Source organism: Erinaceus europaeus, chromosome 18, assembly GCF_950295315.1.
Source record: "Erinaceus europaeus chromosome 18, mEriEur2.1, whole genome shotgun sequence".
NCBI lineage: Eukaryota > Metazoa > Chordata > Mammalia > Eulipotyphla > Erinaceidae > Erinaceus > Erinaceus europaeus.
Window position 1 is genome coordinate 15383539 of NC_080179.1, and position 136893 is coordinate 15520431.

At 49.0% G+C, this 136893-nt stretch overlaps 11 protein-coding genes and 2 long non-coding RNA genes across 19 annotated transcripts; 2 read left to right on the plus strand and 11 right to left on the minus strand.

The window, feature by feature from the left end:
- Positions 1 to 14024: 14024 nt before the first annotated feature.
- HOXD1 (homeobox D1) lies at positions 14025 to 16266 on the minus strand. Its single transcript, XM_060177672.1, has 2 exons — positions 15528 to 16266; positions 14025 to 15134 (listed from the first exon to the last, which is right to left on the minus strand). Exons 1-2 carry the CDS (start codon positions 16159 to 16161, stop codon positions 14800 to 14802), a joined length of 969 nt encoding a protein of 322 aa, XP_060033655.1. The 5' UTR covers positions 16162 to 16266; the 3' UTR covers positions 14025 to 14799.
- Positions 16267 to 16344: 78 nt separating this feature from the next.
- Positions 16345 to 37444, plus strand: LOC107522604 (uncharacterized). Its single transcript, XR_009545923.1, has 4 exons — positions 16345 to 16499; positions 32319 to 32480; positions 33404 to 33580; positions 36343 to 37444. It is a non-coding gene; the product is annotated as an uncharacterized LOC107522604 (long non-coding RNA).
- A 105-nt stretch (positions 37445 to 37549) lies between these two features.
- Positions 37550 to 58678, minus strand: HOXD3 (homeobox D3). 4 transcript variants are annotated; one of them, XM_060177676.1, is made up of 3 exons: positions 58571 to 58678; positions 42013 to 42636; positions 37550 to 39344 (listed from the first exon to the last, which is right to left on the minus strand). In XM_060177676.1, the coding sequence occupies exons 2-3, from the start codon at positions 42551 to 42553 to the stop codon at positions 38587 to 38589; spliced, it is 1299 nt and encodes a 432-aa protein (XP_060033659.1). In that variant the 5' UTR covers positions 42554 to 42636; positions 58571 to 58678; the 3' UTR covers positions 37550 to 38586. The 4 variants fall into 4 exon arrangements, with proteins under 4 accessions (XP_060033659.1, XP_060033658.1, XP_060033660.1 ...); XM_060177675.1 differs by lacking the exon at positions 58571 to 58678 and adding an exon at positions 54086 to 54374; XM_060177677.1 differs by lacking the exon at positions 58571 to 58678 and adding an exon at positions 50280 to 52254.
- Positions 55460 to 61186, minus strand: HOXD4 (homeobox D4). The gene is made up of 2 exons (XM_007524689.3): positions 59519 to 61186; positions 55460 to 59023 (listed from the first exon to the last, which is right to left on the minus strand). Exons 1-2 carry the CDS (start codon positions 59961 to 59963, stop codon positions 58671 to 58673), a joined length of 798 nt encoding a protein of 265 aa, XP_007524751.1. The 5' UTR covers positions 59964 to 61186; the 3' UTR covers positions 55460 to 58670.
- Positions 61187 to 62530: 1344 nt separating this feature from the next.
- On the minus strand, positions 62531 to 78649 carry LOC132534361 (uncharacterized). The gene is made up of 4 exons (XM_060178285.1): positions 78578 to 78649; positions 77312 to 77982; positions 63910 to 63935; positions 62531 to 62913 (listed from the first exon to the last, which is right to left on the minus strand). Exons 1-4 carry the CDS (start codon positions 78647 to 78649, stop codon positions 62822 to 62824), a joined length of 861 nt encoding a protein of 286 aa, XP_060034268.1. The 3' UTR covers positions 62531 to 62821.
- A 3788-nt stretch (positions 78650 to 82437) lies between these two features.
- HOXD8 (homeobox D8) lies at positions 82438 to 85031 on the minus strand. 2 transcript variants are annotated; one of them, XM_007524688.3, is made up of 2 exons: positions 83718 to 85031; positions 82438 to 83226 (listed from the first exon to the last, which is right to left on the minus strand). In XM_007524688.3, the coding sequence occupies exons 1-2, from the start codon at positions 84337 to 84339 to the stop codon at positions 82934 to 82936; spliced, it is 915 nt and encodes a 304-aa protein (XP_007524750.3). In that variant the 5' UTR covers positions 84340 to 85031; the 3' UTR covers positions 82438 to 82933. The 2 variants fall into 2 exon arrangements, with proteins under 2 accessions (XP_007524750.3, XP_060033656.1); XM_060177673.1 differs by having other exon boundaries at positions 82438 to 83229; positions 83718 to 85016.
- Positions 85032 to 85935: 904 nt separating this feature from the next.
- LOC132534245 (uncharacterized) lies at positions 85936 to 86462 on the minus strand. Its single transcript, XR_009545925.1, has 2 exons — positions 86385 to 86462; positions 85936 to 86287 (listed from the first exon to the last, which is right to left on the minus strand). It is a non-coding gene; the product is annotated as an uncharacterized LOC132534245 (long non-coding RNA).
- A 3252-nt stretch (positions 86463 to 89714) lies between these two features.
- HOXD9 (homeobox D9) lies at positions 89715 to 92518 on the minus strand. Its single transcript, XM_007539198.3, has 2 exons — positions 91098 to 92518; positions 89715 to 90722 (listed from the first exon to the last, which is right to left on the minus strand). The coding sequence occupies exons 1-2, from the start codon at positions 92044 to 92046 to the stop codon at positions 90481 to 90483; spliced, it is 1191 nt and encodes a 396-aa protein (XP_007539260.2). The 5' UTR covers positions 92047 to 92518; the 3' UTR covers positions 89715 to 90480.
- A 2281-nt stretch (positions 92519 to 94799) lies between these two features.
- HOXD10 (homeobox D10) lies at positions 94800 to 98784 on the minus strand. The gene is made up of 2 exons (XM_007524687.2): positions 97135 to 98784; positions 94800 to 95764 (listed from the first exon to the last, which is right to left on the minus strand). Exons 1-2 carry the CDS (start codon positions 98087 to 98089, stop codon positions 95487 to 95489), a joined length of 1233 nt encoding a protein of 410 aa, XP_007524749.2. The 5' UTR covers positions 98090 to 98784; the 3' UTR covers positions 94800 to 95486.
- On the minus strand, positions 95629 to 109379 carry HOXD11 (homeobox D11). 2 transcript variants are annotated; one of them, XR_009545924.1, is made up of 3 exons: positions 106683 to 109379; positions 105461 to 105914; positions 95629 to 95764 (listed from the first exon to the last, which is right to left on the minus strand). XR_009545924.1 is itself a non-coding variant. In XM_060177678.1 (2 exons), exons 1-2 carry the CDS (start codon positions 107467 to 107469, stop codon positions 105679 to 105681), a joined length of 1023 nt encoding a protein of 340 aa, XP_060033661.1. In that variant the 5' UTR covers positions 107470 to 109379; the 3' UTR covers positions 105176 to 105678. The 2 variants fall into 2 exon arrangements, 1 of the variants encoding a protein (XP_060033661.1); XM_060177678.1 differs by lacking the exon at positions 95629 to 95764 and having other exon boundaries at positions 105176 to 105914.
- A 2839-nt stretch (positions 109380 to 112218) lies between these two features.
- On the minus strand, positions 112219 to 115104 carry HOXD12 (homeobox D12). The gene is made up of 2 exons (XM_007524686.2): positions 114333 to 115104; positions 112219 to 114181 (listed from the first exon to the last, which is right to left on the minus strand). Exons 1-2 carry the CDS (start codon positions 114901 to 114903, stop codon positions 113943 to 113945), a joined length of 810 nt encoding a protein of 269 aa, XP_007524748.1. The 5' UTR covers positions 114904 to 115104; the 3' UTR covers positions 112219 to 113942.
- A 4222-nt stretch (positions 115105 to 119326) lies between these two features.
- HOXD13 (homeobox D13) lies at positions 119327 to 121644 on the minus strand. Its single transcript, XM_007524701.2, has 2 exons — positions 120857 to 121644; positions 119327 to 120141 (listed from the first exon to the last, which is right to left on the minus strand). Exons 1-2 carry the CDS (start codon positions 121635 to 121637, stop codon positions 119891 to 119893), a joined length of 1032 nt encoding a protein of 343 aa, XP_007524763.2. The 5' UTR covers positions 121638 to 121644; the 3' UTR covers positions 119327 to 119890.
- Positions 121645 to 130291: 8647 nt separating this feature from the next.
- On the plus strand, positions 130292 to 135615 carry EVX2 (even-skipped homeobox 2). Of its 2 annotated transcripts, XM_060178259.1 has the most exons (4): positions 130292 to 130478; positions 131905 to 132340; positions 133264 to 133529; positions 134896 to 135615. In XM_060178259.1, the coding sequence occupies exons 2-4, from the start codon at positions 131914 to 131916 to the stop codon at positions 135613 to 135615; spliced, it is 1413 nt and encodes a 470-aa protein (XP_060034242.1). In that variant the 5' UTR covers positions 130292 to 130478; positions 131905 to 131913. The 2 variants fall into 2 exon arrangements, with proteins under 2 accessions (XP_060034242.1, XP_007524762.2); XM_007524700.2 differs by lacking the exon at positions 130292 to 130478 and having other exon boundaries at positions 130923 to 132340.
- The last annotated feature ends 1278 nt before the right edge of the window (positions 135616 to 136893 follow it).

Consider the following 136893-nt stretch of genomic DNA (forward strand, 5'->3'; position numbering starts at 1 on the left):
AATAAATAAATAAATAAATAAGAAAAAGAAAGAACTAGTACTGTTAGAACTCTGTAGAGGCATGCAGAATATACAGAGAGAGGGCAAAATGATATCAGAAACACCCAATTAAAGAAACTCAAGGTAATGGGACTCGGGTGGTAGCGCAGTGGGCTAAGCACACATGGCACAAAGTGCAAGGACCAGAGTAAGGATCCAGGTTGGAGCACCAGGCTCCCCACCTGCAAGGGAGTCGCTTATTCATGAGAGGTGAAGCAGGTCTGCAGGTGTCTATTTCTCTCTCCTCCTGTCTGTCTCCCCTCCTTTCTCAATTTCTCTCTGTCCTATCCAACAATAACAATAATAACTACGACAATAAAACAAGGGCAACAAAAGGGAATAAATAAAATAAAATAAAATAGCATAAAAAAAGAAACTCAAGGTATTGTATAAGACAGGAAAGAAAAGGAAAAACAATGAGAAAAAAAAAAAAGACAGGAAAGATACAGAAGTAGTAGAGAGGGCCAGGGTAGATAACATAATAGTTATGCAAAAGAACTCTCATGCCTGAGGTTCCAAAGTTCTAGGTTCAGTCGTCCACACCACCATAACCCAGAGCTGAGCAGTGATCTGGTTAAAAAAAAAAAACAGTATTAGAAAAATGACATCATTTGAAAAAAGACATAGACTACGTGTGTATATAAATGTATCATATATAATTTATATATAAATGTATTATGTATTAATACATCTATGAGAACCTTTTTAAGACAGTACTTGTCTCACTATTCTTTACTTGGAAATATGTCCATTTCCTCCTCCCTTTTCATAATTTAAAGTTGTCTCATATTTCTGTGGCTTGTGTTTCTGGGTCTAGTGTTTTACTGTGTATCACCTTGTTTCCTGTTTCTGTTTTCTGTAGCACTCATTTTAGTAGCTCTTGCAAAGCAAATCTGGTAATAGCAAAACAATTTCATTTTTGCATATTTAGTGCTATTTATATTGTTTCTTCATAGTTGAGTAATAATTTGACAGGGTCTAGTATGCACGGTTGGCAGTTATTGCCTTCTAACAAACCTTAAATATGTCATCCAATCTCTTCTGGCCTCCCTGGTTCTCTACCTAAAAATAATGTTTAAATAAATTTTTATAAAGAAATAAAGAAAAATGATGAAAAAAAAAAAAGGAAGGCTAGAAAACAGACAGAGGAATGAATACTTAGTGGTATCAGTCATAGGAGGCGTTGGTTTCATTCCCCCATGTCTCTCTCTCACCCGCTTGTTAAATCATTTCAAAATGTATCTTAGTGGATAAAATAGCAAATTTTAATTTGTGCATATTTCACTATGTTAGAAAGAGTTTTTAAAAACATTTCTCCTAGAGCTCTAATGTTGATCCCTGGTCTTCTCTCTCCTCTTGCATGTCACTAAATTCTTACCATTTTCCCTTCAAAATATCTGTTTGATGTTTTTCTGTCTTCTTCCTTACCACAGTCATCACCATCTCTCATCAAGGCTACTGAAATCAGTTCTTAAGTGGCCTCAGCAGCTTCTGTCTGTTCCCATCTACTCCATCTTACAGCATTGCTGCTATGTCGCCTTTGTGGTTAACACTCTCTGTGTCATCCTCCTTTGTCCATGAAGAGGGTAGAGCCTATAAAGCAATGCTGACTCTTCTTCAGAGAGCAGCTCAGTTTCCGTATGAGTGAACACATTTTAACGTGCATTATATCACTTATTTTGATTGTGAAATACAGTCAAATGCTGAGGAGTGCACTAAAACTGTTGTGTATACTTTTATTGGAATTGTAGGTAGCCATTTACGTAAGCAGGTTAAGTTAGAATATGAACTACTGGGAGCCGGGCAGTGGTGCAGCCGGTTAAGCGCACATGGCTGAAAGCGCCCTGAGGGCATCAGGATCCCAGTTCCAGCTCCCTGGCTTCCCACCTGCAGGGGATTCACTTCACAGGTGGTGAAGCAGGTCTGCAGGTGTCTGTCTTTCTCTCCCCCTCTCTGTCTTCCCCTCCTCTCTCCATTGCTCTCTGACTTATCCAATGACAACGACAGCAATAACAACAACAATAATAACAACGACAATAAACAAGGGCAACAAAAGGAAAAAATAAAATAGAATAAAAAGAATATGAACTGCTAGGGCTTAAATCTGACTTTTATCCCCTGCCAATTGGAAGGTGTGAATGGATGAGACAGTGGTCAAAAGAATCTCAGGAAATCACCTAGAGAAAAACATCTCTTATTTGATCATTTCACCCCATGCGTGAAAGGCAGAGGCTTCTCACAGAACCAGAGTGAGGCACATAGATAATTTTTAAATCTCTTTAATAACTATGGCATCAAAATCCAGACGACTAGCCATAGTGCAAATGGTAGAGCACTCAGAGTTAGCAGGATATGTTCATTACCACTCCTGCCCTGGAGGAGATAGACACGGACGCAGATCACTGGAACAAGCTGCAATCTTTCTATAATCAAGATGTGTGCAAAGTGATTTGGAGCCCAGGAGGATTGAGAAACAGAAGGAATTTAATTTAATCAGATTATGAAACAAAGCAAATGGTAATGGACTCTGTCATTTCTTAGTCTAAAATCCCTTCTTTGATCTGAGAAGGGAATTGGAGGTGGAAAAGGCCTCCTCTACTTCTCCATTGCCAGAATCTATAGAGAAACTCACAGAAGCTACTCAGAGCAGTTGTGGAATTCCCTTCTCCAGAGATCCTGGGACACTGAGGCCTTGTCTAGTCAGTGATCTGCCAAGTTTGTTAGAGAGACTGGATGTAGTCCAGATGGCCACTTCATTTTGTGCTGTGTAGACACAGTCCTAAGCATGCAACGTGTCCATAAAGCACTTATGTTATTTTTGGACTTGTCAGATCTCCCTTCCTAAATTCCATGAGGGCAGTGCTTCATACAGGGTTATGATAGGCAAACATTGGGCCCACTCAACCCAGGAAAAAAAATACTAAGTTCTGTTATGTCTAGGAGAGCCACAGAACTAACCTCATCTGAGGCTCCACAGCCAGCCGGAAATGACACCCAGACTATAAGTCAGGCACAGATCCCCACACCCCCCACACACCCCCCCACATCACCACCAATATGAGAACCAACAGCTATGTATTCCACAGAAAAAGGAAAAGGTTATTAGAGGAAGAAGGAAAGGACATTAGAAACCAAGACAGTAGACATGGGCGGTGGCACATCCTGTTAAGTCACATGTAACCATATAAAGATAAAGAATAGGAAAGCTATCAGGGGAGGGGACGGGATACGGAGTTCTGGTGGTGGGAATTGTGTGGAGTTGTACCCCTCTTATCCTATGTTTTTGTCAATGTTTCCTTTTTATAAATAAAAATAAGAAGAAGACATTTTTTAAAAAAAAGAACCTGGGTTCAAGCACCTGCTCCCCACCTGCATGGGGGGGAACACTTCTTTAGTGGTGAAGCATGTGTCTCTCTCTTTCTCTCCCTCCCTATCTCCCCCACCCCTTTCAACTTCTCTGTCCTATCCAATTAAAAAAATTAAAAATAAAATGGCCACCTGAAGCAATGGATTCTTAGTGCTGGTACTGAGCCCCACTGATAACTCTGGTGGCAGAGGAAAAAAAGATAACCAGAACAGAAAGTGGTAATCCTGTAGTAGATGTTCCGGAGAACTATAATATTCTCAGGCAATTGAAGATGCATTGAGGGGGGAAATGTGTACATATATTGAGTTTCCCCATGCATACCTAGAAACATCAAGTCACTAATAAAATAAACCAGCTTCATAATAAAACCAGTAAAATACCTACAATTCTCTCATTGTGGTTCTCCATCCCTTAGAAGCTTAATAAGGTGTGTGTGTATCTCACAGGCCACTATGAAATGTTACATCCCTTTTTTTAAAGCAGAAATGAAAATTGGAAATAAAATAAAAGAGTATTTTGGTATTGTTCTCCAAACACATACACACACACACACAACTTATTAAGAAAACATATTCTTGAGACCGGGTGGTGGTGCACCTGGTTAAGTGCTGTCATGTGGAAGGGCCCAGGTTCAAGTCCCTGTCCCTAACTGTAGGGGAAAAGCTTCACCAATGTGAAGTAGTGCTGTAGGTATCTCTCTGTCTCCCTCTCTATCTCCCCCTTTCCTCTCAGTTTTTCTCTGTCCTATCAAATAAAAAAATATAAAGTTAAATATAAATATACATTCCTATGTGCCTTGTTTGTACCTTTATAAACTTGCTTTTTAAAAGTTATGCTTGTGGGAGTCAGGCGGTAGTGCAGCGGGTTAAGCACAGGTGGTGCAAAGCACAAAGACTGGCGTAAGGATCCCGGTTCGAGCCCCGGGCTCCCCACTTGCAGGCGGGTCGCTTCACAAGCGGTGAAGCAGGTCTGCAGGTGTCTGTCTTTCTCTCCCCCTCCTTTCTCCATTTCTCTCTGTCCTACCTCACAATGACGACGACATCAATAACAACAACAACAATAATAACTACAACAATAAAACAAGGGCAACAAAAGGGAATAAATAAATACTTAAAAAAACTAAAAAAAAAAGTCAGAAGAAAAAGTTATGCTTGTATTTTTATAAATTTGCATTGAATTGTAAAAGCAGCATTTCTTTAGTTCTGTTTTACAAGTATGTAAATATGACAATGAGAATTACAGTTTTTCTGTATTCTTTGATTTTCATTTTATTATATTTAAGCAAAATATATTCTTTTCTTATTCTCTGCTAATGATGAATTCTGCATTTGTCAGTATACTCTGAGCTTGTTTCCAACTAGTAGAATGAAAATTGAACATATGTGACACCCAAGTGCTGAATTCCCTGTTGAAGAAATGAATGATAGACCTTATCTATCATTTATTTGACTCATGTGTACACCCATGTATATCACAGACATTTTTATTTAATTATTCAGGAATAGACACATGAGATGCATTATCTAATTCCTCTGGGGTCTTCCACTGGCAAAAATAAATGCAAAGACTGTGGCTACCAAATGCATTTTTCCTTTTTCATATATTTTAAAGTAATGGCTTTATTATCTCCACACTTAATTATTCATTACTTAAAATTTAAGCTATATAGGAAAGTACTAAAGAAAAAAATTCAACAACATCCTATTACATAGAAGTAATCTTCATATCCGTCTTTGAACATCTTTCTTGACATGTTCTATATAGATACACAGATAGGAGGAACACATGGGGAGTTATTTTGTTATCAAGAAATGATTTTTTAAAATATTTTATTTATTTACTTATTTCCTTTTTGTTGCCCTTGTTGTTTTTATTGTTGTAGTTATTATTGTTGTTGTTATTTGATGTCGTCGTTGTTGGATAGGACAGAGAGCAATGGAGAGAGAAGGGGAAGACAGAGAGGGGGAGAGACTCCCCTGCAGGTGGGGGGCTGGGGGCTTGAACTGGGATCCTTCCGAATCCTTGCACTTCGCACCACACACACTTAACCCACTGTGTTACCACCCAACTCCCAAGAAATGATTTTTTAAGTGGGTACATACCATGTATATTATTTTAAATACATATTTTAGCAAAAAGAAAAAGCAGAATAAACTAATAGATAATCAGCTCACCTCACACAGAAAATAGTCTAAAAAGAGCCTTCTGAGATTCAGAAGGGAGCCTTAGACTTTATATTTTTTAAAGATTTATCTTATTTAACAAGAGAGAACCAGAGCACCACTTTGGTACACACAATGCTAAAGATCAATTGCTGAGAGCTTAAGCTTGAGAGTTCAATATTTAATTTACTGCACCATCTCCCAGCCTACAAGTCTGGGTTTTGAATTCCATTAATGTGTCCGCAACACTACGTAAGCCTATTGAGAAAACATCAGGTGAAGTCTACTTGTCCTGAGTTCAAAATAATTATGTTTTTCTCACTGAAGTAGGAAAATCTGAAAGTTTTGTTTGCAAATAGCTTGTTTAGCTTGCCTTTGTCTCTGTGGAGAATGTTGAGTTGGAAGTAGTATAAAGTAATGTCATACTCATCTTTCATCATTCTGAGTGAAATTCAATCAGTTGATTGGTATAATTGAATATTCAAGTTACAGTAGTTTGTGTTTGTGGGGTATTACTCAGGAAACCCATAGCTTTGTCTTATAAAATGTGTAAATTTTCAAAATCAAGACCCAAGTCAAAAATTTCAAGCCTTCAATAAAAAATGAATTTGGACAGTTCTTTGGATAGCATTATCATATTACAAAAATTCTAAAGCATCTTCAGAGATACAAACACAGCTGCTTTTGAAAATTTCAAAGAAACCATATGGTCCTAGAAAAAAAAAAAAGGTCATTCTGATTTATTTTATGTGTTTTTTTTTTCTTTTTTGCAGTGAAAATATTTGCTTCTTGACAGGTTAACTCAAGGAAGTTTGACAATTTGGGAGGATAAATAGTACAAACAAATAGTTCTCTGAAAGAGAAACATTCTAGTTTTAATATGTCCCTGAAAGCTCTTTAGTTAATTTACATTAAATTTTCATTTCTATAATTCTTTCATAAAGTGGTCATTTCTTTTCTTACCCGATAGTGAAGTCAACACACTTTATAAAGTTTAGTCATAGTTTAGGTTCCCAATCTAAGAAGAAATATAGACATATTAAACTATCACTCACACAAGCAACTGAACACTACTACTTTTTGACAGTTTGTCATATCCAGTTATGAAAAATGCAGTACTTTTTTTTTTTTGCCCTCAGGGTTATTGCCGGGGCTCCGTGCCTGCACCACAAATCCACGGCTCCTGGAGACCATTTTTTTCCCCTTTTGTTGCCCTTGTTTTTCCATCATTGTTGTGGTTATTATTATTATTGTTGTTGTTGCTGTCGTTGGATAGGACAGTGAGAAATCGAGAGAGGAGGGGAAGACAGAGAGGAGGAGAGAAAGATAGACACCTGCTGCTTCACTGCCTGTGAAGCGACTCCCCTGCAGGTAGGGAGCCGGGGGCTCGAACCAGGATCCTTACACCGATCCTTGCATTTCGCACCACCTGCGCTTAACCCGCTGCTCCACTGCCTGACTCCCCTACTTTCAATTTCTACGAGACCATCCTTCAGTCATTAATTAGATCTCAAGTGTTCTTTGTTGCAGCACACTTCATTTTTTAGTGTAAGGGTAAGCTTTCATAAGCCCACAATGAAAGTTGTTACATTTGTATGCACAATTGAGAAAGTTCACAGTTCCCTATTGCCAGAGTAGACAGAAGAAGAATTTCTTCTGTCTGTAGCAACAGAATCAAAAATGTGGTTGATCCCATTTCAACGTTGATGTCAACAGTACGCCAGACGTTCTCTATTTTTAAGGATAATAAATTCAACCCTGAGGAGGAGCCACATTATAGAAAACTTATGTAAATCATCACTGCATTATAATTTATGACAACTGACCCTCACAATGCCATGCCTATGAATTCACAGGTCCTTCTGAATATGGAAAAATTGAGCAGAAATGTGATGAATTTGTTTTCTGTATTGCCTAGAATGATCCTATAAACTGGAAGTAGTATTTAAAGATCGCATACTTCTTTCTCTTTCTTTCTCTCTCCAGGACCCACCCTCCCTTCCTTCCTCCCTCCCTTCCTTCCTTCGTTCTTTCCTTCCTTCTTTCCTTTTTTTTCTTCCTTTCTTTATTTCTTTCTCCTTTCTTTCTATAAAGAGAAATAGAGAGGGAGGGAGAAGGGGGAAAGAGAGACACTGACAGCTCTGCTCCACCATTAATGAAGGGTCCTCACAGGTGAGGACTAAGGGCATGGAACCAAGGTCCTTATTTCTGGTAACATCGATGTTACTGTCTGGCCCCTGAATGCTTTCTTTGTCCTTTACTTTTCCTACTCTTCTGTGATCTTGAACATTTTTTCTTTTGCCTCCAGGGTTCTTGCTGGGGCTCGGTGCCTGCACTATGAATCCACTGCTCCTGGAAGCCATTTTTCCCATTTTGTTGCCCTTGTTATTACCCTTGTTGTCATTATTGCTGTTGTCATTGCTGTTGTTGTTGGATAGGACAGAGAGAAATCGAGAGAAGAAGGGAAGACAGAGAGGGGGAGAGAAAGATAGACACCTGCAGACCTGCATCACCTCCCGTGAAGCGACCCCCCTGGTAAGCCACCAGGAGCTCTAACCTAGATCCTTACACAGGTCCTTGCGCTTAGCACCACGTGCGCTTTAACTCGCTGCGCTACCGTTGGGTCCCCATCCATGAATCATTGTGCTTACCACGTAGTCATTAACTGCCATTTTACCTTATTCTGTTTTCATGTGCTACCAGTATGTGATAATTTTCTCAACAATCCATTGATTTTACTTATTGTCTTTAACTGATTTCTCTATAGTTCTTGTTCCTATTTCAATATCGCTTTGATTTTAGTTGTTAGTGGTCTGTGCTTGGCAATTGGAAGCTCAGTTGATATGTTATATATGTGAATGCATCTCTCTTTCAGTCTGTGTCTTTCAACTCCAACTTCCCATTCCACCTCTCATGACCCATGCTCTCTTAAAAATCAGTGAATGTAACAACAACAACAATAACAACAATAATAACAAGGGCAACAAATAGGAAAAAATAGCCTCCAGAAGCAGTGGATTCATAGTGCAGGCACTGAGCCCCAGCCCCAGCAATAACTCTGGAGGCCAAAAAAAATTTTTAAAAAGCAAGAAATACATATGCATTGCCTAGATATCTATCTCTAACCTAATCTCTCTCTCTCTCTCACACACACACATACACACTAGTGTGCATGCACGTGTGTGTACATCTTAATTTTTATTGATAGAGACAGAGATAAATTCAGAGAGAGGGAAGGAGTGGGGAGAGAGACAGAGAGAGAGTTGCAACCCTGATTTACTGCTCATGAATCTTGTAAAGGACCAGGGCCTTGAGCCCAGGACCTTTAGCACTGTAATGTGTACATTTAACCAGATGCACCACTGCCTGGCCCTCCACATGTGTACAGTTTAGCGACAGGTGGATAAAAACTCAAAGTCTTCAGACATTGCTTCAACAACTATCTCTTCTTGGTGCTAACAGAAAGCTACTAGTTTGGTAAATAAGCTACAGTAGTGAGTAGTAAAGGACTACAAAAGAATGTTGAGGTCATAGGCAAGTGTCAGGATTATCTAGACCAGCCCACTTTGTTTAACAGGAGAAACTGAAACCAGGGAAAATTTTTTTCCATTTTCATCAGACAACACAACTGGTAGTAAAACCAAGTCTTGTCCTTTAATAACAATGTTCTTTATCACCTCAGCCTTCGTGGTTTTCTCCTTCCAGAAAATGCTTAAAATCTCTGCATGGATCTGTTGTCATAAACTCTGTACGTCTTTTCTTTTTGTATCATTGAAATAGGAACACAAAAGAAAAAGATTCCCAGGATAAGACAGAGCTCCATTCCAAGGCAGTGAAGTAATTTAGCTCAAGTAGGAAGAATGCTCAGAGAGCACCAGCACCGAGCCCCAGTCTGACTATATATAGTTACCTACTATTGATGCATTTGAAAAAGAGCAAATAGTAATTCTGCTTGCAAGATACTAGAGAAAGTCAGCCATTACCATCATCTTTGTGACTGACACTGATTAGGGAGTGAAAATAGAGCTCTGGTTTCAAGAATTCTCTTTTCTTTCTTTCTTTCTTTCTTTCTGTCTGTCTGTCTTTCTTTCTTTCTTCCTTTCTTTCCCAGAGCACTGCTCAGCTCTGGGGTATTGAACCTGAAACTTCAAAGCCTCTTTGTATAACAGTTATGTTATCTTCCGCCACCCCCCTTAATTACTTTTTAAAAAGATTTTTTTTAATATTTATTTCCTTTTTGTTGCCCTTGTTTTTTTAATTATTGTAGTTATTATTGTTGGTGTCATCATTGTTGGATAGGACAGAGAGAAATGGAGAGGAGGGGAAGACAGAGAGGGGGAGAGAAAGATAGACACCTGCAGACCTGCTTCACCACCTGTGATGTGACCTTAATTACTTTTTAAATAAATGTTCTTAACACATTAAAACATGAGAAATGCTTATATCAAGGTCACAGATCTTCTGTTCATACCAATAATTGTACATTTTCCCTCTTGGTTCATTATCACATTCACTTAAAGAGTATATATTATTTTTTATGTTTACATTACAAATATAATTTCAGAGGCAGTTGCAAATGAGATGGCAAATACAAGTATTTTGTACATCTCTTCATGCCCAGAAATATATTATACAAGTCAAAACCATGAAAATCTTAAATTTTATTTAGATGGGGATTTATCATTATTTGTGAGATAGGTCTAGTATGGTTTCACTTTAAAACCACAAATAAAGTTTTAACAATGGGCATTTTTATTGTTGAGAGGTCTGTGGTCAGACTAAACATCTCTGAACATGATTAGTTCCTGAGGTTTTGAAATTCAATATTCGGCAAATATAGAGCATTCATTTGGCCGTAAGAAATAATTAAGGACTTCAGATCTAATTCAATTCTCCTGAGACTGCTCCTGTTCTGATATGACAGTCAGACATACCTCTTCTGGTCTTCGGATACCATATATGAGACTGAGGGAAAATAAATCATATGCAATTAATCTTTTGAGTATCTAGGTGACATTGCTTTAGGCTTTTACATCAGCAGGCTTTTCATTTGCTAGTATTCAGATAAAGGACATTTGGTGTGATAGCAAATCCTCCATTTCTTCTTCCTCACTCCCAACAACCTCAAATTGTCATTTTATGAAGACAAAGAAACATTAAATAGATAATTATACGACAGTCAGAAGTGTCCAGTGTGTATTCATCCTTTTAAGGAACGGATAGTGGGCAAGCTAGCATATTGAGCTTGATATCTTGTGAGATAGAAATAGGATTCTGGGGGAGTCGGGCAGTAGCACAGCAGGTTAAGCACAGGTGACGCAAAGTGCAAGGACAGGCGGAAGGATCCCGGTTCGAGCCCCAGGCTTCCCACCTGCAGGGGCGTCACTTCACAGGTGGTGAAGCAGATCTGCAGGTGTCTATCTTTCTCTCCTCCTGTCTTCCCCTCCTCTCTCCATTTCTCTCTGTCCTATCCAACAATGACGACAGCAATAATATCAATAACTACAACAATAAAACAACAAGGGAATAAATAAATAAATAATAATTTTTTTTAAAAAAATAGGATTCTGTTAGCAGTGGCACAGTTTGTGTAGTGACTATATAAAACCTAAGGTCCAAAAATAACATGAGACACTGAACAATGAGAGAGGGAATATTCTAGAAACAATCCACAAGGTATACGCACTCCACTCACCAGGTGCACTTGCTAATGTCTAAATTCCACTTTTCCTGTATAAATATAGTATCACTTTAATCCTAGGAACAACAATTGCTTTCTTAGAACTGAATTCTTTTTCTTCTAAAGATAGTCCTAAAATGAAATATCCCTAAGTCACTGAAGTGTTTCTGCAACATTTTCAGTGCTGGAAGAGACCTCCAGAGGTCACCAAATTTGCCCAGATCTCCAGCCAGAGCTCTCCCTAATATTGAGTATAGCTGTATATATAGCAATCTGCATTAAGAAAGCTTTTAAAGATCCCTGGGGTTGTTCAAAAAATAGCTAATATTGGCCTGATTCATAGAACAGTATTATATGTATGTCAAAATAGCCACCTTAATCATGGAAGACATCCATCAGGGCTGTTAAGTGCTAGTAGAAGCTTCAAACGGAAAAGGTTTATGGAAGGTAGATAAAGGAAATGACCAACAGTGTTGACTTTTTGTAGGCATACATTTGAATGCTTATCAAAAAGGAAATATTGTCTTATCAAAGAGCACTGCAGGAAAAGCCAGGAGGTGGTTGTAAACAAGCAGACCACAACTCCTTTAACAAGTCCTTTCAAATAACTACATACCACAGAGGTTGGGGGCCCTTGTTTCAAACAAGATCTGATTAGCATCACTCATGAAGGACAGATGGTGAAACGTAAGACTAATATTGACAGACCTGCTGTGTAAGGGATATGTCCCCTCTAGCCAGCTGAGCTTGTTTCCACAGTCCCTCTAAACCCTGGGTGTAAGGAACAGGAATTTAAGTTTGATTTCAATCTTCTGTAATAATTTATTACATCCCTATTTATATAAAAAAAAAACGTTCTCTATAATTGTCAGCTATCTGAACATTTCAGATTTAAAACACTACACTGGAATCATCTAAAAATCTATAAAAAGGAGACCTGAGGTTCTTATCTGAATTACTTACACATTTAAATTCTTTCAGTTGTATCCCTCTTATCCTATGGTTTTTGTCAGTGTTCCCTTTTTTATAAATAAAAATTAAAATAAACAAAGTCTTTCAGTTGAACTATACAGAGGACTTAAAGATACAGCTAGAAAGTGAGGAAAATAACTTCATCTCAAATAGCCCCTTGATTTTGAAGCTTTCAATCTTTCAATATAGTGTTTTTCTCCCAAATAATTTCTCTGGGAGGTTCCATGAAATCCTGTCCTCACTGACAACTGTAGATGAATTCAGGGCTAGGAAGAATAAGGTTAGAGATCTGTACTCCATATCCTGTGGCATACCTTTAAAAAAAAACTATTAAAAAGAAAACTACTCCGCAAAAATATCCACTTGGAAAGATTTCAGTTCTGAAGACAGAAAGACTCCTTCTAGAGAGTCGGGTGATAGCACAGTGAGTTAAGCACAGGTGGCACAAAGCACAAGGACTGGTTTAAGGATCCCAGTTTGAGTCCCCAGCTCCCCACCTGCAGGGGAGTCACTTCACAAGCAGTGAAGCAGGTCTGTAGATGTCTATCTTTCTCTCCCCGTCTCTGTCTTTTCCCCTCCTCTCTCCATTTCTCTCTGTCCTATCCAACAATGACGACATCAATAGCAACAACATTAACTACAACAATAAAAGGGAATAAATAAATAAATATTTTTAAAAAGACTCAGGAGTCAGGCGGTAGCGCAGCGGGTTAAGCGCAGGTGGCTCAAAGCGCAAGGACTGGCGTAAGGATCCTGGTTCGAGCCCCCGGCTCCCCACCTGCAGGGGAGTCGCTTCACAGGCGGTGAAGCAGGTCTGCAGGTGTCTATCTTTCTCTCCTCCTCTCTGTTTTCCCCTCCTCTCTCCATTTCTCTCTGTCCTATCCAACAACAATGACATCAATAATAACTACAACAATAAAACAACAAGGGCAACAAAAGGGAAAATAAATATTTTAAAACATTTTTTAAAAAAGAAAGACTCCTCTATGCTCTTATAAAGTCAAATATTGAGTCTAAGTTATAGGAAGTGGAAAGCTCTGACTACTGAGCTCTTTCTGCCTCATTTTTAATTCTTTGGAAATGAGAATTCAATCACTGGGATTTTTTTTTTTCTTGATGTGTGACTGCCTTTCTCAGAAAACCCTAACCAAATTTCTCCCTTTTGTGAGGTCAGAAGACAAAAGAATGGGGCCAGGTGGTAACACACTTTGTAAAGCACTTGTGTTATCATGCACAAGGACCCAGCTTCAAGTCCCTGGTCCCCCCCACCCTTGCAGGGGAGGGAAGCTTCAGAAGTAGTGAAGCAGGGGTACAGGTGTCTCATTCTCTCTCCTCTATATCCCCTTCCATTTCAGTTTCTGTCTCTACCCATAAATGAATAAATAAAATATATTTTTTGAAAGAGTCTTTAAAAAAAAAAAGATAAGAACAAGATCTCTCTGCAGTGACTCCCAGGTTTTACAACATTTCCACTGTGAGCATCTACTCTTGAAGTTAACATGCAGGCTCCATATTCACCGTAAGACCAAGACCAAGGCACTTAGGTAAGCAGATACTTCTTTAGTTAATTGATCTTTTTCTTTCTTCCTTTTTTTTTTTTTTTACTTCTTTAAAGGGCTCAGGTAGTGGTCCAAAACTTCTTGTTTTTGTATAAAACTTAGCAGTGTAAGTTATCAATCTAAATGAGCCCCCACAGCAGAGCCAAAAAAATTTTTTAAAAAATTCAATTCCAAATAACACAAAGTGAACGAGCTTCCAGGAAAGATAATCAAAATGAAAGGAATGTAAGGAAAAACAGAGAATGGAAGATTCTGTAATTTTTATTACAAAAAAAGTTCAAACCCTTTACATGCCATGACATTAAATGTCAACTGTAAATCCTTTGCAAGCAAACCTTTTTAAAAAATATACATAATGTATATATTTACATTCAAGTTCGAGTAACTGGTGTCAAGGCGTAGTTCAAGTTTTAATCTTGACACACCTTGTGGATTTGTACTGCTACTAACTAAACAGAGATTGTGTCATCACTCAGGCACATGGAGAGGTAGAAACTGCTTTTTAGAAGAGGGACAAAAAACTGAAGTGCAAATGTGAAAGTCATCATTGAAGCAGCTTAGCTACACCAAAGAGGTTTTGGTCATCATAAGACGTTGAATACATGTAACTTTGTCTTTTAAGTTAAAGCCAGACAGAACAACTTTGGGTAGATGTTCTTCTAAGCACACCATAGAGGTGGCAGAGCTCAGCAACTATGGCTCTACCAGTCTACAATCAAGAAGTGCATATGACTAAGTTAGGCAACACAGCAGCAGGGCTGATCTCGCAGCTGGGCACTTTGTCCCTGATAATACACAAACGAATGGCTTAAGAAACCTCACATTAATATCTGTACACCCATGGCCTGGAACTCAGAAGGTAACTGTGATAACTTCTTTTCCCAACTTTTCACTATTTCCCTATTAATTTTTGTCTGTGCCTATTTCCATCCCAAACTGAGCTAGTAAGTCTAGAAGGGATAGGGGTGGCCTATGTATGACTTATGTATGCCAAGATTTCTCGGTCTCAAGACTAAATCCTCAAGAAGGCTCCTGGGCCTGAGATGGACTTCCAGGGATCTTGCCAGACTTTGTGGGGCTCTTTCCAGACAGAGAGAGTTGAAAGGAAACCGCAGGAGTGACAGAGGGTAGAAGTCCTTCTCGTTCTCTTTTCTTCTGCTTCATCCTGCGGTTCTGGAACCAGATTTTGACTTGGGTGTCATTCAACTGCAAGGAGTTGGCTATCTCGATGCGGCGGGCTCGGGTTAAGTACTTATTGAAATGAAACTCCTTCTCCAGTTCCGTCAGTTGCTTGGTGCTAAAATTGGTGCGGATGGCGCTGGAGGGGCTTGCTGCTCCAAACTCTGTGAGTTTGCCTGCAAAGAAAAAGACAGGGCGTCAGTGGGTGATGGGGGGTGCGGGGGACGGGGATGGGGATGGGGTGCTGGCGAGCAGCGGGGCTACAGTCTCTGCAACCCCAGAGATGCAGGCTGTGAGTGTGTAGGTGGGGGGAGGGTTTTTCCCTGCCCTTTTCCCAGTGCCCAACTTTTTTTCTTCTTCCCTCTCTTCCTTCCTTCCTTCTTTACTTTTTCTTTCGTTCGGGAGGTACGCTCCTTGGGATTCACCTGCTTTGATGGTGTTTTGCAAACACCCACACCGCAGGTGTCAACGGGGCACCTGCGACGGGCTCCCCGCGCTGCCCTGCAGGCCGCCCGGCCCAGCAGCGCAGATCCGCCCAGGTGCCTGCGCCCCGGGGGCCGGCGACTTACTTCTCTTCGGGGCGCTGCGCTTCACTTTCATCCACTCGAACGTGCTGAAGGCGCCACGGAGGCCCGAGGTCGGGGAGGTGGCCCCGGGGGGGAAGGCACCGGGGGCCGGGGACGCGGTCTGGAAGGCGCCGGATTGGTGGCCGTCCGCCGGCTCCTTGAGACACGCCGGGAAGGGGCCGGGCTCTGCGAAGGCCGCACAGTCCACCTGGCCGCGGAGGAGGAGGGAGCCGCCGCCCGAGAACACGGCCGAGGCGGCGTAGTGGACGTGCGCCCCGCCGTCGTCCGCCGGCCGGCCGAGCGCGCACGGGAGGTCGAAGGCGGGGCCGGGGCCCAGGAAGCCGAAGTCGGTCGCCCCGGCCGCGGCAGGTGCGGCGCCCGGCTCGTAGGCTCCCTCCAGGGGGCAGGGCGCGTACGGGGGCGCGGCGGCGGGCGGCGGGGCGGGGGCGGCCGGGGACGAGGGCGCGGGCCGGGCGGCGGCTGGGGGAGGCCGGCAGCTGACGAAGGCGCCGTCGCCGCTGCCCAGGGGGAAGGCGGGCTGCAGGGTCACCGGCCGGGCGTCGGCGCCGCAGAACTTGGGCGCGAAACTGAGCACGTCGCCGCCGCCGCAGGACACGTACTCCAGGTAGGAGCTCATGACGCCGGCCCGCCCGCGGGAGGGCGCGGGGCGCTGGGCCGGGCTGGACCGCCGCTCGGCTTAGCCTCTCCAGCCGGGCTGCCCTCGCCCGAGGGACATAGTGGCCTAATATAGCGGCGGGGGTGGCCACGTGGTTGAGGCCGGCCAATCGGCGCCTTCCCCGCACGGCCCGGGTCCCGACGGGCGCGCGCCTCCCCGCGCCTGCCCCGCCGCCAACTTTGCCAAAGCTGCGGGAGGTCGCTGCCCAGCGCCCCCAGACCCCCGGGGGAGCCCAGGAGACCCGGGCGCGGCCAGGGGAGGGCGGAGCGGGTCTCGCGACGCCCGCTGCTCCCCTACAGGTAATGGGGGTGGGGGGCGGCGGCAGAAGTGACCGCTCGGGTGGGGCAGAAAGGATGGAGGGACCAAGAGCTTGTACTTGTAATTGATGGGAGGCCAGCTTCGGGGGTGTGGATTGTGGGTACGGCGGTGTGGAAGGAGCTGAAAGAGAGCGGGGACTGCCCCGAGCCGCCCTCCCTCCAGGGAAGGTAAAGTTTGCTCTTTTTCTGAGTCCCTGCGTTTTGGAGCTTCTTGGCGCAGACACTATCCCTCTCCTAAACCTGGAGCAGATGTTTCATTTCTCCCCAGACCCGCTCCTTCTCTCCTACTCCTGGGAATCATGTGCTGCAGGTCTGTGTACCTTCCTTCATGCGTTCACCTCTAGGCTCGATTTTCAGGTTCTTTTCAGTATACCCTGTGGTTTCTTTTTACCTTTCCATTTGTGGCAGCAAGCTTCGGGCGAGTGTTTCGGTGCCAGGTTTTGATTTGGAAAGCAGATAAAGTTTCTGTCTTGTGGAGAAGTTTAATAGATTTCCCCTTTCTGACTATGCTGTCAAAATAAAGGATCTACTCGTGTGATGGAGCAAGCGCTGTTTTGTTTGTTTGTTTGTTTGTTTGTTTTCTCCCTTTCCTCCAATCTGTTGAGCTGGCATGAGCACCCGCACTGCATTCGCCTTAGGAGCTTGGCTGCAGGGCTCAAAGGCATCCAAGGACTGGTCAGATCTCAGTGGTTTGGACGGGCTTGTACCTCGAAGCAATTAAAGCCTATATTCCATCAGATAAGTGCTGCGTAGTCTCTTGCGAGTGAAATCTTGAGGGCTCACCATGTTAATGGGCTCATTTCTTTCCCTTGATAATATGGTTTTGTTTACTGAGTGTAGAGAGATGGAAAATAAAAGTGCAGTTGGCACAGGGAATGAAGAGTAGAAGGGTTAGAAAGACAGGCTTTCCACTGACAGACTTTCCAACTTCCTTGAACATTTCTTTTTAATGTTTTCCTTCATCAAGGCTGTAGGAAGATAACAAATTAAATGAGTAAACGCTATTCTCACACAGCAATAATGAAAGAGCGTGGTTTCTTACATCTCTGTGTGAATGAAGAGCCTACTCTTGGCATCTTCAAGTGTCCTTGAGAACTTGATCTATTACAGCCTATGAGTTATGGTGACCGGGGTTTTATTATTGTTTTACTGACCCACTTGTCATGAAAGAGCGATTGAGCTCTTGCCTAAAATTCCACTCTGAGGAAGTCTGGAAAGTAGGAGCCACCACAGTCCAGGGAGCTGGTTCCTTACAGAGATGTGAACTTGTGAATAAACAAAGCCATACCAAAAGTGAAGTTCTCTGGTGAGTCTGAAGCTGAGACAAGAGGGGGGAGGGTTCAGCCTGGGTGGGGAAGAAGAGTGTAGACACTCAGGAATGAACACAGTTTACATTCAGGGCCCTGGGGTCCCTGTACTATAGGCATTCGTGGATTTGATTGGGAAATAGAATCCTGTACTGAAAATAGCCCTTCAAAATTTGTGTTCTGTTGCAAGTCAGAGGACAGTTCCAAGATAAATTTTAAATGAGAGAAAAAGTAAGACACACCCCCCCCCCAATGCCTGCCCCCAGCTCCCTAGCCAGAAACAATAGAGAGCTCTTCTAAGCTAGTTGAGGATCTGAGCATAAATGTGTTTCCTCACTCTCCTTGCTCTGGTCTAGTAGAGAAGAAGTATTAGCTAGTCAGATGCTGCAGAGCTCACAGTGGCCCCTTATTCACCCCATGGATAGTTTTTTTTTTTTTTAAAGAGACAGAAAAAGAGAAGGGGAAATGAAAGAGAAAGAAACCACTAGTTTCCTTCAGTGTGTGAGGGCCAACCTAGAGCCTGGGCCTTATACATGCCAGATTAGCACACTATCCAAGTGAGCTATTTAGTCTTTTTTTTTTAACTTTTAAAAAAATATTTATTTATTCCCTTTTTTGTTGCCCTTGTTGTTTTATTGTTGTAGTTATTATTGATGTCATTGTTGTTGGATAGGACAGAGAGAAATGGAGAGAGGAAGGGAAGACAGAGAGGAGGAGAGAGAGACAGACACCTGCAGACCTACTTCACCACCTGTGAAGCAACTTTCCTCAGGTGGGGCTCCAGGGGCTCTAACTGGGATCATTAAGCTGGTCCTTAACGCTATGCGCCACCTGCCCTTAACCCATTGCACTAACTCACTCCCACTATTTAGTCTTTAAAACCAGTCCTATCTGAAAAGGCCCAGAGGGCCTTGGGGGCTGTCAGGGGAGGGAGAGGTGCAGTGTCAGTAAATCTTTTTGAAAAAGACAACCTCCTGGCTACAACCCAGGCTGTAGGTCACAATAGCCTAGCCTTACCTGCCTATAAATCTGCCCTTTTCTCTAAGGCTCCTGGAAAAAAAATCTGACAGCCCAGGTTTCTTGGCAACATTCATGAGAGCAAGAGCCAGGTTTTTAGAGTTAACTATGTGGGCAAAGACTGGATTCTGCACGCACCAGTTAAGCACTAACTTTGATGCAGCCATAGGCAAAAGCTAGGAGAAGAAGAAGAAGATGCAGCCATAAGTGGCCTCCGTTATTTCCCTGAAACATGTTTTTTTGGGGGTTTAGTTTTTTGCAGAGTAAAGATAGAATCCTAAAAGAGAATGATATATATATATACATATCTATGTATATATAATATATGTATATAATATATAATATATAATATATATACATGTATATATATTAATATTGTGTTTTCAAATCCATGGGTGGGAGGAAGCCGACAGGCTGTACAGTATTTGTCCAGACCTAATAGCAGTCTTCTGATAATCGTATACAGAGGGTTACATTCTCTTTGTTCTCTCTCTACTCCCTTTAATCTCCCAGTCTTTGGTTCTGTCTACACCATGGGGTTAAGGCGTGTCATCTCTACTCCTTGAGTTTGCAGGTTGGAAGGTAGGACTCTGGGCATCTCAGGCTCAGATTCAACCAAAGTTTATCAAGGACCAACTGCAGAAGAGTATCTTGTTGGGCTGCAGAGACAGCATAGTGGTTCTGCTACAGATTCTGTTGCCTGAGGCTCTGAGGTCCCTGGTTCAATCCCCAGCTCCACCATAAGCCGGAGATGATCAGTGCTCTGGTCTGTTTATCTATCTTTCTTTCTTTCTTTCTTTCTTTCTTTCTTTCTCTCTATATCTCTCTGATAAAACAAATAAAAATGGGAGGTGGGCGGTAGTGCAAAGCGCAAGGACCGGCCTAAGGATCCAGGTTCTAGCCCCCGGCTCCCCACCTGCAGGGGGCGGCACTTCACAAGCAGTGAAGCAGGTGTGCAGGTGTCTTATCTTTCTCTCCTCTCTGTCTTCCCTTCCTTTCTCCATTTCTCTCTGTCCTATCCAGCAACAACATCACTAATAGGTACAACAATAAAAAAAAGGGCAACAAAAAGGAATAAATAAATATTTAAAAAAATAAAAAATAAAAATATCTAAAAAGAGCATCTTGTTAGAGGGGGACAAAAAGATGCTAGGGGAAATAAGCTGTTCTTAAACCGAAAGGCAAAAGAATTCATTTCTGACAAGTATTTAGCAGTCTCATAAAAGTAAATTTATTCTGGAAGATTCTGAGGCTATAATTTTCTAGGGAAATGCTGAAAACCAGTATTGGGAGAAATGAATAAAGAGATGTGGAATATAATAATTTTAGTAACCTATCAATCTGTCTCTGAAATATTCACAAGGTATGGGAGATACTATTATTTGTTCAAACCACAAATTGCAAGAGCCACTTGCCCTGCTGGGTCTTGGTGCTGTTTAATGCTCAGCAGGACATGACAGCAGAGGTGCATGATGCCAGGCTGTGTTTGATGTAGGAATGCTTTGAAATCTCTCCCACCCTGCTCACCACAACAGCTACTCCCAAACACCTCCATCATCCTCTGTATGTACCTTTCACCTTTGAACAAGCTTCTTTTCTGCAGACAGAAGTGATACAGAGTGGCAGTCTGGTCTCCTGTGTGTTTATAATTGATTCTAAGACATCTCTTGCAACTGTTCTCCAGAAATGCCAAAATCACTTCATGTAGGGAGGGAATCACCACAGAGGCATAGTTTTCTTAGCTTGGCCCCAGAGATTTTAATCAGATAGTGCTGACTCAGAGGTCTTTATTTGTAATAAGACTCTGGAGTGATCCTAGAGCAAGGGTTCCACACAGATTTTCCATTTTAGGAGCAGGAAGACAGTGTGAGGAGAAAGAGATGATTTTGTGGGGAGCGCCTGGAACCAGGTCAGTGAGAAGTCATGACTGGCTGGTGCATGACTGTACCTGAAAAGGATCCGGGATCTTAATGGATTGTAGGGGCACAGAGGTCAAAGTCAGTGTTAAACTTAAATCCGGTTGGCCTGAAGCTTCAGACCATGTTGCTTCTTGAAGCTGCTTAAGAGCATGTAAATTTTTGGTTTCAGTTTTTTTTTTTTCAAATAATTACTTATTTCCTTTTTGTTGCCCTTGTTTTTATTGTTGTTGTAGTTATTATTGTTGTTGATGTCATCATTGTTAGATAGGACAGAGAGAAATAGAGACAGGAAGGGAAGACAGAGAGGGGGAGAGAAAGACACCTGCAGACCTGCTTCACCGCTTGTGAAGTGACTCCCCTGCAGGTGGGGAGCCGGGGGATCCTTACATCGAACCGGGATCCTTACATCAGTCCTTGTGCTTTGCTCTCCCACTCTTATTTTTATATGAAAAAAGTCAGCCTGAAGAGGCAACATCCCCACTAAAAATCATAATGCAAGGAGCATTATGATTCCTAAAATCACTTCATGGGGGGGAGGGGATCACCATAGAGGCATAGTTTCCTTGGCTTGACCCCAGAGATTTTAATCAGCTATATCTGACTCAGAGGTCTTTATTTGTAACAAGATTCTGGAGTGATCTTAAAGCAAGGTTCTCTAGACCCACACTTTTAGAGCTTCCACTTTAGAAGCTAGAGGACAATGTGGGGAGAAAGAGATGGCTCTGTGGGGAGCCTCTAGAAGTAGGTCAGTGAGAAGTCATGACTGGCTGATGTATGAGTGTACCTGAAAAGGATCCAGAGTCTTAATAGATCCTAAGGGCACAGAGGTCAAAGTTGGTGGTCTGCTTAAGTCTAGTTGACCTGAAGCATCAGGAAATAGCCTTCAGAAGTAGTCAGTAGGAGTCTTCCAAATTGAGCACTCTGCAGAAACCCAGCTCACTTTTTTAAAAAATATTTATTTTATTTATTTATTCCCTTTTGTTGGCCTTGTTGTTTTATTGTTGTAGTTATTATTGTTGTCGTTGTTGGATAGGACAGAGAGAAATGGAGAGAGGAGGGGAAGACAGAGAGGAGAGAAAGATAGACACCTGCAGACCTGCTTCACCACCTGTGAAGTGACTCCCCTGCAGGTGGGGAGCCGGGGTTCGAACCGGAATCCTTATGCCAGTCCTTGTGCTTTGCGCCACCTGCGCTTAACCCGCTGCGCTACAGCCCGACTCCCTCACTTTTTTTTTATATATATATAAAAAGGAAACAGCCAAAACCATAGGATAAGAGGGGTACAACTCCACACAATTCCCACCACCAGAACTCCATATCCCATCCCCTCCCCTGATAGCTTTCCTATTCCTTATCCCTCTGGGAGTATGGACCCAGGTTCATTATGGGGTGCAGAAGGTGGGAGGTCTGACTTCTGTAATTGCTTCCCTGCTGAACATGGGCATTGGCAGGTTGATCCATACTCCCCACCTGTCTCTCTCTTTCCCTAGTGGGGTGGGGCTCTGTGGAATCTGAGCTCCAGGACACATTGGTGGAGTTGTCTGTCCAGGGAAGTCAGGTTGGCATCATGCTAGCATCTGAAACCTAGTGGCTGAAAAGAATTAGCATATAAAGCCAAACAAAATGTTGACTAGTCATGAACCTAAAGGCTGGAATAGTGCAGATGAAAAGTTGGGGGGGGTCTCTATTTTGTAGATAGCTAGTAGGCCTATTTTAGTTCTATTCCAAAGGGCCGGTGACTATACTACTTTCTTTTTTTCCCCCTGAGCCTGAAATCTGATATGCAGGTGGATCTGGGGAGATGGTGTCATGACTGGGAAAAGGACCAGAAAGCTGGATCAGGGAAGAGAGTAGCTCCCAAATACGGGAAAGGTATATAAATACTGTTGACTGTCCCAGCTCACTTTTTAAAATTTTATTATATTTATTTTCCCTTTTGTTGCCCTTGTTTTTTATTGTTGTAGTAGTTATTATTGTTGTTGCTATTGATGTCATCATTGTTAGATAGGACAGAGAGAAATGGAGGGATATGGGGAAGAGAAAGATAGACACCTGCAGACCTGCTTCACTGCCTGTGAAGCAACTCCCCTGCAGGTGAGGAGCTGAGGGGCTCAAACTGGGATCCTTAAGCTGTCCACCTGCACTTAAGCCACTTGGCTACCGCCCAACTCCCCCCAGCTCACTTCTTACCATCTCCCTGCCTTGGCTTTGATGATGCCTGTGAGGTAGCAGGGGAAGGAAATTGGTGTTTTCCAGTGTCTACGGGGAAAAGAAAAAACAAAACAAAAAAGTAAAAAAAAAAAAAAACCTTCAGTGACTCTGAGACAGTGAATAGAGAGAAGGAGCAAAAATTGGGGTGTTGGGGCCAGGTGGACGCACCTGGTTGATTGCACTTGTTACAATGTGCAAGGACCCAGGTTCAAGCTCCCAGTCCCCACCTGCAGAGAGAAAGCTTTGCAAGTGGTGAAGCAGTGCTGCAGGTGTCTCTCTGTCTCTTTCCCTCTCTATCTCCCCCTCCCCTCAATTTCTGGCTGTCTCTATCCAATCAATAAATAAAGATAATAATTTTTTTAATTGGGGTGCCAAGAAGGAAGACTCAGCTCTCATTTCTTTCTGCCTATCCCCAATTTTAAAAAAATATATAAACATTTGAGCCCTAAGCATCCAGAGAAGCTAATATGTCTCTTTACCTAAAATATTAACTATTCTTCTAGCTAAAGGCTGACTTTTCACAGCTTAAAATGTCAATACTAGAAAGTCCCATGGGGGGAAAAATGACTTCAGACATTTCTCTTGAGACTAAAAGGCAAAGCTAGCAGCCTGGGAAGTGGCACAGTGGATAAAATGTTAGACTTTCAAGCAAAAGGTTCTGAGTTCAGTCCCTGGCATTCGATGTGATGCTCGGATTCTTTCCTCCTCCACCTCCTCCTCCTTCTCTCTCTCTTATTAATAAGTGTATTTGTAAAAGATAAAGCCATTCTGGGGAGTTGGGCAGTAGTGCAGTCGGTTAAGCACAGTAGTGCAAAGTGCGAGGACTGGCGTAAAGATCCCGGTTCGAGCCTCCGGCTCCCTACCTGCAAGGGTGTCGCTTCACAGGCGGTGAAGCAGGTCTGCAGGTGTCTTTCTCTCCTCCTCTCTGTCTACCCCTCCTCTCTCCATTTCTCTCCTTCCTATCCAACAACAATGATGTCAATAACTACAATAAAACAACAAGGGCAACAAAAGGGAATAAATAAATAAATGTTTAAAAAAATTAAAATAAAAAATAAATATTAAAAGAAAAATGATAGGGAGTCTAGTGGTAGTGCAGTGGGTTAAACGCAGGTGGCACAAATCGCAAGGATCGGCATAAGGCTCCCGGTTCAAGCCCCTGGCTCCCCACCTGCAGGGGGGGGGGTCGCTTCACAAGCGGTGAAGCAGGTCTGCAGGTGTCTTCCTCTCCTCTGTCTTCCTCTCCTCTCTCCATTTCTCTCTGTCCTATCCAACAACAATGACATCAACAACAATAACTACAGCAATAAAAAAAGAGAAGAAAAAAGACAAAGCCATTCTGCAAAAAATGAGAAAAACAATCTAACTCCTCCAGCTCACTTCTTTTCTGCAGTCAACAGAAGCAAGACTGAAGCAGACCTTTCTCTGCAGTTGGCCAGCCTCATTGGCAAGGAACCAGAGCAGTGCTGGAGAAGATGACCTCATTTCTGGAGATCATACAGCCACTGTGGTTGGAAGGGAGGGAGACCAGCTTCCCTCTCTTTGAGATCTGTTTGTTAAACTTAAAAAAAAAAAAAAAAAAAAAACCACTGGGGGTGGCAGAGGAAGGGAGGAGGAGGAAAGAGATGGAAAGAGAACCAGACCATCCGTCTGGATCATGCAGTGCTGGGAATTGAACTCAGCACCTCATTTTTCTCTACTCAGGTTATGGCTGGGGCTCAGTGCCTGTGTGATTCCACTATCCCCAGCAGCCATTTTTATGAGTAGATAATGAGAGACAGAGAGAGATAGAGGAGAAAGAGACAGAGAGGAAGAGAGATGCCAACAGCACTACTTCTCTGCCCGTGAAGCTTCCTCCACTGCAGGTGGGGACCAGGGGCCTGAACCTGTGTCTTTGCACAGAATAACAATTGCTTCTCACTGGATGAGCCACCACCCAACCCCAGGACCTCATTTTACATCCAGTTCCTCTAATCAATGTGCTACCACCTGGGTCACTTGTTTATGAAACTGCTCCAGGGGCCGGGCGATGGTGCACTGGGTTGGGCGCACATGTTACAGTGCACAAGGACCCGGGTTTGAGCCCCCAGTCCCCACCTGCAGGGGGGAAGCTTCACGAGTGATGAAGCAGGGCTGCAGGTCTCTCTCTCTCTCTCTCTTTCTCTCTCTCTCTCTCACCCCCCTTTTCTCTCAATTTCTGGCTTTCTCTAGCCAACAAAATAAAGATAACAGAAAGAAAGAAAGAAAGAAAGAAAGAAAGAAAGAAAGAAAGAAAGAAAGAAAGAAAGAAAGAAACTGTGCTCCAGGTAGCAAAGTCACCTCTTGAGGTCCTCCTGCAAGAGAAGGCAGAGGTATACCTAGGTCTCCCGAGCAAAGGGAAGCAATCTTTCTTTTTCCTGCTTGTTCAGCACCACGGGCCTGGAGGGCCAAATCAAAAGGTGTCCCCAGACTAGCATTGCTGGACATATGCAGACACACAGAAATATACCCAGGTCAGTTGCACTATATTAATAATTCACTTTCTTTCTTTAATTTTAATACAGATAATAAGGTTCCCTGGTCCAAGATTCAAAAAGTACAAAAGAGTATTCAGTACAAGTTTTCTTCCCACCCTTGTCTCCAGACAACTAGTTCCCCTTTGCTTAGGCAAGCAGTTTTATTAGATTATCGTATCTTTCCAGAGACACTTGATTGCTATGCTGTGTGTGTGTGTGTGCATATGTGTGTATAGCAAAATTTTTATACAGATTATAATTTATATGAGAGACTGTCTTGGGGCCATGAGAAAACTGCCTGCTTGGCCACGTGTACAGCACAACCAGTGTTCAAGCTCCCTGTCCCCCACAGCACTGAGGAAAGCTTCAGTGTTGTGGTGTTTCTTTCTCTTCTCTTTCTCTCTGTCTCTCTCTCTCTATCTGGAAAAAAAAATCAGTCCTGAGCCATAAAACTCCAACAGCAACACACATAGATCAACTCTCCTGCATCATGCTTGTTTTTCTTGTATTGTGAAGAGCACTACCTACCCATAAAAGCAGGCAGAACTGACTTGCTCACTCCTGCAACATTCTGCTGTCGCACTGCACATATCTACCACAGTTTATCTAGTCACTCCCTTACGAATATGCATTGAGTTCAGTTTCAGTCTGTTGCTGCCACAAAGATGTTCAAGTCTCCATCTGTTAGAACTCCTAGGTGTGATATTATTTAGTAGGGAAAAAAAACAAACTGTCTGCACTGGCAAGTTTGATGCCTATTGCCAAACTGTTCTCCATAGCAGTGAGTCAGTTCACAAATCTATCAGCAGCGTAAGAGAATCCCTCTCTCCTCACACCCTTGCCAAGTGGGTGGAATATTGAAAAGATTTTTATTTTTGCCAATCTGATAAGTGCGAAAGAGTATCTTTTGCTTACCCTGAGAACATCTCCGGGATGTCATTCTTCCTTATCTTATTTGATCCCCCATAGTTCTTCTTTACAAATGGCAATAATGACACAGGAAAGATAAGCGACTTACTCTAGTTAGACTGTAAATGGCCACAGTCAGTCATGCAACACTTTTGCCAAGACTGTCACCCGGATGCTGAAGGAGGTTCAGAGAGAGAGAGAATAGCTTTTTTTGTGCATTCCCTAAAGGACACATGATATTGAAGAAAGAAAAAAAGAAAAAAGGCAGATAGGCCTTTTGATTTCTGCTAAAAGGCTTCTTCTTTAGTGGTCTGATACCAAGACCACATTTCTGAATGTATTCCCTGGAGAGTTCCCTCCGGAAGCAAAGGGGCCCTGATGAGCAATCTGATCTGACCCAGCCCCTAGCATTAGCTTAGATTCAATATCTGGAAAGCAATAAGGTGTTGTTTTTAATTTCTCTGAGACTTACTTCTCGCTGGCCACCCAGGATCTAAGTATTGATCTGTGTGGTGTGGATAAGTGGATGTTTTCCCTAGGTTTTAGCTTTCTTTTTAATAGTAGTTTTTGTTTCTGAGATTAACCTTGGGTTACAAGTCTATTAATGTTTGAGAAATGAAAATTCTCACCTCCTCAAAATGTGTTAGCCTCACCCCCACTAGAACACCAATATCCCTTCACCAAAATCCATTGCACCCCTCCCCACTGTCAGCCCCTCTCCCCCATTTCCTTTGTTAACCTAAGTTGTACATAGTTTAACCCCTATGGTCATTCTATATCCTCATTTTATGTAAGTTCCTTTAGTATTCATTAAAGGTCTGGTTAGTGGTAATTAATTGTTTTAGCTGTTGCTTGTCTGAAAAGCTCTTGGCCCCACTTTCAAACCTGAACTTAGCAGGATAAAGTGTTCTTAAGTGGAGGTCTTTTCCATTTCAAACACTGAGTATACCTTACCAGTCCTTTCTAGCTTTTGGGATTCTTGTTGAGAAATCTCTTAGAAGATTTTCCTTATAAGTGACTCTTTGATTTGTTTTTTCTGGTAGTCTTCAGAATTCTCTTTGTATTGACCATTTTAATTATTATGTCCTTTGAGGTGAACTTATGTTTGGATTAATTTTTCTTCGAGCTCTTTGAGCTTCTCAAATTTGGGGGTCTGTCTGCTTCTTTAATTTGGATAAGTTCTCAGGTAATATTTTCTTTTTTTTCTTTATTTATTTATTGGATAGAGACAACCAGAAATCAAGATGGAAGGAGGTGGTAGAGAAGGAAGAGAAACACCTGCCACACTGCTTCACAAATCACGAAGTTTTCCCCCCGCAGATGGGGACTGGGGGCTCGAACCCCTGTCCTTGCACATTGTAACATGTGTGCTCAACCAGGTGTGCCACCACCCGGCCCCCTCGGGTAATATTTCTTCAAATATGAATCCTATCCCTTTCTCATTTTCACTTCTTATACTCCTGTGTTGTGAATATTGTTCCTCCTGGTATGGCCCCATAACTCTTAGAATGTCTCCGTTTGTTTTAGTGCTTTTTACTGTTTGTTAGCTTTCTTTTAAGAGGTTACTTTCTCTACTTTATCTTCTGCTTCCATTTAGCTCATTGCCAGGTGGGTGGCAATGCTTGAGAATCCCAGTAGGGCAGGTGCTGCAGTGGAATGAGCCTGGAGCTGCACAAGGAGTGGACCTCTACCATTTATATGAGCATCTCTCTGTCCTAAGTTCCTGAATCCTGGACTTTTTCTTTTGATACTAGTTTCTCTGAGCTCCAAAGTCACTTCTATGCTGTTATTTCCATGTATGTTGTAGATTTTTGTTGTAGTGGCACCAAACAGACCTATTAGTCTGCCGCCATCTTGGCCAGAGTCTAGGTTGACCTCTCTATAGGACAGTCATTTGGACCTTGTAAACATAATGCCTACCACCCACATACTCTGCTACAACAATAAGTATAGGACAGATATCACATGATGAAACTGAAGGCAAGGACAAGTAAATGAATTGCTCAGTGAAAAAAAAAAAAATGTAAACCTAACACTGAACTCTTTATTTTTGTTAAATTCTCTTTATTTATTGAATAGAGAAAGTCAGGAATTGAGAGGGAAGATACAGAGGAAGAGAGACAAAGAAATACCTGCAGCACTGCTTCACCATTTGCAAAGCTTTCCCCCTGCATATGGGGAACAGGGACTTGAACCCCGGTCCTTGTGCATTGTAACATGTGGGCTCAACTAGGTGCCACACCACTGGGCCTCCCTACACTGAGATCTTTAGATGCCTCTGAAAAGTTTTCTTTTCCTCTATTCATTTTAGTGAATTATCTGACTATTCATCAGGCCCTCAAAATAAAAAATTAGGGATTAACATCCATGACTCCTTTAGTAAGTCCAGTTGGTCACCAGATCCTGTGGATTCTACCTCTTAAATGGCTCTGCTTTTCATCTTTGTTATGCGCGCTTATCTCTGTATTGAATAGAGGAATTCCTGTCAGCAACCTCCTTTCTTTCTTTGTTTTCATTTCCTTTCTCTTTTCTGCAGATATAGTTCCATATAAGCTAGCTTCCTAACTAGAAAATGTTATGTCCCAACATTGAATGCTCAGTGGCTCCCTAGCAGATTAAGTTTAGATTTATCTTACAAAATATCTTGTTCTAGCCGGAGCCCCCACCCACTTCAAACAATTCTCCTTGTTCCAAGTTCAAATTTTGTTCTTTCTTCCCTACCTGATTTTGAATGTCCTTATTTCCAAGACTGGAAAATAAAATTACTCTTAATAAAAATACTTGGGGGCCCAAATTTAACCATCTGAGAATCTTTTTTTTTCACAATTTACTAGTATCTATTCCTTTATTCCAAGTGCATTTTAGTCAGCCTCTTTTACAGTATCTGTCATACTGTCCTAGAATTCTTTTACTGCCACTAAATTCAAGGCCACAAGCCATTGTTGACTTGTTTTTGTATCTTGTAATCCAGTGCTGTGCACACTGGAACTATTTAGTAAGTCTTAGTGAGACACAAAGAAGTAGAGACAGACTCAGAACTAAGGACTCCAGGGTCATTATTTTTTTTAAATATTTTTTTAATATTTACTTATTTATTTTCCCTTTTGTTGCTCTTGTTGTTTTTTTATTGTAATTATTATTGTTGTTGATGTCGTTGTTACACAGGACAGAGAGAAATGGAGAGAGGAGGGGAAGACAGAGAGGAGGAGAGAAAGATAGACACCTACATACCTGCTTCACTGCCTGTGAAGCGACTCCTCTGCAGGTGGGGAGCCGGGGGCTCGAACAGAGATCCTTACTCCAGCTCTTGTGCTTTGTGCCACGTGCGCTTAATTCGCTGCGCTACCACCCGACTCCCTCAGTATTTTTATTAAGGAGGTCATGACTCTGTGTAAGGTTTAATGCTTCAGCATTTATTCAGCTGAAGCAAAACAGTAGAGCATTTCTTCAAAGGGGGGGGGGGCTTAGGAAACACATTTAGCCACTTAGGAACTTCTCAAGGGATATCACTGGGCAGGGTTGGTGGGGGGGGGGGGCACGGGTGAGGCAAAGGAGAGATGACCAGGAACTTTCCTAAAATTTGCAGAGGCTAAGTGAAAATGTACCTCTCAAGAGAGACATAGAGATGCTTCAGCACTCAGTCATCCCACCCCCTTCTGAGGCCAGCAGCTGTAGTGCAAATGGCTGGCTCCATCCCACCTTACAATCTATGCCTTTTTAAAAAATATTTATTTTCCCTTTTGTTGCCCTTGTTGTTTTTCATTGTTGTTATTGATGCTGTCATTGTTGGCTAGGACAGAGAGAAATGGAGAAAGGAGGGGAAGACAGAGAGGGGGAGAGAAAGATAGACACCTGCAAACCTGCTTGGGCCTGACTCCCAAAATCTGTGCTTTTGAAGGTATCTCTAAAGTGAACTCAAAAGAGCTGAAGTACAAATGCTCAAGATACCTTCCCCTTAGACCAGAGAAGAAAGAAGAGGCATGAGTGTGTGCTTGGTATTTTAAGGGCATTTTTATTATTTTTAAAATCAAATTGTGTTCCAAGTACAACAGCATCCTTATCCTGCTTCCAGCCCACACAAACCCTCCTGCAGGTAAATAAGGGAACTAAAATGGTTTAGACTCTCCCCTAAATCCTAGGGCCTCAGAGCAATTTATTTTTAATCCTTACATAAATTTGTGTTTGCAAGAACCTTCTCAACCCTTTGCAGTTTTTTCCTCTGACCCTGGAGATGAGGCTACCACTTAGGCAAGTGGAGGAGGAGGCTGCAGGATCATTGTAGGTGAGCATGTTGGGAGGCCTGGGCCTGTGACTGTTCTGGGGCGAGAGTGGCAGACAGTAGTGCTAGCAGGTGTGAGGAGGTGCTGGCACTGGCTGGGTAGGGGGCCCTCTGTTAGCGCCCACCTGCCCACCTTCGAGCCTCGGTCTCCTCAGCTTGTGGTTTCTGGTCGAATCCCAGCTGGCCCAGACTTGCTCTGAAGTAGGAGGAACCGCTGTCGAGTGAAAAGTGAACACGGGGTGATTGATGAACTCTTAATAGGATGAAGCCTACCCCCCACCACCATCCACACCACCCCCCAACACACACAGAAAATCCCTCGTCCCAGCCCCCTTCCCAGGCCTCAAAGCGGTTGCCAGCCGGTTGGATGATTAACTCACAGTTTGTCCCAGGCGGATGTGGAGCACCCACTCAGCTGCAGGCTGGTACTGTGCACCCTGTAGCCAGTAGGAGCAGGATCCTGCGCACGTCATGTCACGTGGCTGCCCAGGCCCAACCAGTCTTTTGTGCTGTGGAAGGTGACAGCTATTGTTCCTAGTGGGGAGTGCAGGGGGGCTAAGATGCAGGTTCCACACCAGCCCTCTCCCCAGAGTGTTCCCAGGTTGGAGGCCAGCTGGGAGCTTCCTTCCTTTGTATGTTCTCTGCCTGTAGCTGGTATGACATAGTCACCACCCCAAGGGGCAGCAGACTGGGGTGAGGGAGGTCAGTACCAGCTCTGCCACTGCCACCAGTTCAGCTTAGCTGACCCAGTTTACCTCTCAGCCTTGTAGAGGAGGTGGGGAGGGATATAATATCCGTGGGGCTGCAGTTTGAACAACAGAACCACCAAAAGGCCTTCTCTGGGGGCTGGGTGGTGGCTCATCTGGTTGACCATACATGTTACATTCCCCAAGGACCCAGGTTTGATCCCCTGGTCCCCACCTGGCAGGGGGAAAGCTTCACAAGTGGTGAAGCAGTGCTGCAGTTGTCTCTCTATCTCTCTCCCTCTCTACCACCCCTTTCCCTCTCAATTTCTACCTGTCTCTATCCAATAAATAAATAAAGATAATTTTTTTTAAAGGCCTTCTCCACTTAAATCAGGGGTACTCTGATTTTTAAAAAAATTTTATACTTATTTTCCCTTTTGTTGCCCTTGTTTTTCATTGTTGTTGTAGTTATTATTGTTGTTATTGTACAGGACAGAGAGAAATGTAGAGAAGAGGGGAAGAGAAAGATAGACACCTGCAGACCTGCTTCACCACCTGTGAAGGGACTACCTTACCGGTGGGGAGCCGGGGGCTCGAACCGGAATCCTTATGCCGATCCTTGCACTTTGCGCCACGTGCACTTAACCCGCTGTGCTACCACCCGACTCCCAGTCAGGGGTACTCTGTCCTACCTGCACAATAAGCCAGGCCTATAGGTCCTCCTGCCCTGGTGTTAGAACTGCCACCCCAGTTTAAAAAATAAATTTTTGTTTGTTTGTTTCATCTATACCAAGTCTCTCCACCAACTCTTGACTTGAGTTGAGTTCACCTCCTCGGGCTCTTACCAATATTAAAATACTACTCTCATGACACTCCAGATATTACTCTTCCATTTAAAGAATACAGAGTAACTGTAGGAACCAGTCAGGATGTTTTGCCTCAAACTCTGGGACTTACCCATTATCTCCTGCCTTACAGATCTCCTGAGGATCCATCAGCTACTTCTGCTCCAGTAACTGAGTGGACAACAATTTGGCCTTTCTTTCAAATAGAGAAACCTTTTTACTCACTGTACTTCAGGCTGGATCTGAGCTGAAAATGGGCCTTTGGATTGTCTTTGTATTTTTCCACTTTGCCAAGGTGGGTATGAGACCTAGTGGACATATTTTTGGGGCATGGGAAATAAGACATTTGGCATTAACTTTGGGCCTCAAAGATAAGAATTTGTAGCTGGAATAGAAGACAGGGAAACTGTGGGAACTAAGATTTTCAGATTTTCAGCCTCTGTGATGATCCTCTGCAACACCAGCACTGCCAATGAAGGAAGTACAGAAAAGTCACCTACTCAATTTCCCCCCTCCACTCTGGCTTTCTTTCTGCAAGAGTTATAATTCAGAACTTCTCGGAGGTAGTAACTAGGTGTCAGCTTGATGTGCCCAGAGAATTTAAGAATGGGTCTGTTCAGCCAGGCACTAGCTATATACCCTCTCTGTCCAACTGCAGGATTCTGAAGTGATAAAGCTGTAAGCCTCTTACAGGTGACCAGATTGGTTGTGTTTTTTTTAATTTTTTTTTTTTTGCCTCCAGGGTTATTGCTGGGGTTCAGTGCCTGCTCCATGAATCCACTGCTCTTGGAGGCCATTTTCCCCCTTTTGTTGCCCTTGTTGTAGCCTTGTTGTGGTCATTATTGTTGTTGTTGATGTCCTTCATTGTTGGATAGGACAGAGAGAAATGTAGAGAGGAGGGGAAGACAGAGAGGGGGAGAGAAAGATAGACACCTGCAGACCTGTTTCACTGCTTATGAAGCGACTCCCCTGCTGATGGGGAGCCAGGGGCTCCATCTGGATCCTTGAGCTTTGTGCCACCTGTGCTTAACCTCCTGCTCTACCTCTCAATTCCCTGTAGTTTGTTTTTTACCAGAGCACTGCCTGGCTTTGCCTAATGTTGATATGAGGGATTGAACCTGGGACTTTAGAGCTTCAGTCATGAAAGTCTCCCTTCCACTTCATTTTCATTTTAGTATTCACAAAATTCTGATCACCCTGTTTTCTTTACAGTTTCAGAATGAACAATCAAAACAATACCAAGATATCCCAGATGAAGGGGACCTTCCTAGACCTGTCAATGGAATTGATCAATTCTTAACTTTAGAAGGAAATTTCAGCTAATTCTTAAGACAAAATCAAGGCCTGTGACTGTCCCCCTGAATACTGAAGACATAAGCAGTCTGGCTCCCAGAGGTCAGAGAAACACTTTTTATTCGAACCTTAGGTTACTTCTTTGTTATTCAAACATACACCCACACAGGCATCCTCTTCACCCTCCCTAATGAAAAACCTTAACAGATGGAGAGCCTAAGCTCTCTAGTCTGCTGGTGAGAAGTTTCACTTCACTCAAGGGTCAGTCAGCTGGTGCAGACTGGGGAAAAGAGAAGGGAAGTTGCTAGCTAGTTTTTTTTTCAAAGTCTTGTTATTTATTTTTATTTTTTATTATATTAGTTTATTGGATAGAGACAGCCAGAAATTGAGAGGGAAAGATGTGACAGAGAGGGAGAGAGACAGAGAGACACCTGCAGTACTGCTTCACCACTTGTGAAGCTTACCCCTTGCAGGTAGGGACTGGGGGCTTGAACCTGGGTCCTTGCGCACTGTAATATGTGTGCTCAACCAAGTACGCTAACACCCAGCCCGCTAGCTAGTTTATAATAACTTTTTTTTGCTTCCAGGGTTACTGCTGGGGCTCAGTGCCTGCACCATGAATCCACTGCTCCTGGAGGCCATTTTTTCCCCTTTTGTTTGTTGTTGCCCTTGTTTCTGTAGCCTTGTTGTGGTTATTATTGTTGTTGATGTTGTTGGTTGTTGGATAGGACAGAGAGAAATGGAGAGAGGAGGGGAACACAGAGAGGAGTAGAGAAAGATAGACACCTGCAGACCTGCTTCACTGCTTGTGAAGCAACTCCCCTGCAGATGGGGAGCTGGGGGCTCGAACCAGGATCCTTACACTGGTCCTTGCTCTTTGCGCCATGTGTGCTTAACCCACTTCATTACCGCCCCACCCCCTATAATCACTGTATTTTAATAATCTTTACAGATAGAAATTTGAAAAACCCTGTCCAGCAAGGTTAGCAACGTCTAGGACTTGGGAAACCAATTGGCTGATGGGTCTCTTAGGGACTAGGCTTAGGTGCCGCACCAAAGGATAAGGTACTCTTCTCTATTTTCCACCTCACACTCATTTGAAAGCCTGTACAAAGAAATGGTACAAATGGATGGTTAACTTAATGATTCCATCAGGACCAGATTTTTCTCTGTCAGATCCTTGGATGTGGCTGAGGTCTGAAAGCCGGGAAATGTACTTAGTCACCCTTCCCTACACCCTTACAGGAGCCAGAGTTGCTTGCTCTCCAGGTCTTTCCTCTGCAACTTCCCTGCCCCCTGATCAGCTCAGCTGGGTGTACTCACTTTATCCCAGACTGGGGTCAGAGTTTCTCCTGTAGCTTCAGCAAGTTATCCTTCTTGCCTAGCTCTTTCCCCACCTCCACCTCCCAATTTTGCAACAGTCCAATTCTGGCTACCTCTTCTCTACCCTGTTTTATTTACTTCATATGTGGTTGCCTGGGGATAGAGAACCGGGGCTCCCAATTAACTACCAACCACCACCACAAACCACCATCCCTAGCACCCATCCGTGGACCTGGATTCCTCTTAAGATGATTCCACACAATCGATCTCCCTGAACCCCCCCCCTTCCCTAGCTTCCCCCAAATGGTCTGTTCAGGACAAAGGCAGAGCTAGGAGACAGGAACCACTTTCATCCCCTGGGCACAGGAGCACCTCCCACAGCCCCCAGGAAACACACACACACACACACACACACACACACACACACACACACACACACACACACACATCTCTCTCTCTCTCACCCACACACACACACACTCTTCTGCAAGTAGCCGCCATCCCAGCTCTGCCTTTGTCCTGTGGCGTTCCCAGCAGCTGAGCTGAGCTGGTGGAAGAGCTATGCGCACAATGGCGCAACACCGGGCAGCGAGGGGCCAGCCGCTCCTTGGTCAGGGTGCGCCCCACTCCCGTCCCCTGCGCTGCACCAGGGCACCAGTCCTGGGATCGGGTGACGGTGTCCTCCTGGGCGAGAGGCCTGGGCCTGGGCGCCATCGCAGGCTGCGCGCCCCTCCCCCTGGCCTGGCTCCTCGGCTCCCGGCCCGGAGGGGGAGGGGCGCCTGGCGCACAGAGCCGCTATTGTGACCTTCCCGGGCGGCGCGGGAACCCGGGAGAGTGTGCCTGTGGCTTGGGGGAGGCAGCGGAGTGCGGTGGGGTGGTGGCCCCCTGGGAGATAAAGGTCTGCAGCGTCTGCGGTTGGGACCTCCAGAGGATATTCGGTTGGGTTTAGACCCTGGTGATACTAACATTAACTGCAGGCTCAGAAGGAATAAAATGTCTGGTGAAGGCCAAGGCGGCTTGTTTATAATTCATGAAGTTGTAAATGTTTGTGCCGCGGGCTCCTGTTCTCTCGGCATGGGGACGTGCCCTCCCCACACTCGCTGGAGACAGGAACCCAGCCCCCCTCCCCAGGGTCCCCATCCCCATCCCATGACACTCACGCCAATGGTAGGATTGGAGCCCAGCCATTCTCAGAAGCCTGGGGGGACCTTCCTCCAGAGGTGAGAAAAAGCCGGTTTGGTCCCAAGCGAATTCCCCATTACACACACACCAGGCGAGAGAGTGGTGTCTGGGGTGGTTGCAATTGCCCAGAGAGATGGCCCCCAACCCCACACTTCTGTGCAGCCTGAGAAAGAGAGGAAGCTGCTGTCATCTCTGCTAGACTCAGTTTAAAGTCTAATCTATGAAACCCTAAGCCGCAGATGACACTTGGGGCCTGGCAGACACCCGCAGACTCAGCAGATACTCTTGTGGTAACATACTGCGCTGGAAAATGCCTGGAGCCATGATACATTATGTATTTTTATTATTATTTATGGTAGGAAGAAGAGATGGAGAGGAACCCGGCTGAATCTAAACAGCCTGACAATTCGTCTATTCAATATTTACCCAGTTCAGAAAGGTGGCTGTAATCCCTGCAAGGCAGCAAACTCTTCTTTATTTCCATAATAGCTTAAAAAATAATCTCCTACAAGACAATTAGAAATTCTGCCTATGGGTGCAAATTTCATAGAAAACACTTTTAAGCCTTAAAAGTGGGTAAAATATGCCTTCCGTTGAAATCATTTATTCTGTTGATACTCTGCTACAACATGGATATTTTTCAGCCTGCTTGGATAAAGTGAGATTTAGCAAAAGGATATTTATTCCCTTCCCACCCTCAGTCTAACATGCCATTTTAAAAACAGCACAAAGGAACAAGGAAACTAGATATTATTCTGAGTCATCATTATGTAGCGAAACACAAACATCCAAATAGAACTAATTGTTGTTTCACCAGAAGATTAGAAGTTAAATTATTTTCACACAATAGAAATTTCACCTCATGTCACCGAGGATGTAGTAGGAGTTGCATTATTTGTCAAACCAAATCGAGATGCGTGGGCCGACTCTGCTGAAATACAAAAGAACTGAAGCTTCTGTGGAGGCGTTTTTTCCAAGTGCCTCCTCCCCAGAAGCGGGTGAGTTGTCCACCCTTGGCTGAAGTCACACTAATATTTACAAAATGGTTGTAAATCCTCAAAGACATTTTTGCCCATTTTGTACAAAGGAGCAGGAGTAAACATGGCGTTCATATTTGTTCTGTTCCATTAATGAAACTTTTATTACTTTACATTGTGGGGGGGGGGAGAATGTTTGTTTTCTTTAGAAATGAGCCGCAGACCACTGGGATGGCAAAAGACAGGGCAGCACTTGCTAGAGAAAATGCCTCGAGATGTGTCTCCAAATGACCATTCCTGGCTCTGAGCTATAGCTTCTCCACACCTAGATCCTTCTTGTCTCTCATGTGATTGTCAGTTTTCTTTCAAAGTTAATATTTTATGATTTAATGCAGAAAAATGAACTTTGGCCTCCCCAGTAGAAATACAGTTCAAAAATAAAACGTTCATTTGTGTCTAGAAAGGGGGGTGGGAAAAGGCAAAATAAAGAAAGCAGGTGCAGCTGAAAGCCCTACTCCCTGAAAGCCCATCCCAACCAAGAACAGTTCTAGGTTTGCCTCCCCAGACTTCCTCCCTTTTCCCACCCCCACCCCCATGTCAAAGCTGGAATGGCCTCTCAGGTATCCCCAGAGCCAATTTCATGCTGGGTACCCAATAAATGAAGGGAAAAAGTCGGTTTCAGAAATTATCCTATTTGGGGATCTTCCTGGGGATCGTGCTAGAAAGGCAGAGGTGACCTATTTTCATGTGTGACTGATCAACACAGATACACTTCCGACTGAGAATTTTTTTTATTCTAAATATTTGTCCAAATAGTACCAGACAATTTGAAATCAATAAACTGTGTCGAGTGGTGAGGGCTGCGGCTGTTGAGAAATGAATAACCAGGTTGCCTGACTCTACCCAGAAAGAACAATCTGCGGTCTTAATCCTTTACATCAACTACAAACACCAGCCACGGTTACAACTGTTCAAAACTACTCTCTCAACTAGTTCAGACCAAGGGGGACTAAAGAGGTGAAATGTGGCCCCCCGCGGCCTGGGAGCGCGTTTCTAAGCTTGGCTGGAGAATTCTACAAATATACACATAAATACATTAAGACGAGGATAAATAATCAGGGAAACGAAATAACTCGCTTCAAATAATAAATACAGATCTACAGATCATTGAGTCCGATGCAATCCTTACGGGGATAGGAAGGAGGATATAAATTAAGGTCTCCGCCACTAAGCTAGACGCGGGCCGGCCGGCCGGCCGGGCACTCTGCGTGTTCTGGGCCCTCCATGGGGCACACCGCCGGTGGAGCTCAGACTTACCTTCGGGACCCCATTAACAGAGTCCCCCCATCCGCCGTCTATGGCACTGTCAGGTTTACAGGGGAGGATCGTGGCGGCTGATCTATAGCGAACCACCCGAAGGAAGGTGCGCCTTGGAGGGGAGGAGGCCCGGCCGGCCGCCTGCGCCTTGGCCGCTGTTCGCCCTGAGACCCGGGAAATAGCGACCCAGGCCGGAGCAGGGAGGGAGGGAGGGAGGTCGGTAAGCTGCCCCGCGGGCCCCGCCCGCCACCCCAGCCTTAGCCCAAAGCCCAAGAGGTAAGTGCACCGAGTCAGGGCCGGCGGCGGCTGCTACAGATGCGTCAGTTTGGGGGCCTCGGGCAGGCGTCCCTGAGAGGAGTGGTGGGCAGAGAGATCTGTGTAGGTGGGGTGCGGGTCGCAGGGTCCGTGGTGGTGGTTGCCGGGGATCTGGGCGGCGCAGCTGTAGTCCACGCTGGCCGAGGAAGGGTGCGAGAGGTGGCTCAGGTTGAAGACCGGCCCGGACGCGGGGGCCATGGAGTCGACGAAGTTGCCACCCACGTACACCGGGCTGCCCTGCAGGTTGGCGCTGGAGAAGCCGCCGCCGTTGCTGGCCATGGGGTGAGGCTCGAACTCGGGCGCGGCGTAGCGCTTCTGCTGCGGCAGGCAGCTGCTGAGCGGCGCCGTGTACGCGGCCAGCCCGTACATGTTGGGCTGAGACTTGGCGAAGGCGGGCGGCGAGGGCGCGTCGTAGGCCAGGCCGGGCACCGGCTGCAGCTGGCCGGGGTAGGCCACGTGGCCCGCGGCGCCTCCGAGCGGCGGGCTGCGCTCCGGAGACTGGCCGGCCGGCGAGTGCAGGATGCCTTTGGCCTTCTGGTCCTTCTTGTACTTCATGCGCCGGTTCTGGAACCAGATCTTGATCTGGCGCTCGGTGAGGTTCAGCAGGTTGGCCATCTCCACGCGGCGCGGCCGGCACAGGTAGCGGTTGAAGTGGAACTCCTTCTCCAGCTCCACCAGCTGCGCGCTCGTGTACGCCGTGCGCACCCGCTTGGACGCCGGGCCTGGCGGGCTCTTGTCCTCGCAGCTCTCTCCTAGGCGCAGAGAAAGAGAGAGAAGAAGAAAAGAAAGAAAAGCGACACTGAGAGGGCGACCCTGAGGCCGCAGAGAAGGCTTCCAGGCTTCCTCCTCTCCCTCCACCTCACCCTGCACCTTAATCCAGGCTGGAGTAGGGGGTGGGGAGATTGAGGGGTGAATCCAAGGAGGAGATCACGGGCCTCCCTGGGCCTACCTATCTACCAGTCGCACCTGAAACCCCCATATGCCTTCTGAGGTACGATTCACCCTGTCTCTTCTCCACCCCCCCCCACACCACCCACAGTCTAGTCCATCATCCCATCCCAAAGGCAGTGGAGTTGTTTAATGAGAGAACAGAAGCAGCTGAAGGCGGCCTCCCTCTTGTCAAAGAAAGGCCAGGCTTCTTGAACACTAGCCCCCCTCACCGCCGCCCCCCCCCCCCAGCCTCTGCTCCTGTGGTGGAGGCAGCCCCAGCATGCTTTGCTCAGGGGCTGCACCCTGGGTAAAGCACCTCAGCAAGTATGAGTGTGGAGAGCTCAGCGCCTCACTCCAGCCCTGGCACCCAAGAGTTCTGCACCCAGATGCAAGGAGGTTAATAAATGATAAAAATGTAAACCCCCCCCCCCAGCACCAGTAGAGCCCAGGCCTGGCTGGAAGCATTGTGAGTGTTGCTGTGCTAAAAGTAGCAGCCTCAGCACTGCCTTGCACCACCCCTGCCACCTCTCAGCTGCTTGTCCACTCCCTCCCTGGAAAGACAAATGGATTTCTCCTGGGAGAGAGGGGGGGTGCTAGGCCTGCAGCTAAGGAAGGAGGGGCAGGAGAAGGAGCTTAGAGGCTAGAAGACACTTTCTACCCAGCAGCAGCTGCCCTGGAGAGCAGCAAGCAGGCCAGAGACCTGATAACAAGCTAGCTACATCCCTAGCCTTAAACTAGCCCTGGTCCTGGAAGCAAGTTCATCTACCTGAAGATAAACTATATTACAGAACAAGGCCAGAAGTGCTCTGGAACAGAGCAGGTTGATCAGAGAGAAGCAGCAGGTCTCAGCTTCTGGTCCTGCACACCTCCTTCCACATAAACTGAGTGGACCTGCAGAAGATCTCAACTCTAGTGTCTCCATTTGCAGGAAGAGAAATCTAAAACTGCTTCTATTTCAGAACACACCCTCTCACCCCAGGCCACCACCACCCCAACCACTGTGAATTTATTGGAGGGGAGAGAACTGTGGGGCTAAGTCAGAGTCCTGTGGTTACGGCTTGCAGACTATAGTTGCAGTCAAGTGCATTATATTGTAATTTGTAAGTATAGGTAAGTAACTTATCATCTGTTTCCTTCTCTGTGAAGTGAAGATGCCTACCTCAAAGTTTTCTTTGGGAAATTTCATTAGATAGTGCTTATGAAGCACTTAGTGTGGTTCTAAACAGCACTTCACAGGTTTTACTTCCTATGTACTTAAGAGAGTGGGACTGGTCCGGGAGGTGGATAAAATGGGTAAAGCATTGTACTCTCAAGCATGAGGTCCCAAGTTCAATCCCCAGTGGCACATGTAGCAGAGTGATGTCTGGTTCTTTTTCCTTTCTCTCTCCTCCTATCATTCTTATGAATAAATAAATAAAATCTTGAGAGAGAGAGATTTCAGGGGCCAGATAGTGGTACACCTGGTTGAATACATATATTACCATGCACAAGAACCAGGACCCAAGCTCCTCCTACTCCCCACCTTTGAGGGAAAAGCTTCACAAGCAGAGAGGCAGTGCTGCAGATCTCTCTCCTCCCCCTCTCTATTTCTGTTTCTATCCAATAAATAAATGAAAATACTTAGAATAAGAGGGCAGGGGAAGATCGCATAATGGTTATGCAAACAGACTCATGCCCAGACTCCCAGGTTCAATCTCCCACACCACCATAAACAGCACTCTGATTAAAATACATATTTAGGAGGAGAGGGAGTCAGTAGTGCAGCGAGTTGAGCGCAGGTGGAGCAAAGTGCAAGGACTGGTGTAAGGATCCCAGGTTTGAGCCCAGGCTCCCCACCTGCAGGGGAGTCACTTCACAAGTGGTGAAGCAGGTCTGCAGGTGTCTATCTTTCTCTACTCCTCTCTGTGTTCCCCTCCTCTCTCCATTTCTCTCTGTCCTATCCAACAACAACATCAATAACAAGAATAATAACTACAACAATAAAACAACAAGGGCAACAAAAGGGAATAAATAAATAAAATTTAAAAAGATATATATTTAGGAGGAGAGAGGAGGGACTCCTATGTGTTAACCACATAGGCTCAAGGATCTTAATACCAGCTGCAAGTTTTGAAGAACTGTTGTGTGGAAAATGGAGCTGAGTTATAAGCAGCAGCCTAGGAAAGCAGATATTGAGGAAGAGTTGTCTAATAAGGCATATTAAATTTGTCTAATAATGGTACCAGTAGTCTGGAGAGAAAGTGAATGTCGTATCAAACTAAAAGCATGACTCAAATTAGGGACATGGAAAAGAAAAAAAAAGGACAATTTTGCATAAATACGGTTTTAACCATAAGGACAATTTTGCATAAATACGGTTTTAACCATAAGGCCTCCGAGGCTGCACTTCTAGCCCCAAAGGTCTTGGTTCTTAGGTTAACTAGGTGCTTGGGGTCACTCTAGTGAAAGTGGGGTCACTCTAGTGGAAGTAACCCAGAGGTGTCAAACTACCTGCGCTGGTACAGATGTTCTTCTGCTTGGAGTTCTGTCGTGACTCTTTCATCCAGGGGAAAATTTGCTTGCTGATGGTGGTTGAGGAGCCAGAAGCATTGGGCCCACCCTTGGCCTTCTTGGCTGGCACTCCACCTCCAGGATTGGAAGGTGAGGACGGGGGTAAAGTGGGTGGTGGAGGAGGAGGCTGTGGTGGCTGCTGCTCTGAGTTCAGACCGGGGGGCTGACTGCCACCACCCCCAGTCTGGCTGTTCCCATTACCAGGCCTCATGCAGCTGCCATTGAGTTCTGCTCCCTTATGGGTTGGGGTTCGAAGAGGTGTAGAATTCTGGATGGAGCAGGCAGAACCAGGGTAATCTGTGTCCAGGGCATTGGCAGCAGCAGGGGGTGGGTAAGGTTGATGAGGGTTGCTGTAGCCATAAGTGTCAGTGGCTTTGCCATAGCCATAGCCTCCAAAAAGTCCTGGGTTTTCATAGTAAGCAGCCTTCTGCATCGTGCAATCACGGAGCTCCAGGGTCTGCTGACCCTGCTCAAATAACATTGACCACCACTGTCTCCTTCACCACCCCCTCCAATGTCTGCAGGATCCTGAATGAGATGGGACAGTTCCAGGTTCCACGTGACCTGGAGAGAAGAAAAAAGGAGAAGCCCCAGAGGAATTGTCATTGGCAAGACCAGTCACCTAAAAGGACTGCTAGCCTGATCTTTGTTTCACACTCTCTTCACACTGGGAGAATCTAGGATTTCATGAAGTTCAGTTTATATGAACCCTTGGAAAAGTCAGAAGGATTAGCTTGTAAACATAAGAAAAGTCTCTCTTTGAATTGAGTTCCTCTTAGCTCTGTTACATCTAAGGGGAGGGACTCTTCCCCAACCCTCCCCTCATATAATCTTTCTTTAAGATTGTCAACTTAGCCTTTAAAATTCATGGGGAATTATTTATAGCATCATATCTTATAAAAGCTGATTCTTCAACTAGACTCTGAGCTCCTTTAAGGCAGGAACTATGTCCATATATATATATATATATATATATATATATATATATATATTTTTTTTTTTTTTTTTTTTTTTTTTTTTTTTTTTTACCAGAGCACTCTCAGCTCTGGCTTATGGTGGCATGAGGGATTGAACTTGGGACCTTGGAGCCTCAGGCATGAGAGCCTCTTTGCATTACCATTATGTAATCTATCCCTGCCCCTATGCATATATTTCTGGCATACAGCCCAGCACCCCACAAAGTGCAATACAATAAATGCTTGTTGGATGAATTAATGAATGGATATATGGGTGGGTGGATGGATGGATGGATGAGTAGATGATTTAATCAATAAACTAACCAGTCAATCATGGGGTCATCCCAGGCTCTTGACGAGCACACCCAGAACATCAGAACTCATAAAATATTACCTTCCCCACCTGGTTCCAAAATTACAGCATCCTTCATGGAGACCCAGATAAATCCACTTCCTGGTGACAGGTTGAAAATCAGTCCATTTAGTTCTGTGGGTCACACTGAACTACCTACTAGGAGATATAAACCAAATAGTTGACTTAAAACCCCCACGATTAATTCTGAAGTAAGAAAATGTTTCTTTTCTTTCAATTTCTCCCCATCTCTCTCTCTATTTATATCTCTATCTCTATCTCTCTCTACCAGAACACTGCTCAACTCTGGTTTATGGTGGTGTGGGGGACTGAACCTGGGATTTTGGAACCTCAGGCATGAGAATCTCTGCATAACCATTATGCTGTCTACCCCACCCTCAATTTATTTCTGTGCCTTTCACTTTGTCTCCCACTGATTTTTAAAGAGATATCACAGGATATCAGTGAAGGAAATTTGAAATGAATGAAATATGAGTGACTAGGGAACACTTTATACTGCAACACTATTGTTTCTATCCTGCATCTATTGTATAAATAGTTTTATTGATCTGTACTCTGGATCATTCATACTACCCTACCTCCCACTCTATGCACAACCAATTAGATAACTTCTCCTGGCATGAACCTGGAATTAGGAAGGAGGAAGAGGAGGAGAAGGAGGAGGAGAGGAAGAGGAAGAGGAAGAAGGAGGAGGAGGAGAAGGAGAAGAAAGAAGAAGGAGAAGGAGGAGAAGGAGAAGAAGAAGAGCGGCTTCCCTAAGAATAATTCTCTTTTGTATCCCCTGGTGCTTGATGGGGATTTCTCTTCTCACTCACCACCATCCTCCCCCTTCTTCTGAAAGTCTCCTAAGGAGTTAAAGTATAACTAATACCATTCAACCACTCTTGTCTGCTTGATAAAGAAAATACATAGGTCAGCTTCTTGGTCTGAATTTATCTTGTCTTTCAGGCAACTCCCCCCCCCCCAACTCCCTGGCTTCCATCATGGTCATGATGGGCTACATAGCCTAGAAAAGTTATCTGACTAATAGGTTTGACTACTGCTACCATAATCACTTTTCCATTCACAAATTTGCCTTCCACTCTCACCAAATAGTCTTACCCAGTTGGGGGGGGGGGGGGTCTCCATATTAGCTTTTGTTTTGGGTAGATTGTTGTTCATTTTGTTTTTTAAATATAGCAGATGGATATGAGTAAGTCATTGGTTTTGTTGGGATAGTGGAATACTGTGCCATTAAATTTTAGGAATTATTTCCATTGTTACTCTGAACTGCATGTAGTTAGGAAACTTATTCATGCTAGACTTAATCTTTCTTTCAATTGATACTTTAGGTATCATTCTCTGTTAAAATCATTGCATATCAAATGAAAACTTACTACCTCATCCTATAGTTATTATCTTTGTATGTCTGACCTTAGAACTTTATCAGCTACTCTGGGTTTGGTTAAACTTCTAGACTTTACTCCTCTAGATCCTCCTTCTAGTCTTAAACTCATAGCTTTCTGGGTGTCAGAAGGGCTACATAAGATACTCAGACCACCAAAACTCATGGCTACTCCTGTCATTCCTTTCACTACTGTGGAAGCAAAACATACCCCTCTTGCCTCCCAAGTTGACCAAGTTTATGTTGATAGGTGGATCAGTCACAATAAAATAGCTTCTTCACAGACCAGGTCTGTGAAACAGATGGTGCTGCGCACATTTGTCCCTGTGACATATTCCGAGCAAAAGCTCTGTGAACAAACCTCCAAAGTGCAGATATGAGCAGCTTTGTGGCCACCAGACTTTTCTCCTACCTCTGTTTTCATTGTCTTAAGGAATTTCAAGACTCACTCAGTGATGATCCCACCACCCCAGCGTCCATTTCCCTAGAAGCAAGGGAAGGTTTTGCTGCACCCCAAAATATAATGCCCCAAACCACCTATCCTAAAGTAGAATCTGAAAATAGTATTGCTAAGTTGGGGTATTTTTTTGGGTGGGGGGAGGTTGAGGGCTTATTTCTTTCCAGAAATCCCTGCTCCTTGTGAACTCTGCTTGAACCTAAAATGCAGGAATGGGTCGTAAATCACTTGGACAATGGCCAACTGTTCAGTGGGTCATCTTTTCCACCACCCCCCCTTCTTTTATTTTAAGGCTTTCTTTTCTCGCCCTTTGGTACCTTTGGTCATTTGGGACCTGGATCCAAATGCCTTGGGGGTAAAAACTAACTTGGGAGGGGGAGAGCAGCCTTCCAACTCCTCATCCGCCCTAGCCTCTGCTTCTCTCTTCCTCCACCCCCCAGTCTTCCACCCCTCCAGTATGGGGGACCCTCCGAGCTCAGCCTCCCCCAACCGCCTCTAACTCCATTCTCTCTTCCTCTTGAATTAGTGAGTTGTCAACTGCGGTCCAGTTAGTCCAACCCCCCCTTTTTTTCTCAGCCCTAGGAAGATGCCCAGCTCAGCTCAGAGATCCAGTCACTGGCCCAGAATACACGCCAAATGGTCCCCAGGCAGAAGGAAGGCGGCCTCTGGCAGACTGGCACCCGCTTCCCAGGCCCAACTCTGATGCTTGCTCAGTGCACTTAATTCTGCCCGGGCGGGATCAATAGCCAATATGATACCAAATAAATAAAAGGCGCTCACAGCGACCAGAGGACGGGGTTATTAAGCAGCTGGAGCTCTCACGGTGCATATCAATGCACCTGTCATTGTGGTTTGTAACAAAATTTATGACTGCGGCGGCAGTAAACGCTTCAGTAAGGAATGAAAAGAAAAACACTTCCCAAGGCCCGGCACTTTTCACAAGTGGAAAGAGAGCTCCGCGTAGGAGGAAGCGCAGCAAAAGAATTCCCTACTCCGCACTTTCCCTGGCCCTCGCCCCGCGCCCCGCGAGCAGGGGGATTATATAAAGTGGCCTGAGCGGGCCCTTTCTGCAGCTCTGCTGGGCCGCACCACAGGGACTGGACCGCACAGCTTCGCCGCCCAGGACTGAAGATCTGCCGCCCACGGAGGCCTGGGGACGCCGGGGAGCTTGCCAGATGCACAGAGGCCTGCCAGGAGCTCGCCGGCTCGTTCGCCGCCTGCTGTGGTCCAGGGAAGGCGGAGGGGCTTGGAGAGGGAGGGGGCCACAATGGCCAGGCTGTGACTAGCCCGGCTATCATGGGCGGGTAGAGTTAGACTGAGCAAGTGGAAAGAGAAAGCGATGGGGGTGCTGGTTGATTCTGCTACTCTGAGATTTACTAAGCTTTTCCCTGGAAGCCTTGGAAGCCCACAGATCTCTTTCTGGTGGACATGACTTTTGGCCCTAGGGTCCTCGTTAACTTACTGGAGCTGAGAGGAGACACTTCTTTCCTTCTTAGCTTTTCTCCTTCTGGAAAAGAAAGAAAGAAAGAAAGAGAGAAAGGAAGGAAGGAAGGAAGGAAGGAAGGAAGGAAGGAAAAAAGAAAGAAAGAAAGAAAGAACACTCCTTCTAGGGTTGATCTGAGTGGAGATATAGTTACTGTAGAACTGAGGCAGCTTTTCTGCCCAAGTTCTCGGGATTTTTCAGCCTGAGCCTCTTCTGCCTTATGGGGAGCCCTGAATGTATGTACCTTCTAAATAGCCCAGATAATGCAGACTACACCCTGCATTTAAGGCACTGGGCTCACACCATTACAGCCCCATAAATTTAAAGGCTGATGATGGCTTATCGTGTAACCCACAGCAGTTCACACTGAGGTGATCCACTTCAAAGCTGCCCTTTGTTTTACGTCTTGATGTATGAAGCCTGCGATGGCTACCTGGAGTTGCAGAACAGATGGAAATGCAGTGGAAATTAGTATTATTGTGTTATTTTAAAAGCATTCCACTCACCACAACTGTGTGTGCATGTGTGTATATATATATTTTTTTCTCTCTCAAATTTTGTCTCTAACTTTTTTTTGTTTTTGTAGGCCCTCCAGGTTCTTTTTGTTGAGGCAGATCTGGAACAAATCAAAAAACTCAGTGGCAGCCTATTCTTTCTTACAAACACTTACATGTTGAGAGAGGCTTTGCCCTCTTGAATAGTGTCATAGTCAATATGACTACTGCATATGGTCCTTGAAGCCATTCTGGGTGCCTTCTCCCTAACTGAAAGAATGCTTGGTAAGCTCCTGGGGGTGAGGGAGTAACTTTCAACACCAAGATCCTTGACTGGCTGAAGGGAGAGTGGCTAAGAAAGAGTCTGACCCTGGAATAGGAAATAGAACAAGTGAGTCAGAAATGCGTGGAGACTAGTTGTTCTCCTGCTCCAATCAAACTCTAAAAATGTGCTAGGTACCCCAGTGCCTGAAGCCACTGCCACACATACTTAGGAACAGAAGAGAGGCAGTGTGTGGACTTGGGATGACACTTAGAGACATAAAGGAAAGTGTGAATATAGATGGGCAATGGTTACCTCATGGAGTCCCAGAGAAAAAGGAGCTCAGTGCATTTTTCCAGCTTGTACATTACATTCTATTCTGGGTGATTTCCTTGAGTTTACTTTATTCCAGTAAATACCCACCTTGTTGCTGACCTGGACAGTCCATATCTGTGTCAGAGTAAGGTTGCAAACTACTTAAGAAATAGGCAAAGCTTTTCCACCCCAACCCCCAAACAGACCAAGTACCCACTACCTCCTGTTCTCAGTAGCTGCCTTGTCAGGTGAAAGGAGAGACACAATTGCCCACCCCCACCCCTTGCATCTACCCTTCGCAATTTGTCGACTCAGTAGTTTGCAAACACTAAACTGCACTGGGAAAGCCCCACACAAAGCATTCCGGACCCTTCTAAAGACTAGAGCACACAGCCATAAGCCTTTGAAGTGACCTTTGGCTTACGCGGCAATAACTCACCCCTTAATGAACACCCAACGGAAGCACCTCAGAGAGATCCTGGCCCGGTAGGGCTCCTATCATCGCTCCCTGGCTTCAGCTTCCCAGCCGGCCCAAACCCTGGGGCTGCTCTGGTGGGCCTGCCCCAGGGCTGCTCGCTGGAGCCACATAGTTCCAGGGAACAGCACCCGCGAGAATCCCCAAGCCGTTTTATAAGATATATCCACGTGGGTGGACGTCAACTTTTACTGCTTGAATTTTTTTTTCCTTGCTAATTAAAAAAAAAAAATTCTTTGAAGCAGAAGCTTTCCTTGAGAAGAAGGGCTAAGCTGAATGGGCATCCAGGGCCAGGATCTCCCAGAAACTTGTAGCTAGACTTTCCTTCCCCAGCCTCTTAGGAACTGGGTAAATTTGCACCTGGCTGTTCTGGGGTGCTCCTTGATCTCTGCATTCTGGGTGCAGAAGGCTTGGGAAGGGGAAGAACCCAGAAGCTCAACGTGGCTGGGGTTGGCTGCCCAAAGCCCTGAAAGCCTTCTGTGCACTCCTTCTCCAGCCCACCCACCTTCCAGCAGTGGGCCTAGCTTCTTCCTCTTGCTTGCCAGAATCACCTCGGGCCACCAGCTGAAGCCCCATCCAGTCCATAGCCAGAAACTGGACAGAGAAGGAACCCCATCTAGAAGCTCTCAGTGAAGGGCTGGTCCCCAACAGATCCTATACCCCACTCCCCAACAGGTCCCAGGGAAAAAGTCCATAGGTTAGGGAGCCTTGGTAGGGATTATTGAAATTTTCAGGGAAGTTATAAGTGAGTGCTCCATGGGGCCAAATGAAAAGCTGCTCGCAGTAATTGGATTCAGCTGACTAAGTTGGCAGGCGTGCAGCTCCAAGGCAGCCAGCGAAGAAGAAAAATGTCCAGTGACTTTAAGTTCTGATGGAGCCAAGCGAAGGCGATTGACAAAACAACTTTAATACTCTCCTTTGATGGCAAAGTCCCCTGGAAGCCTTGCTCTCTCGGACCCAATTCCAACCTAGACTAAGGGAGGGCTCCCCGCTTTCTGGATCTCTTCCCCAAAAGGCCCAGTCCAGCCCAGCCCTATGGTGTCCCCAAGAGCTTGGAGCCGCTGGCTCCATGTAGCCTACTACTTTCGGGCTTCAGTCCTCCCAAGACCAGAGACATCAGAGATGAGCTGTCCTGTTCTCCAGCTGAGAGCCATGGGATGCAGCAAACAAAAGGATGGATGGGATGAGAGAGCTAAAATTTAATTTAGCTTTCTATCCAGATTATTTGGGGAAAAGGATCCAGAAGCCCTAAATCTTCTCCTTGCCACTGCCACAGTCAAATCTCCAAATTGGGGGAAAAATACAAAAGTGTCTCCCAAACTCTTCTGGGTAGCTTGAAGGTTCTCTTGAATTTGGGGCAAAGAGCTCAAGTAACAGTTTAGGAGAAAAAAAAATTAAGCCAACAGCAAGAGATAAAGGCATGTGTTAGTGGAGAGAGCTCCCTAAACAATGCAGGGAGCCGGCTGGTCACAGAGTTTATTTTAAATGCATATAAATCAACCTGCCTGCACCCAGCCCAGCAGTCCAAGCCACAGAATTAATATGATGCTCCATCTTACTTTGGCAGTGACAGTGTAAAAAAAGTTTCTTTTTATTTATTTTATTTCCCAGCCAGTTCTCAGGACTACACATTTTATCTTACCCCCCCCCCCAATACACACACACTCCCTCCAGTCCCCTATCCCCTCATCGGATCCTTTCCTCAAACTGCCAACTCCCCTCCTCCCCAGATCACCGGTGCCCCTCCAAGTCTGGCAAGGTAGTGTGTCCTCCTAACCTTTTGGGCAGGCAGGGAGCATCCCCACAAAGCTCGCCTCCGTTACGATTAATCACCATCACAGTCCTCGATGTATATGTGGAAGTGTATCTAGGTCTACGAGGGCTGCCTCACCAATTGGCAATAATCAAGATCACAGATTACACAAAATAAATCATATTTAGCATCCCGCTCAGGGCAGCAAGCAGCCTCATACCCAAAGATTTTCATTTTTGTCATGCAATTGCTTACCTGGATTCTAATTTATCATAAACCTGGTGTCCTCAGCCTCAGTGTGGGCGCCAGTGGGGGGCAGAGCTAGACTTCCCCCTTTGTCTGCAGACAACACTGTCCCAACCCTGGTCTTGCGCGCTGGCAGACGCGACCATATACCCGAGCACACAATTCCCGGTAGAACGGAACCAGGCTGAGGTTCAACTACCAATAAACGCAGGAGGAACTAGTCCGTAGTCCCAGAGCTGGCTTCGCCTGCGCTGCGCGCCCGTCGGTCCACCCGCCCGCCTGTCCTGCCGGCTCCCAGGCCCAGAGCTGCGGCCACCCGCGCCCCCACCCACTCCTGGGTTCCTGCCCAGCCCTCCCAGGCCCCCCCAGAGCTGGGGGTTTGTTTTGCTTTCGGAAGGTGGCCCTTTCTGGATTTGGAGAGCCCCGGAAAGCCCCTCATAGTCGGGAAATACAGAGGCTGCCTTCAAATGCGAACATATTTGTTCACGTGACCCCGAGGGAAGATTGTACTGATTGAGGCTGAAACTTTCACGCCATCCAGCCCCGGAGCGCAGCCAGGCCTGGGGGCTGGGAGGAGGGGCGGGAAAGCCGGGGGTCCCGGGCCCCTTCTGCTGGGCAGGCTGGGGTGGGTGCAGGGCGAGAGGAAACCCCGGATCTCGCAGCCTGAGCCTTTGGCAGCCTGGGCCTGGCCGCTCGAGGTGGGGAAAGGGTCTCTCAGTCCTCCCCTCACGACCTCTGACCTCGGCCAGGCCAGCCTGGTACCAGCCTGGCCTGAGATTTGGAGGTTTTAGAGGCCACCTCTCTTAAAGGCATCTCCGGAAGCGACTGAGGAGCAGCTGAAGACCAGGGTTCCCCCAGCTTTCTGGCTGGACCCAGGAGCCCCGCAAAGATTTCTTGCACCCCATCTAAAGCCGCAAGACGCCCCCTAGGTGGCCTGGCTAGCCAGCCTCCCCTTGCTGTCGCCGGCACTATGGCGTTATGTTGTGGCACTACTCAGGCCCGGCGCTACGGTGGGAGTTCCCCTCCTCCCAGCCCAAGAAACCCTATCGTCGTCACCGCCACCACCACCGCTGCTGGGTCCTGGGCTCATCCAGCAAACGAACTCAGTGACCGCAGCCACCCCGCGAGCCGAGCCCAAGCCCAAGCCGGGAAAGGCACCGGAGCAGCGGCTGGGCCGGGGAGAACTCCCTCCTCGGCGTCCAGCGCGCGCAGTCCAGATGCCCAGTGGCCTGGGGTGGCCTCGGGGTGGCCTCGGGGTGGTCTGGGGTGGTCTGGGCGCTGAAAGCTGCGCGTCCGGACCCGAGAGTCTCCAGTCAGTGCTCGCCGGGAGGGTTTCGCAGGCCCTGCGACCTCGGGCCCTGGCTCCCCGCTTCCTGCGCGCTTCCAAGAAGGCGATGGCAGGGCTAGGGTGTGGGGCGATGCAGCATTGGCCCGGACCAAGCTGTGTGTGTGTGTGTGTGTGTGTGTGTGTGTGTGTGTGTGTGTGTGTGTCAGGGGACTCAAGGAAACTTGCATTTCACAACTCTTAGATCAAGATAGGTTCCAGTAACACTCAGCGTTTGGGCAAAATCTACTGAAATGATTCTGCATGGGGAAAAGGTTGGATAAGCTAAGTTCAGGCCCAGAGCCAACAGTGGCTCTCCAGCTCTTGGCGTTTAGGGAGCTCCTGCAGGTCCTTACGCAGCCCTACCAGGCTTGCAACCTGGAATCCCGCACCACCAGAGGACAGGGTGTCCCCCACACCCCTCAGTTCTCGCTGCTTGAAGCGTCAGCCAGCACGAAGCAGCTGCTGTTCCTGGTTTGCACCGGGTCGGGCAGGCAGCAGACCTTGTGCCTGGACCCGCCAAGCCATAGAAAAGGGAGCACAAGTCCGCGCTTCTCCACTCCAGAAACCGGGAGGTAGTCACAGGACAGGACAGGTAACACAGGGGCAAGCCCCCAGGCCTGTCAACAAACCCCTCCTTCCCTTCACCTGCCCAGCCTGGGATGGAGAACCACGGGGGGGGGGGGGCTCTTGGAACTGGACTGTGGGAACCCCCCCATCCATCCCGCCCCAGGGCCCCGCCCCCTAGCCTCCTGCCAGGGACCAAGAAACCTGCCTGCAGCAAGTGTTAATCTCTACAAGGGGGTGGGGGGCAGCTTTGCGGGAATTTGTCTCTAGGAAAGGATCTAAGCCTTCTTCAATCGGAGCATATGTTCATAGAGCAATAAACCGGAAAGATTTACAGTCCTCGACCGGCCCCCAACAGCCTCGCACCCTTTCAGGAATTACTTACGATGATTTATCACACCAACCCGGGTAATTGTCACACTGATAAAATAGCCCAGGCCGGTGCCCGCCAAGCCCAGGCCTTCGGAGGCTGTTGGCTGCCTGGTTGCCAGCAGGGCTGGAAAAGCTTTTTGTGGGTCACTCTCTGGGCCTACCAAAGGGATGCTGGGGTTGTTTGGGGTGGGTGGGGTTGGGGTTGAGTAGGAAGGTAGCCAATTCTCATTGAGAAAAAACGCAGGCAGCTCAGAGAAAGCGCCAGAATCAGCGGCGGAGTCACTTGCAAGGCACATAAACATTTGTCATCTTTGAATAATTGAATTAATGTGTTATTGTTTGAATGTATAATTCATAACGGGGAAACTTTGTCTCTGTCTTGACGGGGGAAATACACACACGAAAGAGGAGGAGGAGGAGAAGAAGGAGAAGGAGAAGGAGAATTGATCAAGAAAATCCCCAAAGCAACCACCATACACTGGCAGCCCCAGCTCCAAGAAATACTCCTCAGACCTGAGAAGGAAATAAAACCTCCTCAGCATCCAGGCCAGAGGTGGGAGCTGCTGCCTCAGCCTGGATCACTGGCGAGCTAGAGGTGGGGTGAGGTGGCTGAAGGCAAAGTGGTTTGTGAGACAACTAATCCTCTTATGAGTGTAGGAGTGGGAAAGAAAGACTGAGGTGGAAGAGCACAGGAGAGAAAATCTCTGCAAGCACCCAGCCCTCTCACACAGCCAGACTCCATCCCCTAAGGCTGTCCCTTCCTCCCTTCCTTTGGGGAACAGACACTTCTTTCCCTGTTCTTCATTTGACATCTTATTCCAAAGCTGAATATCTACCTATCTACTTATAGATAGATTGATTGATTGATTTTGAAAAAAGAAAGAGAGAAAGAGGGAAAGAAAGAAAGAAAGAAAGAAAGAGAAAAAGGAGAGGCTACTCACTGGGTGACAGAAGAAGCACTATAGCTCGGTTGGGGTGGGGAGGGTGGGGAGTAGGAGAAGCCACTCGAAAATCATTATCTGTTGGTTAAAACCTGCCTGGGGTAAAATTTCAACTCGATTTTATAGCCTTCTATTATGACGCAAAGAAAAATTTACGACCCTCGCTTGAAAAGAGGGCCGGGGCCTTTTCTCACCGGTTTAAGAATAGACAGCAGATGCTGTGACAGCGACCATTGTTCCCTGGTAGACACAGGCGACCGGGCCATCTCGGCCCCGCGTGCACCAGGCGAGTCCCCCAGCCGGGAGAGTGGCTTTTTTTTTTTTTTTAACTCCTGTTGTCTCCGAGCATTCCGCTCGTTCTCTCCCCTCTTACACCCTGACATTCTCTCTTTCTCTCTCTCTCTCTCTCTTACATACACTCGGCCGCTCTCCGTAATTTTTCGTAAGTGCAAAGCTTCTCTGAATCAAAGGTCACCATCCAAGCCACTAACAACTCCAGCCGGCGCGCGGTTCCAAATCAGGAAGCCCGGGGAACTATTTGTCAGCAAACCTGACAGCTAAGTTCATTAAGGATTGAAATCCGGAGAAATAAAAGTCGCCAAAATATTTACCTGCCGGCCGCGCTCCCGCGCCCGCCGCCGCCGCCGCCGCCCGGGGGGGCTGGGGTGCCGGGTCGGGGGGCGTCGCGGGCCCCCCTCGGCGGGCGATATTCTTGGGATCCCTGCACTTTCCAAGTCGGAGAGAGCCCTTTGCGTGGCAGATTAATGACGGCTCCGTGTTTCTTAAGGGACGTGCTGAATTAATTATTTCGCCAATCACGTGGTCGGGACCTGTAGAAATCTATTCTTATCATCTTCCTCGCACTTTGAAAATTCTCCGGGTTATGAAAGGCCCTCCCCCCGGCCGCCGGCGAGCCCCGGCCGCCCAGCCCGGCGCGGGGGGCAGGGAGGGCTCCCCAACATGGCGGGAAGCGCCGGCTGCCTGGCGAGGGCCGCGGGGACTGGGCTGTGCGGGGCGGGCAGGCGGCGGGCTCGGCTCGCCGCGCTATTGATGTGTCGGTGGGCGCGGGTGGAGCCTCTCGCCGCCGGGCGGGCCGAGCACGCTCCTGACAGCCGGCTGCACACCCAAACTTCTGCCTGCGCGCTTATCCAGACACATGTCCGCGCGTCCGAGGCGAGCCCTTCCATATATTAAGGACACATGTCCGATTTTATGCATTCTGCCCATTTCCTGTCTCCGGCATGTCCCCCCCTCCTGTCCTCCGGTCCCCCCCCCCCGCCCCCAATCTATTTAGGGACTCTGTTCTTAGCCCCCCTCCTTCTTCGAGACAAGGACCAGACGTGAAAAGGCCCTGGCGATAAAAATAGCGCACGCCACTTGCAATATGTGTGTGTGTGTGTGTGTGTGTGTGTGTGTGTAGTGGGGAGTGTTTGTCTGCAAAGCAAAGGGGTGCTAGGGGGTGGGGGCGCAGGTGCCAAACGCCCCAGTGGGGTTGGTCACCCCTAGAAAAGTGGGAGCCTGAGATTGGAGACCTGAAGGGGTCAGGTTGGGGTAGCCAATAATTAGTCCCCACTTTGGCCCAGAGCCCAGTGCCAAATAATCTCTCCCAGAGTTGGAGGAGGGGGCGGTGTCCCACCTACCGCACCACAAAGAGACTGGCAGACTAGTGTGACTGAGTTAACCCTGGGCACACACAGATCCACCCTGGTGGAAGGTACTTGGTTATCTTCAAAAGATAATAGTCACTGCCCTGCAAGCTAAAACTAACCCCAGGCTTTCCCTTCAAAAAACACACCGACCACAGCAGGGCTGTACATGTATGGGTGGTGGCGGTCATAAGAGTATTGCTAAGTCTAACAGTTTAACCTTTCCACACCAGGTACACTGCAGAAAATAATGCAAACATTTGTTCATATGAAATCATGGAATCGTAGCTAATAGAAGACTCAGTGAAGATTGCTTCTGAGGAGGCACCAAGCAGGAGGGAGATTTCACTACACCTTTTATTACATCAAGTATGTCAAATATAGATCAATGAATTACATCAAAACTACAGGCAACAATTAGTATAAATAATACTTTAATCAATGGCAGCAGAACATTGGTCAATTCTATTAAAAAAAAGCATCCAGACACAAGAGGGCTGACTGACAATGTCATCTCCCAGCAAAAGGTCGCAATGGACAATGTGAGATGGGAGTCTTGAGGTGCCAGGTCCTCAAGCAAACATTTCACACACACCCCCACCTCACCCCAGTCAAGACCCCCACACAGCTTTTTAAAAAAGAAAGACACCCAAACAAACACTTCTGGCTTATATGTGGGTTGAACAAACTTGAAACAAATCAAGGCAAATGGAAACTGGGCCATTCTACATGGAGCTTCCCCCAGAGCTCCTTCCCAGATGGAAACTCACTTCCTCCCCTGCCCTAGGTGGCTTAGGTGTGTGTGTGTGGCGGGGGGGGGGGGGGGGGGGGGGGGGGTGGGGGTGGTGGGGGGTGTATTACTACTACCCTGGCCCACTCCAGTGGGTCCAAATGGACTCTAGGGTCTGAGTGGGACCTCAGCAACACAGGCTGCCCTCTGAACAAACAGGGCTTCATTAACATTTCAAAAGATAACCCCTGGAAGCTGAGAAGGAGAGCTGAGACCTATAAACAAAGAATGGGTTTCTCTGATAAAGTTACTTTCTAAAGTTGTGAGGTTAAGTTTGGGAGGATCTGTGGGTTTACTTCATGAAAACATGCCTCTTCTCTTTCTTCTGGGGGGGGGGCAGTGAAAAAAGGTATTTAAGCAGTTTGGGCATTTGGTTTGAAGCTAGGGTAAGTAAACTAAATTCCTGGGAAGGAGGAAAATGTATATAATAATCTCTGTAATATCTCTGTGCACTGAATGTTGTGAAAATATATCTATTTTTTTTGCCTCCCATCCAAAGATAAAGTTCTATGTATTTCCAGATTGAAGTTCTAGAGAAGAGTCTTAGCAGCTTGCTGAGGAAGAGAGTGTCTCTTTTCAATGCTGTGTCCAAAGACTTCTCTCCATGTTAGAGAAGGGAAAAAAAAAAGGGGGGGGTAGTCAGAGTCCAAAAGGTTAAGGGTTTAGAGGTCAGTCCTCCTGGCTGAAATACAGCTAATCGAATAGAAAATTTGTCCTCTGGATGAACCTGATTCTGTAATTTAGCCGAACTTCAGTAAAATACCTTTTCAGCTTCTCAACGTGAGGGCATCAGAAAAAAGACGTCTTGACTATGTATGAACTCTGTGCTTTTTGTCATAGAAACAATGATGTGAATAATGCAGGAATATCCATCTTTAATATCCCGACATGGAGATATTCAAGTATTGCCATGTGCAAGTCTGAGAGCCAGGCTCACCCCAAGGAGGAACAAAGAGCTGTCCCCAGGGTCTAATACAAAAGACCACGGCTTGGAAGACACTTTAGAGAAGTGGAATTTCAGCCTAAGGAGTCCAGTGAATACCTGCCCTCAGCTCTCAGGAGACGCTGAACCAAAGAACATGCCTGCAAAGTCTGCCTCCTTCATTTAAATATAGTATGTTAAAATGACCTAGCAAACCTTTTCAAGTGTTCTGAATCATTAAAAAAAAAATAACCCAAATATCTCCCTTCAAACACACTCCTTTTGCCTGAGACCCCCCCCACACACACACACACCCCATGGTCACTTTTCAGTAGCTACAACTTGGGGTTTCTTTCTGGAGCCTGAGGCATTGATTGAGGCTTAAACTTCTGAAGTCTTGTCATTTAAGCATATGAACTCTGGTCATTACCTTTGACTTTTTCCCCCTGATCCTTAAGGGTCAACATTTGAGAAAAATGAGCTTTGAGCCCATCCCAGAGTGGTTGTTTTTAAACCTCTATTCTCAAGGCAAGGGAGAAGGCCTCAAAGTTTTGATACATTTATGCTTTCTGCTTCTAATTGATAGGCTCATTTCAGCTTCTTAGACTTGTTTTAAAAATAAAAAAAAACTTCAAGAAAAATCTCTAATATCAACTTTTATGGACTTACAGATTTTATTAGTGTTCTTTTTCTTTCTTTCTTTTTTTTTTTTTAAGCAAGACGTCCCCAGTTTCATAGGACACACTCCCTCTCCTATATAAGCCATCCACCCACTCCTGTAAAATAATGCTATGTAGGATAGTTGGAGCATTTGGGTTCCAGTTGGGACAGAAAATTCAGTCATTATCTAATGACCCAGAACATAGAGGTTTTGTTTTCTTTTCCAGAAGGAAAATGTTGGACCATTTGTTTCTTTCTCTCCACCAGCCCCCCCACCTTTCCTTTAATCACCCAGAACTGGTTGTGAGCACTGTGCTGGATAAGCACATATGGAAATATATTTTCAAGAATCCAACTTTGAGTGGGCCCTTTGCTTCCCTCTGGAAGGGTTAAGGGCCCCCTACACACATTTCCAGGGAGTGGGGAAGGGGTGGAGTTCAAAATGTACATTACAGCCAGAAGTAAGTTCATACAATTCTAATTCTGCTCCCCCAAAACTCTACACCTTTCACCATCTTAGGATTTTTTGCCATTCAGATGTCAGTTATTTCTGCATCCCCATTCCCTAACAAAATAAATATTTAAGCAAATATAATCTAAACATAAAAAACCCGTTTCCATTTCTTATGTTCATTTCTTTGGACATAGGGCCACTGGGAGCAACATATTTTTTTCACACCAAAAGAAATTATATAGACAACACAGAAAGTTCAGAAATCCTGGCCCAGCTCTCTTGCTTCCTCTGAAAGCACCGAACACTGGGGTGGCCAACCTTCTGCCTCAACTCCTCCACATAGTTAAACCACAAAGATCCCTGGAGGGGTGGGGTGGGGTGGGGGAGAGTGTTCTGATTCCCAGGGATAAAGCATCTAACCTTAATTTGTAAATTCAGAATTCAACAGTGGAGATTTTCATGAGTTTAATGACTCACCAAGGTTTATATTCTCAGTAGCTCCTGCCACAGCATAATATACTTAGAGAAGCCCTCCCCTCTCCCGCCCCTAGCCCAGCTCCTAGGGGGGAGGATGCTAACCTAGTCCGAGGTCGGCCTGAGTGTCCCAAGTCCACCCCACAGTACCTTAGAGCCCAGCGAGGTGACAGCAGGCACCGGCCTGCCCTCACAGCTTCTGCTCAGCCAGGAGGGAGCGCAGGGAGGGGTGGGCCCAGGATCCCCACTTCTATAAGGTCGTCAGGTCTGTGTGGTGGTCCTTGGCCAGAGGCTGCAAATGCTGGCCTAGGGCGGCTGAGGAGGAGCAGGAGGAGGAGGAGGTGGAGGAGGAAGTTGAGGAATTGGAGGAGGACCTGCCCTTGGTGTTGGGCAGCTTATGGTCTTTTTTCCACTTCATCCTCCGGTTCTGGAACCAGATCTTGATCTGGCGCTCGGACAGACACAGGGTGTGAGCAATCTCAATCCGACGGCGCCGAGTCAGATACCTGTTAAAATGAAATTCCTTTTCCAGTTCCAGGACTTGCTGCCGGGTGTAGGCTGTCCGGGACCGCTTGGGCTCCCCGCCGGTGTAGTTGGGGTTCACTGCGGAGACAAAACCCAGAGTGCAGTCAGGTCTGCGCCAGCCGCTGGGTAGGCCCCTGGCCACCCGCACTCACTTCCTGGCGCCCACCCCTCGCTCCCGCCCTCTCTCGGGGCGCTCCCGCTCACTCCCACCCACTCCTGGCACCCACCCACTCCTGCAGGCCCGCCAGCGGGGATCCCCAAAGGTGTCTCTCCAGCCCACCTTGGGCTCCGCGTTTCCCGAGCATTTTGGAAACCCCCTCTCCTCCGCCTTCCCTCCGCTCCGAAAATGAAGTCCTCCCCCCACCCCACCCCCATCCCCACCCCCTTTTTCACCCTCAGCCGGGCAGCCTGCCACATGGTCCCGGCCTGCTCCCTGGGCTATAAAAATTTATGTAGAGAGTAATTGTGGGGCCCACAGAAGCCCCCACTGGTTCCCAGCCCTCTCCCAGCCCTTCTGAGAGGCGCAGGCCCTGATTGGGGTGGGGGCGGGAGGTCACCAAGACCTCGCCTTACCCGAATTCACGTGCACCTTCTTCATCCAGGGGTACACCACTGCCGGCTGCTTGAGCGCTGTGCCGGGGGCCGGCGGCTTCGGGCCGCCTGGCTGGCTGCAGGCCCGGGCTCCGGGCAGGGGTGCAGGCGGGGGCGCCGGGGGTGCCGGGCACGGCTCTCCCGGGCCGTAGTGGCCACCTGGGCCGCTGGGCTCCTGCGCGTGACCCCTCGTGGGCAGCACCGAGCCGGGCCCAGGGCCGCCTCCGAAGGAGTGCTCCCCGAAGTCCGGCCTTGTGTAGAGCCCTGGGGGCTGAAAGTCGGCCCCCTGCCCGCCGCCGCCGCCGCCGCCGCCGCCGTAGAAGTCGGTGCCTTGCTCGCCTAGGTAGCCGCCCTGCAAATACTCCTCGCACGGAGGGAACTTGGGGTCCACATACTTGGAGTTCACCATATACGAACTCATGGCCATTAATTTCAGAAGGTAGAAAATACTAATTTTTCTCGTGTTGTCTTTTTTTCTCCTTCCATAGGGCCCTCCTACTTGCTGTCAACTGAATAAAGTTGGGAGGCCATGTGACCAGGCCAGCCAATCGCGAGGGGGCGAGTTTATCACAGGGCTGGTGAGCATCTCATAATTTTTACAAATTTAACTAAATAACAAACGTGTGAGCCAGGGAATCGCCAGGGCCCATATGAGACCCCCACCAGATGTTTCCCCCGAAGTTCTCGTCCTCAGCACCCTCACTCCCTGCCCGTGATTACAGCTTTTGTCTGCCACTGACTTTGCTAACCTCTGACACCATGTCCCCCTCAACCCCACCTGAAAGTAGCCCCCGAAGCTGTTAAGGAAGCAGAGAGGATGAATCCTCACGTCCACGGGAACATCTTCCAAAGGCTTCTGGGACAGGTAGTCTCTGAGCTGGACTGCAAACCGGGGCAAGCAGGTCTCCCGCCGGCTCAGCCCGCGGGAACAGTCTCTGCCATACAAAGGCAGAGTCCCGGCTTTGTCTTCATCAGGGTCACCCAAAAGTGACCAGAATCTGGCTGACTTGAAACAAATTAGGCAATGAATAACCACCAAGCTTTCTACGGGTGCCCAAGTCTCTGTTTCTTGCCAAAGTCGGGCCTTGCTGGGATGGTAAGAACTCCCCACTGCCCAACCCAGGCAGCTGAGGGGTGGTCCAGGAAAGTGGTAAGGGCACCCCCCCATCCACCCAGACAGACCCCACAGAACCCTGCTACCCCTCTTCCTGTATGAATTACAAACACTGGTTACCACCCTAATCAGGCACCTTTGTACCTCATGCTCTTCCAGGGCAGATCTGGGGCTGGGGGCTGGATGTCCTCTCACCTCAGCTCCGGGTCCCCCCCAAACCCAGTCCCTTTGTCCTGCATTCATGCAACCATTTAGGCTTTTTGTTTTGTTTGCAGTATCCACAGAAACTTCTGTGTAGAAGTGAGGGGATTCTGAAGGGAATGGCTACTCCTTATCACCAGGCTCTGTGGATCCTCCTGGAGTCCAAGGTAATAAAGCAGAAAGAGGTGCTGACCGCTGGCTCCCACTGCACATTCTGGCTATTTCGGAGAAACGTGAAGTTTTTGCATCGACCATATATTCCCCTAGAATCGAATCTGTGACTATGAGGAGACCACACAAATTCGGTTCTACAGGGTATATATAGACAACGTTACAGCCTGGGGTGGGGTGTACACCCAGAGCATGTTTATAAGCCCCTGCCGTGCTGGGTCTCTTCCTCCGATGAGGTGCCCGGCCTGAAACAGCCAGCAGCCACCCACGCTTTCAGATGGTGCAGGTGGGCTGAAGGACTTGATGGCGATTTCCCCATCCTGTACCAGAGCCGATGTTAAGAAGCAGCAGAGCAGCCAGGCCAGTATTCTTAAGAAAAGAAAAGAAGAGGGGGAGAAATTCATCCATTCCAGAAAATGGTAGGTTTATGACTCCACCTCTGAATCTGAACACCCCCCCCCCATCAAGTGGTATTTTTTCAAAAAGGAGTAAATGCCTTCAAAGACAGAAAAAGACAAAAAGAAGAAGCAGCAAGTAGGGAATATTCTCCATTCATCTTTTTCCCCACTGCAGGGCCAAGTCAGGTTGGCTGACAAAGCTAGTTCTTCAGAAAGTCGCACATTTACCTTCCTGGGTCCTGAGCCTGCGGGCCTCTCTCGTCTCTGTCCCTGGCCCCGACACGGCTGCAGACCTCAGGGAGACAGGCTGCTCCAAGACACCTAACCATTCTGGGCTGGGCTGGGCTGGGCTGGGCTGGGCTGGCAAGCTAGTGGTGAAGGGGCAGGGCAAGGGGTCATTCGGAATCATTTACAAACATATCACAAAGTTTCATCATTTTCACTTTGCAGACAGCAGCACACTAGAGTACAAAAGTTCACAGGTTGCATACGCCCCAGTTCCTAGATCTGTCTTTCTGGGGCTTACCACTCAGTTGAAAGCATCCAGGACACAGCTGTGCTCAAGGACCTACTGGATTTCAGGAGTAGAGGGATGCTCAGGTTGAAATGGGGAGTTTGGATCCCTGGCCATGAGCTAGGGGTGTTTATACTGTTTTTGGTTTTGATTTCCCCCTTAAACAAAAACAAACAAAAAAATTAGTTTTAAGTTCCAGCCTGACCTGATTGGGTAGAACAGTAAAGAGTTCCAGCCTTATACCCGCCCCCCAACCTGGCAAAGTTGGCTGCCAGCTTTGCTCTACCTCTCTCTCTCTCTCTCTCCATCCTTTCATTTCAGTGTTTTTGGCAATTTTGTAGGGATTATCTGGGCATCAGTTCTAACAGATTCTGAGGCTGTCTCATGCCTAGTGGGCTCGTTCCAGGATGTTTCCTCTCCCTAAAGTCAAGTATCTGCCTTCCTGGAGACATTGGGCCTAGGTGTTATCCAGAAAAATTGGGGGAGCCTGGTGGATGGGGACCAGGGTGATGGCACACATTTTCATATTTGTTAGACGCTGTGACCTGCATTTCACCTTATTGCTCCACTTGTTCAGACAGGTCAAAGCCAATGAGTTATTGATGAACAAAAGCGTTAAATATTCACCTCCCGCTCAACTGCCCATACAAATGCTTTTGATCTCTCAGGCTTTTTGTGCTGTGTTCAACTACAGGGTACTGAATGAGGGTTTTCAAGCTGAAATGCTCTCAGCACAGACAGGCATCCAGAGCCAGGGTAGTGGCAGGAGGGGACAAGATCAAGAGGTCCTGGGGACATCAGATCTTCCAGTCTGGAATCCACAGGCTGTTTTACTTGAGTCAGTCATGTTTCATAGGGGAAACTACCCACAGGCAGAATATCTACTGTCAGGGTAGGTGCAGCCCCCAGAGAGTTAGCGAGACTCTCCTGCCTGGCCCAGAGCCAAACTCCAGTTTCCTCATTCTTGGAGAGAGGGCACCTTTCCAGAGAAAAAAGAATGAAGGTGTATAGTTCCTCCAGCCATCAAATATTGAACCTTTATTGTGCAGTGAGGTAGGGGCTATTGTTTTGCTCTGAGTCCCTTCACTACTACCATCTAAATGAGATACTCTTCCAGGAGACTTCTAGAACTCTCAGAAGTGTACCTGCCTTCCATGGGCATAAGCAGCTGAGAATCAAACTTCCAAGTCCCCAAGAACCTCTCCCCCCCCACACACAATGCATCCCACCCAGCCCCCTTAGGTTTATCCCAGGCAATGAAAAATTCTCATAACAGGGACTGAGTAAGAGAGGTGAATGAGAAGAGTCCTATCCCTCTTCCTTCACCAGCAGGTCTCTAACCCACATAGCCCAAAGCTTCAGGGCTGGAGACCAGGAGGTGTAAGGAAGGACTTCCACAAGAAAGCTCAGAAGCCCTTTCCAGAAGCAGTGGGCCAAATAAACATACACAATGTCATAGAGACCTAAATTCCATTGAGAGAGAGAGAGAGAGAGAGAGAGAGAGAGAGAGAGGAGAGAGGAGAGAGATAAAGAAAGAAAGAAAGAAAGAAAGAAATTGGGCTAGGTTTGACCGAGTGAAGCTGGGCTGGCCTGCAGTAGGTCACATTGCCTTGGTGTTTAGCAAGTTGGTTCTTGCAAAGGCGATGATGCTCTCAGGAAGCGAACAGGGTAGACTGCTAATTAGCTGCAAGCTGTGCACCTGTGCAAGCTGGGGGAGGCCTGGTCAGGCCAGAAATGTGGAAAGGTGCAGAGAGGTCTGAGGAGGAGGCAAGAGAGCCAGAGCCCTGGCTTAATTTCCGTAGTTAGGTTGCTGTACACTAGGCCCCAGAAAAAAAACCTGTCCAGGATCTCAGTTTAGAGCCTCCACCTTTAAAGGGAGCTCCCCACGCACTGCCCGGGGAGGCCTAGCCATTCTTCTGCCCGCACCACCTCCCCAAGCTTTTGAGCGATTCGGAAGAAACGGGAATGTACTTACAAAAGCCGGCTCTCAGCATCCTGGACCTGTTGCAATAAAAAACAAAAAAACAAAAAAAAAAAAATGGGGGTCTCTTAAACTCCCCAGGGAAAGTAAAGAGAGAGAATACACAGAAAAATGGCAAGGCCCAGACACCCCAGCAATATCCAGGCCTCCCTGCTTCGGGTGCCCGCCCCCAGGAACTGCGCCAAATTCTCCGCAGAGCTGGAGGCGCAGGAAACCGGTCTCCCCGGGAGTAAGGTCCCTGTCACCTCCCCCATACCATGCACCCTAGGGCAGAGCCTTACTGGTTCTGCCGGCTGCCTGTAACAGGGTCCCCCCACCCCTTACACACACATTGGAAAGACAGAACGCGGGGAGAAAATAGGCCTCTGTGTGTTTTCCTTCTCCAGTCTCAGCCGGGTGGGTGCAGGTTCACTGGTGAGCAGGCGGCCGCGCATCTGTGCCCCCGCCCCAGTGGCGCAGGGACTCCGCTCCTTCTTTCAGTTTCAGACTGGCTTCAAATCCTCCACTCTGACCTCCCCACCCTGCCCCAACCAGCACCCTCAGAACCAGCCTCAACTTCCCAAAGAAAGGCCAGACTGAGCTCTACCTTCCCACTTCTGCTCCAATGCAAAACAAAGAGCAATTTCCAAGGGAAATGAGGACGCAAATGATAACCAAGGAAGAGGCAAATCGATGAGTTTTAAGGCAAAGGGCAATAAAAGCTTGAGATTGCTATCCCACCCCATGGATAGGGCCTCATTTCCCCCCTCCAGCTTTGCTACTGGAGAACCCACAAGACAATCTTTTAAAAACAGTGGCCCTCACAGGAACTGGGGTATAGCTGGAAGTTTCCCATCTCCCCTAATTTTATTCTAGGATGACAGCCTTCGCTGGGAATAAAAAAAAAAAAAAAAGATCTCAGAGGCAGTCATCTCCCTCTCTAGACCTCCCCCCCTTTCTCTCCACCTCACCTAACCACTGCTTTATTTCACTTCTGAAACAGATGCTCAGTTATGGAGGAGCTGAGAGACAGAAGTGAGGAGGTGGAAACCCTCGATTCATAACTTTTTTTTTTTTATGTCAAGAAGGGTGTAGGAAAAGTCTGCAGTCCCATTCTATTTGTTCATTTAAATGTAAGCTGGAATTAGCATGAACTTCAGAAGGATATCTCCCCACCCTGGATGGAAAAGGCAGAGCAGAGAGTTGCCCAGCCACTGGAGTTGTTGGGGGAAAGTAGTAAGTGACTTACTGTTTTCTTCTCCTAGTGGGCAGGGGAGCTGGGAGTTGAACTGTCTCCTTCTGAGCCTGCCGCTGGCTGGAGTCTCTCACTTCCCTTTCACTGCTCCAGGAACCAAGCATCTGCACTTGTATGCTCTTAACCTAATTTATGGTGGGAATTATATTTTGGCTTGTCAACTCTCAAGCCATAAAACAAAGTTTATTGGAATCACGTGTTCATAAATAGCCACTCAGGTCCCATCCCTGAAGAACCATAAATAACCTTAGGCTTTAAACTTTTATTCACTAAATAAAGGTTCACTGCAACTGTTCCCTCACGTTTAAATAGTTCCAAATATCCAGGATGTGAGGAGGTCATATTCATATCAATACCCTTGGGTTTTTCAAATAGCATCTTTTCAGAGAAAGCTGTTTAAGTTGGGAGGTATTGCTATTTGGAAAAGACTGGTTGGTGGGCATGTCTTAAGATTCTTTGGCTGCATTCACCGTGAGTACCATCAACTCCTTTATTTCAATGATTTTCTACTTCTAGATGTAGCAAATAAACAAAAAGAAGCTCAGAGGCCACTTGTTACTTGCTTAGACAAGAAGACATTATATTATTTTCTTCAAGTTTCAAGAGGAAAAGGGTGATTAGGGAGAGGCTGGGTGGGCTGGGGGACTGGGAGTGTTAGTTGGAGTTAACACTTGGCGCTGCATTGTTGTGAATGGGCTCAGTAAAAGTTGAAGGTAGTCACATGCCTAGAGCTTTCTATGATGTGCTTAGATCTGAAAGAGAAACCTTTGCAAGGGACCAAACTGCTTAAAATAGCAAGACTTGGGGTTTGGTAAAGTGAGAAAGTAGAGAACAGCCCCCATCAAAATCTTTGGCAACTGAAGCTCCAAAGCAGGTTATAAAACAATAAAACAGCTATGGTGTGAAGGGGACAGGGTGTGAGGAAGCAAATGAGGCTCTCAAGGAACCCAAGACCAGGAAGTCAGATGTCCCACTCCCACAGTGCCCCCCACCACTACAGGGCCCTGGAATCCACCAACCTGAGTGGGGACCTTGGGGAACCTTAGGAGAATTTTCTGCATGCCCCTACCCTCAGTACCTCACCCAGTCTAGGGAGAAACCAGGAAAAAGGATGGAGCACAGCACGCTGTCCTGCTGAGAAAGCCCAGAAAAGAAGCTTGGGCCTGAAGTTTCATCTGCTGGAAAATGTAACATGGGGCAGAGGGGTCGGGGGAGGAGGGAGGAGATGCAGGTGGGAAAAATAACCCCAGTTCCCACCCAGGGGAATAGACACAAAGAGTGTTAGCGCCCACTTTTCCTTCTATAGCCCATCAGAGTTGCTACCAATGTGAAAAAAATGTGTGATTTTGATTATTCTGGTTAAAACACTGGGTGTTCTGTATAGACTCACAGAGCATACACACATATATGATTTCTAAATAAATTCAATTGTCATACTTCTCACCAGGAAGTCCCACCAGACACATGAAAGAGAGTCCTTTGTAGAAAGATCTCTTTGCATCCCTAGTTACCACACTTTCTCCATGCATTTCTAAATTCATTTCCTCATTGGACTTTTATTAAGAGTAGAGAGCTGGGGGCTATTACTTTGACTGTGTGTATGGCATTCTCTCCTTATGCACTAAAAATGATTATTTTTTTTTACAGTTGATAACACCTGATTCAGAAATATAGGTGGAAATCAACCCTTTTAAATGATTAAATGATGATTTTTTATTTTGCTTGCACTAGGCCAGCAGCATTGAAATTAGTCCACTGTAAAAAAAAAAAAAACTAAGGGGCTGGACAAAATTTTTACTTTTTCCCTTAAGTTAATAATAAGAACTGATCAAAGGGTGTAAGACTTTCTAGGCACTGTGTTGAATTTTATGAGGGTGGATAGTAGACCAAACCAAGGAGGTATGTTTAAAACAAAGCTTAGTTGAAGCACAGTTGTTTTTTGTTTTTTTTTTTTAATTCCTAGCAGTGAAGGATGGTGATTGGAACTTCCTTGCAATCTTTACTGTGGCTTACATGAGGTGAATAAAATGACATATTGAGATAGCAAACAAAAAAGAAACGAGCTGTGCACAGAGAAAAAAGAGAAAAGGAAGAAACGTATTGAAGGCAGACATCTTTAATTACTTTCTAATCTTAGGACCGCCAGGCAGCATGATTAAAGAGAGAATGTCCAGCTTCCCACAGTGTTCCCTATCCACCTCCCAGCACCAAGAATTCTAAACTTCTGTAGATGAATGAGAGTGGGGCAGAGAAAACTCAATCCAGTAAAAAGGCTAAGCACCAGAGAAATAATCAGAACTAGTTTGGGTCAATTTGTTGGATATGACTCACAAGATCATTTAAGGATGGTGGTAATAACAGGGGGGAAGGGAGACACCTTCTTTTTTTAAAATTTTTTATATTTATTTATTAATTTTCTCTTTTGTTGCCCTTGTTTTTTATTGTTGTAGTTATTATTGCTGTTGTTGTCATTGTTGTTGGCTAGGACAGAGAGAAATGGAGAAAGGACGGGGAGACAAAGAAGGGGAGAGAAAGACAGACACCTGCAGACCTGCTTCATCGCTTGTGAAGTGACTCCGCTGCAGGTGGGGAGCCGGGGGCTCGAACCGGGATCTTTATGACGGTCCTTGCACTTTGTGCCATGTGGGGAGACGCCTTCTTAAGAACATATATAGAGTTAGCTTCTGCATAAAGTGGGGACTATGGGTGGTGTTCCTCCCCCATCTGACTAGAAAAAGCCAGTCCTTGGAATTCTTGTCCTGAGAAATGACCCCATGAGGACCCAATTGAGGACCTCCTGTAGGTCTCCTGCTACCCAGAAGCTAGAGCAGTTCTTTGAAAAGAGGGAGTAAGAGGTTCTCAAGAGATATCAGCTGTGTTCCAAATGTAACAGGGTCAACTTTTTGCCTATCTAAAGGGCCATTGCTATTTTGGTTCCAAGAGAGAATATCTTGATCTTGCTTGTCAAGAGATCTCTTGCCCAGAAGTGGCCGGTGTTGAACTCTCATCCAGCACTTAAAGGCTACATGACCAGAAGGGGCAGGTTGTGATGGGATTTTTGTGAACTCCCCAGGCTGAGGCAGAAGGCAGAAGACTATTTAGGACTGGCTTCTGAGGATACAGGCTGGGCATAGACTCAGAGAAGAGTTGGGCAGGGAGTCCCATGAAGAAAGGAAATATGATCCTATACCCCTAGCACTCTACCCCATACTGAATAAGAAACTTTTTGCTACCATGCCTAACCCTACAATGGAGTTGGCTCAGTAGATCTCTGATTTAGCATCCTTTGGAAAGAAGACAGAACACCAAGAAAGACTCAATATTGAGAGGTGAAAGCTAAAAAGAATGAACCCTGGGACAAAAGCATTGATTGGCAGAGTCTAGAAAAGGCTCCAGTTGGTCCCAAGCAGGGCTGAGGTTGGGGTGGTCATCCCAGTCCACTGAGAAATCAGAATGAATATGACACAAGCATTAAGCATGCTTAAGAGTTGAAACACTGTCCTATGCCATTGGCTGAGCTCTGCCTGACTAAGGTAGAAACTGAAGAGATTATGTGTACACTGAGGCAACACTTAACCCAGGTCAATAGGGGCAGAGCCAAAGGAATTAATTTGACAACGGGCCAGAGGCCATTCTAGGTAGAGTCTATAGGCTCAAGAAACAGCAGCCAAGGCCAAGATGGGAGGGGAGAGGATATAGCCTCAAGCAGTACTTATATAACACTTCCATAATCTCAGGGAGCATGCAGGTTAAGGGGTAGGGGTAGTAGGGCACTTCTGGCCTCCTCTGCTGTTGTCCACTGACCTTTTTGCTTTCCTACCCTGTCCCAGGTTTCAAGAGACCAAGAAAAGGGTACTTGCCCTGGGGTACAGAAAACCAAGCAGCTTGATGGCTGTGAATGATTTGTGGCGGTCATGCCAGAAGTGTGCAGTGAGAACTGCTCTCTGGAAAGGCCCAAAGTCCTCTTAATGCCACAGATGTGCCTGTGTGGGTGTGAAGTCTCCCTTACCCGGTAACTATAATGAATGGGCTAGACACACTTTCTGCCAGGTGTAGCCCTCAAATCTGCCTGTAAGCAGATGCCAGTCACTGAGACCCAAGGGAACAGGGTCGAGGTTCACTGTAGTAGGAAGTGTGCAATAAACAATGTATCACAGAGAAGCCCAGAGGTTTGCAAAATAGCTCACTTGGATAGTCCACTGCTTTGCCAGGTTCAAGCCCCTGCTACACTGAAAGAAGCATTGGTGCTGTGATTTCTTCCCCTGCACATTTCTATTTCTCTTCATCTCTATCTGAAAGTCGGCCTGAATGAGTGAGGTTCCAGAGACAACAACAACAAAAATACAAGGCCCAGAACTAGGCCTTGGCTTGGTCTACAGGCCCCAGGAGAGCCTGCTATTTCTTTTATGGCTAAGCCTAGGTCTGTCTTTCTTGTATAATTCAAGGGCTAGATGAGTGAATCAGGCATCTTTCAGCAATAAAGGTCTAGATCTGATTACTGAGTAGAATAGGATAAAAATAATAACGAACATATACTTAATGCTCACTATAGATCAAAATGGTTTTCTTATTTGTTTCTTTCTTCCCTCCCTTCTTCATTTTTTTTTTTTTGACAGAGACAGGCAGAGAGTGAAAGTGATGACAACACCAAAATTATTTCATTCAGTGCAGTAGGGCCTGACTTAAACCTGGGCCATGCACAAGGCAAAACAGCACACTAGCCACATAAACAATTTTACCAGCCCTGACCAAACAGTTTCAAGAACTTAACATGTGAGCTCATGTAAGTAAGACATCAGGAGTAGTGCTTGGTGTATAGCAGTGTTATATATGCATAAATCCTCATAACAACCCTTGAAGATACTCTTACTATACCTTCTTTTCCCCCTCCAGGGTTATTGCTGGGGCTCGGTGCCTGCACCATGAATCCACTGCTCCTGGAGGCCATTTTCCCCCCTTTTGTTTCCCTTGTTGTTGTAGCCTTGTTGTGGTTATTGTTATTGTTGATGTCCTTCATTGTTGGATAGGACAGAGAGAAATGGAGAGAGAAGGGGAAGACAGAGAGGGGGAGAGAGAGAGAGAGAGAGAGAGAGAGAGACCTGAAGACCTGCTTCACCGCTTGTGAAGCGACTCCCCTGCAGGTGGAGAGCCAGGGGCTCCAACCCAGATCCTTACACCTGTCCTTGCTCTTTGCGCCAGGTGCCTTAACCTGCTGCACTACTGCCTGCTCCCCCAACCAACTTTTTTTAAATAAGAAAACTGGTCCAGTTTGCCCTATTTATCTAAAGTAAATATTAAAGAGAGTCTCAATCTAGAACCTACTTTTTTTTTTGCCTCCAGGGTTATTGCTGGGGCTCAGTGCCTGCACCATGAATCCACTGCTCCTGTTGGCCTTTTTTTTTTTTTCCTTTTTCCCCTTTTGTTTCCCTTGTTATTGTAGCCTTGTTGTGGTTATTATTGTTGTTGGTGGTGTCCTTCGTTGTTGGATAGGACAGAGAGAAATCGAGAGACGAGGGGAAGACAGAGGGGGGAGAGAAAGACAGACACCTGCAGACCTGCTTCACCACCTGTGAAGCGACTCCCCTACAGGTGGGGAGCTGGGGGCTCGAACAGGGATCCTTACACCAGTTCCTGGGCTTTGTGCCACGTGCGCTTAACCTGCTGCGCTATAGCCCGAACCCCAGAACCTACTTTTAAAAAAAAATTATTGGGAGTTGGGCTGTAGCGCAGCGGGTTAAGTGCAGGTGGCGCAAAGCACAAGGACCGGCATAAGGATCCCGGTTCGAACCCCGGCTCCCCACCTGCAGGGGAGTCGCTTCACAGGCGGTGAAGCAGGTCTGCAGGTGTCTATCTTTCTCTCCTCCTCTCTGTCTTCCCCTCCTCTCTCCATTTCTCTCTGTCCTATCCAACAACGATGACAACAACAATAATAACTACAACAATAAAACAACAAGGGCAACAAAAGGGAATAAATAAATAAAAATTCGCTTTCTAAAAAAAAAAATTATTTATTGGATAGAGACAGCCAGACATTAAGAAGGGGGAGAAACAGAGAGAGAGAGAGACCTGCAGCACTGCTTTACCACTTGCAAAGATTTCCCTCTGCAGCTGGGGACCTGGAGCTCCAACCCAGATCCTTGCGCATTGTAACAAGTGCGCTCAACCAGGTGCACCACCAGCAGGCCCCGAAGCTACTTTTCTATTTGAAAATTCCTACTTGGCAAGCGCTCAATGTTCCCTTACCAAAAATGAGACTGACTATTCAGTTTCTGATTTAGCGCTTTTAGGGAAGGAGCCCCAGGAACTACTGAGAGTGCTGAGAAATAGTAGGAGCTTAATCTCTAGAGACTGAAGAACCTTAGAGGAAGCAGGGGAAAGAGAGAGACCAACCCTGAATTAGTACTCAAACATAAATCTATGTCCTAGGTAGGAGCACAGAATACAAAATGCAGCCCTGCAGATTTTGATTCAGTAAATTTTGGGTGGCACCCAGCAACCTGAAGTGGAACCCAGATAGTTGCATTATGGACACGAGATTTAAGTTCAGGCCTTCATTAAGAATCCTTGTGAAAAAAAAAAAAAAAGAATCCTTGTGATCCAGGAGATGGTGCAGTGATAAAGCTTTGGACTCTCAAGCGTGAGGTCCTGAGTTTGATCCCCGGCAGCACATGTGCTAGAGTGATGTCTGGTTCTTTCTCTCTCCTCCTATCTTTCTCATTAATAAATAAATAAAAGAAAAGAACCCACAACGACCCTGGATTCACACTCCCAGAGAGATAGAGAGTGGGAAGGCTATCAGGGGAGGGGGTGGGATGTGGAGATCGGGTTACGGGAATTGTACCCCTCTTATTCTATGGTGTTGTTAATGTCTCCTTTCTTAAATTAAAAAAAAAATTAAAAAAAGAAAGAAAAGAAAAGAATCCTTGCAGGAGGGGCTAGGCGATGTCACATCTGGTTAAGCACATTACACACATTACAATGCACAAGGACCAAGGTTCAAGCCCCTGGTCCCCACCTGTAGAAGGAAAGCTTCATGAGTGGTGAAGTAGGGCTGCAGGTGTCTCTCTGTCTTTTTCCCTCTCTATTTCCTCCTCCCCTCTCTATTTCTATCTCTTAATAATAATAATAATAATAATAATAAATCCTTGCAGAGCAAGGGCAGATACCATTCTTCTTCTTCTAGCATTTGCCAGGCAGATACCATAATGGTTATGCAAACAGTCTCTCATGCCTGAGGCTTCAAAGTCCCGGGTTCAATACCCTGCACCTGAGCAGTGTTCTGTTAAAAAAAAAAAAAAAACTTTAAAAAAAATGTTACATATAAGAGGGAGAAGGGGAGTCGGGCAGTTGCGCAGTGGGTTAAATGCAGGTGGCGCAAAGCGCAAGGACCAGCTTAAGGATCCCGGTTCGAGCCCCGGCTCCCCACCTGCAGGGGAGTCGCTTCACAAGCGGTGAAGAAGGGCTGCAGGTGTCTTTCTCTCCCCCACCTCTCTCCATTTCTCTCTGTCCTATCCAACCATGACGATGACATCAACAACAATTATAACTACAACAGTAAAACAAGGGCAACAAAAGGGAATAAATAAATAAATAAATATTTTTTAAAAAGAGGGAGAGAGGGCCAGGTGGTGGCGCACCTGGTTAAGTGCACACATTACAGTGCGCAAGGACCCAGGTTCAAGCCCTTGGTCCCCACCTGCAGTGGGAAAGCTTCACGAGTGGTGAAGCAGGGCTGCAGGTGTCTCTTAGTTTCTCTCCTTCTCTATCTCCCCCTGCCCTCTCTATTTCTCTTTCTGTCTCTATCCAATAATAAATAAAGTAAAAATATTTTGAAAGAAAGAAAGAAAAAGGGGAGAAAAATAGGCAAGAAACCAAAATCAGTTGTTGAAAATGAGTGTTAGTCCTGGTGCTGAAAACGCCGACTGGAATGGGCTCAATGAGGCAAAAGGGTGCGTGGATTCCGTGGGAAAGAGCAAAGATGGGCACCTGGGGCGTCTTAAAGCCACACTAGGACATGCCCAGGGTCTTTAGAGATCTGAGGGCGTCTCCTGTGAATCTGGGGGCCCTGGTCTCCTTCTAAGTGAGCCAAGGTCAAGCTCATCAGCTTGTAACAAGAGGCCCAGAGCGCTGTGCTTCCCAAGGCTGGCTGTTCTGGCGCCCAGAAATCCTGGAAAAGAAAGTGCCAATACCCCAGTTTAGAGCAGGGGCACGGGGTGGCCTTGGGGGGTTAGGACCCCAGGACTGGCCACAACTTGCCCTACCTCCAGATCCCAGTTTCCTGCTCCTTAGAGCCCAGAGCGCGGAAATCGCGCCCCCCTCCGGAAAGGCGGAGGAAGTGAGGTGGCCTGCCACCGGGAACCGGCCTCCAGGGCCTCCGGGGCTCCAAGGCCTCGGGGCTGTGGGTGGGCACCAACCAGGTCGCCCAGCCAGCCAGCCACCCCGGGCTGGGAGCGGCCTGGGAGCGGAGGCGGAGGGCGGGGAGAGGGAGGAGCTGGGTCACGTGTCCGCGCTGGCCCACCCCCTCCCCCAGCCCGCCAGTGCCCGGGGCATCACCCGCGCCACCGCTGCCAGCGAGACTCTTGTCCTACAGCGCCTCCTCCTGGACGAGGTGTCAGGCAGCTGAGCAGGAGGCCTGAGCCGGCGGGGGAAACCCGCACCCGGGCTGCGCGCCAGAGACTGAGTCTTGCCCCAGAGACTGTCAGTCCGTCCTGCGCTGTCCCTTGGGACAAGTGTCCCCTAGGCCACCGGCCCCGCCCCTCCCCCACCCCGACGGCGCCAGGCTCTCGGGCCGGGAGCGCGCATCCGCCATTAATTAGGCGAGCCCAAGCGGAAAATCCCGTCAATTTGTTCATTTTTGTTTGTTTATTTATTTATTTAGCAGCTCTCTGCTGAGCCTGCAGAGCCCCGAAAGGCGCTGCTGGATTGCGAAGCAACACGAGCACAGCCGGGCTGCAAGACTGGCCTGCACTTTGGTGGTCGATACAAGCGCCAAGAGAAAGGCCTTTTCCCAAAGCTCTGAGAAGGAGCAGGCTGGGGAAAGAAAGAAAAAAAAAAAATCTATACACTTTCCCGAGGGTCAAATATATAAAACCTAAGTTGCTAAAAAATATGTGTGTGCTTCTTGAACACTCAAGATAGAAGGGTTGGCTTCCCTCTGACCACTAGCTCGTCGTACCCTGCAGACCGTGTCAAAGGGCGGCTACAAAGTGGGGTGGGGCGGAGAGTCCAGGCGCAGTTTCCTTATATTTAGATGGACGGCTGGGAAAATGGAAATAAGCTCAGCTACTTCCTGAGGGCCCAATGGGAAAAATGAAATAAAATAAAAATGGATAGGTTCTCTCTTCCTCTGGGAATCCACTCGCCCCCTCCCCCAGCGCTGCCAGGCGGGTGGATCCCCGGGCCTGGTCCTTTACTGCACATGCGCTGGGGTTGCGGGAGGCAGTGCGTGGAGGGCTCTGGGCCGCAGTGGGCTGTGCGGCGCACCGCACCGCACTGCGCACTGCACTGCTTCAGCGCCAGCCTGCCCAGGAGCTTGCACTCCCCGTCTCAATGAGGCTGAAAATGTGTTCTTATTTTCCTTTGCAGGAAAACATACTAAAAACCCCGAAAGTCCTTCCTGGCATGCAAGCCCCGTTCTGCCAAGCCACCCAAATCGCCATGTTGCCTGTGTCCTCCTCTCAAGGTTGTCATTTGAATCAGCAATTTCACCTCCAGTGCACGGTTGGTTTCTGAGTTGCTCGTCAAGGCAGGAGGGAAAAACCAGCTTACACCGAAAGAGAGAAACTTTGTCTTCCTCCTAAACAACTATTAAATCTCAATTCCTAGAGAGAGAGGGTGTCTATCTTACACCAATTCCGGAAAAGTGGACCTATATTGGGCTTAAATCGGAATTCCGAGTTTTGGGTGGCTTCTTTCCCGCTTCCGGTGCCCCTGGCTGCCCTGCCCTGCCGCTGCACTGCGGCAAGGCTGTAAATACCTCTTAACAGCTGCCTGCCAGTCCACAGTGAAATACTGTCTTTGTTCCAATTCCCCCTGCTTCTCAAGCTCAGAAAACAGGATTCAGAAGAAATATACTTACTTTGAAAGGCCTTAACGGGGAAATATGTTCCATTTTCAACCCTGATGCTTGGGCACATTCATAATAGCGAACTTCATTGTTGTTTTATTCCTGGTCCTCGGGACACAAACCTTGACTCACCAGCCTGACTAGTAGACACCAAGGCCCAGACATGATACAAGTTTTTTGGTTCCCTGATCTACAAATGGATAGAAGTCTAGAATGTTTATGAGTTCTTAAGAATCCAAGCAGGTTACCTCCCCCATATTCCTCTCCCTCTCTCTCTCTCTCTTTCTCCCTCTCCCCTTTTTGTTGTTGAGTTCATGGAAACAATGGAGTCATTTCCAGTAGTGGCAAAGCCTTCACTGGTCTCCTCTTGGTATAAGTGACCTGAGTTCAAATCATTTTCAGATTATTTGTTCCCTTAGATACAAGTGACTATTTCCTTCCAATAACCTCAGCACTACCAGAAGATTTACAAAGAGCCAGCTCTGCCCTCCATATCTGCCCAAGACATCTCCTGCTACAGTGAACCTGCAGCCTGCCCAGGTTCCCAGACACTTGGGCAGACTCAGCCATCACTCCCAGAAAAGAAGAAGCTGAAACTGTGAACACCAGGACTTGGTCATCAAGGCCACAACTCCTCCTCACCATGGTTTCATTCAACCTTGCCGCTCCTTACACTATGGTGGTGTTGGGGAAGGGTAGTAAATCCCCCACCATTGACCTGCTTTTCCAATATAAAAGAATAATATCAAGCACCATAATACCGTACTAGAGAAAGAATTACAATCCACAGCCACCAGCTTCTTATTTGTGGGCAGACGTCAACTACACACAATTCGTGGTCCTCCATTTTGAAACAAGGGTGAATTCATTGCTATTGACTAAATATACATTCTTACAAAGATACCACTGGTTATTGAGAAATGGTCTCATGACCAACAAGCTTACACCAGAACACTGAGGGAAGCTTTAAGTTAGGATTTCTGGCTGGATGCTTTGGGGAGGGGGGTGATACTTTGCCATGCACAGCTTGGGCCCTTGCGCAATGCGGCAGACCGCAAAGGTTTTCATAGCACGTACACAAGGGAACAGGCAATAGGATTTGAGAACTGCATCTTTCAATGTCATTCAAAACCAGTAAAAGAAAATGGCTTTTTTCCCCCCTGCAAAGTATTTTCTTTTGACTCAGACAGTTTCAGTTCAGTAATTTCGAAAAGGGAAATCTCATTACATAATACTCATTTGTTGGCAAAACTCAACAATACATTTAGAGAGCATCCACTCTGGGCAAATAGGAAACATACGCCATGTTTGAACCTACACATACTTCACATTTCTGAAATGTCTGTTTTTTCCTCTAAGACCTACACGGGATTTTCTGATACTATTACGTCCCCAAAACATGCATCCATTTTGATTTCTAAACAATATAAATCCAGAAGACAGATTATAGGGTGTGAGAGGACCCTTTCTTAGATTGTTAGAAAAAAAAATTGTCCAAGATCTAGAGAAACGGTATAAAATATGTAAAATTCCATTTCATATACTAGGCCTAAATAAAACGTGAACCCTAGACATTGACACCAGTTAACCAAAGTCTACATGGACAAACCAAGCACATCCTGGGTACACTGAATCCACCCCGCCCCCACCCCATCCCTCAAAAACACCTGTTAACTTCCCAGGTACCTCTGACCACAGTCAAACCGCAAAACACTGCTCTATTCCGCAGAGCGCCATTAGTGCCTCCCACCCCTTGCAAAGCAGAGACGCCTTGGAACCCTCTCAATGGTCTTCCCAGAGTGGGGATTGAAGGGCTCCTGGCCCACGAGCTGTGATCCACCCTGGGAACATGGAAAGGAAATGGGGCTTCCTCTGCACTTAGGCGCTCAGCGGGACCCCAACCCGGGAGGGGGTGGGGGAAGGGGACAGGGTCGCTAGCTCCGAGTGGTTAAGGAACTGGGGTGCTGTCAACCCCCCCAAAATCTAGGGGACCTGAAGAAGCTCGGGCTGGGCTCCCCAAAGGGGTGCCCAAGGGGGTCGGCACCCAGGGGTCCCCGCTGTCAGTGCCCCGGGCGCGGGGAGGGGGCGACCCTTACCGGGAGGCTGCGAGGCTGGAGGCGGCGGTCTGCCCGGGGGGCTGCTGTAATCCATCGGGCGCGGCGGGGCTGCGCGCACCCCGGGCGCCTGGGCCCGGCCGTGTGGGAGGCGGTCGCCGAGCAGGCCCGGCTCGGGTGTCAGCGCCTGCGGAGGCCCGGGAGTCAGCGGCTCCTTCCGGGCTCCTCCACCGGCCCTGCTCCCCACCGGCTCCCGGGCGGCCCGGGCGCAGCCGGAGCCGAGCAGCGAAGGAGCCAAGTTGGGCGCTGGGGGGGAGGCGAAGTGGCCGCGGACCCCCGCGATCCTGCAGCCGGCTACTTGAGCCCACCTCTGCAGAGACAAAGGTTAGAAAAAGAGGGGGTGAGGCTGGAGGAAGGCAGAATGCGGGGGGAAATTCGCCTGGGAAATCAGGAAAAAGGCCGTGAAGGCGAGCGGCGCCTGCACATGACCAGCCGCAGCCAATGACGACCGCAAATAGGTCATAAAAAGGTCTATTACCAAGTTGTAAATTTTCTTCAAACAAAAAGGAATTTACTGCAATTCCTTGCGGATTTTGCACATACAGCTCGCAAGCGCCATGTTTTTTTCTCTTTCTTCCCTCTCCAACCTCTCTTCTTCTTACTCCTCCTCCTCCTAATCTTCCTCCTCCTCTCCTCCCTCTCTCCTCCTCTTTCTGCTTCTACACCCCACTTTGTTGTCTGCCTTTCTGGTCTTTCCATGGCCCCGAATCCCCCTCACCCACCTTTTCTAGGAGCATATCTCTCTCTCTCTCTCTCTCTCTCTCTCTCTCTATCTTGAACCCTCCTGCTCAGTTGAGTGCTATGTTAGAGAGAAAATGAGATGTGAGTGTTCTGCACTGCCTGGACGCCCAGGGAGATAATTCTGGCTTTCACCCCACCTCCCCAACCAACCCCTCACTGGGCGGGCCACTAGGCTTCTCCTCCCTCCCCTCTCAAAAAGACCTGCTCCGGACTTTCTGTTTTTACACCCCCCCCCAATCTCCTCGCCAGCCAGCTCCAATGATCTTGTAGAAAACCTAGGCTCTGAAGGCCAAGAAATTGCACTCTGTCCCCACCAACACACACCCCTACCTCTTCAGCACAAATGGGGGTCCCTCTCTGTTCTTGGGGGCTGTAATAGGGAACTCGATAACCAGCTCAAAGGCTGGAAATGGTTTTAAGGTCAGTGCAAGTGTTCAGAATTGTCAAATGTTAAATTCTCCAAAACATCAATTTGAATTCCCAATAACTGGCCTTTATCTGCTTTACCCTCCTGGACTGTCCTGGATTAGAGAAGCAGTCTTTCTGGATCTCCTCTGAAACCCTTTGATCTTCCCCCATGTAATTCTCATTTCTGTGGAATTTAATTTTAGTTTCTCCTCTCTCCTTGCTACACTTCCCCCACCCCCATGACTATTGACCGAAAAGCCTGCTTAGTGCAATATTGAAGTGGAGGGGGCCTTTATGTGTTCAGGGAGGGGAAAAAAGTAGCGCCCCAGTTTGAGCCTTGAAAATGAATAAATAGTTCTTTTTCATCAACAGCAGGAATCACATTCCATGTTCACTCCTGGTAGAAACTGCTCCATTGAACCCACTAAGAGTACACGGCCTTGCTGGTCCCAGCATTTCCCTCTCCCTTAATGAACCTGCATGGCTATCCCATCCAGGCTTCAGAACTGGACTGAAAGAGGTAACTCCTCCCCCACCTATTCAAGGACTCTGTCTTCAGACTTCTAGCTATACTTTTCTGAACACTTTCATTGCATGTTGATGTGTAAGGTCTCTGCTATTAACATCCTCATAGTCAAGTGGATCTGACAAATGGAAGTGCTCAGAGCCCTCTGGAACAGGCCATCGGTACACCCTTGAAATGGTTCCAATGACCTTGGATGTGTTTGATTAAATGGCTTTTGTTGCCATCTGTCAGCAAGCATCATATTGTTTCTAGAGAAAATCAGTGGACTCTAATTTTGTGGAAGAGAACCATAACAGCAAGTAGAGTTTACTAAAGTGTTCTCTCCCACTCCCCCACACACATACCCAGCCCATCACCAGAAATCTGAGGATTCAGCAAACACCAAGGAAGCAGAGGACACAGCGCGGATGTGAAATACAAACAGCTGCAGTGAGGAATAATAAAACAGTATTTTCTTAATTACACAGGAAAATGGGGCGAATCTTCGGGCCCTCCTCAGTCAGTACACTATGCTGGTCGATACATGTGGAGTTGAACAAAGATGGTTCTGCTCAAAAATCTGAGAAATAATCCTAATTGTCAGTTTCCTTCATTATCTTCACTTCTTCCTCTCAAAACAAAAGCAGAGCTTTATGACCCTCCTTTCCAGCTTAGGGAAAGAGGGCTGGGAATGACCGTACCTAAAAGGCAGCCATGTTTGCACTTTTTCTAACAGTGCAGAGGTAACCAATATCCCGGCTTTGTGGAACCTTACGAAATGGCAGTCCTTAAACTGACATTTCTCTAGGACTCAGACCCTCGTACCCTCTTTTGTGTTCTGTGTTTCTGTCCCTTGCAAATACAGAATCCAAATCACTTTGAAGAGTTGTCTCTTTCAATCACTGTTAACATTGGAGAGTGCTGTTTTCCTTGAAATGGTCTGAGGACTTCTCTAAGCAGCCTCACTAAGCGGTCTAGGACAGAAAAGCAATGCTGGGTATATGAACACTTATGCAAATTTCTGCAGCAAAAATATTTTGTTTGCCTGTTGCGGCAGTGCATACATATTTACATATTTGAGTCTATTATCACTGTGTGTCTGCATCACTGTGTGTCTGTCTGCACAAAACACCATGATGTTGGGAGGCGGGGTTCATGGTTCTGGCAATGTAGACAAGATGGTGTGTATTCCCCAAGATAGATCAGAGACTATCTGTTTCTTCCCAAGTACAAAAAAAAAAAAAAAAAGATTGCCATCATTTGCTGCATATATGTAATCTTTGTATATGCACATATACCAAAATCCCAAATTTACACATGTACAAATATATGTTATTGTAATGGAATCATCTGTACATGAGTTACAATTTCACCTTAGGGTGGGGGTAGAGGGTTGTGGGCAAGAAGATACTGCACTTCCAGAGCAGAATATGGGATGGGGAATGGGGAGGATGTAAGAACCTCTCCTTCCTTCCTAGATTGTTCTTTTTCTTTTCTTTTCTTTTTTTTTTTATCAGAGCACTGCTCAGCTCTGGCTTATGGTGGTGTGGAGGATTGAACCTGGGACTTGAGAACCTCAGGCATGAAAGTCTCTTTGCATAACCATTATGCTATCCCCCCAGCCCCTTCCTAGATTTCTGAACTCATCCAAGCACCAGGTTACCCCATCTGATAGCCTTGACTAAGTCAATGGTTCTAATATTTGAGGAGCATTTTTTTTTTTGGGGGGGGGGGAGAAGGAGATAACACATTTTGCTAAAACCGGCATCCTTTAAATCCCGGAAGTTGGAATTTAGCTAGTACCTGTCTTTGACTAGACCCTCCCCCTGTCCCTAAACACACTTGAGGGGTTTAATATTCTTGCTCTGTACTAGCCAACAGTAGTCTCAGGCAGGACACAGAACAAAACTTTTCCAAATCCAGCATGCCCCTTTGCAGCTGTCTCCCCTCCTGCAACTGCTTCTTAAGCCTGTGGCTACCTCTGCCGAAAAATTGTCTTTCTGATTTAGGTCAGTGAATACCACACCACTGGCTTCTTCCCAAGTCAAAAACTAGGAAATGCTTCACCTCTGGTTTGACCAGTGCCAACATTTCCCTGGTCTTTGAAGCAGCAAAGTCCTGCCAATATCTGAAGTGGATGATCCAGGCCTAAACTGATCAAGAGTTTCATTTTCCTACCCACCCGTGCAATGATTTCTAAATGCCCACGCAATGATTTTTAAAATGCTCACTTTAATAAATAAGCATACCTGGAAAAAGCAGAATACCACTCAGTGTCTACCTGATGAAGGTGTTTTCCCTTTTGTGGGAAGAAAGGCTACTTACTCTACTTGACTCTTTGCTCCCCTCCTCCCTCCTCTCACAAGATGGCAGCTGCAGGGGCAGCCACAAATAGAAAATGAGAATCTTGTTAATAACAGACCCCAGACCCCAGCATCAGCACTAGCTCAGTGGAATAAGCTATGGTGCAACTTGGACTCTGGTTTGTCCCCCACGGGGCCTATAATTTGAGTCCTTTGCGAAGTTCAAAGCTTTCACAGGGTCTTAGCAAGGTTATTTAGAGCTAGATGAAGCCTAGCCAGCCCACTTTGGAATTCCTCTCCCCTACCATCCCATACATGTATTTATTTTTTAGGTGGGTGCCTCTTAACAGTCTCACCCCCTTTAATATCAAATAATTTCAGTGAGAGGTTTCTTTCCTGTGAATTTAGGCAATTGTTCCAGAGTGGAAAAAGACAGAGAGAGAGGGAGAGATTTATTTACGGCGCTCAAAGACACTAGCTCTAAAAAAAAAAAAAAGATTTATTTCTTTATTAAGGAGCTAGTTATGTTCTGGAGCGGTTGTTTACATTCAATTTTTTTTCTGCATTTGCTCTCAAGGCTTGTTTCAAATAGGTGAGGCCATCCTGGAGATTAGCAGAGGACGGACCAAGTGACATCTGGACAGGAACAGCAGATCTGGCTCAACATGGGCGTGCAGAGTAAAGAGAATACAAATAAATACGGCACTACTCAAAAAGACAGAAAGAATCACAGCGGCAGCCAGAGCATGGAGAGCTAGTAATCTCAGGCAGTATCTAGTAGGGTTCAAAACGAAAGTAGGTTGAGAAATGGAGGGATCCCACAGGGCGACTTACTAGAGTGAAAAGTTTCTGAGCAAAAATGGTACTATTGGCTTTTCAAGTATCCATTCACTTCAGATGATTCAACTGACATAATGCGTAGATTACAGGAGAATTATTAGATGTCAAATTTGACATCATCTTGAGACTTCTGTCCCTGGCCCAGTACTTTTTTTGGTTGAAGGAAGCCAGGAGTACACACGATCCTCTTGTGCTTTTCTGAGTATTTGGCTGAGACTTCCCACCCATCTGTCAGATAGTAGTACATTTACAAGATAGTCAAAATAACGGAGTAAATAAGACACCCAAGTCATTCACTATAGAAGCAGAAATGAAAATATAAATAATACATTTTAATCAAATAATAGAAAGTAAATATTCTGCAGGCATAATTTTCTTTAAAAAATTAATAGACTTCTTTCTTTTAATTTACTCACCATAAAGAAAAGATTTAAATGTTCAAGTGCACTTGTCTGATTAATAAAGCATTTTAGATTCAGTTATTTAGTGCTAACCATTAGGAAGTTTATGTTGTTGAGGCAAATCACAAACTCATTTAAAATTAGCATCATAAAAATATAGCTACAAGGTCAGTATCAAATACCCTTACATAGCACAGCCTAGGGGCTGTTTCTCTACCATAGTAAAATCTCTGGAGACATTCAAATCCCTTTCCAAGCAAAGAAACCTCAAGAGCCATACAAGAAGGTAGCTTAAATTACAGGTAAAGTCTTTTCCAACCAGGAAAATAGATGGTGTCCACCAGCATATGTTGATCATTAGTTTTAACAGTCTTTGGTAATTTTTTTTTAAATGTTTAAATAGAAGTTAATTGGTCGGGCCTTCGGCTCTGTCTTCCTCCAGCTCTTGGATTTCCTTTTTGGCTTCCCCATCTTTCACCTCCTGTCGGGAAACAGGGAACTTGTCTTTGTTGTTCTCCTTTTTCCACTTCATTCTCCTGTTCTGGAACCAGATCTTCACCTGTCTCTCGGTGAGGGCTAGAGTGTGGGAAACCTCGATTCTTCTCTTCCTGGTCAGATAAGGGTTAAAGAGGAACTCCTTTTCCAGCTCTAGGGTTTGGAACCGGCTGTAGGTTTGTCTTCCTCTCCGTCTACCAGGAGCTGCTAATTTAAAAAGAAAACACAAGGGAAGAAAAGAAAGAAAAACAAACTTTTTTTTTTTTTTAACCGGCATGGTGCCTCTTCGGTTTGCTGGAGTTTTCTCGAACAGTTCTAATGTGTCAAATATATTGAACTGACATATCTACATGTGCATATATATGTGGAGAGAGAGAGAGAGAGAGACTGAGCGAGCGAGAGACAGATGGATGGGTGTTTGTTTGCAGGCTAAAGGAGCAGAAATTCTGTCTCCACCATTCTGTCCCTCTCACCTCCACGTGGCTCCTGCTTTAAGGGGTGGGGGGTCACTGACTTCAGGAGTAAGAGCCACTGTAACCACTACACCAGGAGAGAGAGAGGGAGGGAGGGAGAGAGCGAGAGAGAGCGCGAACTTGAAGGCTAGAACGTGAGGTGAAAGCAGATCTCCCTTTCCCCCTCTCCCCGCTTTAAAAAAAAAAAAAGAAAGAAAGAAAAAAGAAAAATCGCATCCCAACCTTGTGGTCTCATCCAGGGAAACATTTGAGACGGAGACGAGCTCTGATTTAAGTGGTCTGGGTCCTCGCCAATATTACCACTGGACGATTTACAGTCAGGATATTGTACCAGCTCGGCCTCTTGCTGGGTCGTAAAAATCGGCTGTCTCTGTAAGTTATCGTATCCGTAAAACTTCGCGGGCTCCGCGTGACAGGCCATCCCGCCGCAGGGGGGAGGCGGCGGCGGAGGCGGAGGGTGCGGAGGCGGCGGCGGGGGGGCGGCCTGGAAGGCTGCGGCCGGGCTGCCTCCGCCGGGGAGGAAGTAGTCCTGGCCCGGGCCCCGGCCGCCCCCTCCGCTGCAAGCCGGCCCGCCGGGCGGCGGCGAGGGGTGCGGGTGCGCGTGCGGGTGCGGGTGCGGGTGCGCGTGCGCCTGCGGGGGCGCGTGCGGGAAGCCGGCGGCACTGTTGCCATAGAGCTGCAGGGCGGCGGCGGCGGCGGCGGCGTGGCGGCCGCCGACCTCGGGCGCGAAGTGACAGTCGTAGTAAGTGGGATTGATGGCCTCGCCCGCCGCCGCCGCTGCCGCCGCCGCCGCCGCCGCCGCCTTGTACTTGGAGTACAGCGGGTTCACGAAGTACGAGCTCATCGGGGCGGCGGCCGGGGGAGGTCGAGGAGCGGCGGGCGGGCGGGCGGGCGGGCGGCACCGTGCAGGCAGGGCGCGCGCCTCACCGTGGCCGCACTGCCGCGAGGGCCTCTGGGGCGGCTGCTCGCGCTGCTGGGCCCGCCGGGCTACGTCGCTGCCGCCGCCGGCCCGCACGCCCGCGCGCCCGCCCGCGCGCCAGTCGCCTCTGAGGCCCGGCCGCCGCGGGCGCTGCGCTACTGGGCGCTCATGCCCGGCTCTCGCGCCCGCCGCCTCGCCCTCGCGCCGCCTCCCTGGCGGCTCGCAGGGCCTCGCCCAGCCCCCCGCGCTCCACGCCCGCCCGGCTTCTCCCGGCGCGCGCCGGTTCAGCCTCAATATAATCGCCGACGCCCCGGGTGACCTGCCCCGCTGCCTCCACTGTTTCCTCTCAGGCACCAGGCGGCTCTGAGCGCACCGGGACAAGGAAAAAAAAAAAGTGCGCCCGGCCCACGGGGACACTGGCTTCGGTTTACAAAACCCCCGCTCCGAAGGGAAAAGGAAAAAAAAAAAAAAAAAAGCCTCAACCCGTCGCCACCTCTCACCTCGCCCCCCCGCCCGTGACCCCCTCCCACCGCTCTTGCCGGCGCGGCTGCCGCCCCGGCGCGCCCCGGCGAGGCATTTTCGCGCCACGCCACTGCGCGGAGAGGGAGGGGGAGACGGGGGCGAGAGCAGCGCGCGGAGGGATCCGCGCGGAGGCGACACCATTGCTCCCGACGGGACGCCTCACGCCGCCCGGGAGATGCCTCCGCCGACCTTAAAGGGGGCCCATAAAGCCGCTCCGCCGGGGGCTCGTCGTGCCCCCTGGGGCCCGGGGCTGGCGGGGCGGAGGCGCCGCAGAACCTGCCACTTGGGGGAGGCGGCGGGGCAAAGCGCGGCCTCCCAGGGCCGCCGGGACTAGGCTTCCCCACTGAGGTTGGCCCTGGCGTTGGCCCTGGTGAACTTGCAGGCTCAGCCCGCAGAACCCGGGCCGAGACGGACCGGATCCCGCACGAGTTAGGCCCCGCGGGCTGACTGGTTGAATTGAAGGCCACAAGGGTGGCCCCGAAGCCTGGCGTTATCAGAGCGAATCTAAACCTTTCTCTACCAGCCCAGCGGGCCTTGTGGAAATGAGATGTACATTTACCCTTGACGCACTGCACGCCTGGCTGAGGCTGCCAGGTTAATTGATATTTAATGGAAATCATGCCCGTGAATATAGTTTCCATCATTTCACCCTCGATAGACGTCAGCACAAGGCGCAGGGTGGAGGGGCGGGAGGCTGAAGAATGTAGGGGGAGGGCAGGGGAGGCATTCGTATTGCAGAGGGAGTAGATAGAAAAGCCTGCAGAAACGGGGGGCTCTCTCGGGGGTGGGTGGGCTTTCCTCCGCTGGGGCGGGCGGGGACCCCGGGTGGCGGCGGGGCCGAGCCCTGCGATCCCCCCCCGCCCCCCACCCCGGGTCTGGCCTGCTGCGGTCGCACCAGTTCCAGGCAGCTGCGGGCGGCGCCCGTGTTTGGCTAGTTTCTCCTCGCTCAGCCTACCTCGTGAATTTATTGGAAGCTGAGCTCAGTTTAAAGTTATTAAATTGTGTGTTTTTTCCCTCCATTTTTTAAAAATTTTATTTTAAAGAAAGCAAAGAGAAGGATCCTCCTAACTTGTGAGCGCCCAGGAGAAGAGTCGGCATGTAGGGAATGCAGTGTGAATCGGCCTTGGATTCCTCACTTGAAAACCTCGCTCTCAATCTGCTTGGCTTTGCACCGCCGACCGCCGCCCACCCGCTTCAATAAATGCAATAGGTCTCCGACGATGCAATAGGTTTTTTCCACTCCTGCTCGGCCCTTTGCGTGGACGCTTGGGGTAAAAGGAAAAGGAGCCCTTTCTTCTTGGGTACAGTCCATTGCCATGAGGACTCCAGGCCCACCAGCTTGGTAACCAATCTAGCAAAAACAAAAAAGAGTTTACCCGGGACGCCCTCCCCCCCCCCCCAAGTTAAACCACACCAGCCCCCGGACTTTTCGTATCCAATGCAATTACCTAAAAACCTCAGAAGGCAACCCCGAAGTTAGAGCACCACAATGATGTTCAGCTACTTGTAGATGAGTCCAACCTGCAAGTAAGATTCTAAAAGTCAGTCTGGTCCGGGTAGACGGAATATCATACATAACTTGCAAATGCTGATTTAAAAAAAATAGGAACAGGATGGAAAGTCATAGCAAGATCTTAATGTCGAAGACTTGTCGTTAGTTGACTCTAGGGAATGACTGGAAATGGTTAAAGTCAACGGATGGCCTAATGAATCTCCAGATAATAAAGGCAAACTTTAAGTTTTAAGTTAGTAGGGAACGCAACAGACTTTTGTTGGGGTGGTAGAGCGTAGGATTTATTTTATTTTTACTGTTGTTTTCTGCTGGTTATCGCCAGGTTAAAAAAAAAAAACTTTCAATCCGAAGTTGCAGGAACTGACTCTGAAAGCTAAGTTTGTATTTCAATCTTGCAAATGCCCAATTAAAACAATAATTTCTAATAAAGCCTTGGAACTAACTTTTGGAATTGTGACTTTGCACTTCACTGTTCAGCGTGTGTGTGTGTGTGTGTGTGTGTGTGTGTGTGTCCATGCGCCTATGTTTAAACTTTCAAAAAATGAGGGGGATTTTGGAATGAAATGGGGAAAACCTGAACTCAGGTTTCAAAAATAAAAGGTACCTACTAGAAATCTGTTCTTCCTGGGAGGCAGAAATCTCTTTTTCTCTCTCTCCCTCCTCCCCCTCCCCCCTCCCCCTTCCCCCTCCAGTTCATTTCTATGTATTTTGGCCTAAATAAGAAAACATTACACCACATTTCCTCTCGGGACAAAACACTTCCCCTTCCACCCAAGCATTCTGTCTATAACCTAAGTGGGGAAAGAGAATGATTCACTTCACCAAAAAAAAAAAAAATCTATGCCTTTTCATGTTTCCCTTTTGATAGACTGCGTTAATTTGCCATAGCATTTTATAGTTTCAGGGGTGCCAAATTTTCTGAAATCCGGACTAAGCCAAAGTTTTATACCTAACACGCTGGAGAATTTAATGGTGCATATTGCTTTATTTTTTGTTAGATTTATCCTGATTTAGAATTTAGAAATAAGATTGTAAATAGTTTTAATCAAAACCACTCACCACTGACTGCGGCAATGCCTTTTACAAGATCACAAAGTGGAGCAAGGGCGCTCTCTAGTGGCCAAATGAAATCTGGAGCTGAGGAACCTCCCTATTGAAGTCAAACCAATTCCAGTCTTGCTTTTTAGTTTGACTGGGGTTTGAATGGTTCACTCTAATAATACTTCATCCCTTTGATTGTCAACAAGTCAAGTGCGGCAAATAAGGGCTTATGAAGCCAAAGATATTTGTGCTCCCAAGAGCTTCCACTAGTGTCTTTTCCAAAAGCTTCCAGCCATTCTCTTGCCAGATACACTAAATCTTCATTCTGTAGCCACTCACAATCTATGATGGACTAGAATGAACAAAAATCCCAACTTTCTGAATATTAATTGCGACAGGGTTTCCCCCCCCCCCGAGGGAGCTAGGCACTTTTAAAATTAAGAAAGTATAGACAATTGATTTTTTTTCTCCTCTTAAGGCTTTTACATATTAAAATAATGGATATTTGCTATTTTAACTTTATAATTTTAATGCTTCAGGTCCACTGGACAATGGCTGGGGTAGTGAGTGATGGTGGTGTTTGGTGGATACTAAATTATTGCTTTTTGTTTTGGTTTGGTTCTTACTGGATCTCTGAAATGACTTTTTGGAAAGCCCCATCAGACTGTATTAACACCTCTATACATAACAAATGTTTAAATTTACATATAAAGTCCGATGAATTGAGTATGCACACCGCTTGATTTTTTTAAAGATTTTAGTCTGCTTAAGTGTTTCCTTGAGGATACTCTACTATAAATATTTTTCCAAAAATGCTTTCCTCTAGTTCAGCTGTAATGACTATCTTTGTGAGCAAATAAGTGTAATTTCCAACAGTATTATCCTATCCATGTTTGCAGTCAAGCGCTAGTAACTTCATCTTTCCTCACTGGGAGAACTTTCCTTGACCCAAGATCAAGTAAGCCTCCAGAGTCCATCCCAAACAAGCTGGTTTTTAAAAGAACCAATGAGACCGCTGCCACAGCCAAAATATTAGAAAGAGCCACCCATGGCAGGCTACTTTTAATATCCAGCCCATTGAAAAAAATCAGGAATACATCATTCCCCCCTACCCAAGTTTATTTCCGAGGTGCTCACACCTCATTTGAGGCTCCGGTCTTCTAGGTCCAACACAGTTTTGTTTATATTTTATTGTCCAGATCTAAGACCCAGTTTTGTCTGCATTTTTTCCTTTCCTCCCACAAACACAAACATCAAAATGAGATGGTTTCAAAGCGAAGCGCCGGACCTGTCGTAAACTCATTACCTCCAGACGTCTCGCCGGCTCGATGGCTTTATGACACCTTGGCTCTTCCTGTTTTCAAAGAACCTTAGGTATCGGGTTGGCGGTAGGGGCGGGAGCACCGAGCACCTTCGGCCGGATCTGGGCCTTGGCTTTCCCTCCCAGCCCACCCCCCCCACCCCCGCTTTTCCTTCAAGTCCCCTCTTTCATCAGGATCCCCCAAAACTCAACCATGTCCCCGCCTTCCTCCCAACCCCTGTTGCCGGGTGCCGCCGCCTCTCAGGCTGCAAAGGCTGTCCTGGGCCCGAACCCTCACTTACAATGACCTTCATTTTAGCCTCTGAATACGACCGTCGGAGGGCCAAGCTGGGAGCTAAACACACAGGAGCTGACTGGGGGAGGGGCAGCAGAGTGGGGATAGCTGCGGACCAGAGCCTTGACCATTTTGGCCTGTTAAGGTCACATTGGGACTCCTGTGGGGAGGGCAGGAGGCTCACAGCTTAACCAGCTCAGCCCTTCTGGAGCCAGCCAGCCTCCCAGAGCCAGAGGAGTTGCTCTGTGGTGCACAGTAGGCTTCTCCCTTGTTTGGGGGGAGGTGGGAGAAGGGAAAGTGATGTCTGAGGTGTGGTGTGGCAACACCCCAGTGAGATTACCTGGCTCCTGGGGCCCAGGGTGTTGCTGGGCACTACTGCTAGACTGACACTGGGCAGAGTTTCCCCCAGGTGCTGCAACCTGAGTGGGGGGGGGGTGCCAGGGACCCTCCAGGAGCTGTGCTCTAGCTGGATTCAGACTCCCAAAAGGGAGAATCAGAGGCACACCACCAGGCCTCTCAAGTGCGAGGCCCCACCCTCTGCTTTTTCTTTGAGCAGCATCCCCCTCCCTGGGCTGAGGGAGAAGCCTCATCAGGGTGGATATTTCACAGAGACACAGAAAACAGCCACACAGTGTTCAGGGCCAGCGTCTGGGCTCCATCTGATCAGGTCAGCATTTATTGGTAGGAAGCGAAGCGGTAACATTTACAACTGGTCCTCGAGCAGGAACCGGGAGAGTTTCCACCCGCAGCTGCCCACGCGAGCCCAGCCCTCCCGGGGAGAGAACAGCTTCTCCAGTGCACTGAGAACAAGTCCCTGGACATCTTGCTCAGCCTCATTCAAAGTCTCAGTCCAGGGCCCACAGGCTCCCTGAGGAAAGGGGGCTTTATAACCTGTAGGCAACCTGGCTGGGCCTCAGCCTGCAGCGGCTTCCACGGGTGTCTTTGCTCTGCCTTCATTCTTGGAATAGGGGTGCTCCTGGGCCCTGCTTGAGCAGCTCTGGTGGGGTGGGCAGCTAACTACAGCACTGCTTTTCAGAAACATGGGGTACATTTACGTAGGAGAGGGTTCCTCAAGCCAGCGTGCACTCACAAAATGTAGCATTTCCTAAGGAACCAAAAGGGTGAGAGAGGGAGTGGGCACAGAATAGGGCAAAACCCCAAAAGCCACTTGATTTCTCCAACACATTGGTGAGCAAATGGAGTTCCCCCCAATACCTCACAGAGATCAACCACACAGTCACTTCTACCTAAAAAAAAATAATAATAAAATAAAATAATAATAATAATAGGGGGGAAGGTTGTCCAAATCGCTGGAGAGATTCTGGAAGCCAAGCACCCACAAAGAAACCCCACCGCCTTGGCTAAACAGAGTGGTTGGGCCGCAGCTCAGCCGGGTCAGTCTCCTTTGGGGCATTTCTCCTTACTCATCTTTTTCATTTTCATCCTACGATTTTGGAACCAGATTTTGACCTGTCTCTCTGTGAGGTTTAGAATCCTCGCCACCTCGTAGCGCCGGTCTCGGGTGAGGTACATGTTGAAGAGGAATTCCTTCTCCAGCTCTAGCGTCTGGTATTTGGTGTAGGGGCAGCGCTTTTTCCGGGTTGAGCGAGCGTGGATCCAGTTTGCTGCGGGGTTGTCTATGAAGGGGGGGTGGAAAGGGGGAGCGAGGGGCGGAGGGGAAGCAGAGAAAGAGAGAGAGACGGCAGGGTAGAGAAGAGAGGTTGTTAAAATGAATTTCAGCAAGGATGGGCGCTTTTCACAACTTGGGGGGAATTATCATAAAAAGTCTTAATGCCCGCGCTCTGTTTACCGTACAAACCGCGCGCCCAGGCTAGGTGGTTATGGGAAGCTTTTTTTTATTATTATTTTTTTATTTTTATGGACGCATGTTGCTCGCCTAGGCTAGGGTAGGCGTCTAGACGTTTTTATAGGTTAGTAAAACTATCAGTTTTGCACATTCAAGCCTTACAGGTTTCAGCAATAAATCAGGGGGCAATTTCTTTTGCACTTACTTGGGTCAAGTTGCTGCGGCGGCTGCGGCGGCTGCTTCTCCTCCTCCTTCAGCGGGCAGCCCGGACTCGGGTGGTCGCTGCAAGCCGAGGGCTCCGACGAGCTGCCCGCCCCGGAGCCGGAGCCGGAGCCGGAGCTGGAGCCAGCCCCGGACCCGATCCCTGCCCTAGGCCCGCTTCCCCCAGCCGTCGCCGCTGCCTTGTCCCGTAGGAACGAGGTGCATGCGAACTCAGGGCCGCCGCTCCCCTGGGACTCCCGGGCCGCGGAGCACTCAGTCCGTTTGGAGGAGGAAGACGAGGAAGTGGAGGAGGAGGAGGTGGCGGCGGCGGCGGCGGCGGCGGCGGCGGCGGCGGCGGCGGCGGCGGCGGCGGGGCTCTGGGCTCCTCCGGTTTCAGGCTTAATCCCGTAGTGTCGCCCGTTGGGGGCGCCGCCAGGACCGGGGCTGGGACCGGGGGCCCCGCCGCCCCCGCCGCCCGGGAAGCCGGGCAGCGGCTCCATCCAGGAGCGCACGTAGCGGCCGGGTTCGGAGGCGGCGGCGGCCAGGGGCGGCGGGGGCACGTACGGGTGGTACAGGCCGCTCATCGCCGCCGCCGGGGGCTGGGCGGGCACCGCGGACCAGGAGGCGGAGAACACGGCCGATTTGGGGGCAAAACTACACGAGGCGAACTCGGCGGCGGCGGCGGCGGGGCTGTCGGCCACACCTGCGGGCCTGCCCTGCGCGCCGGGCCCCGGTGGAGCGAAGCGCGCCGCGAACACCTCGTCGCCCTCATGGCCTATGAGCGAGTCCACGTAGTAGTTGCTCAGGGCGCCGCTGGAGGACATCCCGCGGCCCCGCGCGCTCTGGCCAAGGTTACACTGCCCGCCGCCGCGCCGCTCCCCGCCGGCGCCCGAGCGGCCGACTAGTTCGCAGGCTGCAGCCTCCACCATTGGTCGCGCGGCCCACGTGATCATATTTACCAATACCGGGAGTAAATCAGTCCGCTAAACTGGGGGCTGCTGAGATTAAGAAAAAAAAAATCATCATCATCAACATAAGCTCTGCAATTAGAGCCCGCGGGCCCCGGCCCGTGCGCCCAGTTCGGCCCGGCCTTGGCACGGCCACACCGCAGGCGCGCCGGGGACCACACGCCCCAGCGCGGCCGGAGGAGGCGCTTCGGGACTATTTGTTCGCGTCCACTTGGCGCCCCTGGGGTTTCGGTGCCAACCCCGCGAGGCTGTCGGTGCAGACGCCCCGGCTTCGAGGGAGCCACCGCGCGTCCTGGGCGCGCTGGGCGCGGGGCCGCAGCCGGGAGCCGCCGGGGTGGGGAACAGGGTCGCGTGCGCCCCGGGCTGGCGGGCCTGGCGAGGCGGCCCCCTGGTGCCCAAGGGCAGATCTTCTCCCAGCGCCTCTCCCCCTCCCCGAACCTGCCCCCCCACCCTGCGCACACCCACACACACACTCTCTCACAGTTTGTCGTGTTGTTTAAAACAGGTGGAAGACCTCTGTAATGATATTATGCCTTTCAATAAAAATTTTATGAGGTGTATTTGATTATAGATTAATGTGTCCCTAATAAAACGGACGGATGGAGCAGCTCCGAGGGTCCCCTCCCCCTAGCACAGTCACACACTCTCGCTATGCACACCCCCGACGTGAGGCTGAGCACACGCCGCGGGCTGCGGGTGAGTCGGGGTGGCCAGGCCCGCGGTCTGGCTGCCCACCGCAGGGCCAGCGGGCTGGCGGGGCGGCACCGCATGTGGCCACCCCACCCGGGCGCCTCGACTTCTCCAGGGCTGCAGGAAAGGGCCTGGAAGAGAACACGCCACAGGACAGAACCCAAATGCTAGTGCAGGCCCACTACCGTCCCGCAGCCCAGACCCTGCCTCAAAAAGACACCTAAAGTGCATCTCCAGGGCAGGGTTGGGTTGTTGGGCTACTCTCTTTCGACAACCCCCCCCCCCCCAGAGGTAAGACTGGACAGCCTTGAATCTGAGGGAAATGCCCATTGTCACTCCCAAATCCATGGTACAAAGCCTCGGAAGCTCGGCTGGAAGCAGAGACAAAAGCAGCCTGGCGCCAGGGGCTGAGGATATATTCCTAGCTCTACAAGTTTCCCAGTGCACCCTTGGAGGGTAACCAGCCCACCTCCAGCCCCCCGGAAAGGAAGGGGGAAATGGTTAGTTATGGCCTGATTGATTGTCTTTGCCAGTGGCTTTCTGGTTCTGGTCAGAGGAACTGTCTTTGCCAGTAGCTCGGTTAACTCTGAAGCATGGCCTCCTGTCAACAGACAGTGGGGCTCCCTACACCTCGGGAAGGGTGAATTCAAAACTGCTTTCCTCTACACACATGCTTCTCACCTAAGGTCTGGGGCAAATCTACTCCAGTCCCCAACCTGGCACGGATTCAGAATCCACCACTCTACCACCCCCGGGAATGGTTCCACTAAAGTGCTCTCTGTCTAGGAATTCCAAAACTTTTTTTTTTCCTAGAGAAAGTTTAAAACTCTAAAGAATAAAAATTTTAACCTCTCTCCACCCCATACTTCCTAGATAAGGGTTCTAAGGCTCATAGTTCCTAGGTGGATTGTTTTTAGGACAGGGAAAATGATAAAGATATATTTTGTGAAGTTACTTGAAACCATTGGACACTTTGAAACTGCAGTATGACCTGCAACTCTGCCAACTGTCTTACCCAACCTCAAGACCTTCCCTTCTTTTTCTCTGGCAGGTCTAGATAATTCTGGACTATCTTGGGCAATGTACATCAGCATAAATATAATACATACGCAACAAACTGATAGAAGCTGGCTGGACATGTCCAAGGACTGAGAAGGCAGCTGAAACGCTCGGCTTCCGGAGAAGTCGTGTCCATTTGCAAACGCTTTCAGTCACCTTTTGTACATTTTTCTCCTATCAGATAGAATGGCTCTAGGCAGCATTTTGTAACTAGGTAGAGGGAGGATTAACTGGGGCAAAACTTTCCTTTCTTAAAATATAATAAATTCATGTGGGCCACTAAAAAGGATTTAATGACTGAGCTTAATATCTTTCCATAAGAAAAACAGGGCAAAATGGGATGGGGACACTCGTCCACCCTCTGCTTGTCTGCTTGTCTGCAGTCAGGCTGTCTTTGGGGCGGAATGGGGTAGTAGAACTGGGTGCGATTCAACACTAAACTTTAGATGTTCCTTGCTCTTCTAATGGAGGTAAGACAGCTTCTAGGTGGGCAAAAGTGGTTTCAGCCTCGCCCCCAATGATGACAAGGCAGCGAGAAATAACTGTGACCCCACTGAAGGCATTAAAAATGATCCAGTTAAGATGAAAGGGGAGGAGAGGCTCAAGTGAAGGGCTTTGAGGAAGTAACAGCCTGGGCACAAGGTAACTTGCTAGGCTCTGGCTAAAAGAAAGCTAACACTCATTTTTTAAGTTCAATTGTGCTAGCAATTGAGGGGTGGGGGACGTGCCTTCTTCCCAACTATGAAAACAAACAAACAAACAAACAAAAAACCCAGCACACCCAGGTTGGGTTTTCACTCCCCTGCCATTGTCACGGTTTGGCTCCCTAGGCCTTCCTTCTCCAGCTCCTCACCATCTCCTTTTCCCTGTTCTCTCACTCTGTCCAAGTCCAATGGCCCCAAGCAAGTAAATTAAAAGGAAGATAATCTCGCCCAAGACTTTCATTTGCACTGTTATGTATTTCTATTTCAGAAAGCAGAGGGGACAAACTCATTTCCAGAGTTTATTGCATTATACATGCGACCAGAACATGCACAGAAAAGACAGGTTTCTGTTGTACTTCTACCAAACCACAGATGCACCACAAGGGAAAGGCTACAAGGCATAAGTTGTCAAGATTCCATCTCACCAAGGACGATTGCTAAATTTGTTTGCAAAAAGATACGTGTAATGTGCTTTTTGTCCCCCTCCCCCCAGAGATTGTGGGTTTTCTTAAAAATTTGTAAATATATATGTAATTTAAATATTTTTGAGTACTAGATGTACTCAAAATGCCATGAACTCATGGGCTAACCACATACAGATATCTTTTGTGTTAGGAAAAACATGAAAAAGACACATTGCTGGATGGGTGAATGGATTGATGCTCTACAGTTCCAATAAGTTAAGACCCAAATAAAAATACGTAGTAATAGTTACCCTGCATTATGATGAAAAAATAATAAATTACACGTGCTAGATTTATATATATATATATATATATGTACTCGTAGGGATTACAGATCACTTGCAGCACGAACAGAATGACCCCAAAGTCACATTCTAGCAGGAAAACAAAACAAAACAGAAAAAAAAAAAAAAGAGCAGTGTAGGTTTTGTTTCTGCCTTCCCAGTTCCTCCAGCACTCGGCCCTGGAACACTGCCTCTCTGATCCCGACCTCTGATGGGCCTCGGACCTAAGAGAAGGTGAGGTTGGCGGTCAGTTCTCGGATCCGGTTCTCTCGGCTCATCTTCTTAAGTTTCATTCGGCGGTTTTGAAACCATATCTTGACCTGCCTGTCGGTGAGGTTAACGCTCTTACTGATCTCTAGGCGGCGCTCGCGGGTGAGGTACATATTGAACAAGAACTCTTTTTCTAATTCCAGCGTTTGGTGCTTAGTGTAAGGGCACCTCTTCTTTCTGCCACTCTTTGCAGTAAGCCAGTTGCTGGTTGGAGTATCAGACTTGATTTCCTCTAACAAAATTAAAGGGAGAAAAAGAAAAAAATGAAAAAAAAATTTTACTATCAGTCTACTCAAATGTACCCTTGGCCATGACCCCTCTGGCAGCCAAGTTGTATTGGGGAAATGCTGGTATTAAACAGTACTCACAGATGGTAGGACCTGGAAGGGATTTATAACTGATGCCAGGTTAGTTTAAATGCCTCAAATGACAGCATGGCTGGGTACTCTCGTGCTCTGTGTCAGGATGTGTATCCTCCCCCCAACTTTTCAGACCTGCATAATCATGAGGACAACAGTAAACTTCAGGGTCTTTCTAGCAACATTCTAAGAGCTCATCCCACAATGGGACTGGAGTGGAGAAAGCAAGGTACAACCTGGACAAGTCTCCCAACATGACTGTTACCTCCTCCGCCCCCAAGTCTGCTACTTCTTCCCCATTTCTCCTTGGCAGGCGGGGAGCCCCACATTCAGGGTTACTGGTGCCCATTCTCTTGCAAAAGATTACCTAGGAACCAACCAAGTACACTTTTTCTGCCCAGCCTGGGCTTTGTTGTGTTCCCCAGAATTTCCTGGATTCTGTTGCAGTCTAGCCCCGACACAAAAGCTTTCCCCCAGAAACATAGCTCCTACTGTGACTCACCTCTGGGTGAGACTCCAGGGATAGGTTATTTTGTTTTATTTTCTCAAAAATTCAGAGTCCCTGACTCTTTTTCCTTAACCCAGCCCCAAGGCTGGCCCTGCTATGTGGGCCACGAAGGTTCCATTCTACCCCTTTCTGTCCCCCCCCCCCCCCCACTACAAATGGTTTGCAAAGCCTGCGGCACTTTCCCCAGACAAAGCCAAGGTTATCTAGCCCTGAAAAGACAAGAAGCCCTGTCACCCAGCCCAAGCACCAACAGATTCAGCCATCTCATTCCCCAGGTCACCCCAAGCTCGCAGGATGCGGGGTGCATACACTCAAACACAAACACAGTGTCTTGGGCTGCCTTTCAAATCATCACTGGATGAAAAGCAAAGCTGGGACTGCAAATCTGAACAGGAGAATGCAGGTTCTGAGGCAGTGTTTACAAGCCACAAGGTCTCATTTGCACTCTTTTGTTGCAGTTCAGGTCTAGCTAGGAAAAATAAGCCCGGCAAGCCCTTCCTCTGTCCAGACGCCATCAGTGTGGGGCCAGGACTAGCCAGAAGGACCAGAGTAGTCAGGGTGAGGGGGAGAAGCAGAGACCATCCAGGGACTGACAGAGCCCCTCTAAAAGCCAGGAAGAACAGCACCTGCCAGTTGGGCCCCGCCTCGGTTAGGCGCTGGGCACCCAGGCGCTCCCTCTCTGCTGGGTTCCCAGGCTGCACGCCCCGCTGGGGTGGCAACTCAGCTCATACCGACCTTTGCTTTCCTTCTCCTGTACTTCTGGGCTGGACACGGAGACCTCAGCCAGGCAGCTTCTCTCTTCCGGAAGGCCACCCTTGGCCTCGGGGCTCTCCACCTGGGAGACTTTGGTGGGCTCCTGGCTGCTTGCAGGCTCATTCATCTTCTTTTCCATCTGCAGCTGGGCGGCCGAGAGCTGCGGCTTGGCCGCGCTGCGAGGGTTGAGCTGGAGCATGACTGTAGAGCTGCCTTCGGGGCTGTTATTGTACTCTTGGGTTTTCCCGGTGGCGTAGGTCTGACTCAGTCTAAAATATCCAGGGACAGGAACCTCAGGGTTCTCAACGGGACAGGACTCAGGGACCAGCCTCTGGTACGAAGGGACCTCAGCAGAAATGAGTTTGTTGCGCTTATCAGAATACATGCAGCAATTGGATTCTTCTTTAATGTTGGTAGTGAAAGAGCAAGTGGGAACTTGCTGTGTAACAGGTTGCTCTATTCGACAAGATCTGTTCGGGTCTGTCCAACTGTCTACTTGAGGTATATAAGGATGCACATTCATACCCATATTTTGGTGGTTCACTTCTCTTTTGGCCAGAGACGGGAGTAGTCCACAGGTTTGCATTCCATAGGTCCCCATGTCTGTGCTAGGTGGTGGCATGTACATGCTGGCGCTGCTCGAATAAAAACTGTCACTCCTGCAGGCACTGATCAAGGAATCTACTAAAAAAGTATTAGCAGCAGGAGAGCTGTTGGGAAAGGACATTTTGGGGAGGAATTTGAAGAAGAGAGATTGTGTCCTTTGTAGGCTGACATCTCTAGGAAAACATTCCCCGTGTAATTGTGGATGCCTCTGCCGACCACATGACAACCAAGCCAATGAGATTTGAAAATGGCCTTGAGCCGCAGCCTCCTTGCAGGTCACGTGCTCCTGAGCCCGGCCGGCCGGCCGCGTAAGCACGGACAACAGCGACATCTACTATGCAGCCGCGATAGTGCGCGCCCGAGACAGGCCGCCCAGCACGCCCGCCGCCCACCGGCTCCCCGGGCTCGCTCGGCCCCACTCGCGCCCGAAGCCCCGGTCTCTCGGCCCCGCAGGCGGAAGCAGAGGCTCGGCCTTTGGGGAGCTGCAGGAGGACGCGCGCGGGGAGGGGAGCAGGAGGGGAGCGCCGTGGCACACAGAAGCATTCCCGCACACACCGGGGCACGAGGCGCCCAAGAGGACCCGGGGACCGGGGACCGGGACCCGGGGCCCGGGCGGGGGTTGGGGGCCCAGGCTGGGTCATTTTGTCCCCAGCAGCCTGGGAAGGTGAGTCGGACTCCCCAGGCTCCGAGACATCCCACCTTAGGAATCCAAAGGGAAAAGAGCTTTCGCGCATAGATGAAGTCAAAGTGTCTGGGAAGCGGCGGTGAGATGGGTCGCCGAGCCGAGCGCAGAGGCCGCTGCTGCTGACCGATCCCCGGGGAACCTACTCGGCCGAAGCGCTGCCCTCTCCGCCCGCCCGCCCGGGCTCCCCGTCCCCGCACCTCGGTGGGCTCCCTGCGCTTTGGGCAGGAGAAGGAACCACACCCCGATCTGAGAAACTGGGGGGCTGGGGGGATTTCAGCCGGGAGACTATCCCTCGCCAGCAGTTTTGCTATTTGTCCTTCGGGAAAGCGTCCATCGGCTACCCAGTCGGAGAGATAAGTTGAGGTTTCCCTCCCCCTACACCCTGATAACAGTGCACAGAAGAAGGAAGAGAGAAAGAAGAGAATTGTTTTTTCTCCAAGGGAAGAAAAAAAAAAAAAGAAAGAAAACATGCTCTCAAACTCTAAAAGTTTTAAAAAACTGACTGGGCCATGCAAGAGAGAGGGAGACATAAGGTGTCACTTGGAATCTTCTGCAAAGAAAAAAAATGTTTTCCTTTTATGGATTTTGTAAAAGCATTGGTTTCTGACAAGTGCGAGGTACAAAAGGTTGTGGAATTTATTAATACATATTAAGAAGAATCAGGGCGATCAATAAAATTCTCATCTACATTCTTGGGCTACTTGGTAATTTTCTTGCTTCTGAAGGTTTTTAAAGAGTTATACTCGCTGTTGCCACACACAGGGAGATATTTTATTAACAAATCAATTGAGACTTTGTAAAGGATAAGATTAATAGTTAAGATTTAGCATAATGGCATTTGCTTTATGAATTATTGAAAATTATACTATTGATTTTTCCCCTTCGTTACTAACCAAGAAGGTCAATTTTTGTTTTAACACAAACTGGCAAATATTAAAAAGCTACACTTTTGTCAGAAGTTGAGTTTTATAGTTTTGGACAATTCCTAAAATCATTTGACAAGGTTTTGCTTGGGTTAGGAAAGAAAGGAGGAAAACAGAGGTGGAGGAATCTTGGCTCTCTGCTTCCTTTGGTGAGGGCCAATTCTCTTAAGAGGATTTGGTCTGGGACTGTGGTTGAGCTCATTAAAGAACCAACCACCATGGAAACTCAGAGTTTTATGAGAAACTTCTCCAACAACTTCCTCCCTTGTTCTCTGGTTGCAGGCTGGTTAGCAGCCCTCAGAAGCTCTGGCCCCGGGCAGCAGCAGGGAGCTTTAACCTTGATTTCCAAAGGCTTACCCTGGCCTAGAGGCTCCTGCAAGGGTGTGGAAGCCATCCACAGGCTTCCCAGATTCCTCTCTCTGCATCTGACAGAGGACGACAAGGGTCCCTGAAATGCAGGCATGAAGCATTCTCTGTCCTGTGTTTTCTTTTTCCTGCACACACTCACTCTGTCCTGGACTAGCCTTGGATTTCAGGCCCAGAGACTGAACTTGTAGACAAATCGCATCCTGCCACCAAAGAACATTTCTTTGGAGCTCATTAAAGTGTCTTGGGATTCTGGGCGATCCAGTAGCCCATTTGCTCCTTCCCAAAATTCTTCTCTAACAAACCCTTTGTGTGTGTCGCCCCCCCCCCCCCACTTCCCAAAAGAACTTGCCCCATGGCCTGGTAGAAAAAGACATTGAACATTATTTTGAGTTTTAGAACCACTTTGCCTGGAGCCTCTCAATGCCCTCGCCCAAACAATAACAGAGAGAGAGAGAGAGAGAGAGAGAGAGGAGGGACCCGTCCACCCGCAGTGGCAATGAGACAGACCTTTTAAACCTTTAAGCAGCTGTTCAAATACAACATCACTGTCAGGTTAAAAGCCTGGTGCCTCTAACTGCTCAGGCTTGGGGGTTTCGGGCCATGGTAGCTGGAGGTTGAAACATTACCTTTCAGCAGGAGTGGGTCTTTCTAAGCTTGGGGGTAGGAGGAATGAGAAAGACAGGAATTTTTCCTTTTTTTTTTTTTCTTTCATTTTTTTTTGGGCAAATGTTTGGTTTTAATCTGCTTAGCGCCCTATTTGAAGCTAATAGTCACTGACAATACCTGAAAATTGCTTTTTTCAAGAGGCAAATGTAATCCCATCCACAGCTGAGTATGCCCAGGATAGACCAAGTGCCTGTGCTCAGCAGACGCCTGGACCCCAGCCTGGTACTCCAGCACCGCGGTTCCTTTGCTGCTCGGGTCTGGACAGTGTCGGCACCCTGAACCCGGTTGTTGAATTATCCCCATCCCGTGCACAAGGCAAGACTGCTCAATTTAACTAGGAATTTTATGCCGTTCAGACGTCTTTTCATAATGTTTGTTGATACAAGAAAAACGAAAATATCCTAGCTCAAAACAAGTAACACTTCGACTAATGTAGAGCCAGTAGGTCTGCTATGAGCCAAGCCGGGCAGCATTTACTTCCCAAACCTGGGAACCTTTCTGATTCAGTTCCCCAAAGCTTTGTACTAAAAGTCATCCTCCTTTAGATTTGGTTTTAAATAGGCCACCCTCACTAATGGAGAAAAATATGTATCAGATAAAATTTAGAGTTGACTATTACAAAATTCTATTTCTCTTTTATACACTCTGCCTTCACATCGGCTCCTTGGGGCCAGGGACGGTCAAGATTTCAGAGACTTTTGCCATACAACTGAGCAAGACAGAAATAATGAAAGAGATAGAATGGGGCTTGGAAAAGGTGGAAAGTTTGCCGAACACCCTATAGCAGAGGTGAAACAAATGTAATTTGAAAAAGGCAGTGGCTTTAAAAGTCAGCTTTTATTTTGCATACTAGTATTTAATGTAGCTGTGTAGCCGCTGTTTTCGGTCATCTTCAGATCAGTTGGAACCGTTACCATTAATAATAAATCAATATTGTCCCCATAAAGGACATGAATATCAGTATATAGGTACCAAGACAACCATCTCTTTGACACAGTTCTTCCTAGAGAAAAATTAAAAAGCAACGCCTTAGTAAGAAATTAGCATTCGGAATCAAGAAATGACTTGCGTCTGCACTGTCTGGTCTTAGGGAAAAGAAAGGCAGCCCAGGGCATGAGGAGATCCTGAGCTTCTAGGTTTACTCGGAATTAAGGCCCTGGGTGGCCTGCTGACTGTGCCACTTTAGGAGGGCAGCAGAGTGGATGAGGATGAAATTTTAAAGCTGCTTCCCTGCAGTACCTCTCTGGGTTGCACTGTGCTCCTTCCAGCCAGAATGAAAAGAAACGGAAGGGGAGCTAAAAACAGGGAGATCTGAGACGCCAACACCAACAGGAGGGATCTATGAGACACGCAAAAGGGTGGCAGCTGAGAAATCTCTTTTCCTTACAGAAACAAAAGATTCCAACCTTGGGCATTTTCCCTCCACTTTAGCATCTGGGACCTCCACATCTCCAAGATGTGGTCATCCACTCTGCTCTGAGCTCCATGCACCCCGAACAATCCGGGGCTTCAGGTCTGCAGCCCTCAGAACTCCTGGTCCCATCCTCCGACCTGACCCTGTGAAGGCCCCTTTGGGTGATTCAGGGAGGAATGAACAGCAGACCTAGTCTGCCAGAGGCAAAGGGGACTTTCCCCTGTACCCTACTCGTGCCGCCTAAGGAGCACAGGTCCACTGGCACAGGAGGCTCCTCACCACATGGAGACTGAGGCCAGAGTTAGGCACCAAGAGACTTCACAGTAGCTGAACTAGACCCAGAGAGACAGACAGGCGGGAGCCTGGGATGCCCATGGGACAGCCCATGCCTCAGACTGGCGCCTCCTGAGGGGGCATACATAGTGCCCCCGACTCCTCTCAAGCCCGTGCCAGCTCTCAGGGGGTGGACCCAGGGCAGCTTTTGTCCAGGGCTTGGAGGGAGGAGACAAAAGCAAAGCCGTAGAGGCAGGGACTTCACAATGAACTTCGGTGAAGAAAGGACAGCTACCTTCACTTAGAATGGCCAGAGTCCAGGATCCCACCCTCTAACAATCTCCCTTTTGGATCACTTGTGGTGACATAGGCCCTCCCCAACGACAAAGGCTTTCCAAAAGGGTAGGGGAGAGGGCACCAGGCAAGAAAGCTGCTTCCAAGAGCAAGTGACAAAATCAGACTTTATACTGAAGGCTAAACAGCTAGCCAGGATTCTGTCAAATGCAAAGCTCTTCTGCTTCAGATATACTCCCCCACTCCACTATGACTTCTAAATGCTTCAGACTCTAAATGCTTCTCTGGAGTGTCTGCAGCTTCCTTCAGCGGCATCAGGATCTAGCTGTCCCTGCTCAGCCCTGTCTGCACCTTCTGAGCGCCACTGATAGTTCTAGGTGCCGGCACAAGAGGGAGGGAGCTCCCTTGCCTACAACGACCCTGTCAGTTACAACATGTCTCCTTTTTTAATTTTTTAAATTTTCTTTGAGACCACACTCAGTGAAGTTGCTGGCTCCCTGGTCTGTCTTAAACAAAAGCCTTTTAATCTTCCCAAGCTGTCGACTAGCACGCAAGGCGGATGCGGTTTTTGGAAGAGACTGGTCCTACCTTCAAATAGCTCTGCACACTCACACCATCCAGAAGTTGATTCCCATAATTTAATTAGCTAGTAAGGACCAAGACTTATTTTAAAATTCAAATATTTGTCTTTTATGAAACTATTCTTGATATAATCACATAATAAGATTTTTTTTTCTTTTTTGGCAACTGCTTTATCTTTCAGGAATGAGTAGATAGGTGATCACTTCTTTCATGTATGGATAGTTCCCTTTTTATCTGTCCACACCTCATGGCTGCTTAGAAAAAAGAGCAAGCAAACACCTTAGTGGCAGCCTGTTTCTAATGTCTGAAGTTGCCAATTAGAATTCACTATTGAAAAGATATGGTAAAGCTGCCTACCAAACTGCGCCTTGTGGAACATGAGCACGCCCCCGTGTGGCTTTCCAAGACCATGCACATGGGAAACGCTGTCTCTTGGTCAAGCTTGCTTAAGGTGGTGGACACACAAGCTTGCCATATTTAGATGAAGTTAAAAAAAAAAAAAGTAGATGTAGAGGGAAGGAAATAAAACAGTTTTACCTCCTGAAGGGATCAAACTACTAGGGCAATGATTTTTTAATATATTCCCAGAATTCCAAACAAAGGAATCTCCTTACAAACGAAATCATTTGATTGTAGGCTTTGTTTCTATTGCATCCTTCATCAAAGGTTAAGTGATGCTTTTAAAAACAATATAAGTATATTTTCTTTTGTTCTGTATTGTACAAAATGTGATATTTTATTTGATAGGGTGACAAAAATGTCAACTATAACAAGTGTGTAAGTCTAAATAGAAATTTCAAATACCTGCTTTAAAATCTGCAGTTCATCAGAGCAAAGGGGACTGCTAACTATGACTACCCCCACCAAAGTAAAACCAAACAAACAAATAAACAAACCCTAGCATTTCCTAGCAGTATTAAAATCATGCTGGCAGACATGTTAACTAATATTTTTTTAAAAAGTCAAATGCTATTTAGAGGTACACACAAGTTCAAAGGGAAATTAAGGTTATTGAATCTGAAATTTAGAATTTATTTAGATTTATGATTAGCCTCTGATAGGATTCTGTGTGGTCATAAATGTGTGTGGGAGTTGGGATTTGTGTGAACATGTGTGTGTGAGAGTGGGTGGCAGCTGAATATCACATAGAAACCTTAAGGCGCCTAATTATTCAGAAAGGTTAAAGGTGATGACCTTGACATTTTGGAAGTTCAAAGGCATACACTTATGCACTTATTTTTTCCTTCCTCCCCGCCCCCAAGCTCTGGCAATTAAAAATGTTTTTGCTTAAGGAAATGCGTGTCTCCTTGGAAGATGCATGAGGTCCTGTACAGCTTATGAATGTATTTTTCAACGTTGGGCTTCTGAGAGGTTAAGAATCATAAGACTCCCTTTACTATTTTCAGAGAAAGAGGAGCTTTTCTCACTCCTTCAGTTTATTGCACATTGCGGAAATCTCTTCTGGGCCCACCAGAAGGTGTATAATATAACCCAATTAAGCTGTTTAGAACTTTGGCTTTTATGATGTTGTCTAGACAGTTCAAGGTTTTGTAAACAGCCTGGCCTGGCCCTGCAACATAGAGTGCAATGCAGCCCCCACCACATTCTTTAACTTGTAGTGATAAATGCAGTGAGACCAGAGTCTGCAGCCCTGAGCCCTCTACCAGGGAGGGGCTTGCCCTTCCTGTCCAGGACACCATGATACCACCAAGGACCCCAACCCCATCTCCATCCACTGAAACTTCCTTTTAGGAAATTAATTTTTTTTTCTCCCAAGGAAGGGTTTTAATTTTGTAATTTTCTTTCAACGGGCCCTAAGTTCTTGCACTCTTGTCAAGAATGAGTTTAGATTTTGAACTTTTTATTTACCTCTAGTTTTTTTTTTTTTCTTTCTTTCTTTTTTGTCTTTTCAGAGACTCCAAGTTCATTAGACTGGGAGGGAGCTACTTCCTAGAATCGAGCTGCTCCAGTCTGTGGTCTGGAGAAGGCAGCACCAGCACAGCTGGGTCACACCCTCAATTTAGAAATTCATCCCTAACAATTTTTAAAACCACTGGGACCTAGGAGTGTTGAGAAGAAACAACTTATTTCAAGAGAACCAAAAAGCCTTCCACTTGATTTTCAGTTGCATGAGTGGGGACAGGTTCTGACCAATCAAATATCCTAATTGAACACTAAAACTTCTTCAAAGAGGAAAATTCATACAGTGCATTGAAACTATAACCTCCATTTTACTAGAAACCATTTATTCACACAAAAGACAATGACTGACGCCTTGATACGACAGACCAAAAGTACATTTCCCAGAGTTTAAATAATCTGCATTGGCTAAGGGGGTGAGGACCAGGTTCCTTAAACTCACAACAAAAACAAGAGCCTTCCAGCCCAGGCCTAACTCTCCACAGATCTCACAACATCCCCCACTGGGCCTTGAAGAGGATGAGGGAGAACAACAACACAGAGGCGGTAAAATTGTAAATGGACATTTGCATTTACCATTTTCCCCTTATTAGGATCCGTTCGGCCAAGTCCCGGCCTTGTCCGCAGGCTGCAGTGGTCGCTGGAAGGTCCTGAGTTGATGGTGGAAAGGATTCTGAAGTTCCACAGAGAAGAGGTGTTGTTAAACCCAAGGTCATTTGGGCCTGCCCAGAGGAGGCTGGTGGGGAGGAGGATGAATGAGTGGGGCTCAGGGGAAGGGGTGCTTCCTGGAGCTCTCAAAATAAGGGGTTTCCAGTGAAATACTGTAGACGGTCTCTGTTCAGTTTCTTTTCTTTCATTCTGCGGTTCTGAAACCAGATTTTGACTTGTCGGTCAGTGAGGTTGAGCATCCGAGAGAGTTGTAGTCTTTTCTCTTTGTTTATGTACACGTTAAAGAAAAACTCGCGTTCCAGTTCACGGATCTGGTACTTGGTGTAGGGACAGCGCTTTTTCCGGGACCGCTGGGGAGCCACTGCAAGGCAAAGAGACCAAAGGGGTGAGTGAGAAAGGTCACTGCCTACCCTACCTCGCCAGCCTGAAGCCATCACGCCAGGTGATGGCTCTGCCCGTTGGGGATACGGTCTTTGCTGAAAGCCTGGTCTGTGTGTGTGTGGTGGTGGTGGTGGGGGGATGATATATGGGCGGGCACAGGAGTGCAGGCGTGGACGTGTGTTCAAGTCCAGGGGGAGATACACACACACACACACACACACACACACACACACACACACACAAGCGGGGGAGCAGAGCAGATCAGACAGGCACAATGTGGAACCCGAAGGGAAAGCAGAAACCCGAGCGCTCCTGGGACTCCTGGTGCTGGGAGCCAGCGGCTTGGAGAAAGTCCAGTTCAGGGATCAACTCCCTCCCTCCCCACTCCCCCACCCCTCCCAACACCAAAATCCCAGGCTCGAGTGCGGGCACCCACAAACCAGTGTGAGATCTCCTCCTCCCTCCCGGGCTTCTAGCACCCCCACCCCTCCTAGTTGAGGTGGGGTGGGGTGGGGGGCAGCTCTCTGCAGCGATTAAGGTCCTCCTCGAAGTCTACCTTAAGCCCACCTAAATTGGTTTCCTATCGTAAACACGCTTTACAGCGGCCCGGGAAATCTTACAGGATGTATAAACCCCCTCGAACGCTTATAAAGTCGCATATAAAAAGGCGCAGAGGGAGGCCCTCGCCACCCCCCCCCCCGCTCCCGTGGCCGCCCGCCCCGCACCCGCACCCGCCCCGGGATCCTACCTGCGCCGCCGCCGCTCTTCTCCGCGCCCGCTTCCCCCGGGGGGCCCTCTCCGCCGCCGCCGCCGCCGCCGCTTTCCGCCGCCCCCTTGGCCTCCGAGCCCGGGGTCGCCTTGGCGCAGGGGCTGCACCCCCCGCCGCCCGCCCCGGCCTTGGGGTCGCCCTTGTCCGCGGCGCCCTCGGGCTGCGGCGGCGCGGGGGGCGCGGGGGGCTGGGGCCCTGCGAACGGGGGCCCGGGCGCCGCCTCGTAGAACTGGTCGAAGCCCTGCGGCAGGATGCCGTTGCGGCCCACGGCGCTGTAGAAGTTGGAGGCGGCGCCCGCGGGGCCGTGCGGAGGCCCGGGCGCCGCGCACACCGGCTCGGGCGCCTTGAACAGCACGTCCGGCCGGCGGCCCGCGGGCGGGAGCAGCTCGCGCTGCATGGCCGCCTCCTCGGCCGCCGCCGCCGCCGCCGCCGCCGCCGCCGCCGCCGCGTAGTAGGGCGCGTAGCCCCCGCCGCCGCCGCCGCCCCCGCCGGGGCCGCCCCCGCCGCCGCCGCCCCCCGCGCCCCCGCCGCCGCCTCCGCGATACGGCCACTTGGCGCGCTCCAGGCCGTAGTCGCGGAAGGCCACCTCGCGCACGGGCTGGACGTGGGGCGGCAGGTTGGACGAGTAGGGGAAAGTCATCTGGCAGGACGACGGCTGCGACAGGAACGACGGCTTGCTGGCGAAGTCCGACGGGGCCACGTAGTAGGCGCAGCCCGGCAGGTACATGCTGGCTGCGCTCGGGCCGCACTCGTCAAAGTCGTTCATGGCTCCGCGGCGTGCGCGCCCGCCAGCCCCGGGCCGCTCCCCGCGCCGCCAACCTGAGCCATCGATTGCACAAGAGGCTTGGGCCAGGATCAGCTAAGCCAAAATCCCCACCGGGCGCTGACGTGCAATTCATCTTGATTGATTCGGGTGGTAATTATGTCACGTGACGCCATGGAGCGAAATGTCCTTATATCTATATCGGCGCCCACCAACACGCCCCGGGACGCACGCCGTGGGGGCGAAGCGGCTTCCTCGGGGCTCCGGCGGGCTGTCCCCGAGCGCCCCCCGACCGGGCCGAGGCGCGGGGCGGTCACCTGTGCGCCGCCGGCGGCCGCCACCGCTGGGTGCATCTGCCACCGCCCGGCCGGGCCGCCCGCCCGCGTCAGCCCGCGCGCCTTTAAGTACGCGGACCGAGGCCGGCGGGGAGGAGGAGGGCGGGGGAGGAAGGGGGAGGAAGGGGGAAGGGAAGGAGCGCAGCGGAGGGGGGAGCCCCAGCCCCGGACACGAGGGACTAGGTGTGAGGGTGTGAGCACCCCCCCCCCAACACAGATGCTCCCTCCCCCGCGACGTAGCCACCCTCTGCCGCTCGCACGCCTGGAGCTTGTTGCTTCTTGTTCAAGGGGATTGACTGCTCTGAGCTCTCAGGGCGCAGGGAGATCCGATTTATGTATTTCTCCTGTCCCACTCGGTCATGACAGAGTGACAGAGTGACAGAGTGGCTTGGGTCCCTCCATCCCTGACTCTGCCTGCTCGAGATTGAACCTCGGAAAAAAAGAAAGAAAGAAAGAAAGAAAGAGCCCACTTCAAAACCCTATCAGGAACTCACTCACCCGGGCCAAGGCCTCAGTAACCCTGGGACCCTCTCTCTTCTCTCTGGCTTCCTTATCTGTTTCTCTCTGTCTCTTGTTTCTCTCTCTCTCCTTCGCTCAGCTCGCTTCTTTCTTTTCACCTCTCACTCCCAGACCCTCTCTTCTTTCACTTTTCTGTGTAGTGTCCTTATTCAGTCTTCTGTCCTTTCACATTCCCACATTCTGTGGCTCTTTCCTTCGCTGTCTCCCAGTCCCTCTCCTTGCTTTAGCCGCCTGTCACTGTCTCTGTCTCTCTCCTAGTCGCCCCGCTGCCTTTTCTCTCCCAGAAGGGAGGTAAGCCAGTGGAAGCATCCAATGAATCTTAAGAGCTGGGGTGGGGTGGGGTCTCCTGAACAAAAGGATCTAGAGTTCTGCTCAGGTTGCATGTTCTCCCACTATCTGCACCCACACCTCAAGCCGGACAGATCACCATTCCTTGCCCCCATCCTTCATTCCGGCTTGAACTATGACCCGAGCTTCTCACATTCAGTTTCTTGCTCCTGTCAGAACCGTCCCGAGGCCTGCCCATCCATGCAGCCTCTCTCTAGGCTCCTGCAGTGCCCTTGGGCGGGCGGGTACAGGGCAGCCTGCCTCCCCTGCCACTCCGCCAGGCCAGTTCCCTTCACCAAGTGACTCTTAGCAACCCCTGCTTCCTGGCTTCAGCCCCCTAGCTCCCCCAGCCCTGAAAGGCCCTTACCAATCCTCCAATCCATCTCAATTCTCCTCTACTGCCGCTGCGCCCCTCTTTTCCATCCTGGGGAGCCAGGTGGGGCCCTGGTTCCCGCCCTACAGAAGAGCCAAGCTTCCCAAAGGCAAAACCAGTCTCTAAGAAAGAAGCCCCCCCCCACACACACACACCCAAACCCCCACAACCAACGGCGGCAGGAAGTTACTTCTCTCCCTAGGACCCTTCTACTCAAGCCACTCCAGCACTGGGCCCTGGGCCTCAGTCTGGCACCCTCTCGGGCCAGGCTGGGAAGCAGGCTGTCTCCCACCCCTGGTCACCGCAGTGCCCGCACAGTCAGCTTTGCCCACCGAGCTGAGAGACAGAAACGGCGGGTGACAGAAGCTCCTATCTGTTTGTGACCAATGCCCCCCTTCTTTTTTCTCCTCCCTCCGCTTCGCCCACCCACTCCCCCTCTCCTGCCCCCTCCCACCTCCGACTCCCTCCTTGCGCTGCGCAAACAGGTCAGTGGCAACCGGAGGCCAAGGGTGCTCCCCGTGCACACACACACAACCAGCGCTTATACTCCTGTGCACCCTCCTCTCATCCAAACGGGCACCCTCTCCCAAGGACCAACTCGGTCTCTTCCCCTGAGCCCTGACCGCAGGCTTACTGGTTCCCCTGCATTCCCCCCCCCCACGCGAGCATCTCCCTTTCGGGTTCATGGTCGACGCCCCTGGATCTCTCTCCTAAAATGGCTCCCCCGACGCTGCACGTTGGCCCGGCCTCAGGACCCGCGGCGTCTCTCTCGGCCCGGGGGTGCGCACAATTCCCACATCTTCTCCCTGCGCCGGGCTGGGGCGCGGGCAGCTCGCTGCCCCCAAACCCGAGCATGCCGACCGCGAAGAGGGAAATGGGGAAGACGAACTATTCAAGTTCAACGACATGGCGACGGCGGCTCGGGCTGGAGCCGCGCTTTGGCGGGGGAGGGTGCGCCATCTGCAGCGGCGCCCGGGTGCAACGGGGAGCGGGGCTCTGGGGCCCCTCTGCGCCTTAGCGCGGACCCCTGCCCCCACACCCAACCCGCGCCCTTCTCTAGTGGTCCCAGCTCCCACCTCCATCTTCACCCCCAAACCTAGGGAAAACCGCAGCCTCCCGCCAGGCGCGTCCTGCTCCGGAACCTACCGCGAAGCCCCCGGCGTTGTGGCCTTGTCCTTGTCTGCGCGGCTCCACTCGAAGCGCGGGAGCGCACCGGACGATCCAGGCGCCGCCAGCAGCTCCGCGAGTGGCAGCTCTCCGCGCAGCGCCCCGACGCGATGCGGTAATTTCAAGCCACCCAAGATAAGACACTAACTTGACCTTAACTTTGTCAGGGCGCCCCTGGTATCTGGAGAACGTGAACAGACACTGTCTGGCAGCTCTCGTAAAAGCTGACTGGGAAGGGATTCTGAGTCATTTCATTTATTGCCACTACAGTTCTGCAAGAAAGCTTTTCCTCCCTGCCAAACTTTAATTATTTATGCTCTTTTAGGAAACGAAAGAAGAAGAGAACGCGGGGAGAAACACCCAGAGCCAGTTCCTCCTCTGCAAAGCCTTCAGAGTGGTTTGCTTAAGTGCCTGAAGAACAAAAATGTGGGGAGATCACCTTTGTCCAAGGACGTAGGGACAGGCGCTGTTCCCCTCCCCCCTCCCCAGGCAGCTGGGAGAGGCGGAGTGAAGGGGCACCCCCCCCCCCAACATGAATATTTACAACGGTTCTGGATTTTTGCTCCACCCGTGGACCTCCTGGGAGCTTCCCTAGCCCGCCTCCCTTTGGGGGCGCCCCTAGGCCTTAAAAGAGTCCCCCCCCACCCCCATGGGCCTCCGGAGCTTGAAACCGATTGAAAGCTAGAAGAATACTTTTTTTTTTTTCCCTTCTTGTTTTCGAACAGTTTTCCTGTTTCAGAGGCCTGCGTGGACTGCATCTTTTCGGAGGACACATTTGTCTTTGTGCCAGGGAATGCTGATACTGGGATTTCAGCATCGTTTCTCACTGGTCTTTATTGCTTACCCATTTCCTTTGCTTCCACCCCTCCTTGGCAGGACCTCGACTAGGAAAGAAGAGAGGAGCCCACCACCATCTTTGTATTTGTACCGGACAGTAAAAGGAGGAGATTTGGGAAAACATCCAGCAAAGCACCAATCTATGAGGAATTTTACATTTTGTATTTCAACCAACCTTGTGGGGGAGTGGCCTCCATGAATATCTTCTCCAACTCCCTAACCCAGGCTAAAGAGAAAGAACACAGTGTTTGAATGATCTGTATTGGAAAGAAAACAACCTACTTATGGTATTTTGCATTTAGGTCTCAGTAAGTAGTTTCTCGGTCCTTTACCCAGTCCTTGGATTTGAAGTCTGAGTGTGGCCTCCATCTTTCTTTGGTTGTTGGGGGTGGGGGGGGTGTTTGGCAGATCTCCCCACTGACTCCCTGAGCCACACCAATAGGGCAACATTTCTAAGGGTAGGGCCTTGACTGCCTCTTGAATCCTTTCCCCGTTGTATTTCTAAATGATCTGCTAAAATATGTATTTTAAAGTTATACATTAACACCAGGGAAGGGGAGTTGGAACCATTGAACATTCGATATTAAAGATTTAACTGGGTTTGTTAATTCTCTCAATGACTAAAAACTAGCAATTCTCTAGTTTTGATCTTGGAGTTAGTTGTAAGTGAGGGTGTACAAGAGGACCACTCGATGATGTTTACAAAGCAAGACCTGGATATCCAGACCTGAATTAGAGCCTCTAAGGGGGAGTGCAGAGACCCCCATTTCCTGTGAGCGACTGCTGAACACCAAGCCAACATGGAGGATTTCCACAGGCTGCAACTGATCCTGGCCAAAACAAGGTGAGGAGATATGTTTTGTATTGACATTTGAAGGACCTCCTGTCTTGGCAGCCCTCCCTGATAACAGCAAGGGACAGAATTTGAGTATTTAGGCAAAATACTAACGTCCTCTCATATAACAAGCGGAGGATTCCCATAGTGTGAGATGTACTTAAATCTGTCTCTAGCCTCTCTTTACTGACCCTCATGTTTCATGCACATTTTGCTCCTAGACTTATATACACCATTTCCTGATGGTCTGGGAAGCCATTTTCTGATTTAGTGTATAGTCGACACCCGCAGTGCAACCACAACAGGGAAAGAAAAACGAATTTGGTGACCTAAAAAACACTAGGGGAGAGTAGGAAACATTTTGAAAAATCTGCATTAGTCCCTTAACAGCTTGACTGGGATATGGATATTTATTTCCACTCAAAACATTTCAATGCGCCTGATATATACAAGCTATTTTTTTTACAGAATTAAAACAAAATAAAACATACATGACAATTAATATATAGCAGAGGAAATACAATTAGTCTAAACATCAATTGAAGCCAGATGAGTTGAGGTTCACCCTGTGAGGTGCCCACTCCTCATCTAGGACCTTGATCCTTCAGCGGAAATAAATCACTGGACTTTGGAAAGGAATCTTCAACTCTTTTGCTGTCTTGCATCCCACTAAGAATTGGAGTGTGGGGGTGGGGGTGCTAGACATCAAAAGAGGGGAAAGACACAGACAGAAATGGTAGTCAGGATGTGGAGACCCCCTCGGGTTCACTGCTGTTAAAACTGGACACTCCTCTACACCCAGAACAGTTCCAGCTGGCACTGAGGAACCTGGCATCACAAAGCAAGGCTGGCCAGGGAACAGGGCACAGGGCCCCACATACTTCATTCTGCAGTTGGGCCTCCTGTAAAGTTGCCATCAGGTAGTACAGAGGTGGAGAGCAGTGAAACTTCAGCTCCCTCTCTGCTTGGTCAAGAGCAATGGCCAGGGACTGAGGGCCTGGGGTACCTCCTCTCTTGCTGTCTGACTCCTGGGGGGAGCCTTCCCCTCTCTCTGTGGTGAGCCTTCACCATAATTCAAAGAAAGATACTTCAAGGCCTTTACTCGCTTTAACAAGAAAGCCTTACTGGAAGGTGGGAAACCATCTCTGTGCTTATTTGCCCCCCCCACCCCCATATTTCTCCCTCATTCAAGAGCAGGCAAGCCTCAAAACAGACCCACAGCTCTCCTCACCTGAGCTCTGCTCAGAGGGGGCCCTGTTACAGGGCTCTAACCTAGTCTATGTCAGGCAAAAACAGGGTTTGTTTTCAACCACTCTTGTTCCAAGATTGCTGTTGCAGGCAAGCCCAGCCTCCCTTGCCCTAGACTCAGAAAGAGCTAGTCAGTCCACTCTGCCTAGGTGGGAGAGTCAGCCTAGCATAAACACAGAGATGTCTCCAACTCTGTCCCCACATCCTCTCCTACCCCTCCTTTCCCTCCTAAAGTCTGAAGGTCTAGGGTGGCCTTTGTCCTCCAAAACCAGCCAGGGCAGACAAGGGGGTAGGTGTGTGATGGCACTCTTTCCTCCCTCCAGAGTAGAGATTCTGGCTTTTCCACAGAGGCTTTGTTGGAAAGAGAGAGACTTGTGCCCACACCCACTTCTACCTGATCCTAGGCTCTGTCAAATTCACGCTCATTCTGAGCTCTAGTGGGGGGCCTGCTCACTGCGAGAGAAAGGTTGGAGAGAGGGGGAAAGAGCGACTAACCTGGTGAAGAAGAAATATCCAAGTAGGAGGGAGTTAGAGGGCCCCAGTTGTCAGTACCCCAACTAAGAGCTAGGAGCGGTGACCCTAGGCCCCTGCTAGAGAGCCTCAAGGTCAAGGTTGTGCTGCATGTTTGCATATCCTTCTGGGGGAAAGAGCCAAAAACAAAACAGAGGTCCAATGGGCCAAGGCTCAGTGTGCACTCTGGGGATGCACACTGAGCAGAGGGAGTACCTGGGACCAGCTGGGCAGGAGCAGTAGGGAAAGCCCCAGTCCCAGCTCTCTCCACACCAGGCCTCTGCTCAACAACTTCAGGCTGCAGGGGTGGCAGCCACGCCTGCAGCTAATACAGCGCCAAGGCCTGTTCTCGGAGCACCACCCTCTTCTTCTTCATCCTCCGGTTCTGGAACCAGATCTTGACTTGCTGGTCGCTGAGGTTCAGCCTGTTGGACAATTCCTTGCGCTTCTGCCGATTGATGAATTCGTTGAGAAGGAATTCATTCTCCAGCTCTGCAATCTGCTGCTTGGTGTAGGGTTTCCGCTTCTTGCGAGCTCTCCCAGGGGCTGCCCCCCAAGGCAGGCCTGCAACACAGTCCAGACCCAAGTCAGGCCGGCCTGCTGCGGGCTTCCTGGCCACCCGAGACCCCCTCCCGCTGCTCACTCTCCCTTGCCAGCTCCCCACCTACCTCCCAACCCACCCCGAACTGGCCCTAGGAGTGTGAACACCGTTTACCGTCGGGCAGCGATGGTCGCAGGCAAGAGGCTACGCCCGCCGCTTGCACTGTCATGTTCAAGTTGAGCGGGCACTTGGCATCATCCTTAAAACTGGCGGTGCACGGGCTTCCCTCCAGCAGGGCATTGGAGCCTGGCGCGGCCCGGCCTGCACCCGCATAGTCGTACTTGGCGGCTTTGATGGCTGCTGGGGGGCCCAGACTGGCCTCAGGAGCGAAGGGGAGCCGTGCACGGCCTCGCTCCTCTGGCCCGGCAGTTGCATCGGGCGTATAGAATTTAGCTTGCTCCTCGGGTCCATCCTTGGGGCCCAAGGGCTGCAGACCCAGAGGCCCAGAGCCGGTCAGGTAGGGCTGCGAGAAGCTGGCAAAGGCAGTGGCACCGGCAGGCTGCGCCGGGGCGCAGGAGGCGGGAGTGGTGGCCCAGGGCAGCGTGCCCCGCGAGTATGAGATGGGGGGCAGTGCGGCCAACTGGCCTCCATTCGGTCGCAGGTTGGGGAAGTAGAAGGAGTCAGGCGACTGCAGATTCAGAAGGGAGCCCACATACCCCGCTCTGTAGAGACTGCGCTCACACATCTCCAACAAAGGGCTTCAGCTGCGCTTGCAGCAGTATTTAGTTACAACCAGGAATAAGAGGACAGGCTCAGACGATTGGACGAAACTTTGCCTGCAGGTTCTTCAAAGCCTGCCATTTCAGCACCGCCTACATCCCCCGGCCCATTTCCCCCCCTTCGGGGTATTATGATAACACCGGCAATATTGATGGTGAAGAAAGAGGCTGCTAGGCAGAACCAGCAGGGCATGTGGAGCCAAAGAGAAGCCTCTGTGTTTCCAGGCCTGCTTTTGGGGGCAGGGGAGGGGCATCTTGTATCTGGAACCTTGGCCCGCATATCCCTTGGGGCTCTTCTTGGTCTTGATTGGTCCTGTGTTCTGGTTTTCCACAACCAGCCTGGGGACAGGCTTGCTTCATTCTACCAGTTTAAAGTTGTAGTTGAGGTCTTTTCCAGCATGCCTGACCTCTAAGCTTGTCTGGATAGCCATGGCCTGGTGAGGTCAAGTTTTCTTCCCAGGCCAGAGTGAAGCTACTCATAGCCCTGTCCCTGATAGAAGGGTTGTAGAGAGATGTCCGCATAGTGATGTAGCAAATGACCCCAGCGCTGCCTGACCTCTTTGTCCCAGGCTGCAGACAGTCAGAAGTTTGCCATTCCGGGAGCAATGAATCAGGAAGGAGGCTTCACACCAGGTCTGGAGTACAACATGGCCAATGCCTCAGTCCTTGGGATATAACCACCCAGATCCATGAAGAATGCTGGTCCAGGACCAGGCAGCTGAATTGACCAATCTTGGATGCCAAAGGCTTCATTCCTTTTCTTCTCACAAGTCACCTTGGTGACTATATTCTCCCAACCAGTGTAAGGAACTCATCCCATCCACTTTGTAGTGGGCAGAGCCTAGGCCAGCTCCTTTGACCCGCTGCTGGAGGGTAGAAGAGGCAGCGCCAGTAGTGCTCACCCAGGCAGTGTCTTCTCTCAGAGCCTCCAGGGATGTACGGCCGCTGGGGATTTGGGATTTGGAGGACAGGAACCACTCAGGCCAGGGCTCCTTCAAAAAATACAGTGTGGAATCTGCCACAGGTCCCCCTAGTCTGCTTGGAGAGCTAGGGGTCTCCCTCTCCTGCCTGCAGCTTGGAGGCCCCCAGCAACCCTCTGACAGATGCCGACACCAGCCAGCAGCCTGCTGCTGGCCTCTCCATCTCCAAGCCAAGCTGGAATTGGTTAGACCGCCAGCTCAGGAGGCACAGAGACCACACAGGCGCTGCCTGAGGGCATGGCTGACCACCTCGTTGTGACTTTATTGTGTGAGTTACAGCGACCAATTGGGCGTCTCTGGGTGATTTCTTCCTCCTGCTCTAGGGTGGGGGTTAAGGGGTGGGGTGAGTGGGGCACTGTGGGGGTGGGGTGGGCAACTCTCAGGCTCCTCTGGCCTCTGCCTCTATAGAGTTTTCTTAGGGGTTCAGTCAAGGAGACAGACACTACTCCAGGCTTGGGCTCTCAAGAGAGGAGTAGGCCGCAGTCTACAACCTCAGTTCCAGAGGACTAAGGGAACCTAGACTTTCGTTGGAGAACCTCTCCCTGCTTCCAAGAATTCACCAGACCTTGAAAACTCCAGCTTCAGGGATTCCTTCCAGTTTCCTCTCCTCCTGTCTTAATACGCAATGATTTCTTTAAATTTTTTTATTTTGGTGTGTCCAAGCCCAGAGGTGTCTTATCCGGGCCCTTAGGCAGATCTCCAGCTGCAGTTTGCCCTGGGGACCAAAGATATGAAGGAACCAAGTGAGAAGCATAATAAATGAGAACAGCCAGACTCCTTTTCTCCTGAACTTTAATGGTGCCCGTCCGCCCCGCCCCTTCCCCTGGGTTTCTAATTTCCGAGGTCTAACAGGCAAAGTTGTGAGCGAGGAGTGGGGGTGGCGAAGGAGGGCGTTCTGCGGGGTGGGGGTGCGGGAGGGTGCGGGAAGACTGATTGGCTGGTGAGCCGCAGCACCCGACTGGAGATCTGTCCGCGGAAGCCTAAGGTGAGCTCTGCCAATGTCGCCTATCGCCCAGGAGATGGCGAGCGAGCTCCACGCCTGGCCAGGCGCCGCCGCACGGTCAAGATCAACAGTGAAGGGCGGAGCGGCCGGCCTGGGGTCGCCAGCCCGTGCGGTCACGGCCCGCTGCCAGGCTGGGCCGAGCGCCTTGGGAGCGGGGAGATCGCGGCGGCGAGGCGGGCGAGGCGGGCGAGGCGAGCGAGGCGGGCGAGGCGGGCGGGGAGAGCGAAGCAGAGGGGCCCGGTGGGCTGCCAGATACTGGGAAACTCGTGGTCGCTCCTTTGTCTGGAGGTGAGTCCGGTTCCAGCGCTCTCCCTGCGGCCTTTCAGTCTCAGAAGGAAAGCTCTTCCTAACCTCCCAGCGCTGCGGCCTCCGACCCCACTCCTCTCCTCCCTCTTGTATTCAAAATGTAAAAGGAATGCTTAAACATATCAGCGTCTTCATCTGTTATTGATTTAGCCGTCAATTTAAATTCCACCGTGGAGCGATTGCACTTTTAATCTTCAGCAAACCTATTTCTCTTAGGCGGTGGGAAACTCACCGATAAAGAGCAGATGAAAGGGGGGGGGGCGGGAATCGAACCCATTCTTCCTTGCCCACCACTGGGAGCTAAGGAATGGGTCTGAGAAACCCAGTGCGACCCAGGAGTCTGCAATTTACAAATCTGAAAAACAGGGGTGGTGGCGGTGGCGGTGGCGATGGAGTAGAAGGAAACACTGGTGGGACTCAAATAAAAGCAAATTTTGTGAGGAAAACAGAGAAAATGTTAAATACTCTTTAAGAAGTGGAATTCCGACCAGGATGGTGTGAACCCATTTTCTTGGATTATTTTTTTTTTATCTGGAAATTGAATCCCAGTCACTTTTCCTTTTTCTTCCTTCCTTCCTTTCTTCTCCCCCCCCCCCCCTTAATTAAAACAGAAATTGGCTGCCTGCAGTCGGTTGCAAGACATGGAAGAAATTAAGCCAGGCAGAGAAAATGAAAGTAGCTCTGGACTTTAATTCCTAGTGCTTTCTTTGGCAGACAGATAAGGAAGCCCTCCCTGCAGAAAGGTTTACATATTGTGTTATGTTTTAAACATCTGCGTTTAGCTTACATATCAAAAAGTTAGCAGCAACTATGCTGATGGTGCCCAGGGCACCCAGTTCCTCTGCAACCATTTCCCTGAAGTGCAAAAGACTTCAGGGAAAAAAAAAAAAAAGTTCATTATCTTTAAAAAGTATATCTAGATGTTTAGAGTTCATAGCTATGGTTTCTGTCTTCAACTGCTGCGTGTTCATGCTGTCTTGAGAAGGTGACTGTAAGGAGACAGCTTGAAATGTTTCTTTTTTAATTGCCAAATATGGGTATGTCTGATTTCAAGACCTCCCTAGAGTAGATAGTTTTAAGGGCCTTTCTAGGAAGAAAACCTGCAGCTGGGCACATTTTTCTTAGAGCAGAAATTGGACACACACACACACTGCTTAAAAAACAAAAACTATATGAATAAATATATAACATCAATAAAGACGTAAAATTTTATTGGAGATTTTTGAGATGGCCTGAGAAAGTTATCGTTTTAGATACGCAAATTACATCCTCATTTAAAGACATCAATCACGGTTTTATGTTAAAGCCTCAAGGAGGAAGGGGGGAGGGCTGTATGTGGAGAACCTGAACTGATCTGGAGTCTCCCTTATAGAGATCACAGTGTTCACAAGAGGATTCATAATAAATAAGAATGGGTTTTTAGAGAAAACACAAGGCTACAAAAAGGAAAAAGTAAACTCAGAAGAAACAAGTTCTGTTTATTTGCATCTCCCTAGGAGTAAAAAGGGATTTTCAAATGTTTGACACACTGTCCAGGTATTCCAACTCAGACATCACATCTACAAAAATAATCTCTCAGTTATATAAATATGCAGCACTTCAAGAGTAGTTATTGTCACTTCAAGAAACTTTTTTTCCCCCTTCTTGAACCTTAGAATTCCACATATTATGCACTTGTTGAATATCTTAAAGGTCTAGAAGAGATCCAACATATTTATTCAGGTATCCAAGTTCTTGATTGAGCTTTGGATGAAAGTTCCCAGCCAAGGGAGATTGATTCAGCTTCTTTTGGGAGAGTGAAGAGATAGCTTCTATTCTAGTCCCACATAACTGAGACTAAGGAAAGGGACATTATTTAATTACCAATAGGTCACTCTGCCAACTGAGATATTTAAATATTTGTATCTAGAGGGAAAGGTAGGCATCCATAATTCAGTATTTTCAACTCAAAGATTATAAAGGCACAAATCTACAAGATGTATTCCACAACTAAAAGATGGGGGGGGACACAAAATCAGAAGGATTGTCTTCATTCCTATACTAATATGGACCCTGTTTAATAAGGTAGTTGCTCTCAAAGCCATGACAGCGCCTCTAGTCTTGTTTTTTTTTTTTTTACACTTTTCCAGTGCAGTGACTGCTGAGCACTGCCAGCTCAGAGCTATTTCCACTTGCTTCAGGACTACTGCTGAGAGCTAATGATTCAATTATCCAATCACAGGATATGAACAACTGCAAATCATTCTGCTTTAATGGATTATGAAGATAATCAGTGATTTAAAAAAAATTAAACCTTAAAATCAAAATAGTAAAAAAAAAAAAAGCAAAATAGTGCTTCTGAAATTCATTTGGCAGGAGTAATAATAATACATTTTTTCAAGTCCTTTATACTGGCCTGGAGGGAGAAATAGAACATTAAAAATACCATTAAAATAAACCTAGTGAAGAACAAGTCAATAACAAACAAATAAACAACTACAAAGTCAGTTTGGTCAACAAAAGGTTTTAAAACCATTGAAGAGGAAAAAAGAAAAACAATTCACAAAATTTGCCATCGGTGGCAGGGGTAGGGTGGGGGAAATTAAATACAAATTCAAGTCTTTCCAAAGGTCTTTTGGAGGCAAATAAAAGCATTTCAACTCTCGGTGACCATTCAGACCCACTTCAGGAGACTGTGTCTTTGAGCTTGGAGACAATTTTCTTGTCTTTTACTCTTCGGTTCTGAAACCAAATGGTCACTTGTCTCTCAGATAGGTTTGTGGCAGCCGAGATCCGCCTCCGCTTGTCCTTGTTAATGAACTTGTTAATGGCATACTCATTCTCCAGTTCTTTGAGCTGCAGTTTGGTGTAGGGTACCCTCTTCTTTCTCCCCCGACGGTAGACACACATGTCTGGCTGATTCAGAGCCACATCCCCTGGTATTAAAAACAAAACAAAAACAGCATGGAGAAAAAAAAATTAGAGCAGACTATTTGAAGTACCCAGTTGGGGGCTGTGAGTGTATGTTTGGAGGGGGTACAGGAAATAAAGTCAGACTGTTTACACTTTATTATTATGTACATAGATACATTATTTAATGCTATTTAAATGGTATTAAATAGATTATTTACACTTCAAAGCAAAGGCCAATTTGATGGATCATCATGGTTTCTCGAGCTGGCATCTTAACAAGCCTTCGATTTTATGGTGTGGCTATTGGAGACACTCCTAAGGGCAGTTCTGCAAATGCTGGTTGTGCACATACACACATACACAGACCTTTAGGGGAGGGGGGAGTCCAGATTGTTCAAACGTTGATTCCTGTGTTTGGAGCTTATAAGCTCTGCCTATGAAACTCTAGTGGTCGCCCTGGAGAAGTTGTGTCCTTGAAAAGTGGCACCCCGCTATGTGACACCTCTTTTAGGGAGAGGAACGAAGACCTGAGCAAAGAGCGCGAGCACGGAAAGGTTCTCCCCTCCCCCCCAAAATTTTTTTTTAATTTTAAAGAGGTGGTTTAAATCAGAGGAAGAATATGCACAGGTTTCACTTGACCTGTACAAACTGTGGAACGTAGAGGCACAGGCTCCTAGAACTTTCTTTTCTTGTCTCCCCCTCTCCCGCTTTTCCTCCCGCTTCCCTCTTCGTCCCTACCTGGAAAGGAAGACTTCCAAAAGTGGGAGCCCTGCGGCTGGTCTTTGGCGCAGTACACCTGGCTGTTCCACCCGTTGGCCAGCGTCCAGGACTGGTAGCCCTCCATGGAGATGTACGCCTCGTGCCGAGGCTCCCCGGAGCCGAAGGTGGACACCATGTCTATGTAGCCCGGCACGTGCTGGTAGGGGCTGGTGTAGCCCTGGTAGAAGGACACCTCCTTGGCTCGCGCGGGCACCTCGTTGGCCGGCACGCTGCTGCTGGCCAGGCCAGACACGTCCATGTACTTCTCCACCGGGAAGCCTCCCAGCGAGGCGTGCGGCGCCGACTTGAGCGCGTTCTGCTGCAAGCCCACGCCGTGCGACATGCGGCAGCTATAGTAGCCATTGCCGAAGTGGTAGCCGTAGCCCAGCGCCGGGGCGCCCGGGGGTGCCGCCGCCCCGCCCGGCGCCGGGCACTCTTTGGCGGAGGGCGCCTCGGGGCGCGCGGCCACCCCCACGGCGGAGGACGAGGACGAGGCGGAGCCCGCGCGCTCCGAGGTCCCCGGGTAGGCGAAGCCCGAGGCCGCCGCCGCCGCCGCCGCAGCCGCCGCCGCCGCCGCCGCCGCCGCCCGGCCGGAGTGCGCCCCGGCGAACACCGGCGCCGAGAGGAAGCCGCGGCCCTGGCCCTGCGCCGCGGCCGCCGCCGAGGACGAGGACGAGCCGGAGGACGAGGCCGGGGCCGCTCCGGCCGCAGCGCCGTCCGCCCGCAGCCCGTCCATGTCCCAGCTGCCCGCGCGGCTCATGGCCCGGCCCGGCCCGGCCCCGGCCCCGGCCCCGGCCGGGCGCAGGACACCATGGCGCGGCGCGCCTCCGCCCTCCTTTCTCTGCCTCCGCGCGCCCGCCCTCTTCCCTCGCCCGCTCCCTCCGTGCGCCTCCCGCCGCCAGCCCGCCCGCCTGCCCGCCAACAGGTTAGCTCATCGCGGGACGTTTATAAAAACGAAGTTCAGGTTGGGAGGGGGCCCGGGCTGCTCCGGGGGCCGCCTCCCTCCCCGAGGGCTCCCGCTCGGGCCCGCGCCATTGGCTGCGCGGGGCCACGTGGGGGTGGGGGCGCTGGAGAGCCGGGCTCTTGGCCGGGGTCCTGGGGACCCACCCACCCGGGCCTCCACCCCTCCGCAGACCCTGGAGCAGCCCACCTCCCCGCCGCCCTCCCCTAGACCCGGGCTTTTCCGCCGCAGCCACCAACACCCCCCACCTCCGGGCCTCTTGCGCGACCGCCCAGCCCGGACCCAGTTTGCGATGGAGGCGGGCGCCGAGGCCTGCGCGCTGTCCCGACCGCTGCGGGTCCGCCACCTCGCCTTGGCCCTAGAGCTGCACAACTCAGTGAAGGCGAGGGACAGAGATGGTCAGGGTGATGTGACAACAGAGTTGTTTATTTTTTTTAAGCCTATGCTTAAGTCCTCTCATTAGCTGATCTATACTCCAAACCCAAGGGGGGCTAATGTTCCCTTCCTTGCGTGTTGCTTCGGGGCAATAACATCCCATTCGTGCAATTTCGTGGGCTCTTCCGCTCGGGAAACACCCACAAAATGCTCTTGGGGTCGTGGGGGCGGGGGGCAGAAACTTACAAATCAGTGCAGTGGACCCGTCCGGGCCTCAGTAGGACGCGGTGGAGGAGAGCTGAGCAAAGCTCCGTCTCCTGCTGCTTCGCTATTTGCTTCTACATTGGGACTGGCAATCAGGACTCGCCTCTGTCCCCCTTCCCCCGACCCGCAGAAAGACCCGGTGAAGCGGGTTGAGTGGAAATCACACTCCTGCTCAGGGTGAAACTTGTGGGCCTTCCCTGGCAGGCTACCCGCCTCTCGCATTTTGCTGCCAACTCCCACCTCCTACCTCTGCCAGTTACTCACACCAATTAATTGAAAACTACTTTCCCAGGGACCTTTGTTTCACTTTCTTTTCCAAACTACCAGCTCCAGAGAACCGAAATGCTCCAACTAAGAGAGTTCCCCCCCCCTTCCCTTTTTCTCCCCAAGAAAAGATGTGATACTGACAGGACCAGCCTAGCTGGGTCTGACTTCAGGAGTGGGCCAGGACAGTTTCACTAGGTTGTCAGTGTTACAGCCTTCATCTGTTTTCCCTTCCTGTCATCCCTCTACCACAGAGCCCAGCCCAGCCCAGCCCAGCCCAGTCCCGCCCAGCCCAGCCCTTGCCTATTTACCCATTAGTGAAGAGTGATCATGAGTTCTGTGATGGATTTAAGGGTTCACCTTAGGGGTAAAGGTAACATTAGGTCTGCGGAACTGAAGGTGTTGGGGTAGGTGCTGAAGCCACAGGGTGAACCCCTTTGGCTTTGTGGCATCAACAAACACTCCAGCCAGTCTGTCTCCCAGAAAAGAGTTTCCCTGTGCCTGTGGGTGGTGAGGTCAGTCTGTTCCCATTCCCACTGTGCCCAGGCAAGACCTGGATGGAACAAGCAAAGGAGCCAGGAACTCTCCTGGGCCACGGCTGGCATTGCAGGGTGGGCTGCTGGTGTTAGGAGTGTTGACATGCAAAATGCAGTAACCATAAAAGGCTCAAATAAAGGGGAAAGTTATGAGAGGGGTACTGGAGAAGAAAGGCAGGAGTTTGACCTTTTTGAAGTCCTAGACATGCTTGTGATCAAATTTGTGCCAGAGAGGAGCTAAACCTTTGCAGAAAATTGTTGGCAACAGAAATGTGTTGAATAGAATTTCAGCAACTTGAGAGAAGGCAAAAGATAAAGCAGATTGGCAATTTTAAAGCCTCACTCCAAGTCACACACCAAAAATCATTGACATTTTAGAAGACAGTCTTCTTTATTAATTTTTTCAATATGGAACCAGTACTGGGTGCCATTCTGAAATGCTCTTATTTTTCCTTCATCTCCTTCTTTTCCCAGGGAGTAAAAACATGAAGAAGATATCTGAAAATTAACTTCTGTGAGTTCAGAAAGAAAATTTGTCAAAACATTTCTAAGACATATCTGGAACCAACTTGCTCAGGAGCAGATAACATAATGGAATCAACTTCTTCTTCTTCTAGCGTTTGCCCTTCTTCCGTAGCCAGTCAACAGGTCAGGTTGAAAGCTGTCAGGAGCTGCTTGTTGCTGGCTTTGAAAGTGACTGGGATCCATGTGGATTCAGTCGGCTAGGAAGGATCGTCAGTTTCCCCAATGAATGGGTACTCACGGGATGCACCACGGGAAGGTCGATCCAATGCATCCCATGGAATCAACTAATAATCAACATCTCCGATTCTTTGTGCTCAGGCTCTCTTTTTTCTACCAGAGATATTGTAATGACTGATTATATATTAAACATGAAGTGAAATTAAGATGGAAGACCTTGTCAATTTTTTAAAATTTTATATTTATTTATTTTCCCTTTTGTTGACCTTGTTGCAAATTTTTAAATATTTATTTATTCTCTTTTGTTGCCCTTGCTGTTTTATTGTTGTAGTTATTATTGCTGTTATTGATGTCATCATTGTTGGATAGGACAGAGAGAAATAGAGAGAGGAGGGGAAGACAGAGAGGGAGGGAGAAAGATAGACACCTGTAGACCTACTTCACCGCCTGTGAAGTGACCCCCCTGCAGGTGGGGAGCCGGGGCTTGAACTGGGATCCTCAACACTGATCCTCCCGCTTTGCATCACATGCACTTAACCCGCAGCCCTACAGACCTTGTCAAATTTTAGGCAGTGCTTCACACTTGGATTAAAGCACAGGGCTGGAAAAAAGCATAATGGCTATGCAAAAAGACATTCACTCAGTCTTGAGGCACTGCCATGAGCCAGAGAGGAGCAGTGCTCTGGTTAAAATAAATAAATAAGTAAATAAACACATAAATAAATATAAATAAATGCAGGACTGGGAAGAAGGTGCTGCACTTCTTGTGGTCCCCTTCTAGCCTCCCAGTGAGAAACTGACTCAATTTTAGAACTTCTCTGCCCACTTCCACAGGTTTTCAGAGACCAGAAAGATTTTTTTTCTTGTCTTTTGTTCTGCTCAACCTAGTTTATCCACTGAGCTTCCAGCTGAGAGTTGGAGACTCCTTATCAGGGCACGGAAGAGATCCTATAGAACCCCTGAGTCCAGCACTGCAGGGCAACTGCTACTATTGGATCATAGGACTGTGCTTGAGTACCTGGTGGAGTCAGGGCTACTCTGCTTATGAACTAATAAGGCAGAGAATTTATAAGCTAAGAATGGCAGGAAAGGGAGAAAATTGGAGGATGGTTCACATAAGCATTTTGTTTATTTTGTTTACATACCATGTGTCTGATTGACTTCAGGCTCAAATTTAATGGGAATTAATTTATTTGGCTAGCTGGTAGCATAGAACTAACCTCTCTCTCTCTCTCTCTCTCATATTTGGGTTCTGACAAAACAGTCTTTGTTAAATGAAAATGTTTTGAAACAGGAAATGTCCTTAAACACTGGTGATTACTCAGGAAAACGAGTTCTTATCCCTTTTTCACTGTGCAAAGTCTCCCTCTACAGAGAGTAAAACGACAAAAATGAGCATGAGCCGTCGTCTCTGTCCCCTCCTGTCCCACGCAAACATCTTTTTTGAGTCACCAGTAGTGTTTTTAGAAGTTACTACTACCCCTCTTTTTTTTTTTTGTGTAGATAATCTCTTATTTGTCCCCAGTTCTCCATTGAGGAAGGAGCAAATACAGATTGTGATTTAGATTTATTGAAGAACAGAAATTCCTCCCTTGCTAAGACACCGGTGAGCTCAATTAGCCACACAGTGGGTGGTCATTGGAGCCAAGATGGGGTTCTATCTGGATGGGGTCCTGGGGAGTCCTTTCAAAGTGTTTTCTGGATGGCCAGGTCTGGAAGTGAAGGGCACCCTCCAAATTAACTTGTGAGAAACAAAAACAAAAACAAACAAAAAATCAAGTGGAAATTAAGTCTTAATCACAAAGTGAAGCCTTAAAGCTGGCAGAACTGGCTGGACAGTGCTATTAACCAAGTCTGTGTCCTGCTTACTTTGCAGCTAATTTTCCCTCTGAAGACAATGCAGTTTCACTTAGGCTGAAAATATTTTTTAAAAATTGGGGTGAGGAATGGAATTTCTATCAAAGGTCAGAGAGTGGGATTCTGAATTTGGGTGCTCCCTCTTATATCCAAGTTGTGCATTTAAATTTTATTTATTTATTTATTTCCTTTTGTTGCCCTTGTTGTTTTATTGTTGTAGTTATTATTGTTGATGATGTTGTTGTTGTTGGATAGGACAGAGAGAAATGGAGAGAGGAGGGGAAGACAGAGAGGGGGAGAGAAAGATAGAGACCTGCAGACCTGCTTCACCACTTGTGAAGTGACTCCCCTGCAGGTGGGGAGCTAGGGGCTCCAACTGGGGTCCTTATGCTGGTCCTTGTGCTTCACGCCCTGTGTGCTTAACCTGCTGCGCTACTGCCCGACTCCCTGTCCATTTAAATTAAACAATACACTGATCTTTATTAAATGTAAAATGTCCAGGGCTGGGGAGGTAGCATAATGGTTATGTGAAAGGGCTTTTTTTTTTTTTTTACTTATTTAATTATTTTAATGAAAAACAGATAGGTGGGGTAGGAGAGAGGGAGAGATAGAGAGATAGATAGATAGATAGATAGATAGATACCAGAGCACCTCTCAGCTCTGGTTTATGGTGCTGAGGATTGAACCTGGGACTTTAGAGCCTCATGCATGAAAGTCTTTTGCACAACCACTGTGCTGTCTCCATAGTCCCAATAAAAGGACTTTCATACCTGGTGTTCTAAAGCCCCAGACTCAATCCCATGCACCACCCACCACCAGCCAGAGATGAGCAGTCCTCTGGTCTTGAGGTCTCTCTTATTAAAAAGTAAATTAAAAAATGTAAATTGGTCAAAAGGACAACAGCAACCAATAGTCTCCAAACTTAGTTTTTGGTGAAGCCAGGTTTGCCTTCCATAGGGCAGTGGATCCATATTTGGGATAGAGAGAATTAAGTACAGCAAGAGTCTTCTCACTCAGAGAAACTCCATTCTGGCTCTGGAGAAAGGGTGGAGGGTCAGTGAAAGGGTCCAGCAGAGAGACCTTGGTAACATATAACCACCATCACCTCCAACAAATGATGGGACAGCAGTTTTCTGCTGTTTTGTCAGACACTTCAAGGTGTGGGGCTACCTTGGGAGCACACTTCTCTGGCAATATTGTTAACTGACATCTAGTAAGTATTCACTCTGTGGGCCCCTTGAGATGAAAGATGAAAATCTCTCTGTGTCTCTGCCTGTCTTCTGCAGAGTTTGTTTCTGTGGGGAATTCATATGTAGTCACTGACAGGGTGAAAGGATGAAGGTTAGAGAAACGCCTGAGCACAGAAAGTGGTGGTGATAATAGTGGTGGCCGGTGTGGTGGTGGTGGTGGGGGTGTGGAGGTGGCAGAGCCGGGGGAAGGAGCTAAGAACTAGTGAGTGGCCAGACTTAGCTTCCCCGCTGAGCAGGGTGCAGTTCTCCAGGACTGGCGCTAGATGTCCCTGTAAGTTTTCCTGTCGCATCTGAGGGTGCAGGAGCTGGGGTATAAGCCTTGTGTCTGTCTGCATAGCTCCGGCTTCCAAGGAGAAAATATCCCCACGTCCTTATCGGGTTCATTGTAAGACAGTGGACTGAAAGGAGGAGGGAGAAAGGGAGAAATAGAAGTATCCAGAGATGTCACCAAGTGAGACAGAGTATGGAGCCTGCCTGTCTAGGAATGACAGAAAAATGCCAGTATGCAATCACCAAACCTGTGCCTTCCTTCATAAAGCAAAAACTGCAGGGCGGGGGTAGACAGCGTAATGATCATGCAAAGAGACTCTCATGCCTGAGGCTCCAAAGTCCCAGGTTCAGTCCCCCCCCCCAAAAAAAAAATAAATAAAAGCTAGAGCTGAGCAATGCTCTGGAAAAAAAAAAAACCTGCTCATCAAAACAAAAACTGCAGGCCAGGGACAGCATTTAGCTCAAGGAAAATGTGTCTGGGGTCCGCAATCCATACTCAAACTGTCCTGCTACCCCACCACACCCAAAGCCCTCCCTCCTCCACCACACACTTCTCAGTGAACTAGCATGACTGTGACTGGCCCTTTCTAGGTGCCTCTCCCCAGGGTCAGCCCGAACAAAAATTTTATAGCTTTGAGTCGCAGGTCAAAAATGTTTACCATTTCACCTTGGAGGACCTTCCACTGTTCAAGAAACAAATATTTAGTCTGGATGTCTAACAAAAAAAGAAAAAAAGAAAAAAAAAAAAAGAACTAGGCCTCTTTCACGTAACTATTCCTTCCTAACTATTCCTTTCTAGTACTTTTCAGATCATTGGGAATACGTCCTTCACATACGCTCACCCCCAACTGTATCTTAAAAATCCCTGCAGAACAACCAGGACATGGATTAGATTCTTGTTTTATTGGGTGAGTTCTGTGGCTTGCAAGTGGCTAAAAGACTTGATGTCCAGGAACATTTGACAGGCCTATTCTCAGCCTCAACTTCATGATTCTGGGAGAGGTACAAAGTTTGGGTGTTTCATGAAGAGACACCAACAGAATTGTGTACTCTACACACTGGCTCAGTGTTTTTGAGGTAGACTTGCATTTTCAAAAAGACATATGCTTAATGAGAACCTCACTTAAAAGTGCTGCCCAAAGTTTTCAAATACTTTACAACATGAATGTTTTCAGAGAAAGCTTCTAATTAGGAGCAAGGTCTTGAAATTTTGTGTGGAAGTTTTCTCATCTCTGAAAAAGAGATAAGTTTCAGAATCTACCCCTAGAGTTGTGAGATTTAGAGCAGATAATATGTGTGAACTGGTACTGACTTCAGTGTAAAAGGTGTATGTATGTACAAGTTGGCCAGTGTCGCTACTACTTAGAGGGGCGGAGCCTAGTACATTGAAGAAATTAAAGCTACCTCTGATGTCACCCATGAAGCTATGACTATGAGACACAGTTCCGTGGAACATTATTATTTTAAAACTTTCTTGACATGGACTCAAATCTACTTTTCATTATAAACGTTCCAGAACACGCACTGGTGGTGTTATTTAGCATTGTGGTACAAAGCAGTTTCCACAACCACTAAGGAATGAAGGTGTTGCCAGTAATGGTGTTTTCCCTTTTCAACAGGCCTGGTGCAGCCTTCGGGAAAAACAAAAACAAAAAACCGGAGTCATGTAGACCGCAGAGGAGGGAGATGCACCCCAGGGGAAGGGCAGCTGGGAGGGGGAGCTGGGAGCCTCTGCTGGCGGCCCAGCCCGGAGCCCAGCCGCGGCCTCTGCGGAGAAGGTAGCGTGCAGCCTCTGAAACCGCGAGGAAAACAGACGGGGGCGCCAAACGCCAGCAATAAAGGCGCCTGCGACTTCCGTTCAGGTGGCCTCCGCCTGCTCTGCCCCCCAGCCCCCAATCAGGACCTTTTCCCATCCCGGCTCAAGCCTGAACCCAGGTGTCCCATTTAGTTCCAAAGCTTGAGGGGCTGGGGGGGTGGGGTGGGGTGGGAACCCCAGTTCTGTGCCTCTGTGCTGGGCACAGTCTCTCTCTGGTGATGGAGTTGGGCACCAGGACTGAGATCAGGGAGGGAGGCAGGGTGGGTGGGGTATCCAGTCCGTGCTCCCACTATGCTCCTAGCAGCAAAGCCGGGGTCTGGGGAAGAGATGGGTCAAGGCTTGAGGGTCCCCACCCCAGCCGTGCCCCTCCTACCACCCCCTTTCACTTCCCCAGTCTGCGGAGACTGTGCTACTTTCCATTTTTCACCTTCAGGGAGAATTCCACCTTCTAGAGGTGGAACCGATTTTCATCTATCTATCTGTCTTCCTTCCTTCCTTCCTTCTTTCTGTCTCTCTCTCTCTCTTTTTTTTTTTTTTTTTTTACCAGAGCACTGCTCAGCTCTGGCTTATGGTGTTACAGGGGATTGAACCTGGGACTTTGGAACCTCAGGTATGAGAGTCTCTTTGCATAACTATTATGCTATCTACCCCAGCCCTGGAACCGATTTCCTAAGCAAAGCCCTGGTTGTTGAAATAAGTTGGCGCCCAGGGGAGCAAGAGAGAAACTTTTGGCACCGCTGATGTGTATAAATGTATATAAATATACCTCACACCTCCCCTCCCCTCACGCTGCTGACGCGCCCCCAGTGGGCCCAAGGTTAAAAAGAAAGCGCCAAATAGATGCCAAGTTTGCCCCCTCAAAGTCCCGATGTGCTGGGTGTGGCGGCAGGGAGGGAAGGGGGGACTAGGTTAGGGTCTGGATTGGCGCTGAGATGGGGATGCACGACCCGCGCCCCGCGCCGACATGTGCCTTAGCAAGCTCCCCCGCCGGGCTCCCAGCCCAGTCCGTCTTCGCTCGCTTCCGCCCGCCGCGGGCTGCGGGTCTCTTCCCTTGGGCGGCTGGCCGGGGACCAATGTATGGGAGGGTGAGGGCAAGCTGGGGGGCGCAAGCGCGGGAGGAGACGAAGCCACTTGAGCAAAGATTGATCTTCGTTAAAATGGTTGCCACCGGCGTCATTATGACCATCAAAGTTATCGCCAAGAGGCTCAGCCGCCAAGCTCAGGCCGGGAGAAGCAGCAGCGAGGCAGGTCTGCACCTCTGCGCGCCCCAGCTCAGCGCAGGGCGAACCAGAACCCGGGGCCACAGGTAAGAGGCTGGACTGGGCCGCGGGAGAAGGGGGGCGTGCAGAGCAGGGAGAGCAAGGCAGGCCGGATGGAATAAAGAGGTGAAGTCTCTTCTTTTCCCTCTTTGACCTCTAATCTGTCAGCTCTTCCACAATGACTCTCGATTTGGGGTGGGGGTGGGGAGGTGGGGGGGACATCTGGCATCGCGAGAAGGGGTTGGGGGTGGTCTGTACGGAGCAGTAAATCGAGACTGTATTTAAAGTTAGCGGTGGGATTCTGCTGAGGAATCGGCCAGCCAGAGCTTATTATCCCCAGGGAAAAGACATAGGCGAGAAGCCTACCCATCTGCAGGATGATAAAAGTAAAAAAAAAAAAAACAAAAAAACGCCGGACTTCCAAGTTCAGAATTCAGTCCTCAAACGTTTTTTTTTTTTTTCTTTTCCTTTCTCTAAGAAATCAGAGAGGACCCATTGATTTCCGTTTGGAGGCACGGGCCCAATGCACCTCCCTAGCCACGTAGCACTAAAGTGCTTTCAAAACTCTACCAGATCTCTCCTCTCTTCTCTCTCTCTCTCTCTCTCTCTCTTTCCTGGGGTGGGAGGAGAGCAGTCAGAGGTGAAGACGTAGGGAGCGAGAACTCGGCGTCCTATTTGTTAAATAAAATACATATTTGGCTCTGCAATTGGAATGATAAGTAACCCAGACAGGAGCGCAAGGTCTCCTTACGCAACTCTTCCTACATCCTCCCCCTTGGCCCCTGCTCCACCCCCTCCCGCTTGTAAAGGTTAAAAAAAAAAAAAACCCTTCCCGATGATCTACTCTGGAAAATCAAAGCATTATCTATTATTTAACACATATCTGTGTCCGAGGAAAAATGAGGAAGGCGCTGCATGATTAAGACCTAAGGGGCAACCCAGCAAACTGAGAGCGTAATGATGCCCCTAAATGAAGGGGGAAATGGGCCGCGGCGCGCTCTATTAATCAGACTGTCAATTTCACCCCCGAGGCCAAACCCCCGGGCGGGTAGAACCGGCTCTGAGCCGGCAAAGGACCGGAGCCTTTCTCCTCACTTCTTGTCTCTTCTCGCCTCCTACCTGGATCTATTTGTCTGCTCCGAAGCCGCCTTCATTACCCACTGACAGGAGCGTATATTTATTTGCTTATAAACCTGTTACAATAAATGATTATTCCAACGGCGTCATTCGTACCTTAATGACGAGAGAGCACTACTTTTTGATGAATGACATCTCGGGCTCAGAAGGATGTATGGGTCATTTTGACCAGTCATTCCCTCGCTCTGGCATCCCACATTTTCCCCCTCCTCCCTCTAAAAGAGATAATAATATTTAGAGGCGCTCGCTGTTGCTGAATGAGAATTAGCCCAAGGCTCAGCCCATCATTAGGACGGGACAGCCGGGCCCCTGTGACATTTTTTTTTTTTTTTAAAGAAAGCTGAGATGATGGAAAGAATAAGAAAAGAGATGATTCTGATGGAGAGAGGGCTGCACAGCCCCACGGCCAGCAAGAGGTTCTCCGGTCTGTCTGACTCGGCCGGCAACGCGGTGCTGGAGGCCCTGGAGAATTCGCAGCACCCGGCCCGCCTCAGCCCGCGCCTGCCGTCCGCCCCCCTGCACGGCGCTCTGGGGGACCTCCCCGCCAAGGGCAAATTCGAAATCGACACTCTGTTCAACCTGCAGCACCCGGGCAGCGAAAGCACCGTCTCCGCCGAAATCTCGTCCGCCGCCGAGGGCCGGAAAAAGCCTGGTCACTACTCGGAGGCGGCGGCCGAGGCGGACATGAGCAGCGACGTGGAGGTGGGCTGCTCGGCCCTGCGCTCCCCCGGCGGCCTGGGCGCCGCGCCGCTCAAGGAAAACAATGGCAAAGGTAACCGCGCCCCGGCCGCGCCGCCCGCGGGTCCCCAGCGCCCCGCTCCGGCCCTCCGCTTGCCGGCTGGCCCGCAGGGCTCGGGATCCGCGCGGGGACTGTGTCCCCCCTGGCTCCGCGCCCAGGACCCCCCAGCCGGGCGCAGGCCTGGGCCCCCAGACCCGCCTGCACCCTCCCCCTGCTCCTGCCCCCCTGTTCCTGAGCCCCAGAAAATGTTTCTGTCCGCGGGGCTAAGATTCCAGCCAGTGACTGAGCAGCTGGTGGTAGGGGTGCCTGCCTGGAGTCCCCAAGACCGAGTCAAGAAGAGGGGATATTCTTCTGAGTAGGTCGGGGGGCAACTTCGGCGGGCACCCTGGCACCTTCTGGTCGACCCACTCTCTCTGGTCAGCGAGAAGAGTTACGAAGCGGAGGCCACCCTCTCTCCTGGTGGATGCTTGAGCTGCTGCTGTCATGCAGTCATTATGCATTTTGAACCAAATCCACAAGGCTGTCAGAGGAAGGGTAGTGGCGGCGAAGCCAGCTCTTCTGCGGCTCCAGCTCTCGGTCAGCCCAGAGCTGCTCAGTCCACGCCTAGATGGAGGCACTGTCCCTTGACCAATTTTCCTCCTGAGTTGTAAATTTCCAATTATTATATATATTTTAAAAAAGGAGAGAGAGAGAGAGAGACCGACCACCCCAACTCCCCAGCCGAGTCTCTTTATTTGGCTATGAAGGGCTCCCCAAACTTTATTGATTACACTAGCAGCAGCAACTTGTAAGCGTGACAGACCCCGTCCATTCAGACAGCGCCTCGTCTTCCCCGCCCGGCTTCCCCTGTTCGTCCGTCTGTCCGTCAATCCGTCTGTCTGTCCGCGCACAGCCCCAAGCGCGAGGCTCTCTGGACCCTTGCGCGACTCATGCGCTGTGGGGCATTTGTTTGCCAGGGTACGCGGAGAGCGGCTCCACTGCGGGCACCACCACGTCGGCGTCAGGCTCCGGGCTCGGCGGCCTGCATGGAGGCGGTGGCGGCGGGGGCGCGGCGCTGGGCGGCTCCGGCTCGGGCGCGGATCAGGTGCGGCGCTACCGCACGGCGTTCACCCGCGAGCAGATCGCGCGGCTGGAGAAGGAGTTCTACCGGGAGAACTACGTGTCGCGGCCCCGCCGGTGCGAGTTGGCCGCCGCGCTCAACCTGCCCGAAACCACCATCAAGGTATCGATCCAGCGCGCGCCGGCTCCGGTCTCCCTGGGGGTGTCAGGGTCGAAATTGGCTTCTCCTTCCTGGGCGTGGGTAGGTGGTCTACATTGAGCCAAAGTGCCGAGAAGCCCTCTCGGGAAGCCACCGAAGGAGCTGGCCTGGCTTTCTTCTGGCCACAGGGGAGTGCGGCTTGGCTGGCCTGGGAAGGCCCGGGGTGGTGGGGCCCAGAGAGCCTGGTTCTGCAGGGCCCTGCCCGGGGAGCCTCACTCGCCCCACTGGTCTTTGTTCCTCTGGCACGAAGCAGAGGAGGAACTTTTCATTTGCATGCGATCTTGGAGGCTTATTTTTCCATGTAAATCGTTACCGCATGAAAAAAAGGATTTTTTTGTTTGTTTAAAAATAAGTCGATGGGGTTGAGAAAGTAGCTTCCTAAACATTTCCTCCCCCTTCCCCTTGGGCAACAGGGCAAAGCCAACTTCCTGGGAGGGAAACACGCAACGAAATTGTCCTTATATGTATATCTTTAGGTGGATGGTTTATTATACATTCGGGTGAGAAAAGACAAAAACAGCTGGGAGGCTAGATGACTTAGTGAAGACTTTGGGGAGGAGGGAGGACCTGGCATTCTAGGAAGAGAAAATAGGAGAATCCACGGTACAGGGAGGAGTGTAGAAGTCTCCCTCTGGTTTGGAGGGCTTTTAATAATTTAGAGTTGTGACGGATGAAGTCTTCATTAGTTATTGTGCAGGGAGGGCGCAGGGAAGTCCTCCTCCTCCCTTTCCCCCCAGTTTCACAGGATGCTGTTCCCGCTATTCACAGGAGGCAAAGGGTCCCAACAGTATCAGTTCCTCTGGGTCCCATTCGGACCGTGACCCGGGTTTGGTGCTGTCACTCAAGAGGTCTCACGTCCTAAAACCAAAGGCAGCCGCAGCAGCCTCTCCGCCCGCCGAGGTGGCCTAGAATCCCCGGGCAGATGCGAGAATTGCTCGTCCAGGCCGGTGGACGTCCTGGTGGGTGGCAGAAAAGGCTGGGTTCGTTTGTAAGAGAGACGAGAAAAAGCTGGGGGAAAGAAGAAAAAAAAAAAAGAGAGAGAAAGAAAGGAGAAAAAGAGGGAGCAGAAGCCGGAGCAGTCAGGCCGCAGCAGCCGGGCGCAGGAGCAGAGACTCTGTGGGAGGAGGGTGTGTGTCCCGGGCGGCCCGCATGGCCGCCTGCGCCGCCCCGTGTCCGGGGCGGGGAGCCCAGCAGCGCGGGTGGCAGCCGAGCGGCCGCGTCGAGCGGGGGGCCCCGAGGGCCCCGAGGGCCGGCGCGCTTCTGGGCGTGGGCAGGGGCGGGCGCCACAGGCCAGTCGCTGACTCGCGGCGCCGCGCGGCTCTCCCCGCAGGTGTGGTTCCAGAACCGGCGCATGAAGGACAAGCGGCAGCGCCTGGCCATGTCGTGGCCGCACCCGGCCGACCCCAGCTTCTACACCTACATGATGACGCACGCGGCGGCCACCGGCAGCCTGCCCTACCCCTTCCACTCGCACGTGCCGCTGCACTACTACCCGCACGTGGGCGTCACGGCGGCGGCCGCCGCGGCCTCGTCGCCCTTCGCCACTTCCATCCGCCCGCTGGACACCTTCCGCGCCCTCTCGCACCCCTACTCGCGGCCCGAGCTGCTCTGCAGCTTCCGCCACCCCGGCCTCTACCAGGCGCCCGCGGCCGCCGCGGGCCTCAACAGCGCGGCCTCGGCCGCGGCGGCGGCGGCGGCGGCGGCGGCGGCCTCGTCGGCCGCGGCGGCCGGGGCGCCCTCCAGCGGCGGCTCCGCGCCCTGCTCGTGCCTCAGTTGCCACAGCAGCCAGTCGGCGGCGGCGGCCGCGGCAGCCGCCGCTGCGGCCCTGGGTGCCCGGGGCGGGGGCGGGGGCGGCGGCGGCGGCGGCGGCGGCGGCGGCGGCGGCGGCGGCGGCGGCGGGGCCGGCGGGGCCTCGGGGGCCTCGGACTTCGGCTGTAGCGCCGCGGCGCCGCGCTCCGAGAGCGGCTTCCTGCCCTACTCGGCCGCCGTGCTCAGCAAGACTGAGGTGAGCCCGCCGGACCAGAGGGACGAGGCGCCGCTCACCAGATAACTACGAGGCGGCCGCCAGGGGGCCGCGCCCGCCGCTCGGAGTGTGCCTGGGGGTCCCCCGAGCGCCCTCCGCTCCCTCCGTGCGCCCGCGGGCCCTCCGCGCGCTGCCCCCGGTCGCGGCCGCCGCCAGGGGGCGCCCCGGCGCGGGAGGCCGGCGCGGGAGGCCGGCGCTGGGGGCGGGGACCCCGCCCGGGGTCAGGGGCCAGGGGCCGCGGGGAAGAGCCGGATCCGGAGCTCTGCTGCGCCCCTCGAATCGCTTCTATTTTTGTATCTGCTGCGCAGTCGCCTCCACTCCTCTCGGTGTGTTTCCCGCCTCGGCCCGGAGCCCTGGGTCTCCCCGGAAGACAACCCCCCCACTCTGCGAGCCCGTCCCCGGGCCTCTCGGACCCCGAGTGCAGCCCCTGGCACCTGGGCGGGGGTCGCTCCGCAGAGCCGCGCGGCCCACAGCACCCGGGACCCGCCGCCCAGAGAAGGGGAGGGGGCGCCCGCTTTCCTTCCTGGGGGGTGGGGGGGGAGAAAGTCGCCCGGGGTGACGTCCCGCTGCCGCTCTCGTCCTGCCAGCCTTTTTTTTTTTTTTTTTTTTGAAAACAAGAGTGAGGGGAGGTGACGGTTTTTCTCTCCGTCTGAGCTTGGGGGGAGCCCGTCTAAGAAGCGCGGGCTATGAGTGCAGGTCTGCCGGGAGGAGGAGGGCAGGACAGCCTCGTGGGGGGCGCGGGGTCTGTGCCCCCCTCAGGCCTCCTGCCTCCGGGAGGACCGAGCTGGCGGGCTCAGGCTCGGGCCGCCTCCGTCCTCCCTGTCTGGTCAGTGGTCTGGAAAGAGTGCATCTTGCTTACTTCATGCAAATAATAATAGTAACGATGGCCACGAAGTTGCCACAGTCAGGCCAGGCCAAGCCAGGCAAGATTGACAGACAGCTGTAGAACTGGAAGATGTGTTTGCAGCTCCGTTTTCCAACTACCGGGTTCCACTCGATCTGGGAAATACTTGAATCTCTAGATAAATTATATATATCTATATCTATATCTATATCTGTATCTCCTCCTGAAGCAGCTCCTCAGCCACTTTTCTAAGTCTGTACTCCTGCCCTCACTCCCCAGCCCCCCTCGCTTTCCTTTGCCTCGGGTAGGCCGGTTCCCGGCATATTTCTTTACTACGCACGTCTAGTCTATTGCGCCTTCGCCTCTGCAGAGCCGCCACGGGGGCTGCCGAGACCCGCTCCGACAACCCCGGCTACTAGAGGGGTTTCCTTGAACTTGAAGAAAGGCACATCAAAACCCAC

Excerpts from the sequence above, each read along its gene's own strand:
- HOXD1 (XM_060177672.1), bottom strand. The coding sequence starts at position 16,161 with ATGAGCTCCTACCTGGAGTACGTGTCCTGCGGCGGCGGCGACGTGCTC. Across the intron at positions 15,135-15,527 it reads GCGCAGCGCCCCGAAGAGAA|GCAAACTCACAGAGTTTGGA; the intron begins GTAAGTCGCCGG and ends TTTTCTTTGCAG.
- HOXD3 (XM_060177676.1), bottom strand. The coding sequence starts at position 42,553 with ATGTTATTTGAGCAGGGTCAGCAGACCCTGGAGCTCCGTGATTGCACG. Across the intron at positions 39,345-42,012 it reads GAACATCTGTACCAGCGCAG|GAGAGAGCTGCGAGGACAAG; the intron begins GTAGTTTGACAC and ends CTCTGCGCCTAG.
- HOXD4 (XM_007524689.3), bottom strand. The coding sequence starts at position 59,963 with ATGGCCATGAGTTCGTATATGGTGAACTCCAAGTATGTGGACCCCAAG. Across the intron at positions 59,024-59,518 it reads GAAGGTGCACGTGAATTCGG|TGAACCCCAACTACACCGGC; the intron begins GTAAGGCGAGGT and ends TTGTCTCCGCAG.
- LOC132534361 (XM_060178285.1), bottom strand. The coding sequence starts at position 78,649 with ATGGGGGAAGATCAAAGGGTTTCAGAGGAGATCCAGAAAGACTGCTTC. Across the intron at positions 63,936-77,311 it reads TCCAGCCTCGCAGCCTCCCG|GTCCAGGATGCTGAGAGCCG; the intron begins GTAAGGGTCGCC and ends TTATTGCAACAG. Across the intron at positions 62,914-63,909 it reads GATGCTGAGAGCCGGCTTTT|GTGCCCTCTCTCCAAGAATG; the intron begins GTAAGTACATTC and ends TTCTCTGGAAAG.
- HOXD8 (XM_060177673.1), bottom strand. The coding sequence starts at position 84,339 with ATGAGCTCGTACTTCGTGAACCCGCTGTACTCCAAGTACAAGGCGGCG. Across the intron at positions 83,230-83,717 it reads TCCCTGGATGAGACCACAAG|CAGCTCCTGGTAGACGGAGA; the intron begins GTTGGGATGCGA and ends TTTTTAAATTAG.
- HOXD9 (XM_007539198.3), bottom strand. The coding sequence starts at position 92,046 with ATGATCACGTGGGCCGCGCGACCAATGGTGGAGGCTGCAGCCTGCGAA. Across the intron at positions 90,723-91,097 it reads GCCGCAGCAACTTGACCCAA|ACAACCCCGCAGCAAACTGG; the intron begins GTAAGTGCAAAA and ends CCCCCTTCATAG.
- HOXD10 (XM_007524687.2), bottom strand. The coding sequence starts at position 98,089 with ATGTCGCTGTTGTCCGTGCTTACGCGGCCGGCCGGCCGGGCTCAGGAG. Across the intron at positions 95,765-97,134 it reads ACAGGAGAAGGAAAGCAAAG|AGGAAATCAAGTCTGATACT; the intron begins GTCGGTATGAGC and ends TAATTTTGTTAG.
- HOXD11 (XM_060177678.1), bottom strand. The coding sequence starts at position 107,469 with ATGAACGACTTTGACGAGTGCGGCCCGAGCGCAGCCAGCATGTACCTG. Across the intron at positions 105,915-106,682 it reads GAAGAGCGGCGGCGGCGCAG|TGGCTCCCCAGCGGTCCCGG; the intron begins GTAGGATCCCGG and ends TTTGCCTTGCAG.
- HOXD12 (XM_007524686.2), bottom strand. The coding sequence starts at position 114,903 with ATGTGTGAGCGCAGTCTCTACAGAGCGGGGTATGTGGGCTCCCTTCTG. Across the intron at positions 114,182-114,332 it reads GCGACCATCGCTGCCCGACG|GCCTGCCTTGGGGGGCAGCC; the intron begins GTAAACGGTGTT and ends ACTGTGTTGCAG.
- HOXD13 (XM_007524701.2), bottom strand. The coding sequence starts at position 121,637 with ATGAGCCGCGCGGGCAGCTGGGACATGGACGGGCTGCGGGCGGACGGC. Across the intron at positions 120,142-120,856 it reads TTGGAAGTCTTCCTTTCCAG|GGGATGTGGCTCTGAATCAG; the intron begins GTAGGGACGAAG and ends TTTTAATACCAG.
- EVX2 (XM_060178259.1), top strand. The coding sequence starts at position 131,914 with ATGATGGAAAGAATAAGAAAAGAGATGATTCTGATGGAGAGAGGGCTG. Across the intron at positions 132,341-133,263 it reads CAAGGAAAACAATGGCAAAG|GGTACGCGGAGAGCGGCTCC; the intron begins GTAACCGCGCCC and ends TTTGTTTGCCAG. Across the intron at positions 133,530-134,895 it reads TGCCCGAAACCACCATCAAG|GTGTGGTTCCAGAACCGGCG; the intron begins GTATCGATCCAG and ends CTCTCCCCGCAG.